General features: G+C 43.2%; 5 protein-coding genes across 7 annotated transcripts; 3 read left to right on the forward strand and 2 right to left on the reverse strand.

Annotated features, from left to right (window-relative positions):
* The first annotated feature begins 10519 nt into the window (after positions 1-10519).
* On the forward strand, positions 10520-40161 carry WDR48 (WD repeat domain 48). Its single transcript, XM_054815328.1, has 19 exons — positions 10520-10589; positions 19470-19610; positions 20745-20823; positions 21103-21185; positions 21299-21428; positions 24751-24839; positions 25743-25844; positions 26211-26435; positions 27825-27899; positions 28251-28353; positions 28670-28767; positions 30582-30689; positions 31061-31157; positions 31706-31801; positions 33985-34090; positions 35565-35652; positions 36214-36290; positions 37076-37268; positions 38148-40161. Exons 1-19 carry the CDS (start codon positions 10542-10544, stop codon positions 38241-38243), a joined length of 2034 nt encoding a protein of 677 aa, XP_054671303.1. The 5' UTR covers positions 10520-10541; the 3' UTR covers positions 38244-40161.
* Positions 40162-42350: 2189 nt separating this feature from the next.
* Positions 42351-52305, reverse strand: GORASP1 (golgi reassembly stacking protein 1). Of its 3 annotated transcripts, none has more exons than XM_054815332.1 (9): positions 52090-52305; positions 49575-49655; positions 48375-48578; positions 47663-47749; positions 47210-47340; positions 46505-46646; positions 45743-45887; positions 45252-45407; positions 42351-44534 (listed from the first exon to the last, which is right to left on the reverse strand). In XM_054815332.1, exons 1-9 carry the CDS (start codon positions 52150-52152, stop codon positions 44251-44253), a joined length of 1293 nt encoding a protein of 430 aa, XP_054671307.1. In that variant the 5' UTR covers positions 52153-52305; the 3' UTR covers positions 42351-44250. The 3 variants fall into 3 exon arrangements, with proteins under 3 accessions (XP_054671307.1, XP_054671306.1, XP_054671304.1); XM_054815331.1 differs by having other exon boundaries at positions 49443-49655; positions 52090-52156; XM_054815329.1 differs by lacking the exon at positions 52090-52305 and adding an exon at positions 50981-51093.
* A 27985-nt stretch (positions 52306-80290) lies between these two features.
* Positions 80291-86152, forward strand: LOC129203241 (elastase-1-like). Its single transcript, XM_054817422.1, has 8 exons — positions 80291-80342; positions 80871-80974; positions 81104-81213; positions 81990-82121; positions 82770-82906; positions 83053-83198; positions 85104-85253; positions 85981-86152. The coding sequence occupies exons 1-8, from the start codon at positions 80309-80311 to the stop codon at positions 86005-86007; spliced, it is 840 nt and encodes a 279-aa protein (XP_054673397.1). The 5' UTR covers positions 80291-80308; the 3' UTR covers positions 86008-86152.
* Positions 86153-94480: 8328 nt separating this feature from the next.
* Positions 94481-110148, reverse strand: CSRNP1 (cysteine and serine rich nuclear protein 1). The gene is made up of 5 exons (XM_054817293.1): positions 109993-110148; positions 102794-102989; positions 100201-100460; positions 99534-99830; positions 94481-98360 (listed from the first exon to the last, which is right to left on the reverse strand). The coding sequence occupies exons 2-5, from the start codon at positions 102963-102965 to the stop codon at positions 97377-97379; spliced, it is 1713 nt and encodes a 570-aa protein (XP_054673268.1). The 5' UTR covers positions 102966-102989; positions 109993-110148; the 3' UTR covers positions 94481-97376.
* LOC129202408 (proline-rich protein 2-like) lies at positions 109466-124348 on the forward strand. The gene is made up of 2 exons (XM_054815066.1): positions 109466-110326; positions 124181-124348. Exons 1-2 carry the CDS (start codon positions 109466-109468, stop codon positions 124346-124348), a joined length of 1029 nt encoding a protein of 342 aa, XP_054671041.1.
* The last annotated feature ends 8319 nt before the right edge of the window (positions 124349-132667 follow it).

The raw sequence follows: 132667 nt of genomic DNA on the forward strand, positions 1-132667 counted from the left end.
GCAGTAAAAGAGATTTTGTGATCTCACTGGGAACACTGTAAAAAAGGAAAAAGTGCGTCGGTGACACTTTTGAAGAATGATCACCTATATAGTAATCAATTATTTTCTTTCTGCTGAAATCAGTTATGTTTATTAAAAGCAAAGAGGTTTTTATGTTCAATTGGAAATATATATGTAAAAACCTATGAAAGCAAAAGCTGTCCTGCTTCACATTTCATTCTGAGGATTTAATCAGATTAATTTTCCAGCATACATTAAATATTGGCACAAATTTAGCCCGTCATTAAAAGCTTTTCATTAGCAATTCAAGTTACATCTTACTATTTTTCATTCTTTATTTCCTATTTTTTATTATTGCCACGCTATGATGTATGTTCATTGCACCTTATAAAGACAAAATCTCAAAGTCAAACATGCTACCTCATATATACAGGTATTGGATAGTAAGAGGTATAAATTATTGGTAAGTCCTATTGCTAAGTACAGTTATTTCTCTTACAGTTACATCAACAGTACTCGTTACTGTCCAAAAATTTTTTTACTCTTTATTGGGTAGATTCTAAATCTTTCCTATTGTCTTTCCTGTCGATAAGAGTTACTATGGGCTTTGCTGGAAGAATTCTGCTGAAGAAACTACTCTGTACTTAAAAGCCAGGCAGCCCTAATGCACGCAAACAGAAAAACAATTGTGATCAAACACTTTGCTTGATAGGTATGATTGGCAAAGGAAACAACTAAAGATGGTTTTAAAGAAATGAAGATGCTAAGTGTTCTGTTGCAAACAACAATAAGCAATTTCAAATTCCAGTGTTATTTTTCCAGAAAGCAATAGCATGTTCTTGAGACAAGTTCAATTAAGAGAGCAGAATTTTAAACATCAGTAAAGCATCATTCTATAATGGCACTATATCCGCTACGATCAAAAGCAGCCACATTTATAACGCTGTACTAGTTAGTATCACTAAAACAAAAAAGATCCTTACCTGGATGTATTTTTTTTCTGCTGTATCTTCTTCATCAATCTGTCCCTGTGTAAAATGGGGCACAGGGAGTAAAGACAGAACTCAAAGGAGCGAGCAGAGTTGCACTCCTTCTGCCCTTTTTGCATGCTGTAATATCTGCAATCAGGAAAGAGGAAGGCATGGAAAAAAACCAAGATTTTTATCTGTAGCTGTTAAAAAGAACGCCTTAGGACTTGCAGCTAAGAGCAAAACATTTAGACCAGTAACTTGTGTTACTATGTAAAATTTACTTTCTCCTATTAGGAAGGCAGTTTCTTAAAGTGGGGAAGAGGGCAGAAAACTAGCTTCATAGTAAGAACTTTGTTTTCTTCCCAGTTTCATTCATTATTCCTCAGCATAATGAAAAAAAAAAAAAAGAAAAAGAGGCCAAAGTTTAACAACAAAAAGGTAATGTTCATTATAGAAATGACTGTTAAATTAGTCACCATGTTCTTGACATGGATCTTCTCTTCCATTAACTGCAAAGTATAGCACTCTTCTTTTTCCTTTTTATTGCCAGAGCACAAGAAAAATATTTTTTCTGGGTAGCATAAGTACACCACCATTAGTCTAATGACTAAGAGTGTGCAGATGTCAAGAGCTGAAAAAACAGATTTTTGCATAATTAAATGTATCTTGCGACTGTGCCATAACTCTAAAACACTAGATGCTGCTTTAAATTACTGATCAGATAAATACGGGCATTAAAGATATCAAGGCATTTGACAGTTCATGCACATTGCATGACCCTCTTATCCTCAAATTCTATCCAGCCGCCTTGCCTGCTAGCTTTTATCTACTGAGAAACACTCTGTGGTGTAATCCTAGAAATCCATGCCTCCTTTATTCAGTGGGACAACAGACATGCAACACGTGCCTCTGTCTTAGAGGGAGAAGGGATCATCCAAGGTTTCTCTTCCTATTTTTCCCATTTATAGGAATGAGACTGCTATTCAAGTTCCTAACAAATTCAGCACAATTTCCCTCCTCTTCCTATCTGACTGGTACCTTCCCTCAATAGCTCACTGACCAGGGACCCCCTACTATACAGGAAAAGTCTGAAATTCAGATCATTGAAAATCTAATCCTTTTCACTACATCCCCCTTGAAGATACATCTGTATCTTTAAGATACTGTGTCTATAATTGGCTAAAATTACAAGATGGACACAGGATATCAGATAGATACAAGACGGAATGGAACTTAAATTGCAAACAAATAAGTCACTGTCATCAACGGATGGGTCTGTAAATCTAATTCTGAAATCCGTATACTGACCTATTCAATAGCCTCTTTATGAATTATTCACACAACACCCATGCACAGAAAGTTCAAGTAAAAAAGTGTTTTATGGAGAGAAAACAAACACATTCATCAAAAATTCAATGGGAATATCAACATCACTTTACTTACACACTAATAACTTCAACTATAAATAGTTGGACGGAAAACTACTTGAGCCTGAGAAATAAATTCCGTATTTTCAAGAAATGGATCCTGCAAAACGAAGTCATACAATACATAACTACATCGTGGCATCCACTGATGAAGAACTCTATTGAATTTGATACAAAGTATCTTTTGATTGTTTTAATTTAGGTTAAGATTCTCACAGAGACAAATCATGACTGCTAATTATGGAGTTTATTGCACCTTCTGGCTATAGTTCACTGCCCATTAGTTGACACTGACCACAAGCGAGTCTGAGACAAATACGGTGATGCCAAAGATCCTTCATTAGAATCACCAAACACAAACCATTGTTTCACACAGAAAAACCCACAAAACACAGAAAATTTAGCTGTGCACGTAACAGCAAATAGGTATGAACACAGATATCAAAATACTCTCCTGAAGGCAAAATCTCAATCTCTGGAGAGCAGGGAATGGAAATCATGTCAGATGGAGCACAGATACGGTATATTTATAGTTTCTTTAAAGATAGCAAGACCACAGGAATTAAGTATGTCTCTTGGGCATAATAAACACAAATCATAATCATAGCAAAAAAAGCAGATATTAACAGAAATCAGCTGTTATTTTTGCCTCCATACCACATGCAATGAAAAAAAAGGTTTTCCCAGTAACTTTAGAGTTAAAAATAAACAGTTCCTTCTCATTAATGCAACTTTGTGAAATTTGGTAAACCTACATAAGTGATACCATGACAGATGGAATTTCTCAATAGAAAATCCTAGTTTTGCTATGTTAAGAAACTGATTTTCTCTTAATCCCTCATCCCCCCGATGACTGCATTTGTCAAGGCACAAACAGAACAAAAACCAAAGTACACTTCCCATTCTGTGTATAGATCTTTAGAGTCTTGGGGAAAAGCTTGTGTGTTTAAAAAGAAAACAAGCTAATCAAAACCATCTTGGTTATGTCTTTCAGGTAAATATCTTTGAAAAATGTGGTACAGGATGAAACAGTCAGCAAACTGAGCAATGGTTTCTATCTTAATCATTCAAATAAGAAACGGACACCTGATTTGATCACATCATAAGGACTTACAGATGAATGACAGCTTTAACAGTGGATGGCTCTTCAATCCAACAAACAAAAGCTGAAGTTGAAACTAGTCACATGTGGACCAAAAAAGGGCACACATATTTAATGGGATAGACAAGTACTGAAACAACTTAAGAACACTTGTGGCCTTCTCAAATACTCAAAATCATTAGTGTTTGATTACATTAGACCTTCGTTTTCTAATCCCCATCTAGCTCCATATACATACACACACAATTTGAGAATAGATAGCAGATTTTCATAGGACAATATTTCCTTTTAACACCTATTTGGAGCAGTATAACAGTTATTAACCCTGATGCTTACAGCTCATAAATGATAGTTCTTAAAAGTTTATGTAATGGAGGCAGTTCATTGCTCAGCAATAAAATTTCATACTCCTTGGTAATTCAAGCATTTCACTTGCAATGAAAATTGTTTGCAGAGATTTCTGTTTACTACAGCTGCAACTTCAGAGAATTTGTGATCCTCCCTTCTGTCTGTAACATAAACTGGCAGACAGTGAGAGAGGCATGCCCACAGTTTGGGAAATACTACAACCTCTGACATATCACCTTAAGAGCTATCTCTAAATAATGCACACACACTTATTACAATGCAAACTCAAATGCATCCATCATGGGCTGAGTTAATTCAGCTGCTGACCAGAAGCTTCAGGATTCTCCTCAATTTTAAAGACCTAGCTGAGATTCCAGAAATGTCTCTTACAAAATATCATATCCCTGGAACAAAAGTAATATGGGACAGCAGGCAAAAAGAAAAGCAGTGGGGAAATACATCCTCTTTGTTATACTTGGAATGCAGAATAACTAAATATTATGTATACAATAAAAGCAAAACTAACACACACAGAGAAACTATTATACAAAATATCTAAAGGCATGAGTCTGTCACTGAGAAAAATGTAAGGTCTCTGGCTAATAAGTATCTCTGAGAGAAATTAAATGTGTGCCCCAATTCCTTGTAGAAAAGAATCTAATAGGGTAAAGTACATGATGTATTTATCAGGACAATAATTTATATAATTGTCATTTCCCTTTTTTCATGCTGCACGATGAAATAAGAAATCACACGGACATGAAATTTGGTATTTGGTCAATAGCTAATTGGCTTTACAGAATAACAGGAAATAGCTTTTATGGTAAGTACACATTAAATGCATTGTTACACAAAGTAGCTTTCTGCCTAATGCCCTAGTGTACACTGAATAAGTCTGAAAATTAGCTCAGTGCCTGAAGTTCAAGTTATTCCATCTGTTTCTTAGTATTCTGAAAAACAGTATTAGTAGCTTTGAAGCATTTTCTATTTCTCAAAAGTAAGATGCTGAGAGCATGCAAAATATTGCTACTACAATCTCTGAAAGATTTCCAGCATTTCTGATGTGATCTTGCTAACACGGTTTATTCTTGAAGTCTCACCTTTTATTGCATGGCTCCAAACAGAACCACGAAATGACAAAGGCAAGAGCACTAGCAAAGATTGAGCCGTTTGTTTCCAAACCTATTTCTTACTGTAGCTCCCTGTAAGATTAAAGTCTGAACTTCAACATGTCAAGAATGCAACCGGTAAAAATTATGTAATACCAAACAGCTTTACAAATTAAAAACAAACGAACAAAACATATGCTAGTGAACTAGCATACAGTATTTACTAGCTAGATTAATGCAAGAAAGCAAATTTAAAACAAAGTTAATGTTGAAATAATAATTTATCTCCTTTCCCCAAAGCCTCCTGGATTTCAGCTCTGGCTGTCTGGGGTATGTGATTTATCAAAATGGCTTGAAAAGGCAGTTTCTTCCTTTGCTTCCAGTTGCCATCGCATCAGTTCTGTATCTCCTACTTACATCAAAATCACAACTTTATTCCAGATGATATTCTGCAACTTTTCAGGGCTTAATCCAGTGGCAGGAGGTGCAGTTACAGACACACCACTTCCAGAGAACCACAGCAAAGACTGTGGTCATTGTACATTGTTCTGTGAATGTATTTTGGTGGTTTTTACAGCAGATTTTGGACATGAAGGAGTCTAAAACAATGGGCTGTATTACTTGAATGTCTTGCTTATGCAGACATGGAGAATGTGATATCCCAGGACAATTTAGTCACACAATAAAATTAAATAGGATTTAAGATCACCAAGTTTCCCATCCCATAAAATACAGACTAAATACAGTAATTTCAAACAGTTCATCTGAGTAATGCCCATACATTATATATAGGCTACAATACTTTTGGTTTCAAGCTATGTCGAATCTGCCATGTCCTTTGGGGATTTTTTTTACTGATTAGCTGGTCTTAAAATGTACATCGTCTTCATATCTTGAATTTAGGTAGCCCAACTACAGAACCTATTACAGCTTTTCCTGGAGGATTAAAGAGGCCTCTGTTTATGAAAAACATTTTATACTTGTAGTTGTATAATTATATTTTAAAAAAACGAGGTTGGAAGTGATGTCCTAAAGCCAACTAGTTCATGCTTTAGCCCAAAACAGCATCAACTCTACTGATGCAATTCCTGGAGGTATTTGTTACAACAGATGGTGATTCCAAAACCTTCATATGCAATGTATTCTAGTGCTTTTAACTGCCAAAAAAGGTTTTTCTGGTGCTTTATCTGAATTGCCTGAACTGCAGTCTCAGCCTGTTACTTCTTCTTTCACTCATCACGGACATAAAGATGAGTTTATTCCACATTTCTTCTTAATTATTTGAAAACTGCTATCATGTTTCCTTTCATCTTCTCTTCTGTAGAAAAAAATCCATCTGAACTTTACATGGTAATTCACACTTTTCAGGTTCCAAATCATTCTTACAGCATACTTCCAAATCCTTTCAGCATTTTCTTTGAATGCTGTGACTATTAAACTTCACAAAGAGGGAATGGAGCAGCAGACAGAAGTTGGGAAATTCTATAGCATTCCTACTATTATTAAGGAAATATCATCTTTATATTCTTACTTGTCACAATGACTATTCACCCAACAAACACTTACACTCCAGGCATTTCCATCCTTAGTTCTCATCCTGGCTTCACTCCTGAGACCTGTTCTGTTCTCTACCATTTCCTTTTTGGCTCAACAGCTCTTTGCTCATTCTAGTGTTCTCAGAAATTCACAATTTAGCCAAAGATGATCAGATATTCATGGAAATTGAAAAATAATCCCTGGACTCATATATACATTGTGTTCCTTCTCTTCCAAAACTAAAAGCAAACAGCTAACATTATAAACCAGAAAATCTTACCGCTTTCCTAAAACAACACAAACATGATGAAAGGCTGAAAGGTTTACTGCATAACAAAGAAAATCTTACCTACAGTATTTTTTTGCGTAATATTGTCTTTAGTTCAGGCTTGATAACCATACACAAACCAGAAAATTATCACTATTATAATACTTATATTTTTAGCAGCCCTTAGTAAATATGATCTTTGTTGGACTAGACGATCTCCAGAGATCCCTTCCAACCACAATAATTCTGTGATACAAAGGGATCACTGTCCATTTTTTTCTCATTCAAGTAATGAATTGGTCATCTGAAAGGTTGAAGAAAGACTCCATTATGTAGATTAATAGCAGTGACTATCCACAAAAAGTTCTTTGATGTACAAAAGAGGAAAAGCAATTTTTAAATTGCATAATAATGTAAAAAACAAGTTCTCTGTCCATAATCAAATTCAATTTTAAATCAAAGCTACAAAAGATGACAACTGCCCTTGAAGACACACTATTAACTTTACTAAATGAATAATCCATTGGTGATTATGGATAATGAAATGATTATTAGGGTTTATGAAAGAAATTCTTTCATTTTATCAAAGAATAACACAAAAATAATATAAGAATTTCAATACCTTTAAGAGAAAACAAGAAATTACTTTGAAGTATGCATGAAAATTATTGTGTTATGAAAAGAAGTCATCAGCCTCTTAATGGACTAATGCATACTGAAATGTAGTAAGGCACTTTGCTCAGTATTTACTTACAGAGAAAATTTCATGCTACCTCATCCTTTGCCAGTCCAGAATCCAATAAAATTGCACACTTTACGCATGACAGCATCTGAAACACTTTGACAATTACCATTAGCCTGAAGCCAGTACACAACTAAATGTTAAACAAAAGAGCCCTTAATTTTATCTTTGAAAAAAAAAAATATTAAACAATAAACACATTTCACATTTGTCTTAGGAGATGCCTTAAATCATACGCTTCCCACTGCTGTAACAAGATAAAATAGTAGAAATACTACAGTTAAGGAAGGACTCCAGTCAAGGCAGATCTCATTTAAGAGTCATACCCTCCACTTGGGTTTGTGATGAGGACACTGTGCTTTCAGCAATGCTAGAAAATGTGATCTGTATCAAAATAAGCAAAGTTTAAATCAGAAGTAAATGGCCAGTATGTCTTCTGCTTATGGTTGCAACCAGCAGTGAACAAGAATGTGAATACCATGTTCTACCGTAATGAAGTAACCCGTGTAACAAAAAGGTGCGCTAAGGAGACAGTCCTGTACACAACTGCATGAAGATCCTCGCCCAGAACGTGCTCACTGCTGCAGCTGAATGGGTTTTACATTAACAGTTCAAGTGCTGAACAGATATTTGAGGTTTTTTTGGGGAAAGCATCTCTGGAAAACAGTATTAAATTTCATACCATCATACAATCATTTTCAGGAATCCTTTTTTGTTAAACAAAACAATCTTTGCCTCAGTCTTCACTGACAAATGCTGGAGCCACACTGCCCAGGTCACAGAAAGCAGGAACTGGGAGAATGCAGAACCACCCACTGTAGGAGAAGATCAGGTTTGAGAATATCTAAGGAACCTGAAGGTGCACAAGTCCATGGGACCTGATGAGTTGCATCCGTGGGTCTTGAGGGAACTGGCGGATGAAGTGGCCAGGCCACTCGCCGTCATATTTCAGAAGTCCTGGCAGTCCGGCGAAGTTCCCACCGACTGGAAGAGGGGGAACATAACCCCCATTTTTAAGAAGGGTAAAAAGGAAGACCCAGGGAACTACAGGCCAGTCAGTCTCACCTCTGTGCCTGGCAAGATTATGGAGCAGACCCTCCTGGAGACTAGGCTCAGGCACGTGGAAAACAAGGAGGTGATTGGTGACAGCCAACACGGCTTCACTAGGGGCAAATCGTGCCTGACAAATTTGGTGGCCTTCTATGATGGGTTACAGCGTCGGTGGATAAGGGAAGGGCAACTGATGTCATCTACCTGGACTTGTGCAAGGCATTTGACACTGTCCCGCACGACATCCTTGTCTCTAAATTGGAGACACATGGATTCCATGGATGGACCACTCGGTGGATAAGGAATTGGCTGGATGGTCACACTCAAAGAGTTGTGGTCAACGGCTCAATGTCCAAGTGGAGAACGGTGACGAGTGGTGTTCCTCAGGGGTCGGTACTGGGACCAGCACTGTTCAACATCTTTGTCGGCGACATGGACAGTGGGATTGAGTGCACCCTCAGCAAGTTTGCCGACAACACCAAGCTGTGTGGTGTGGTCGACATGCTGGAGGGAAGGGGATGCCATCCAGAGGGACCTTGACAGGCTGGAGAGGTGGGCCTGTGCGAACCGCATGTGCAAGGTCCTGCATGTGGGTCGGTGCAATCCCAAGCACGACTATAGGCTGGGCGAGGAATGGATTGAAAGCAGCCCTGAGGAGAAGGACTTGGGGGTATTGATTGATGGGAAGCTCAACATGAGCCGGCAGTGTGCACTTGCAGCCCAGAAAGCCAACCATGTCCTGGGCTGCGTCAAAAGAGGTGTGACCAGCAGGTCGAGGGAGGTGATCCTGCTCCTCTACTCCACTCTTGTGAGACCCCACCTGGAGTACTGCGTCCAGCTCTGGGGGGCCCAGTACAGGAGAGACATGGAGCTGTTGGAGAGAGTCCAGAGGAGGCCATGAAGCTGATCAGAGGGCTGGAGCACCTCTGCTGTGAGGACAGGCTGAGAGAGTTGGGATTGTTCAGCCTGGAGAAAAGGCAGCTCCGGGGAGATCTAATTGCGGCCTTCCAGTACCTGAAGGGGCTACAGGAAAGATGGGGAGGGACTGTTTATCAGGGAGTGTAGTGACAGGACAAGGGGCAATGGGTTTAAGCTGAAGGAGGGTCGATTTAGATTAGATGTTAGAAAGAAATTCTTTACTGTTAGAGTGGTGAGGCACTGGAACAGGTTGCCCAGAAAGGTTGTGGAGGCCCCATCCCTGGGAAGTGTTCAAGGCCAGGTTGGATGGGGCTTTGGGCAATGTGGTCTAGTGGAGGGTGTCCCTGTCCATAGCAGGGGGGTTGGAACTAGACGGGCTTTAAGGTCCCTTCCAACCCAAACCATTCTATGATTCTATGATTCCCTGGTCCTCCGGGAAAGGCAGTGAGTCTTTGCTACCTGCTCAGTGGAGCTGCCCCAAACAAAGGGCAAGGCAGGATCTCCCTTTTAAGCATGACCCCAGTGCAGACCCTAAAAACGAAGGTGGTGGACCTGGGCACCCTGAAGGGTGCGCGTAAAACCCCCAGCACCTCAGAAGCACTGCCTACAACACGCTGCCTCAGGCTGCGAGCTGGAGCGCCTCAGGGCTGGCACCAGCCCTGGCCGAACTCCTCAGCCCTGAGCAGAGCCCTCCAACAGGACAAGTGACCTCGCCCTGCAGGCCTGGCCTGGCTTCCCGAGGGACAACACAGCCCTCGGGACACTGCAAGGAGGGATGAAGACACCCCGTGAAAAGCAACAGAGGCAAGAAAACAGACCCAAGCCCTTCCGGGGAAGGACTGCAGAGAAGCCGCTATGAAGAGAACATGGCGGGGCCGGGGGCAGGGCGGGAACGCTTGCCTCGCCCCGCCCCTCCTTCGCCCCGCCCCTCCAGCGGTTGCCCTAGCAACGCCTCGGGCGGTGACCGCCCCCGTCCCACCTCGCTACGCGAGTTCGGAAAGGAGAGGGGGGCGGAACTTCCGGTCCGTCTCGCCCTCCTCGGAAATGACATAGGAGTGTCAACATGCAAGATGGCGGCGCATCATCGGCAGAACACGGCGGGGCGGCGGAAAGTGCAGGTGAGGGCGAGGCAGGGCCCGGCGGGGGCTGCGGGGGGCGCGGCGTGGCGGGGCTCTGCCACGGCCTGGCCCGGCAGGAGGAGAAGGACGGCTTGTGGCGGCGAGGCGGAGCGCGGCCCGGGAGAGGGGCGGGGTCAGCGGGCGGGGGCGGCGGGCAGGTGGCGGGGAGCGGCGGGAGGGCGCTGGGCCGGAGAGGTCGCCGGGTCAGGGAGGGTTCCCCTCGGGGACGGCTCCCCTTCGGGACGCTGCCGCTCGGCTCTGAGGGGCTGTGGCAGCGACTGCCCTCAGCTGGGGAGGGGCAGGGATTGGGGGTTTCTATGGCAACGCAGTCGCCTCCTTCCCTTTCCCAACAACACCGAGGGGAAGGGGAGACACCCCCCAACCCCAATGGCGCTCCCGCACCCCCACTAACGTCCGTGGAGGGGGCGAGTGGCTCCCTCGGCACCGCGGCCTGGCTGGCCCAGGGGGACGAGGTGCTGCTCGCTGCCAAACGGGGTCGGGTTCCCCGGCCCGGAGCCACCCGGGTCTGCCCTTCCCAGCTCCCGTCAGCGTTTCTTAAAGGAAGACCGTGGCCTAGGTAGTCTGGTGGGTGTAAACTTTCTCAACTCACCTCAAACCCCGTGGTGTGGGCTATGAGCACACTGTTGTAGCCTTGGTGCAGACTGGAGTTACTGAAATGTGGTGAAAGTTAAGACTCTCTAACAGTAAAAGTCACAAAAATGGTTTCAGTGTGGTCTTCAACTTTTTTGGTTTTGTTTGTGATACTGCCAGCACTATAAACATTTTTATAGCTTTCACTATGGAAAAGATTTAATGCTTTATCAGTGTGTAAATCTGCCTACCCCTAGTGGCAAGTGCAACTTTCAGCTGTATCTGTCCACTGTCATCAAAAGAAGTGATCAGGGCCCGTGGAGACAGGCTGGGAGAGTTGGGCCTGTTCAGCCTGGAGAAGAGAAGGCTCCTGGGAGACCTTATAGCACCTTCCAGTACTTAAAGAGGGCATATAAGAAAAATGGAGACAAGCATTTTAGCAGGGCCTGTTGTGATAGGAGAAGGGGTGGTGATTTTAAACTCAAAGAGGGGAGATTTAGACTAGATATAAGGAAGAAATTTTTTACGAAAAAATTGAAATTCAGTGGTGAAACACTGCAGCAGGTTGCCCAGGGAGGTGGTAGATGCCCCATCCCTGGGAACATTCAGGGTCAGGTTGGAAGGAGCTCTGAGCAACCTGATCTAGTTGGAGATGTCCCTGCTTATTGCAGGAGAGTTGGACTAGACGACCTTTAAAGTCTCTTCCAACCCAAACAATTCTGTGATTCTGTGAAATATTAATTAAGCCTGAAATAGCACTAGGATCCTTCCAAACAGAGATGGGTTCAGTTTTTGAACATTTCTTTTGCGTTTTATCACACAGAGGAAATCTGCAGTGTCCTTTATAGCCTTTAGTGGTTTTGATGGTTAAGGTAAGCGCTCGATCAATACTGTATAAAGAATTCCCTTGCCCTTTCAAAACCCCCCCTTTGACATTCTTTAAAATACAAAGAATCCAAAATATAATATCCCTTTATTGATGTTGTTGCCTATGCCATAAACAAGTTTTTGCAGGTTGCTCTCCTAAGGAGGGGGATTTTATGATAACTAGATATTTCTTTGATGTAGTCCTAGTTTTTCATGAAGTATTATTTCCCTGACAGCTACATGCATCAAAGAGTACAGTGTTTCCTTTTTTACTACTACATTCCTTTTCCAAACATTACTTAGCTCAAAAGTTTGTATTTACAGGTGGGTTTGTGGTGGTTTATGATGTCGTCTTTTCCACTTTCGTTGTGTTACATGATTTTTTTACTTCATATACTGCTGCACTGATCTGCGTCTCAGCCAGTATATTGTAAGTCTAGATCTGCAGAGAATAACTTTGGTTATATTATAAGCATATATAAAGCCTTAAGTAGAAGCTAGGTGTTTTCTTGTGTTCTTATTATTTCACCTACTTGGTTTGAGACAGGATTTTGTTCGTGTAATGGAATACTAAGTGGCTGTTGTATCCATCAGCCACTGAGCATTTAGGGTGCTGCTACCTGAAGCTTTTGAGAGAAGAGGAGAAATTTTTCCCAAACCTCTGAGGCTAGGAGAAGAAGCTTTTTTAAAAAATACCTCTTGGGCGTGGAGGAACTTGATTCCTTACATGGCAGGAGAGCTGGCTGAAGGTTATGGAAATCAGAACTGTTAATATCTTGGATGCACCTGTTTTACTGGTAAGCAGAACCATCCAAAATAGTCAGTTTAGGGTGCTTCTGCATATAATTTTATAAGAGTTAAATCAGAATAGATGTTTTAGCCCTCAAAATAAATTCCACACATAAAAAAAAGTAGGAAGTTTAATGATTTAAATCTCAGGTGTTTGAAATGTCCAGCGGCAGGCTATTGGTGTGTCTTAAGCTTAGCTACGCACATCTGAAGGTGCATGGCACATCTGAAGGAGCACGGTTGTCTGATTTGGGAAGGGAATGAGGATGCAGAGGTGTGTCAGACACGGCTGTGATCAGAAACAGTTGGCCATATGCCGTAGCTTTCAGATACGTGACTGTGAATTAAGTCAAGATGAAGCCAGTTTTCAGCAGGTGGCTTAAAGTAGCTGCTCGTGAGGGACGGCATTGTAACTGCTCTCCCAAACTGGCTGCCTGGCCAGAATAAATTCGCCCCCGCACTCAAAACCTATTGACAGAATGTGGGAATTTTGCCATAAGTGATCTGGATCAGCATCTTTATAATAAACTTGTTGAATGAACTTTAATTCTTTTTTGTCTTTAAGTCCTGTACAGAATAAAAATATCTTTTTGCACTGACTTTGTCATATTTATGCACTAATACTGCATTATGACAGCAAGTAGTGAAACAAAAAACCTTTACATTTAGAAAATATTTCAGCTACTGATTTTGTTAATAGTACCATTTATTAAAAGCACACTAGATTTTGTGTACTGTAACTTATTAGATATAATATCTATATTATGTATTTTATATATGATAAATATATAAATTATATTTATAAGTTATAGTTATTTTATCTATGATACTTAAGCAAATGATTAGCCAGTAAGTTGATTCCGTTGTAAAAAGATAAAATGAACTTCTTAATACCTTCCATTATGTTTATTTTTGAGTGCCTGATAAAAATTCACATATCGCTATGTTCTTAATTTTAAAACTATTTTAAGGGATACATCTGCCCTACCAAGACACTAAGGCAATAATTTATTTTTTCTTGGTGGTTGACTGCTGCTTCTCTCATTTTTTGATGCAATTTCTGTCAGATCTCATGGAATCCTTCCACTGATTTTGAGAAATATCAGGGTTTTAATTGCTCTACAATATCATTTATGTCTTTGAAAATTTTCTCTGCTTACAAACAAGGAATGAGTGCCGTCAGAGCTGGCTGTTCAGTTTCCTCCACCATGATGGGGTGGTGGTATTTTTAAAAGCAGGTTCTACCCATCTATCAAGACAAAAAATGTTATAAGACATGTAATGTAACAAGGGTAACAAGATTTCAGATCAGCTGATACGCTCATCCATGAAGGAAAGACATTGTAGATCCTGTAAGAAATTCACTTGGGTTTGTGTGCTGAAACATATCTGTTGACAGTAGCTTTATCTCTGGAGCTCTTAGATAGTCATTAGAATGATTAGTCCTGATCCATTTAGGATACTGAATCCCATAAATTCTTTATAATGAGGGTCCATCACCTTGTAATGTTTGTGCACTGCTGTAGTGAACGATTCTTATTCGTTATGGGAGTTTATAAAAGCTGCAGCAGTATAAATGGAAAAAGCCTTGGCCATTATTAAAATATTTCATATCCCACAAATCTTGCCCCTCCCAGACCATCATGGCAACAAAACAACTATGATCTGTATCATAGTTATTATTATCTTTCTGGTTTGCAACTGACTTTGTGAATCAACGCAATGAACAAAGTAGAAATGTGCTCTCAGTCTGCCCTGTTTGAAGTGAATGCCGGTTGGTGCTTAGAGTCGTAACTTCCTGGTGACCTTCACAGTCCTCTCCGGACAGAATACAGTACCTTATCTGGAGTGATAAAAATGTCTGTGCTGCGGGTCAGAGTGGAATTTCTTCTCAGCCAAAAACCTGTTGCTTTTACATTGTTTAGATTTGTTTGTGTACACGCATACTTGAAAACATACTTCATATTTTTGTATTTACCTGGAGTACTGCATACCCGGTACAAGAAGGACATGGAACTGTTGGAGCGAGTCCCAGAGGAGGCCACGAAGATGATCCGAGGGCTGGAGCACCTCTCCTATGAAGACAGGCTGAGAGAGTTGGGGGTTGTTCAGCCTGGAGAAGGCTCCAGGGAGACCTTAGAGCAGCCTTCCAGTACCTAAAGGGGCTACAGGAAAGCTGGTGAGGGACTGTTTACAAGGGCATGGAGTGACAGGACAAGGGGGAATGGGTTTAAGCTGAAGGAGGGGAGATTTAGATTAGATGTTAGAAAGAAATTCTTTACTGTGAGGTTGGTGAGGCACTGGAACAGGTTGCCCAGAGAAGCTGTGGCTGCCCCATCCCTGGAAGTGTTCAAGGCCAGGTTGGATGGGGCTTTGGGCAACCTGGTCTAGTGGAGGGTGTCCCTGCCCATGGCAGGGGGGTTGGAACTAGATGGTCTTTGAGGTCCCTTCCAACCCAAACCATTCTGTGATTCTATGATTTGTTTGTATAGTTACTATATTTAGTAACACTTCTTATATTTCTATACTCAGTGACACCGAAATGTAAACAAACAAAAACCACTTTCTGACCTTATCTTTTTAATTTCCCAAAAATAAGAATAGAAGGAAGAACCACATGTGGATTTTCAGCAGTCTTCCTCGGTTCATCTTAGTGAACTTTTGGGTTTAGTGAACTTGTCTGCTGTCCACCATTCTTACACAAGTGTCAGGTTTTTTAAATCAAGTTGCTGTTGCTTTTATTGATCCATTTTAAGTTCCCTGTGTGAAAACAGGCATTTCAACACCCTTTTGACAGTCTTTGTGGAACCCTTAATTTGTCGCTCTGTGTTAATAAAAGTTAATGTATTGGAATACAAGCCTGGATGCTTCTGGTGTTATACCTCTCTTTCTAAAAGGTTCCATGTGGTATTCAGCTAATGTCTTGAGGTTATTTTTAGATCAGCCACATATTCTGTATATCTTGTTGGTTTTTGGTTTTTAATATATAAAATGTTTATTTCTGTCTCAATGACTGGTTTGCAGGAGTGGACCATTTAATGTTTTTTTTGTTTGGATGAGAAAATAAATTAAGTATTTCTAATGTAAGCAAGTTAGCAGGACGTCGTCAGGCCTCCAGTGAGAGTTGGAGGGTCCATTTTTGTTCCATAGTCATCATATTCCATTCATATTCTGTTCATGAAAAGTGGTTTGTCTTGTCCTTTCCTAACTGCTCAAATAGCACTATTCATTTGAAATTTTGGTGTGGTATCCAATAAACTTGCTTATCACAAAATCATTTTCTTTCATCTTAATTTTCTCCCCTTACGCTTTCAGTATTCAAATAAAAAGAATTTTAAGGAGCACATGCTTAATTTGGATTAGAATCATCTTTATCATTGAAAAATTGTTGTCACAGTTTCATCCAGTGACATGCAGAAAATGATCATTACCTATTCTTTATACAGCAGGGATTTTTTTCTTTCTTACTCTTGTATCTTAAATTTTTAAGACACTTTATCAGGCAAGGTATTTTATTCCTTCTGTGGATGGAAAATAAAACTTTGTAGAATTGTAAGTCTGAGGAGAGACAGTAGTAACTGGTTGAATTCTATGAACAATAGCAGTCACTGCTGGGTAGTTTTATAAGTGTCAAGCTTTTTTTGTTGTTTTGCCATCTTTTTTTCCATCAAAGCTGTCGTGTATTAAAAAAAAAAAACAGAAATAAGATTTTAATCTTTTTTAATTTAGTTGTTGCAGCGGAGTTCCTTTGTCAAGTTTCTCACAGACAGAAAGAAGGATGATATATTTAATGCTGAACTGGGACTGAGATCTAGCATGCACTCTTCGATCTACCACAGACTCATTAAGCCTGAAACAATACAATTCCTCTCTTTGTCTCAGTTCCCTTAAAATATAGACAATACTCGGCAAGAGATATTTGACTAAATTCATGTATGGAAGTCATTAAAAGGAATAAAGGACGGTTGTCAGTCTTCCCCCAGTCATGTCTTTGAACGATGGAAAAACAGCACCCAGTTGAGCCGACAGCCAGAGTTTTCAGGGTCTTCTGGATGGAAATTTAGTAGTTCTGCAAATTCCATTATAGAAAGAAGTGAAAATTATTTTACTACATCTAATCTCCAGGAGCTTTTTTACTGCTAGTTTCTGTGTTAAGAACAATATTTAGTTCTTTATTTTAGCAAGAAAGTATTTTATCCATTGCATTTTAAGAAATTATGAAGCGACTTTAATTCTGTCAAGATTAATGTAGAAATAATGACTCTCAATTTCCACAGTCCTGTGAAAGTATCAATTACATATGAAAAGTAACTTATTTACTCAAGTAAGCCACCATTTGCTTTTTTGCATTTTTAAAATAGTTATTTATGGCTGTTCTTTACTTGAACTCCTGTAAATTAAAAAAAGTAACATGATGAGCTCCTTAAAATGCTTGGGTGACTAACATAGTTTGACAGTCTTATTTGAGTGAAATAAAGAGATAACTCTTTTATACCTGAAAATATAACAAATATGGGGGGTGACTAAGAGAAGAGGAACAAATCCAAAAATTGAGGATTTGTCAAAAAATATTCTGCTTGCAGTTTAGAGAAGCAACAGCTGAAGGGCCCCCGCTAATCTTGAGTCTGACTCTGTATTTCAGGAGGAGATTGTTCTCCCTGGTAACTAGCATCAAATTTGAGCCACTGACCTTTAGGTTTTGAATTAATTTAATTTGTGTCTTATCTGCTCACACTTTGTATCTTTAACTGAGTATTTTCATTGGATTTATTCAGAGTTTGAAAGCAGTGTGAATTTGGCCATGTGTTTTGTATCATGTTAGACCTTGTCTTTGTAACATTCTTTTATTCAAGTAGTTGTGCGGGTCTACTAAACAGCGTAGACATGATATGGTTAAGCCCAGGTGAGGAGTTGTACGTACATCTTTGCTCTCTGCATCACAAAAAAAATATAAAAATACTTCAAGTATTTGAAGTGGTTTAACATAACAATATTATGTGTGGTTGATGGTGTCTTCTCTTAAGTACATCTCTGAAGCTGTGTGTAGGTGGAGACTTGAGCATGGATAGAAACAATATTATGGATGAGTCTGGAATGGGTGAGAGAAGCCGAGAGTGTTGGAAATTAGGACACAGTCAGAAATTGGGTGGAAGAGCTGTGACTCTACAAGGACTGAATGGCTAACAAAAACTGTAAGCAAGAAGAGCTTTAAGAGCACTGGGACATAACATAATAAATGTAGTAAATGGACTCGTAGAGTGGTAATGGAGAGTATTAAGGCAGAAGGATTCAGAGGCTCTTAATTTTGATCCTCCATCGTTGGTCTATAGAGCTGTTGCAGCTGTTTCTAAAACAGAGAATAGGGCTGGATGCGTGCTTTCTGGAAGCATCAGTTCTCTTACTGTGCTGCACTGGGATGGGATAATTCAGTTGAGGTGTTGCCCACGTTTGTCAGTTCTTGTGGTGTAGAAACTGAGACGCTGTAAAATGTTTCTTCAATGAGAAGGACCACTGAACATTTTGTTTAATTTGTTGGTTTTATTTCGTGTAACTGAGGTCTGATCTGGAAAACATTTTCTTTATACTGCTGTAATGCAGTTATTGGAGTGAGAAATTATTTTCAGATCTCCAGCCCAAGACTACTACTTGAAAGCATTTTCAAAGCAGTGGTACTTATGTATCCAAATTATTCTTGCTGTGGGCAGATTGGGTTATACCAAGCCTAAAATTTTACCTTGTCGTTCTGATTATATTTTACGGAATCTGGGAAGGAGCATAGCTGTCAGCTTTCCCACCTATACATGTGAGGGCTTTCCTCATAGCAATGCATAAACCCTGTGAGCAGGAGAGATGCAGCACGGTGTGAATGGAGTAGCTCTGAAGAAACTGCAGTGACTTATCATGTTTACTGAACAGTAATAATGGAGGGTCCTGTAGCCTTTGCAGTATGTCTCCTTAAATCTCCTTCTAATGTTTCTAAAAACAATGAAATAACCTATACACACAGTACTGTCAAATACAGAAGAAAAGTAAGTAAAGGAATAATTTATCTGAAAGAGCAGTAAATATTTGTACTACTTAATATATTATAAAGTAGGTAGTATTTTAAAAAATGGTTTCAAAATAATAGCGACACCTGAAATAAATAGCTAGAATTTGTATCTGTAGTCTTTCAATGCTTTTTAATCCTTAGTGACCATATCCTCTGCCTCATGAGTCTGGGAAATGCTGTCATCCCAGCTATAGAAACTATGAAACCTACTTAAAAAGTGAGACACAAACTCAGCGTGTTGTCTGAGATCACCCAGAATATCTGTGCAGAGCAAGGAATTGAACTAAGGATTCTCTGGGTCTAAGCTTGAGTTGTAATGATAAAATAATCCTTTGGGCTCCAGTTGTAGCTCTGCTGACAGCTTCTTTTCTATGATTCTTCCCCATTTTGGGGAGGGGTGAGGGGCATGGAATTACTGAGGTGGTGTTGGTAACTCTCAAACTGACAGACTTACTTAATGCTTGTAAAGCTCTCTAATATTTTCTACCCAGGAACCTCACAAAGATGAAATTAGATGCTAGCATTTTATGGCCAAGTCAGTATCTTAATACCATAATTGGATTTGTGTAAATGTATTTTAGGTCTCCTATGTGATTAGAGATGAAGTGGAGAAGTATAACCGAAATGGGGTAAATGCACTTCAGCTGGATCCAGCATTAAATAGACTCTTCACTGCAGGCCGAGACTCTATTATAAGGATATGGAGTGTCAATCAGCACAAGGTAAGTCGAGAGAGGATTCCTACATCTAAACATTTTAATGGATTGTTAACTTTGGTCAATGAGCATTTTGTATATTCTGATATTTTGGGAGAATCTTCAGTCATCTTCTCCCCTTTATTGTTATCCTTACTTTCAAAGAAAAAAGGAAACAGTGATCAGACTCTGTTGGTCTGCTTACTTTCACCTTTGTGTTTAATAACTAAAGAAAGTTTATTAAAAGACTATGTTGTGTTGAGAAGAAAGAACTAAGCAGTCACAGAATCACAGAGTGGTTGAGGTTGGCTGGGACCTCTGGAGCTCATCTGGTCCAGCCCCCCTGCTCAAGCAGGGACACCTAGAGCCAGTTACCCAGGACCGTGTCCAGACAGCTTTTGAATATCTCCAAGGATGGAGACTCCACAACCTCCCTGGGCAACCTGTGCCAGTGCTCGGTCAGCCTCACAGTAGAAAAGTGTTTCCTGATGTCCAGAGTTTGTGCCCATGGCCTCTGGTCCTGCCACTGGCCACCACTGAAAAGAGCCTGGCTCTGCCTTTTTCACACCCTCCCTTCAGGTGTTTATACACATTAATGAGATCCCTCCAAGCCTTCTCTTCTCCAGCAATCCCAGCCCTCTAAGCCTTTCCTTATAGGAGAAATGCTCCGGTCCCTTCAGTGTTAGGAACTTGAGCAGATTAGTGGAAACCAGGGCTTCCATATGAAGGGTGCAGAATATAAAACTTCATTAAGTTCATGACTTGGAGAGATCCTGGGAGATCCTTGTGTTGTGTTTTGATTGTTCTGTTCCTCTTCACAGCAGAGCAAGTCCAATCCCATAAATGCAGAAATAACATTAGCTTGGCAAGCCATCTTGTTTTAGTTACAAGTTTTTGTACCACAGAAAACAACTTTAAGGTGAACTTTTATATGAAATGAAACTGTGAGTTTAAAATGTATAGGAATTCCACTGAAAACTGATTTGTGGTGTCTTACATAGCTGTATAGTTCTGTCATAAAAAAAATCTGGAATAATGACTTCAACTCTACGTTAGGCAACTTTTAATGTGTTTGAATGTTGAAGAAATTGTCACAACAGGATCTGATAGTCACAATCTTTTCCATTTGTGAAGAGATCTTATATTTTTCTTAATTTGCAGCAAGACCCTTATATAGCATCTATGGAACATCACACGGATTGGGTAAATGATATTGTGCTCTGCTGCAATGGTAAAACATGTAAGTACTTAAATGTTTGAAAACTACAATGTTCAGAAATTGTGTATAAAAAAATTTATCCACTGCTTTAATTATTTTCTATCTCTTCTTAGCACTGAAAATGAATTTCTGTGATTGTACTGTAAATTTGGTAAATAATGTAAGATCTTCTACTGAAAATCTAAATGTGTTTAGATACGATTCTTTTAATCTTTTTAAAAAGAAAATTAGAGTAGTATGAATATGCTTTATAGTAATATATAAGTCATTAAAGTTTGCTCTTTATTCTTTCCAATTTAGTGATATCTGCTTCTTCAGATACTACTGTTAAAGTGTGGAATGCACATAAGGGATTTTGCATGTCAACACTAAGGACACATAAGGTGAAAAACATTATCTGTAAATGCTGTATGTTATCACTGACAACCTTTTAAATATTAAGATGTAGACTTCAAATGGATAATGTTGTTGATTCATGTTGTTATATTTATTGTAGGATTATGTGAAAGCCTTAGCATATGCAAAAGATAAAGAACTGGTAGCATCTGCTGGGCTGGACAGACAGATATTCCTCTGGGATGTAAATACTCTAACAGCACTGACTGCCTCAAATAACACCGTAACAAGTAGGTACCTAGGGAGGGGAGGCAAATGCAATGCATTTTATTGAGTGGCATCATCTATGAGATCAATATAAGACTATAGGTGCCAGTTTCTGTGTGTATGTAAAAAATGTGCAAGAAATGTTAAGGTGGTTTTAGTATGTACTCAGTCCATTTGTTGCATTATGTAATAGCTAAAAATGTAGAGCAGCCAACAGTCATGGCATTTAGAGTAGAGAACAGGTCTCTTTGAACATTTTCTCTTGCAATGTAATGTGCTGGTATTCTCTGAGACTTGATAGAGCTTTAGCTTGAGAAGCTTTTTGGTCCTCAGCTAAGCCATTATAGAAATCTTGCCTTGGTTATTTGTCACTACGTTTTCTGTGTATTATAATTTGGTTGGTTTTGGAGGGGTTTGTTGTTGTTTATATAGATGCTGCAAAAAGTGCAGCATAGCTCCTAAAGCAGAACTTGATAAATTTATCAAATCTGTCAGAAAAATAAAGTTACTAGATAAATTTAGATTAAAAATGTGTGAAGTAATACTAAGCACTGATTACATGTAAGGATAGCATGCTAGTGAGATTTAACTCACTAGTTAGATATTAGAACGCAAGGGGAAACTGTTCCTAGATTCTGCTTATCAGGGTTAATCCTTAATGTCATCATCAAGAAGTGGTCTGTCCTGCTTCTCTATTCCAATAAAGACTTTACAATAAGTTATGAGATCTTTCCCCATTGAGCAATTCCAGCACAGCTTTCTTAGAATAGTCAAGATAGAGCTGGATGTTTCTCTTCTGGCAAGTATGACACCAGTCTTCAAGTTCAGATAGATTTAATTGCTCGAGTGAATAACATGAATTTGGCTCATCAGCATCCTGGTTTGTATTGGCTATTTTACAATATATTTTTTCAGAAAGGTGTCTAGTTTGACCACAGCGTGTTTTGCTGCTTGTAAGCAGGTTGGAAAAATAGTGTTCGAAGTGACTGATCTCTTTCTTTTTATACTTGTTGTTTGATACCTGTTTAAACAAACAGTAGCAGAGTCTCAGATGTATGCACTGGGAAAGAACATACCATCTTGCTACACTGCCACTCTTGAATTTTCTAAATAAGACTGCTTGCTTCCTCGTTCATAGATTAGGAATGACTCAAGAAAAATCTGCAAAACTAAAATTTGGAATTGGCCCAGCAGACTTTTAAGAAATTTCAGGAATATGTGATTCTGTAAATAAGAGACAGGCATATAGTTGTTCTGGTGTCTTTTTTGAATTAATGCTGAAAGGTGTGTTAATTCTATGGATTTGGTAGCTACAGAAACCAAGGATGCATCTGGTAGGCAGAACTGTCAGTTTTGCATTTGTTCTGTCTACAGGACTTTTTAATTCAAGTATAGCCTCGTGCTGGCATGTCTGTGTAGTCTTCAGAAGAGGGATGGCTTCTAGTGAGCTGTGTTGGACTGCCAGAATAGTATTGGGATGGCACATGATGGCATATAACTAAGTAGATTTCCCTTATATTTCCCAGAAGTTTTCTTTCACTGAAAGTAGAGTTATTTTATCACCAAACTTTGCTGATAACTGTAAGTTATGCTATCTTCTGATTGAACAGGGAGTTTTTGAAGGAAGAATGTATTTGCTGGCTCACAGGAAAATTCTGGTTTGGGGGAAGAAGAAAAAAGGATTTCTTGAACATCACAACAGTGATACAGATCCAAAATGATTCCAGTGAATCACATTTGGAAGACAGGGGGTACTGAGGAGCTGATGCTTGTTTTGAGCCCAAGATCAAACAGCAGTGGAGGCATTACCTCTAAGATGACAGAAATAAATCTGCATTTCTAGAGTTAAAACAGTAATGCTTCATAAGGGGGAGGAAGGGGAAGCAGAGGAGTTGGTTTTTTTGCTTTCTAGTGCTCCCAACTAACTTGTTTCTATTGGGAAGAACATGGTATATGTCCTTAAAGAAGCTGGTTTTCCTCTGTGCTTTCAAACAATATTGATTTTTTTCAGAGTGCAAATGGAGATTGTTCTTGTGCATTAGTTTCCTGTCTGATTACAGGGAAGCAATGTACACAAGCCAGCATTAAAAGGAAGCCTGTTTTTAAAGAGTCTCTCAGTCAGCATAGCCATAAATTAAGTGGAGAGATTTTGCTTTTAAGAGGTAGTCCCTTCCAGAAGAGGGTGGAGTCGAGCTTTGCTCTTGTTACGGCATAAATTTTGCTTCTGTACACTTAAGATTCTGTCTTCCATTCCTGATGTCCACCCTGTGATAACTCTGTGCATTATCCTTTCATAAATTATTATGGTTGTTGAACAGTGTGCTAACCTTCAAGAGTTTTCAGTTCTGCTTTTTGCTTTCAACTCTTGTCTGGGGACAGTGGAAGACTATTGCTTTATTTTGCCTACAAATAATAGATTTCATTTGAAAGTTTACATTTGGATAGCCATAGCTAGTGGTTATGAGGACCCTGAAGTAAAGCTGCATAATTGTGATAAAATGTTTACGATATTGGGTCAGAAATTGTGTGTTAGCAACTTATTTCCATAATATACCTAAATCATGATACAAAGTTTTTGCTGGCAATACAGTTTGTTGCTGTTCTCAGCACTTTTTTGGCATAGTGATCGTATGGTTTTGAGGCTTGATGAAATCCCTAATGTTGCTCTTTGAATAGATGATTTTCACTTGCTGTGTCTGTGCTTTTCCCGACTGAGGGATTGGTACTTTAATCTGTCCAAAAGTAGATTAGGCTAGAAGGTACAGAATTCCTGGGCTCTGTTGGTAGTTGTGATGCTAAGGAATTGACATATGGTTTTCACAAACACAGAGGTAGCGTCCGTCCTCAAGTAACACATTTCAGCACCACAGTGTAACTTCAGTAATGCACCTCTGCTGAACAAATGGAAGAGCCTTTCATATATAATGTAGAATTGTACTGCTACTTGACTTGGAAAAAAATAAAAAAAATCCAAATGTTATGTATTATAAGATCACATAGAAGTATCATTCTCTAATAAAGTAGTTGAGAAGAGCAATAGTACCTTGATGATCCTAGCACTGAATTGTGTTGCGAAGAGGACACCAGGATGGTAATGACCATAAGTCTGTAGGGTTACTTTGGTTTTATGCCATAGTAGAGTAAGAATAGGGATGGGGTTTTCCTAGCGGTATGCTGTCTATAGTCTGGTTTTTTTAAAGCAACTCTGTATACAGGGTAGAGTCGCACTATTTTCATGGATCAAAGGGTATTAAAATACCCTAAAATACTGGCTTTGGGTGAATAGGTATGTTTTTTTCAAATGAAAGCATTAAAATTGAAAATGTAAATTTTATTTTGAAATAGCTTCTTCCCTGAGTGGGAACAAAGATTCTATCTACAGCCTTGCAATGAATCAAATGGGAACAGTTATTGTATCAGGGTCCACTGAAAAGGTAAGCAAAAATCTGGTAAGGCTTATTCCACTTCAGTTCAAAGTTTAGTATAAAGAGACAATTTTATTAATTTTCAGTGTCATGTCTGTAGCAGCTTTTGTGTTTTTAATAGTGAGGGTAGACACTTTTTTTAAAGTGGGAGTGTAAGCACAGGATACAAATACCTGCCTCAATCTGAAGATATGTATATATCCATATGGCTGTAATACACAGAAGAGATGATCAGATCATCTTGTGTAACCCTCTCTCTGTTAGAGGTCATTACATTTCACCACAAGAGCTCTGATTCTGGAGACCTATTACTCAGATGATAATAAAAACTGAAGCGTGTGTCACAGGTAAGAAAAGTGGTGCCAGCAATTTAAGGCCCCTGCAGGGCTGGTAAACGAAGTGAGCTAATGAAGTTCAGGTGTTCCCAAGAGATAGCCTGTGCTCTTTGTTGTAAAGGAAGGTGAAGCACCCTAAAGTCCCCTGCAAGTTTTTGGTTTTTTGTTTGTTTTTTTTCCCTAATCTAACCTCAAGAGAATTTTATATCCAGGTCAATATGAAAATGAAAATAAGATACACCAGTCAATCATCTGAGAGCATTCTCAGAATCTTTTTTTTTTTTTCCTTTCCACTATGCTGTTTACTGTCGCTTCCATTCTTTAATTTCTTAAGAAGACAACAGAAAAAGCCATTAACAAATGAAATTACGATCAAGGGAAGAAAATCCACTTGATTATGAGATGTATAAGATCTAGTTATGTCTATCTTGTTCTAATGAAGTATGTTTTTGGTGATGGATGTCTGTGTGTTGGGAATAAGGGTCAGTTTATTCAGAAAGGTTTACTTTTCTGTAAAGGAAATATATTAGTGGGAAGAATTATGTTAATGCCAGTTCTCCAATGTCTTTTTACATAGGTTCTCAGGGTGTGGGATCCGAGAACTTGTGCAAAACTAATGAAACTCAAAGGGCACACGGACAATGTAAAAGCTTTGTTGTTGAACAGAGATGGCACTCAGGTATGTGCTTTAACTTGAGACAGAGGCATTCAACAGAATGCTGAAATGTCATTAGTCTTTTTCAATATGATAACTATTTTATGTCATAGATTACAGAAGGTAGCTTAACAAGTATTTCACAGATATTTAGTGATTAAGGGAGGGAGGCTGGTGGGTGAAAACTCTGTTTTATTACAGGTCTGTCTAGGTATGGAGGGAGTGGTTTATATAAAATGTCTGGAAATTCTGACTAGAGTTGTTAACTGCCAGTCTTTGCTTAGCACCATCTTCATAGAAAAATATAAGAATTATGAAAGCTCTTTATGGAAAATAATGATTTTAAGACTTAAATACTTGCTTGATTTAAGTACGATGGTTGTTGTTTAGTGTCTTTCAGGCAGCTCTGATGGGACTATCCGCCTGTGGTCCCTTGGGCAGCAGAGATGTATAGCCACATATCGAGTCCATGATGAAGGTGTTTGGGCTCTGCAGGTCAATGAAGCCTTCACTCATGTTTATTCGGGAGGAAGAGATAGGAAGATATATTGTACAGATTTACGAAATCCTGATATCCGTGTGCTTATCTGTGAAGAAAAGGCACCAGTTCTTAAGGTAATTGATTTTAATTCAGAGAATCATGGAATGGTTGAGGTTGGAAGTGACCTGTGGAGCTCATCTGGTCTAATACCCCTGCTCAAATGGTTGCCTGGGACTGTGTCCAGACAGCTTCTGAATAAAGATGAAGACTTCACAACCTCTCTGGGCAACCTGTGCCAGTGCTCAGTCACCCTCAGAGTATAAAAGTGTAATTGTATTGCATGTCATTTGATGAAATAGCAGCTTGAGGAATCAGTTGATCAAAGAATGTGTTTTGGGTAACAAAAAAAAGTATTTACTACACTACACCTTCAGTATATTGGCTTTGTCTCCTAAATTACTTCTGAAACTTAATTGTCTGAAGTATATAAATGCTACCTAAAATGTGCAAATTCAAATACTACTGAAATTGAATATGCTTCAAACATGAAAAATTTGTTTTTACCAGGTGAGTACAGTTTTAAGACACTAAGCTGGCATTGCTGAGCCTTTAGACAGAAATGGATGGTTTTTAGCAGTGATGTGTATGCACAGGACTGTGTTAGAATACGTTGCATACTTACAGGAACCAGGAGTAAAATGTATTGTGGGTTTTTGGAACACCTAAACACGATGTTTTCATAACTGGAGAAAACCGCATGCACAAGTCTGAGTCTTCTGAAGAGACTGCTTTTTGGAGTTTTTTTGCTCTCTGTAACTCTAGATAACATAACCTTGCAACACGTAGGTGTATAAGGAGTGTATGACTGAAACAAATACCAGTATATAAGCAGTCTGTCTTTCCTTGTGAGTGAACGCTGTAGGCTTGGTATGTTCAGATAAAATCCTGGATATGTTAATGTAGTTTTGAAGAACTCAGAATCTGGGAAATTTCAGTTCAAAAAGGAAAATGAAAGCTGTGGTCAGCTGTACAAAGATCCGCAGGGGTCTCTAATGTCGTAGCTACAGTGATTTGTTGTTGTTCAAGAAATGTAACAGCAGATCCAAATGTATAAAGTTCTGCTTTTTAATTAATACAGAACTTCTTACATTCTCTTTTTAACCATATAAAGTATTTGAATGCAAAGTAATTTGGAAAATACTGTATTTACCAAACTGTCCATTAGACAAAATTGCATCATGCTAGAAGCAGCTTTAGATACTGCCTGTTTAGGCACATCGCACTTACTATGGTCCATGTCCAGAATTTGTTTGTTGAATGTTTGAAACAATTTCTCTGGAGTTTCAAAAATTGCAGTTTAGTTATTTTTCATTTAAACTTTGTATTTCTTTAGTAAACTGAAAGTAGTGCTGTTTCTGAGATACATCCAAGTATGGGAGCGGGTCTACACAGAGTGAATATTGATTTAACAAACGAAAATTAAGTTAAGCATGCCTGACAGTATCTGTGGTTTCATTATTTAGATGGAACTTGATAGATCAGCTGATCCTCCTCCAGCACTTTGGGTCGCAACAACTAAATCCTCTGTGAATAAATGGGTAAGAGATATATTTTACACTCTGTGAATTCAGTTAAGTAGTCATGGGATTTGCAGTCTTGCTTTGGGAACTGTTGGACTGTTACTTGGGATTTGACTGTGACTTGCTATGATCGGTAAGCTTTCTTTAGAAAAAACCATAAAATGCTCATATTGAAATTGATCAAAAGACATTAAGCTTTGAATTACTTCCTTTGTTATCTATTTATGCTGCTTTTAGAAGTAAGTTATCTTACTCAGCACTGAACGGTTAGCATCTAAATAGCAGCATGAACTGGCAGTTGTTACTCACAGATAAAAGCAAAGTTTATAGATTATTATGAATGTGTCATTATTTTGTTTCTTTCTTTAGACTTTGAAGGGAATTCATAATTTTAGAGCATCTGGAGACTATGATAATGATTGTACCAATCCTATACCACCTCTGTGTACACAGCCTGACCAAGTTATAAAAGGTAAGCAGCTGTTTTTCAGAGTACCTTATAAAATCTGTTATCATTAGCAGAAATGGTAGAACTTTAAGACTGGCTCAGGTTTTTAGGTACTCGATACTATGATTTCAGCCGAAACAAAGGCAAGGTGGTTATCATCTATCTAGTGTTAGTTACAGTTAAAATAGTGTTTAAACCTTGGTGATATCCAAGTCTTGCATAAAACAGTGAAACCAAAGAACAATCACACTTGTTGTGTTACGCAGTTTAATTTAATGTAATATTAGGAAAAAAAAAAAAAAAATCACTGTCGTGACCTTAATTCTTGTTTGTTTGCTAGGGGGTGCTAGTATTATTCAGTGCCACATTCTTAACGACAAGAGACACATATTAACCAAAGACACAAATAATAATGTGGCATACTGGGATGTCTTGAAGGTAAGTATATAATTTCAGATTAAACATCTACTGTTGGATGATTAATTACTTTGTACTTCTTAATATATATTATTTTTAATGCGTGAGATTCCTATGGTAGAAAGTAAGGCATCCTTTGTCCCAAGACATAATGCAAAAATTGCTTTTTGAAAGGGGAGGGGGCATTTCTGAGCTTTTCTGCATCTGCCTGACGTGAGGCTGGGTATTGACATCTTCATTCACCTGAATTTCAGACCCTAGAAGTCTCTGCTAAAAATAGTGATGTTTGTTTTGATTGGGTTTTGTTTTGAAGGTGGCTTTTAGAGGCCCAAGGCATGTCTGGCCAATGCAGAGTGGAATAGCGTATGAAAGCTTAGGCTGCAAAAGGGAAACCTGTGCTTCAGGTCCTGCTACAAACCCACAGATCCCAAGCGAGTGTGCTGACTAGCAGTCGGTGGATTATTCTGGGAGTGTGAACTCACCGCTTCCCTTGTTGGCAAGATAGCAGGCAGGACTGGAAGGAAAGTTAGCAGGAGGAGGCATGGCTCCCACCTAGCGTTACTTGCTCCCGTGACGAGAGAGAGACTTGGTGTGGCATTTCTTTATCTTGCTTTACCCAACAATTGCTCAGAGGAGGGGGAAAAGAGTACAAAGAGAAAGATCAGTGAGATGGTCAGCAATTTCTTCTCTTGCAAAATCCTGTTTGAAATTCTAAATCTTTTTTTTTTTCATCTTGAGCTATGCAGTGCTCCAGCCAAGATTCAGTCATGGAGTAAAGCACGCTCGGTGAACTTAGTGAGGTGCTGACTGAAGTGAGAAAGAAGGGAATTAAGTTGGAGAATGTGGATTTGTACTAGCAATGATCTAGATTACTTTTGTGGAAAACTGATTAGTTTTTCTTTCTTTCATTTTACAGTTGGTATATAATTAAGTACAGTGTTAGATCTCAGGACCAAAGTCAAATGCTAATGTGTAATTCATACTTTCATTCAATTCTCTTTCTCTTTTGTTACTAAGGGTTTCAGAAGCATCTCTTAGATATGTTTAAATACATACTCACTTTAGAGATGGGGTTACTCCCCAGGTCAAAGTATCATGTGTAGGATCACTGCACTCTAAAGCTAAAGCTATTTATTGAGGATGCTGGAAGAGGGAGGTTTTCTTACCTGTAGGTACACCCTGCAATCTTTGCGTCCTGTAACTTTTCCTGGATTTTGAGGAAGGAAATCTTGCAAGGTTACAATCGTTAGAGTTTGCTTAAAGCATGTGTTTCGGGATGACTCTGCAAGTGGATTACAAGAATTTGGATGTTAACAGACCTACCTGAGGAACTTTAAAAATAATAGTGTAAACTAAAACAGGAAAAAAGAATCTGCATACAGATTCACTCACTGCTGTTCCCATTGCAGTAGTTGACATGAATTTGTTGCTAGATTTGCAACAAATACTGGTATTTGATGGAGAGGTCACCTGAAATATTGATACTGATGGGGAGAAGAATGACAGGATGGTAGAAGACAGCTATCAGTGATAGGAAAATGGTTTTTTATTAATGTGAAGTAATACTTCCATACATCTCCATTGTCTTGATGCCACTACCTCAGAAATAAATAATAAGTAAAAAAATAAAAATTACTTACCACATAAACTATTGTTCAATTTTTTTGAGAAAAATGTGAACCTTTAATGTACATGTTTCTGGACTACAGTACTGATGGAGGAATCATAGGTCATAATCATTCCAAATGTATATGAAAGTCAAGTAAAAGATTTGAGGTGTTGATATGACACAATACTCAGAATTTAAAAACTTGTGTATTTCTTTTGGTGTACAGGCATGTAAGGTTGAAGACCTTGGGAAAGTAGATTTTGAAGAAGAAATTAAGAAGAGATTTAAGATGGTGTATGTGCCAAACTGGTTCTCAGTAGACTTGAAAACTGGGGTGAGATACAACTCCCGAATCTGTTGTTCTAATGTCAGATTTCATATATTTTCATATACTGTTTGTTCACAAAGGTTTTATGCGTTATAAGTTTTGAAGAATGATCATAATTTATTGGATAGATTAATTTCGAAGCAAACCAGCAATTTTTACCTCAGTTCTTAATTTGAATAACGGATTTTTTAATATTTTTTTTCTCATCGCATGGTCAGTTTAAATCCACCAATACTGATTATGAACTAATACAGTTTGGTAAACAAAGTGTGCTATCATGCATTTAGAAATTCTTTGTTTTGTATTCCTAGCTAAGTATGAACAAAATTATAAATTAATAGGCTTCATTCCTCTTTCTGGTGGTCTTTTTCCAACAGATGTTGACAATTACTTTGGATGAAAGTGACTGCTTTGCAGCCTGGGTTTCAGCAAAAGATGCTGGATTTAGCAGTCCAGATGGTTCTGATCCAAAATGTAAGTTTTAACTAATATTAGTGCTTTATTGAGACAAAAAAAGCAGAATAAATTCCACTATTTATGTTTGAAAGTATTCCAGTGCCACATATGTCAGTAGCTGGTTAAATTGTAGGGCTTATTTTCTTGAGACTAAATTCTGCAGAGAAGTCTTCAGTGAGGATGTTTGCTTTTTTTCCTGAAACATTTCAGTCATGTTCAGGTTTTCTATTTAACTTGGTTTTGAATCTTCAAGAAGCAAAAGGGAAAAAGTAATATTCCTAAACTTGGAAGTGTTACCTAATCTAGAGAATGTTATAGCATGTGAGTGATCCAACACTCACATAGTTTAGTGAGTTTAGCGATTCTAAAATCAGCTTTTTTTGAGAGATTGTAACATATAGCTCTGAGACTGGGATAAGCAGATTTCTGTGCCCATAAATAGTTTGTTTAGGGACCAGAACTACACAAACTTTCAGGAAAGCTTTCAGCTGTGGATCAAATGTTAGAATATCATTTTGCTGGTGGTTTTTCTGTAACTGAAGTTCTACCTCACTATGTCTTCACAGTAAACCTTGGAGGGCTTCTGCTACAAGCACTTCTGGAGTATTGGCCTAGAACACATATCAATCCAATGGATGAAGAAGAAAATGAAATAAATCACGGTTAGTTTTTTAATATTTTCCTTTTTTTAGGATTTGTTCATACATTCTGTTGGTTTGTATTTCTGTTTCTTTAACAGATACAACTTGACTTGCTGTCTTATAACTGTCTCTGTATGCATTAGAGAGTAATGGTTTTTTAATGCTTTTAAATTTGCTTTACACCAAAATTTGCAGAGTAGCTTTCTTCTTCAGCAGAAGTCTTAAGAACTCTAGTCTGTAAAAAAGTAGGTGAATAGATGATTCTGAAGTTACAGAAACATGATGCCTCAATGAAAAACAATTACTGGCAGAAATAAGGCTTGACTTGGAAAAGAAACAGCCTAGATAATGACAGCAAAGAGCAATAGTTCAGTTATTCAACATTAGCCAGTATTCTCTTGACATAATTCCAGTTTGCTTCTAGGTATTACGAACAATACAAAACTAAAAGAAAGATTTACTGGAAAAAAAATATTTTCAATGGATATTAGAATAATACATGGGGTAGGTCTGTACAAAACAACCTTAAAGAGTGGTGTTTTAAGGTAGTAATGTGAAGTCTAATCAGGCATGAGATAAAAAGCACAGCTGTGTAAAATGTAAGATAGTGGCTGAATTTGGCAGAATAAGAGAGACTGTATAACTCCTAAGTTTGTAGATTATTTTGAAATTAATTCAACCTAGATCAGAGTTGACTGAAAAGTCTTGTCTTTGGCGATTAAGAAATTACTTTCTACAGATAATGCAATTAAGAAAACTGTACGTTCAGCAATATCTTGCCATTTCGTGACAGAGATTGTGCCAGGACTTAGCTACTTTCTTCTTTCAAACGTGACCCCTGTGGAGGGTTACAGCACTTGGCAGGCTTTTCTGGATAAAGTTGCTGATTCTCGTACTTTTGTGTAGGCAAGCTACAGCTTGAGAGCCAGACAATATATGAGAAATACAACTCAGGCTTTTGTGTTGTTGGAACACTGATGCTGCACTACTTACTTCTGGGAATAGCTGTCGATGAATGGAATAATGTTTAGGATATTCACTACAGAATCAGTCTTCATTTTCCCTTTCAAAAGTAACAAGAAACTGATACTGAACAGTGACCTAAGAAGAGAAAATGTACCTGTTGGACAGTAAAATTTGTGTAGAGAGACAAGAACTTAAATATACATACATATATATGTATATATGCGTAGTATTGTTCCTCTCAATTGTTAACAAAACTGTTATAAAGAAATCTTTCAAACTGTGGGATTTTTCACTTGCTTCTAACTTCAGTATCGTATTCATCCCCTCTAACAGAGAATAGATTTTCTGTTTTGATTTCTTTGCTTGATACAATTTTTGACCTTTCTTTCACTACATGTACTGCTGGTCAGAAAGCTAAGGAAATACTCATCTCATGAGACTATGCCATTTCAATTTCTTATGTTGCTTGAATTCAACATCATGTTCAAATACAGTAATTAGATGCTGCAGTGTAATCAAGATGATCATTCTCAAGTGAAAGGAAGGCATCTAAATGCTCCTGTATAGTGTTCCAAGATATCTGAATGATGACTAGAAGTTGTGCTCTTTGAGGTGCATAAATAGTGCTGATTTTTCTTTAATCATATCCTAAGCGTCTGATGCAGAATCAGGTTCTTCAGTGTTTGAAGACCATACTACTATAACTAGCTAAAAATAAATTGAATTCAGAATGCAGTAAATTCAAGGAAATGTGGGTCTGAGCTTTACTAGTAAACTGTTTTGACATCTGGCAAATCCAGGTAGAAGAGCAAAGCTAACATCCTTCAGAGTTCTGTACTGTCAGCGTAGGGGGGGGAAATAGTCTCGTCTCAGCGGAATCTCTTGAGTTGGTTTCTAATATTAATATTATGCAGTTTGACAAATCCTCAGAATTCTGTTAAGGAACTAGAGAAAACTAGTGATCAGGTTTTGGCTCATGAGCTCTATTGCCCTTTTCTTAAAGGCTTTTCAAATAGGCCTTCCACAAAATTGTATTGACCTCATTACTATCTAGTGTTCCTTTTAATATACTTGCTCTGTGTTGGAAATGGGGATTTTCTTGTTTTATATGAAGCTTATGATTTTGTTAATTTATGAAATACATTAGCTGTAGGTGGAAAAGATGCTTTTTGGTCGATGTATACCAGATTTTAAGGCCTAGCGCAGTCTTACTGTTGCGTATATTTTTTTTCCAACAGTGAATGGTGAGCAGGAGAACAGAGTCCAGAAAGGAAATGGATACTTTCAAGTGCCACCACATACACCAGTTATTTTTGGTGAGGCTGGAGGACGCACTTTGTTCAGGTATAAAAACCTCAAGAGTGTAAATTCAGTGGCTTAACAATCGCTTCCTTTATGAAAGGAAAAAATGTTATCAAAATGCAATACTTGCATCCCTTTTGTACTGTATATTCAAGACACACCCTTGACAGGTGAAATAAGCAGCTGTTAGTGCTAATTTTGCATTGTCCAACTGAATATGCGAGTTTGAACATCATCAAGGCATGGAGTTTTGTGATGGTAAGAGTTTTACATTGTTCTTAGTTGTATGTCGTAGCTTTGAGATCTCTTTGGGTGTCCTCTTCCTGCAAACTGATTAACTGAACTTAGTTTTAGAATGAAATTGTGTTACTTCAGATTCTTGTAGAACTTCTCTTACGGGTATATTATGCTGGTCTTTGAGCATTAATGACTCAGGAGACCCTACTCACTAGAGAGTTGGTTTCTGCTCCCAGAATTATAGTTGATGACCCAGTAGAATGCTCTCAGCTCTGGCAGGTAGGAGCACAGGTTCTGTATTGTAATGTGTATGTACTGATTACCCTTCTATTTCTTTTCATTCTACGTTGAAAAGCCTGTGATATAGGAGACATCAGAGACTGTTTAATAGTGCTGCAAAACAAATGCCTAACTTTAAAATACCCTGAAGCATTTAATACTTACTGACATAGTGGATTTTAAATTTGAGGGGTGAGGGATGTTTGATTTGTTGTTTTTGTTTCCCAGGCTGAATAGGCCCAAAAACTGTAACTTTTGGTTCATGAATTGGTCAGTAAAACAGGGTAACCTTTTTCAGCTCTGAAAACTGATGGTTTTTTCTGCAGTATCAATGTATTTACATTGTAGCTGGAGCTTAATATTTGCATCCATTCTGTACTGGTGGATCTTACGTTTTATACAGCTTGTTCTCAAGCCTATGCTGAAAAGACACCATTGGAGGGAGTAAGCCATACTTACTGGACCTAAAAGGTGGTTTGCAGGAATCTCTGACAAAATACTTGATTGGAATTTATAAAATTATATCTGACTTTGTTTCACCATTGTGTGTGCACATTTCTTAAAATTGGTTTTATTCTTTCCATTTGGTGAGAGCTTAGCAGATGCTTTACATGCAAAGCTCATTTTTTTCCAAGCAGAAAAGAATTGCTTTATTTTTTTATTGCCTTTCCCCTTCTTATGACAGTTTTGTACCTCAACACACAATATATGCAATCCATGAGCGAAGTATGTTTTTTAATTTCTCTGTACCATAGCCTAGGGTCTCCTGAGACACCTCCCTGTTTGTGCTTTAAGGATCTGTCTTCTTCCTGCAACTACTTTTTCTGGACTTCATAGAAAATATGTGATCACTTCCCCAATAAGTGTGATGATGTAAAGGGCCAGCTAAACAAGTTCAAGCTCCCTGCCCATTAAAAGGGCAGGTGCTCTCCTGAAAGCTTTTTAACGTGCATTAACAATAATTGTTTTCATTCACAAAGTTTATTTCTCTGTGTCTTAGGTTATTATGTCGGGATTCAGGTGGTGAAACTGAATCTATGCTTCTTAATGAAACTGTGCCACAATGGGTAATTGACATCACTGTGGATGTAAGTATCACATGTATAGATTTTGCCTTTTTGTTGGCTTCTTAAGGTGAACTACAATTTTTTTTAACTGTACAGAATCTGAAATAACACTTTAAATTCTTACTCTGTTGGTATTTAAAATAAGTGATGTCAAGGTCTGTATCAAGACCCTTTGAGATTCATTATGCTTTGATGTGTCCAGTGAAGGTATTTTTCCTCACTTTCTTTTGCCAGAAGGTCTTAGAATTCAAAACACTGCATAACTGGTATCCTTAACAAGTGTGGAGCTCAGGAACAGAGAATGCTCTTCATACTGCTGCAGTCTTTTGATACTATCTAATTTCCTTTGAAATAAATGATAATTTATATTCAAAAGCTAGATGTAATATGTGCATCATCTAAATTGAAGCATCTCAGGAGTATGAGTAATTTGGAAGTTGGCTGGGGTGGTTATGTTGATTAAGGATCTCTCTTGGTTTTTGATAATTAGGAGCTGAATATACTTCACATAGCAGCTGGTGGAAACAGGAGCTGATAACAGTTCATCTTTAATTAACACTTTTCAAATTTGTTTCCTTCTAGAAAAATATGCCCAAATTCAATAAGATTCCCTTCTACCTCCAACCTCATTCATCATCAGGGGCAAAAACTTTAAAAAAGTAAGTAATGCATATTTGCATTTTTATTTATTATCATCATTATTAAAATATACGAACTATATATATTTATATTATGTTTCCTATTTCTAACCATGAGGAATAATAGCTTTTTAAAAGGAAAAGGTATAAAACCTGACAGTAGGGAATGCAAGACAGTCTGCCCATCGCATTAGCTGTAACTGGGAGCTATATAGGTTAGAAATCAATGCAGGTCCTCAGATAGGAAGTCAATGTCATAGACAATGTGCTTACCTTTTACGTGCAACATTTTTGGGTATTTTCCACAAATGCCTATTTCCTCTTTAGGTCTTGTTGAATTCTTTACAAGTTGTGAAAGAGGAGCTTCATAGACTTTTTGTGTACTTTATGGAAAAACTGCTGCTGCTTTTTACTTCAGAATGCCCTTCTGTTAATGTCATAGGGTGAACAGCATCTTCTGGCTTACCGCTTTTATTATTCCATCTCCTCTGTCCTTCTTTTACTAATCCCCTTTCTAGTGAAAGAATGAGAGTTGTGTACAATACCTTTCATCTAAGGTTTGATTTTTAATTTGGTCTTTTGAATATTTTACTGCTTTTCTGTGTCCCTTCTGCTGTGTAAATTTTTGGATAAATATCTGTTGTGATCATGGTATTCTGGATGATCCCAATTATTTACTATTAAACTGATTATATAAAGAGCTTATCTGGGTACTTGCATAGTTTGCTACATATTAAGGTATTGTGAAGGTAAGAAATATAGTTTCTCAAGTTTTTTCCTGCCACACTTTGCTTACCTTTGTATAGAGACCGGCTGTCAGCAAGTGATATGCTTCAAGTGAGGAAAGTGATGGAACACGTGTATGAGAAAATCATAAACTTGGATAATGAGTCTCAGACAACTAGCTCTTCCAATAATGAAAAAGCAGGAGAACAAGAAAAAGAGGAGGACATTGCTGTGCTGGCGGAGGAGAAGATTGAACTGCTGTGCCAGGACCAGGTAAGTCAGTCGGGCTTTTTAGCCTGTAGACAAAAGCTTGAAAAATGCTATAGATGATCTATTACCTTTTAAACTACGTAAATGTTTTGATGTCATGTTAACTAACTGCCGACGCAAGTTCAGACAGTTGCAGATAGCTGGAACAAAGAACAAGAATTTTGTATAGTGTGCCTGTTTAATTTGGTCTAACTAATAGCCTTTATAGGATTGCTTGCTCATACTCAACAAATGGATTTAATACAATTCCAGAGTTCCATTTCTAGCATTTTTGGAATGTTTTTAATTCTACATTTCTAGCAGAGTTTAAAATTTGTCCAAAATCCTGAATCATCTAGTAAGTGTAATAAGTACATGAAGATCAAATATTAAGGAGGTGGTTGTAATTTGAAGTTATATGATAAATTGGTAAAATCTTTCAGTAATAATAGAATTGTTTCGGTTGGAAAAGACCTTTAAGATCATTGAGTCCAACCGTTAACCCAGCACTGCCAAGTGCACCACTAAACCATGTCCCTAAGCACCACATCTACGCATGTTTTAAGTACCCCCAGGGATGGTGACTCAACCACTTCCCTGAGAAGCCTGTTCCAGTGATTGACAACCCTTTTCGTGAAGGAATTTTTCCCAATACTGAATCTAAACCTCCCCTGGTGCAACTTGAGTCCATTTCCTCTTGTCCTATTGCTTGTTACTTGGGAGAATAGACCAACACATAATGCGCTAGTTTTACTTGCTAGCTGGAAATTCTGAGCCTTTGCACGGTTCATCTTTGATGCCAGTTCACCCGTAGGATTGTTTTGCCCAACCAGAGTGTTTTAGCTTTGAATTTCTGACAATCTTGCAGATTTGTGGAATAAAAGATGAATTTTTACTGTTTAGGTTTTGGATCCAAATATGGACCTTCGAACTGTAAAGCACTTCATCTGGAAGAGTGGTGGTGATCTGACGCTTCATTATCGCCAGAAATCAACGTGAAGGGAGTGGTGGACCCAAATGGTTACTTATTTACTTGACCATACTGTACTGGTTCCAAGAATAGTACTATAGAAGCCCACTGAACCCCTAAGGTAGATGAGACTTCTAATGACTCAGTATGGACGGAAAGTATACATTTAATTGAAGTGACTAATAGATCTGTAATATAGAGGAAAAAAAAAAATCTATATGAGTTAAACTAAAGTCTGTCCTAGTCTCAGCCAATGAGATGGGAAGTCCCTGAGTGGTTCGTGTTGTGTGAGGTGTACAGAGAACGGATGATAATCCAGTGCAGACTTTTGCTTCCTCCTTTTTGCTTTTGTTTTTCCAGAACATAATATCCTCATCTGCTCATGCTTGGTATGAAGCTGTTTTGGCCATAGTAGTTGCTGTGTTCACAATGTAATTCAGAACTGCACACAAGGTAGTTTTAGTACATTCCATTCATAAAGTTCCTACAATGATTTCTCACAGGTTACTCAAACATGTCTACCACTTAAAGAAATTTGGAAAAGAAAAACAACAGAAAATAGGAATTGCATAATTGAAAGAATCAGCCTGTTTAATTGCAAATGAAGGGTTAACATTAGATGTGTTTTAATACTGCAACTCAATTGTTGCTTTAGAGAGCTATTGATGTGCAGAGTAAGAACACTAGATAAGTATTGTAGCAGGGTCAGTCCAATGATGCTGTGCATCATAATAGAGTGAACATGCTTTGCAGCAACTTAAGGAGATTTTTTTTTTTAAATATATATAACTACTTCCTATAACTACTGTGTCCTAGCTGTTCTAAAGATGCAGTAGTCTAATTTTTGGTAACTGTGCTCCAAAACTACATGACGTTTTGTTAAAACTTCAGACCATTCTGAAAATAACTTCTTATGTTTAATGTTAAACTTTAGAAACTTCTCAGCAGATTTCATATTCATGATATAAAAATACTTATTCTTCTTTTCTGAAGTTTTATATGCAGTTGTTCTTTTGTTAGAGATTTATGCGGATCTTCTTTTCACTGTTATTTCTAAAAATCTGTGACTGTCATAGACTCATAGTAGTCTTTTATAGAATTTAACTTATTGGGGGGAGGGGGTAAAGGCATTTCAACTTTTCATGAGAAAATGTAGGGCTGTCCCAGAAACCTATTTGTAGCCAAAACAAATTATAAATCCTCATAAAGAAATTGTGTAAAAATGACTCTTGTCTGAAGCAGAAGCACAAGTGCCTTCAAAGGGCAGTATATTATTCGAGTTTCTTCAGGAGACATACGCTCTTGCCTTTCCTGTATCTTGGTATCAAGATTTAGGTTGAGGCCTAAAGAAAGTCCCAATAAATTATATTACTGGGATTGTATTGGTCAAACAAAAAATAAAATATTTTTCATCGTATTTTATTTGAAAAAAAAAAAAGTCAAATCATTACCTTCTGCACTCCTAAACCTAGCTGAACAAACTCATTGCTTAAACAAAAATTATGGTTCAGAACGAAGCTAGCAGGTCTTTTCCCTGTCTTTTGAGAGTCAGTTTCAGTTTTTAATCCCCATTTCTGTGCTATAACTACACATCTTTAGTGATATTTGTGAATTAAATGGTTACACAGAACTGCAACTTTTATTGATAAATTGTCCTGACTTGTATTTATTAATAGCAAGGGTCTACACTTGTTCCAATAGGCATTGTTTGCTTTGGGTTTTTTTCCTGGTTGTCTTGCTGTCCCTTTGTGTACATTGGAATTGCTCCCAGTAATTTTGTTTGAAATCAGCCAAGGTTGTAATTTTTCTTCTTTTTCTGTGTCGTTTGGTTTTTTTCTCCTAACCATCCCGAAACACAGTTTCAGGAAAGATTGACAGAAGAGTCTGCAATGCCAGAAGGGTAAATGATGTTTCACAGTTGTATAGAATAAAAGGCTTTAGTTAAAATATTTTCTGGTTGTTTTGTGTATTGGATCAATTATGCAATTTTAGAGCTTGGACCGTTGCCACTTAATGGTTCTACTAAAAAGGGCTTGAGAGTAGTGGAACAGCTGAAGAAATGGCAGTGCCTTAACAACACCCCTTGAAGATGATCTTGTAATAGGGTTGGACGTAAGAATTTAGCAGGCATGCAAGCCTTCAAATGCAAGCTCCTGAGATCCTGTGGAGGTGGAGAACATGCTGGAGTAATGTCATTTGCACGGGCAGTGCTTTTCTGCTATATAGATACTTTTTGCTAACACCAGCGTAGTGCATAAGAAAAGACAGCCCTGCTACCAGTGGCTCCTGCGAGTTGACACCGAGTTTTATGGCTGTGGAAAGGTTTTAGCCCTGCAAGAGACAGGTGGGAAGCCAAGACTGGGTTTCCTGATCCTGAAAATGCCAGTACAGAATACTCAAAGCCTTTGCTGTGGGGACTGTTAACTGGGCTGCTCTTGGAGAGGATGCGGTAATTTAATTCAGTGCTCCCAGAGACTCCCCAGCATCCATCTTAGATGGAGTGGCAAGCGAGAGGAGGCTTTTTTGCTACTCCCTTTTGATTTCGGTCACCTTTTTTTGGAATTGTGCTGTCTGTAGAGTCCTGAAGTCAACAGCAGGAGAGGCCCCTGCACAGCATTCAGGAGTTGACATTGTGAAGAGAGAGAGTTCCAGTTTGCCAGAATCATAGGAAAGACTGCTGATTTGTAGAAGCTTCCTTAATTTCCAAGTTCATATTGGAAAGGAGTTGTAAATATATTATTTAGTAGTGTAACCTGTCTCCTGGAAAAACCTTTATCTATGACAAGTGATTTATTTTTTTGTCTTCAGGTGGGGTAGTAGTAAGAATAGGAGAGAAGGCTCAGTAGTTGCAGCCGAAGCATGAGTATCATTTTAGGAAGAGAAGAACTACTTGAAGGATTTAGCATTAACTTTTAGAATCACTAAAAAAAAAAAAATTACTCAAAATAAGCCCTAGGCAGGAGATAATAATGTAGTTCTACGTTATTGCCAAGTGGTGGGAAAATAGGGGACGGGGGATTTACTAGTTGGATTGTCCATATTGTGTAGGAGAGGGGACCCATCCTGTGGCTCGGGTCACACAGGCTGGCGTGTGGGTGTCTGTTCAACGTGTTGATCTGAGAGTTGCTGACTGGGGAGAGAGGGAAGTTGCAGAGGTCAGTTTGAGGTGAGTTAGCAGGGAGGTGCCAGGGAAGGGGAGAGAACACGTTTGTCAAAGGTAAAGGCACAGAGCGACTGTTAATGGTGTGATTCCAGTTAGAGCACTCCAGATTTTGGCCAGTACATTACATTGAGGTAATTACACTTTTTCTTTCACAGAGGTCCCATTTGATTCAAACTTCATCTGTAGAAATTGACATTTAGCACCTACCTTTAAGCACATGATCTTACACTCAGAGATGTAAATTTAAGTTCAGCTGGAACTAGTTCAGCATCCATATTGCTGTTAAGACTTGCATGTTTATCTCTAGGATGGTTGTTTCCTTATCCTGATTTTTGGGGGTAGGATCATTCCCCCTACAGGGTTATTGCTCCAAAGTTCCCATGAATAGAGTAATTTACTTCAGAAGGGAAGGATCCTGAAGTTAGCCTTGCTTGGGACAGGGCTTGACCAAGTTGCTCCAGGCTTTGTTGAACAGAGCTGAGTACCTGGGTGGAGGTCCCACAGCCTCTCTGAGCACCCATCCTGTGTTTAACCATCATCAGCACCCAGTGCTCGGCTCATTAGGGTTAGCAGAGGCGCAGCTCAGTGGAGATGAGCTTTGCCTAATCCCTGCTGTAATACCTGAGCTCCCAATGCCCTCTTTGGATTTAATGTCTGCCAGACTCAGATCCTCAGGCTTGATGCAGCCGGGAGCTAGCTTCGGGCATCTCAAAAGGTAGTGTCCCAGTTGTCAAGAGAAAAGGAATGTGATGAGGAGGTAAAATCTTCACCTCATTTAGCACTTAGATGATAAAGTTACAGGTTAGGAGAATACAACATACTACTGCTAGAGGTTTAACTTGCTATTTGGTTTTCTGCATGGGTAGGTTAGACCACTGTTCAGAGAAGAATCAAGTCTTCATAAATATAAACCAGGTTCCCCCTCCCCTCCCAGGATCCAGTTAATACAAAGCAGGCAGGACACAGACTGCCGTAAGTGTTAAGCCATTTATTACCGAAATAATTATTTGAAGTTTAGTTTGGGTTTTGACACTCCTTGCTCTTAAATTTCTAAAGGGTGCTTATGGTATAGCTTCACTTAAATAAGCTACTACCAGCTTAAAAACAGTTTTGACAAAGGTTTAAGACTAGAAACAGTCCGAAATAAACAACAAAAAACCCCCCAACAAATAGATCACCTAGATGTCTTCAGTCATCAGGGTCTGAGACCAAACTTACCCATAGCTTAAGTTACATTTATTTTTAGTGTTTGGCTGTTCAGCCTTGTAACAGTCAGCTGGGGGAAGAAAAGAGGACATTTTAGCAGTATAGTAAAAAAATCTGTTCACTATTAACGGATGATTTAGAAGACTAGATTTCTCATCTCTTAAATCTACTACCTGCAGTAGAGCTTAATGCATTCTTTAATGCAGAAGGTATTGTGACCATCCTGGCCAAAGCTACTGCATTTTATGTGAACACTGTTTAAGACTAACAGATTAAGGGATACAAAGGACTGATTTCATGTAAGCATGTACTCAGCTGAAGACTTCTCTTGTGTTGCAACTTCATCTGCACCGTCCTGCTGAAGCGGAGCAGTGACAGGCAAATCAGCATGACCCAGGCTCCCCTACCACACTGCTACTAGGTTTCAGCCTTATCAGTCACTTCTGCTTACTAATCTCCAGTGTAGAAACAGGGTAGGAGAAAAGGCAATTAGACAATATTGTGCTAAGTAAGTATACTCTGGCTTAAAAACACACCCAACATTGTAGTTATCTTAATTCATGGAAGATTTTCACCACAGTAACTGTAGCAGCTATAGTGAATTTATTCCTAATCAGCAGATTTAAAATTCCATCATAAATCACTGCCCTGAGGGGTATGAAAACACCCACATTTCTTTCTTTGTTCAGTTCATGTTTGCTACTACATTCAGAAGCTGTTAGAAGACAAGTGCAAACAAAACAAAGCAGCTAGAAAAAGCAATAGATAGTGCTGCACTAGTGTGTTCCATCCCCATGTCTTAAACCTAATGATTTGTATAAAAACAGAGAAGCACAACTAAAGAAAAACTATTTCTGTCACTACAGAAACCAAGATGTATTCAACTCCACTAAAAAGGTTAATCACCCTAAAAAACACATGGGCCTGACTTAAAATGATCTTTGAATTCAGGTGGTTTCATCATTTCTCTCCCCCTCACCCTTTTTTTTTTTTTACTGTGAAACTGTCATGTGGTCCATTGAAGAACTGAAGTGACCCACCCACACAATTTTGTCCTGTCTATATGCTGTGACTTGAAACCATATGGTACTTCCTTTCCTGCAAAAGTAGTTATAGAGAAGGTACATGAATAACGGTTACAGAGAAGGGACTCCAAAACAAGAAAAAACGGAGTTTGCAGAGTAGTAAGCAAAGATATCTTCAGATAGGAAATGCCTTGAAAGTCACAAGACCTGTCAAAGTGAGGTGTACCGTTAGAAAAGCTTTCTAGCAAGTCAAAACCATAAATAATTTTTTTTAATGCCAATGATACTGAGAAAGTCATCATTAAGTGTCACTGCTCAGGCGGAGTGCCTTCATAAATACATTCAGGAGCATCTGTAGGCGAACAAATTCAGGAACTTAGCATTTTGCCAGTCTCCAAATTGTTTCTACATTAATTTCTCCATTAATTTGGTGATTTTAGACAGCATTCAAAGTTTGAATACAGATCAACCCATTCAACAATGATTGGAAAAGGCAACAGGATATGTATTTCATATGATTTTTTTTATAGCACTGTCTACACTAACAAAATAGAATAGCTGTAATTCTTTCAAAATCAGAAAAATACTCCAAGCTGTAGTATTACAGCATATGGCAGTCTGTAAACAAAAGCAGCACCTGTTTCACTCATGATCTTGTGCAGCTTCTCCCTCTTTCTGTTCACATACTGCTTCATCCTCTGGTTTCACAGGAATAGTGGTTAACAAGCTGTCAACGCTGTTTGAGAGCAGCTTTGTTTCTCGGTTATCAGGATCAGTTCCTAGTGTTGTTTTTGAAGAAATTTCATTAGGAAGAGTAAAAGAAGGTAAAGATGGAACCGAAGGCAGCAGGTTGTCCAACTCAGGCTGCTTGACTGAGCCTTCAGAATACATGGTTACATCTTCAGGGTCCAAAGGCGTAGCATTTTCTGGAAAATGGAAATAGTTTATAAAAACCCAAAAACTATCAGGACAACAGACAGTGCCTCTCGTTACCGTATAACTAGAAAAATCAACTTGAATGAGACACCTTGTGCAGGCACATAGCTGGGTTCACAACTGTCAAATACACAGGCTGCATTTACCCAATTCTCCCCAAATCCAGAACACCTGATAGTGCAAGCAGCTTTTTAAGAGACCACAAACTGTTTGCTCTACTGTATTCTCATGCTAGAAATGTTTTATTTTGTGTTACAACTCTTACCCACCCTGCCTTTTAAAAAGGAAAGGCAGCCATAATAGGAAGGTTTTGGCGTTTGGCATTTTTTTAACTAGAGAAGTCACTATTAAGATGACTGCAATTTTGTTTTCACTTTACAACTGCAGAGACAAGCCTGTGGTACAAAAATTCATTTACACTGATTATAGAAAGAAATACCTACTTTTAACGTCAGTTTAATTTGGATCATCAGCATTTTCGTTTAAACAGACGCACATTCTATAATCTTATAAAAAAGCCTATTAGTTTTTGTCCACTTCTGCGCCCGATTTCTGCTACTTTTTCCATCTCATTTTAGCTGATCCTCTTTATAGTTTTTCTTAAGATTGGCTTATCTCTAAAAAGCATGATACTGTTGACCAGTCATAAGTTGGTGCCGTTCCAGGAATTGGGTCAGAGGCCTAAAGGAAATCTTGAATACACTTACCAAAATAAGCAGAAGCTTCATTGTTTGACAGTAACTTTTCGGTGCCTACTACAGCATCTGCTGCTGGCATGCTGAAGGAGGCAGACGAAGACGTGTTGGACGCTTTTGTTAGGTCAGTGAGTTCAGGAAATGAGATGCCAGACATATCTAAAAATCCTGAAGGAGAAAGCAAATATTACAGTACTGGTTTAGATATAACACAAAATTCTAGATTGAAAAAGACATGTTCTATCCAGGCTGAAGTCAATGAAGTCCCCTCCCTGCTAAATGCAAATAAATTTAACTTAAAAGTTAGCTGACATCAGTGGAAAGACTTCTACAGAACGTTAACCTCAGTCAGGCTCACAGTACCCAAATTGTACAGCTCTGAAATCCAGTGAAGTCAAAAGCTTTAAGGAAAACAACTATCAATGCTCATAGTTCTGCATTTATTAGTTTACTCAGATGTCCTCTAAAGAATTGCTGGGAAAAAAGCACCTAAGAAAATATACCTGGATCCATAACTCTCTGGAGAGGGGGGGGAGGAGAAAGGGAGCTTTCCGGTGAATAACCACTCATTTCTTGATCTGTGGAATGGTCCAAGTTCATAATTATTTCAGAGCTGTCACTCTGAGAAGCAGGTGCCATTAACAGAGTCTGGAATAACACAGGAAGAAGGAAGATCATCTTTTTATACTGAAAGCTTCACCTGAATATGACTTTCCTATGAAAGCATTCTGCCTCAGTCTCCGGGTACACCAATTCAGAGAGAATCTATGATGTCAAAACTGACAGATTCAGGCATGTTCCCATGGAGCCTTTTAAAGCCAGCACGTTCTGAGAAGAACAGTCCATACTTAATTCTTGTAGGTGTATTTTATTTTCTAATGAGCACGGTATTCTTCTAATGTGATTCTCAGTGACTGACACAGCTTTAGTATGCAAGTCTTCAAAATAAGATGAAAATACCTGGCAAAAATTTCTATCAGCCAGCACTGGTGAAAGAGTAATTCTAATATATGTAATTGCACCCAAATACAATGAGGGATATGGAAGAATTCTCAAACTTTCAGCTGGTAAATAAAGCTCAGCAAACAGAGTTTCTCACTTATGCTACCCTTCCTGTCATCTGCTCAGCATCATCAGTGCTCATCTTCCCTTCACCTAACTTCATTCTGTTCAAGCAAAATTGTACACTATACAAAAATATTCTGAATGTTCCAACAAGTAGAAAGTTTTGAAACTCCAGAGAACGTAACAGATTTCCTACATACCTCTGTGTAACCATTAGTAGATGGTACAGGAGTTCCAGCTTCTGGTAAGGGTGAAGGTGGTTTGCTTTCTGGCTTTTTCTTCAATACTACAGACTGTGTTGGAATTCTGTGCAAATAGCCATATCCAATACCACATCCTAAACTGTACAAGAAAAGTTAAACAAGACTTGAAAAAAAGGTGTTCTTAACGCAGCTAGTAAGTGTTTAAAATTTGGACTCTTTAAAACAAGAAGAGTTTGAATCTTTCACCTATAGCAAGAAACACCTACCTGTAAGAATCATTTCACTTAGAGTACTCAAGGAGCACTCTGCAGTTCACATTTAGACATACATAGCTTGGCTTTCAGTTGATTATTTTTATACCTTTACAAACTAATAATCTGACCCAATTTGGATTTTGTTCTTGCTTTAACCAAATGTTTGACTGTGAGAATGTGGCTAGTGAATCTGCTACCAGGGAAGTCAACGTGGATTTGTCATTGGTTTCAGCTCAAACAGGATTAGATCCAGAACATGCCTAATTCCTAGTTCTACGCTATTTTTTCACGAAAATATGAACAGTTTTGTGTAACAAGTGTAAGGAAACAACGCTTAACTTGAAAACAGAAAGATAGTAACAATAATAACAATAATACTCTTAACAGGAGCTCATTTACAGTGAGTATATAACCTGTCATCAACCAGTGACTGTCCGGAGATCAGTACCTTCCTTCTCCACCCCAAGCTCCATTGGGAGTCACAACTACCTCTCGAATGGAATCTGCTTCAGTGTTATAAACCATCAGCTTCAGCGGCTTCCCCTCGTGGGATTCAATCAGTGAAAAGAAATCCTCTGACTAAGAAAAAAGAAAAAAGTACTAGTTATTAAACTCAAATGTGTAAGACAAGAAGCTGGAAGCAAGTTAGCATTTTATTCAGTTATTTACTACAACACAAGATACTAAAGACCCAAAGACAGACTAAAAACGCACTACTGTAGTTTTATCTTTGGGGCAACTTTTTTATTGCCAGATTTAAAAAAAAGATAATGTTTACCTCAACCATAAAGTATCTTGCATAAACATGCATGTCCATGCAATTAGATTAAAAAAACCCACCCTACAACATACACTTGGCAGACACAAAGGCAATCACTACTTGGAGGAACACGCGCCCTACCTCCTGAAGGATCTGATCAGATCCAACAATGTAGTCAGTGTACGGCTGGAGACCAGCTAGAGCTGCAGGAGACGCAGGTTCAACATCCTGTGAAAGAATGACACGTGTCATCTGCACTGGCAGCGGAATAAACTAACTCCAAAAACAACAGAAGGAAGAACATTTTGTTTATGGGATAAAATAGAAGTCCTCAAACAGCCTACATGTAGGTGTGACACCTTGTAAAACACACTGAATAAGAAAGACCGAGATACTACCAATGCAAAAGGAAATATTGTGAAGAAGTGAAGTTGCATTTATTTAAAAACTAGAAACATAACAAAAGATTACATCAGTCTTTCCTAGGCTCTTCTACACTTGCAGCTCTCCCTCTTAATTTTAAAATAATTCTTGGTGCTTTTCACAACACTAATATTACTGTGAGGCAGTTTAGCCAACACAGAGACACCTATCAAGCCAGAATCTTTTTTGCTTTTGCCATTGATTCTTTAATGTAAGATGAAACACCCTTCTCCCTGTCACATGCTACTTGGTACTAACAGTCACCCACTGCTTGTCCCTATTCAAATAGCTCAGACAAACTTTTAAGACCACATTCTCTTCTTCTGTGTGATTTCAGCATTGTACTTCTACATACAAATTACTTCTAAACATTACACTTTAAAACAAGGTTATATGAACACTAACGAGCTACTGAGGAATTCTGTCTCACCAAAACATGCCACACGTGTTCATTGGCTCCCTGGAAACTGCAGAACCTCACGCTGGCTCCAAGAAGACCTTGTCCTCCCCACATGTTACTGGGGATCACCTCCACCTCTCTTATTTTCATTGTTTTGATATTATACACCTCCAGCTTCACTGCTTTTTCAGCATTTGCCTTCAGCAGATCTTTCAACATATTGTTTTCCTTATTCTGTAGAGCACAGAAAGAGATATATAGTTCACATTTTTTCTAGCTATATACGAAGAACCAAAACTGTCAAAGTTTAGGTTTCACGATCAGTCCCAGCAGTTCAATTTTCTTTTATTGGAAAGAAGCCAGTACTGTCAGCACATGTCCCTTTATACAAGTAATTACTGTTACTCCATTTCATCACTTACATTCCTATTCTTCACAACTGCTATTAAATAACATCAGCAACATTAGATCTGAACTATGTAGTCAAAACAATAAGCAGCAACATTTTACTTGGTGCCTCTGATCCCAGTCCTTACTCAATAACCCTTCAAAGTCATCGCAATTGACTGTGAAAGGACAGACTGGGGAGCAGGTTAGAGAACTACCATTATTTCGGTCATGTTAAAAGATTGACTGTCATCTTCCGTAATTACAATTATCATTTCCAGAAAGACACCTCCACTAATAAATGCAAGACAAACTTAATGAATTCAGCTTGCATGTAGCTAGGATGAAGCATACAGCCAACGTTGTGAGCCTTTTAAACCAAAAAACCAACAAAACAAAATTCAACGCTTGTTTCCTAAGTCACTATACACGAACTGTGTTCCCAGTCTTAAGTATAAGCAGACAGGCCATGATTCTTTTTCATGTTTTATCAAATGTTGGAATAAGCTTGTTTAAGCAAATGTTGAGCTCTTACCATTGACTCACCAGTTCAATATTCTCCTTGTGGCGGAAAACATGCAAGAATGAGTAATATAACAAACATTGTGTTAATCTGTTAAGAAGTTAAGGTGACTACAGGCATAAATAAGACTTTCTTCAAATTTGAATCCAGCCAGAGAGGACTTTGACCACCGCCAAGTTTTACTTTACCTTGTTAATGCCATATACAATGTCCAATATGAAAAGCTTTTTTTACTGTGACAGCTTTGGCTTCTACCTTCCATCATTACAACACCCGTATTTCATGCAGGGAAAAAAAAAATAAAATCATTTGAGGCTTACAAGCCTAGTGTGTCCTATTGCAATGATGAAATCAAAGAAAGGTTCCAGTCCTCCTTGTTGAGCTGGGGAGTTTTCCTGAACCTGCAAAACATACATTTTTATTATACATTGATCTCTAGTTACATTAAGTGACAATGTTAATCTTTACACTTGATTCAATATTTACTTTTGAGTTGAACCAAAGATGAGATACCAGATGACAGACCTCAGGAAACAGTCCACAATTGTGAACTTATTTTTATAAAACTATGAACAACTAGTTAAACTGTCAAAAACAGGTACTGAACTCCATACAAGACAAGTATTGTGACGCAGAGCCTGCAGCATGGAATTATTAAATATTGAGGACTTTGGAAAAGGGCTTAGTTTTCAAAGTGCTGCTTCAGAATTTTCTTCTACTGATAGCCTGAGCACATCGAGAGTCCCTAATTACATCACAGCCTTTTGGTTTTTTTTAATACATAAACAAAATTTACAATTAGGTTCCCACAATTTACAATCCATTAGAATAGGAACACTTAAGAGAGGAAACTACAAATGCATGGCTAACCACAAGTACTGGTCAAGAAGATTGCCACCACTTACCAAAGAGTCATAAGAAATAAGAGTTGCAACATCTCAATTTCATTATAAGCAAGTTATCGTAAAGCAGATGTAATAATGAAATATAGAAAACAGCTATTAAAATGCATTCATACCGGGGAAAAAAACACCAGAAATTACACAGAACTTCACATATGCAGAGTATACCAACTTCAAGGTATAATAACAAAGCAATGTATTATTGAGGGAACCATTGCAAACATGCCAACAGCTCACACTGCTTGTACCTTTACTTTTTGTGAACTCAACAGTACAGCCCATAACCTGCAATATATTTGACTTCTGAAAGCCACTCTGCAATTTAAGTGCTAAGTTAGAACCCATGCATTATCTAAACTAAAAAGTTAATGGCTAGCAAAGTTAAAAATGCTACATCTTATATTTTGTCTTGTGTTACCAAACCACTTTATTGTTTTAAATAAAGTTGTATGAGTATTGGGGTTTTTGCTGGCATAACTGTCTATGCAAGTTATAAAATATACATAAGTAATAGCATAGTTACTTCAGCAAAACCTTTTAGGGAAAAGAAAAAAAATCACGCTTTATTATTAAACAGTCAAGACTGACCACTGTAACCACAATTGGGAGTAGGAAGTATTAACTTTCATCACAACCCTAAATTGCATCAAAAGCAAACAGTCAGCTTATACTGAACCAAGGTGAAGCTTAAAAAGAGCTTACCCTACATCCCAGTTCTAAATAACGTGCAAGAAGCTTTACAATGAAACTATCACATAACGCAGTGTCAACGATGAAAATATACACAGAAAGAAGTACATGGACATTACTACAGAGCTCATTACGTTGTTGTTTGAAAGTCCAACAGCCATACAGAATCCCACACAAAGCTGTTAAGTTGTAAAAAATCCTGCAGTATCTGGTTTTCAAAATGACACCCTATCACAAGTTGCCTGAATTCCCTGGAAAGAAAAAAAAAAAATTACTTTGTCTCCTGCATATTGTAGGTCACTAAAATCATCATTCAGTACAGACAACTGAAACTATCCTGCACTCAACATAAAAGGAGGGGGCATTTTGTGACCGAGGGGCATTTCTGATGGAGTTAACTCAGTTAAGGAGACTGACAAAAGCAGATTACACAACAGCACTGGTACCCCAAACACGTCTTGTGATGTTGAGAAACACAAACGGCTGATGAACTGGAAAGCCGCATGTGGCAACAACATTTCCATTCTTATTTCAAGGAGGAAGATCACCAACTAAATGAAATGGTAACTTACACAACAACTGTTAACTTATCAGCGATACTTATCTGCCTATCTAAGCTCCAAGATACGCATTTAAACAAACGTGCATCCAGGCAATTTGCCAGACAGAGGAGTTACAACAAATGTACATCTACGTACAACACCGTGAGATGTAGCCCCTCAGGAAAACACTGGCTGGAGTAGTAATTAATTCCCAGCCAAGATGCTGTAAAAATCCGCAGAGAAGTTAGCCAAATCTTCAAGTCGGGGGAATTTGGAGGGGAGCAGAGAGGGAGGGCTACACTAAACTATTAAACTATTTCAAATTCCTCGAAAGAAGCACAAAAGGCTCCCCTCGGCTCTCCAGCAGCCAAGACGTCGCAGGTGAAGTCGCCGGGGCGGGTGTGAGGCCAGGCCGGGCCGGGCGGGTACCCGCTGCCTACCGGGAGCGGTGCGGCCGCTCCTCCCCTGCCGTCGTGGCAGCTCCCTGGAAGGAGCCGACAGGTGGGGAGCAGGGAGGCCGTGGCCGCAGACCCGCCGCCCCCAGCCCAGCGCCCTCTCCCGCGCCGGGCCCGGCCTCCCTGAGCCACCGCGGGCAGGAGGGGAGAAGCGGGACCCCGCGCCCCGCCTCAGCGCCCGCCGCCCCTCACGGCCCTCTGCCCCCCGCGAAACCACCCCCGCGGGCCCGGCGGCGGCCGCCTCACCCCGTGGACGTGGAATCCCTCGGCACCGCCGTCGGGGACCTCGGAGCTCGAGCCCAGCCCCATGCCCACCACCGCGGGACCGGACCGGACAGAACCGGACGGAACCCTCAGGCGGGGGCGGCCGCAACGAGCATCGCCCTCCCGCCGCTCCCTCAGCGGCGGGCGTCGCAGACCTGAGCAAGCGAGCGCCGAGCGCAGCACCCCCGCGCGGCGGAGGGGAACACGCAGTCGGCTCCACTCCGCTCCCTGCCGGCCTGGCGGGGCGCGTTACTCGGTGACGCCCTTAGCGACCGGGGAGGGGGCGGGGGAAGCGAGGCGTTGCTACGGGAGGGCGGGGCGCGAGCGGCGGGGGCTCCCTGGGCGGGAAAGGGCCGCGCGGCTGCGGGGCAGCGCTGAGGAGAGGCGGAGCGCGCGGGGGTCGCTGAGCTCTGTCAGGGCTGGGCAGAGGGGCTGGGCTGGGCAGAGGGTCTGTCACAGCGCTCAGCCGGGCTGCGGCTCCACACGGCCCCTCGGGCAGAGGCGGAGACCCAGGCGCCGCTCCCCGGGAGGGGAGGCCGGGAGTCGGGGGGTCCCTGGGCCTGCCCCGGGGCTCGAGATGCCCTGAGCTGCTGCCGTTTGGAATGAGGATCGGGGGGCAGCCAGCATGGCGGTTTGGGTCTCGCAGGCTCTTTTGGGGCAGAAACACACTTTTTATATATATGTATTTTTTTTACGTATATTCTTACAAATCCGTGTAAAAAAAAAAAAAAAGTTGACTACCGTTCCCATTCTAACAGCCTTTTGAGAATTATACTGCTGTTAGTATAATCCAGAAAGAGATTATTATTTTTTACTAATACCTAATTTGCGCATTGCAAAAGAGCAAGTGTTTCTGTGCTGTTCCTCCCTGTAGGCATATGTTAGGTATCTCACTCAAGAAAAGTATTTCCACCAGCTGAGACAATTTGCAGACTTCGAAGAAGCGAATCAATGATACAGTGTTGCTATGTTTCAAGATACAGGGACCCTTGTGTTTGGGTAATTATTAGGAAGTGGTGATATTTCCATTCCCCTGAAGTTTCATATCTGTTCTACTCTGTTTTACTTAGGATGAATTCTTCTGATTCTGCCATTAGCTCTGAAAGTTTTCAAAGTCATAATTTGAAGCATTATTATATTAGTATAGTTAAAGTGCCAGTTATATTTCCTGTATGACTACTTTCATTCCAGTGTAAAAGCAGCCATTTTCATAAAACTCCCTGGTAGTTACTGCTCTCCTCACTTCTGAGGTGTCATTTTTCCAAAGAATCCATCCACATAATTTCTGTGGTTCAAGTGTGGCATGTAAAGACAGAAGAGAAAAAAAGCTGCTTTCTCCGTCCTCTGCCTTTGCATCTCTTTCGTTCCCCATCACTTCAATAGCTATTTATGCTTGAAAGCTGTACATACCGGCTGCTTTTTTCTCCAAAGAAAGACCAGGATATTCTCAGAAGCCTTTTTAAGTGACTTTTTTCCAGTGTTATCTCTAAGCTGTGATTGCAGATCTGTGCGTTGTATTCATTGAGCATATGGTAGAAGTGCATGTAAGTATACATAAAAAATAAAATTGTGTCAAACATTTTTCTGTGTTTTCTGCTACTGATTTGGGAACCTTATCACATAATTATGTTTTTTCTTAAATTCCTTTTTTTCAGAATGTCTTCTGTAATAGGTGTGCAAGTGAAGAACTGCAGTGTTGGTCATGTGATTGTATTTCTATAAATAATAGAAATAAGTAATCTTTCTTCAGACATACCAAAAGTAGATGGCAGAGAAGAGAGTCCGATCCCAGTATAAAATGAATACCTAGGAAATACAAGACCCCAGCAAAAAAAGCCAACAGGAATTATTTGCGTTTGTGTTTACCATGGAAGATAGTGAGGAGGTTCCCAGCCCCAAATCTTTCCTTGTAGGGAGCTCATCAGAGCATCTGTCTTAAATTAAGGTGAAGGTCAAAGAGATTATGGAGCGGACAAAATGAACAATAAGAGTTTGCAGAAATAGGTGGTACTTACTCAATCTCTTCAACGGGACTCGGGAATGAGATAGCACATCTACAAACAATTGTATTTAACTACTTGTTTAAAAGCACATTGGCTGCAGCGGACTAGAAAGTACCAAATACCCTATTTTTTATAAAGGATTCTAGCAGAAGTCTGAAGGGGAGGTCTGTACGCCTCTGTCATCAAATAGAAACTATAATAAATAATTGTTTCAGAGGGTAACTGAGCAATAGATTCTTAGGAAGAGTCAAGGTGACTCTGATAAAGGGGTGTCCTGTCTCACACATCTGTTGGAGTTCCTAAAGATGTTAACAAACATAAAGAAAGGAGTGATCTGGTTGCTCAGATTTCCAAAAGTCCCTTATCAAAGCTTTATCAAGGGCTTTTAAGGAAACTAAGCAGCAATACAGTAAGATATCTTTATTTAGATGAGTGGTTAAAAGGTAAGAAATAGATGATAGGAGTGAATGATCGCTGCTTGGAAAGATCATCCTAAGAGTTATCAAAAAAAGAAAACGTTTAGACCTTGCTTTTCTTCATATTCTAAAAGTCTTGGAAAAAGAGAGAAGCAGTGAGATGACAAAATGTACTGATGTCATGAAATTATTCAGAATAGCAAAACTAAAGATCAGTTGCAGAACTGCAGAAGGATCTTAGAAGATTAGGTGGGCAATAAAACCACAGGTATAATTAAGTGTAGATAAACATAAAATCTTACGTGTGGGGAAAAATCCTGACTAATTCCACATGTGAAATAGTGGGCTCTGAGCTGTTCGACAACTGTCTGAAGTCAGATCTAGAGTTTACGAAGACATTTCAGAAATCAGAAATAGTCAAAAAGCAAATCTATTATTAAGAACTATCAGGAAAACAATGGAAACTAGAGGGAGGACATTGTTGACTTACTGTGTAAACTCATAGTTTAACCACATCTTGTCCTCCCATTTAAAAAAAGTAAATAGTAGAACGGGAAAGACTGAAAAAGGGCAGCAGCAATGATTAAAGCTCTCACTAGTTACCGCATAGGGAATGATTAAGTAAACCAGGGCTCCTTCATTTGGAAAAGAGAAAATTGAAGAGAGAATGTGCTATAAAATCATTTCTGGTATGGACAGGGTAGTCAGGAACTGAGCGTTTGCTCTCTTTAATAACAAGGGAACTGTTGAAACTATGAGGGCACACATTCAAAGTAAGCAAAAGGAGGTGATTTTTCATGTGACCGTTAATTGAGTTCTACAACCCTTTACTGCAGGCGATTGTGATGCCAAGAGTTTATTTGGACCCAAGGAGGCAGTGGGCAAGTTCACTGAAGAAGACACTGAGGAGTGCCAATAATTACACAGAAATCAATACAACAACAGATATTTTCTAAGCTGAAGCCATCTGAAGGCTGGAAGATGGTTTGAGGGAAGTATCATTTACACTTGTCCTAATATTAGTCTTCAAGTAATATTTTGTCTAATTTTCTAAGTAAAATAGTACCAAAAATAGTGCTACTGTTGCTAGAATTACTGAAAAAATCTAATCTGCCCTGGACCACTCTTTTTCAACACATTTTTGTTTATTTAGAAAAATAATTTAGCTCATGTTTATTAAACACTTAAGCAGTGCTTCCATATTCAATTTGTCAACTTATATGAAGCTCAGAGACTTCAATAAATTATTAAAGAACAGCATTGCATAGCAGAATTCGTAGTGGTCACTTTATAGCAGTCTCATGAAGAGAAATCAAGTTTTATTTTCATGTAGCTACCTTGAAAATTATTCTATGCTACACTAAAGATTTATTTTGACTAGCTGCATGCGTGTTTCTAGAACATCAGCACAAGAGTATTTCAGACTGTAGAGGAGAACACAAACTAGTAGCTGGTTTAGAGCAAGAAAACAAAAAAAAACAGGAAAAATGCAGGAACTAAAGATTTGTATTATGCAGGAATGTTTTAATCGATAATGGATAAAATTGATGAAGGACTTGACAGAATGCCGAAAAAGGCTCCTGGATCTAGAGAGGTTGTGTATAAATGGCATGTCATCCATAACAAGACAAAAGTTCTCACTATTTAAAAAGTAAAATGAGATCATCAGACTTTTAGCCAAATATAAAAAAATATAAATATGCTGTGTTGGGTTTGCGTGGCAGGGTTTTGGTAGCGGGGGGGCTACAGGGGTGGCTTCTGTGAGAAGCTGCTAGAAGCTCCCCCTGTGTCTGATAGAGCCAATGCCAGCCGGCTCCAAGACGGGCCTGCCGCTGGCCAAGGCCAAGCCAATCAGCGCCTCTGTGATAACATATTTAAGAAGTAGAAAAACACTTAGAGAGAGAGAGCTTTTGCAGCCGGAGAGAGGAGTGAGAAGATGTAAGAAACTCTGCAGACACCAAGGTCAGTGCAGAAGGAGGGGGAGGAGGTGCTCCAGGCGCCGGAGCAGAGATCCCCCTGCAGCCCGTGGTGAAGGCCATGGTGAAGCAGGCTGTCCCCCTGCAGCCCATGGAGGAAGGATGAGGGGGTGTAGAGATTCCACCTGCAGCCCGTGGAGGACCCCACGCTGGAGCAGGTGGAGGCACCTGAAGGAGGCTGCGGCCCGTGGGAAGCCCACGCTGGAGCAAGTTCCAGGCCGGACCGGTGGACCCGTGAAGAGGGGAGCCCACGCCAGGGCAGGTTTGCTGGCAGGACTTGTGGCCCCGTGGGGGACCCCACGCTGGAGCAGTTTGCTCCTGAAGGTCTGCACCCCGTGAGAGGGACTCCATGCTGGAGCAGGGGAACGATGAGAGGAGTCCTCCCCCTGAGGATGAAGAAGCGGCAGAAACACCGTGAGATGAACTGACCGTAACCCCCACTCCCTGTCCCCCTGTGCCGCTGAGGGGGGGAAGGTTGAAGCCGGGAGTGAAGTTGAGCCCGGGAAGATGGGAGGGGTGGGGGGAAGTGTTTTAAGAGTTGATTTTATTTTCTCATTCCTCTACTCTGTTTTGCCTAGTAATAAATTAGATGAATTCCCTCTCTAAGTTTGGTCTGTTTTGCTCGTGACAACAATTAGTGAGTGATCTCTCCCTGTCCTTATCTCGACCCACAAGCATTTCGTTATGGCTTTTCTCCTCTGTTTGGTGAATGAGGGGAGTGAGAGAGCGGCTCTGGTGGGCACCTGGCCCCAGTCAGGCTCAACCCACCACATATGCAAAACCTTATGTATACTATACCTAAGATTGTAATTATCTAGATTACATTTCTTGTTTAATATAAAATATGGGAAAATTAATTTTATTTTTTTTACTGGATATTTCTACATTAATCAAAAACACTTTCTGATGAAGAATTTTTTTTTTTTTACAGTGGTAAAATAAAATAATGGTTGAGGGTAAAACTGTTTCATCAGGTGTACTTACATTGAGTTGTAACTTTGGAATTACTTGGATGTAATTATATGCCAGAGGCGAGGAGCCTGGAATTAAAAGGCTTTCTGAACAGGTCTTACTGACTGCTACAGTAAGAGGCCAATCCTGACCTACTGAGAAAGAGGTGCAAGGAGTTTAAGATGACTTTCAAGCCTCTTCTTCCTTATTTCTGTCTGTGATTCTTCTTCCCTCATGAACTGTGTTATCCAGGAAACACTCTGCATTTAAAAGAGTTTCTGAAAATATGTGAAGAGGACTGTCCGGTCACATCTGTGACACGGCAAAGGTTACCTGCCTGCATATTGATGTCATCAAAACTGGCTACTCCATAACTGATGTTGAGCTTCTTAGTAAACACTTTCTGAAATCTTACTTTCTAAATCTTGTTCTGTTAATTGTGTCTTAGACAGTGAAAACAGGATTGTGTTATTTTTAGTAAACAGCTAAGAGTTTTATTTTAGGTATTCTCCAAAATACTTTGTCAACAGAGGATTTTCCTTTTATAATACAGTCAGTACATGATAAAAAACCAGCTAATTGGTAATGCAAGGTTAAAAACATGACAATTGGCAGGTCATTAGAAATATATTCTGATTGTCATAAGGCTTTAAGCCACTGGAAATAATGCAGTGTTATGGCATTTTCACACAATGATTTCTATATGAGGTCTTTGCTTTTGCAGATACTGAATTTTGAAAGAAATGTCATTTATCATTCATGGTAATGGAACTAAAACAATGTAATATGGAACTGTCAAATTCTGCAAATTACTGTAAACTTTAAATGCTTATTTTTCAAAGCTCTTTGTATGCTTAGCAATCAGTCTTTTCTAAAGATTCCTATGTAAATGGAAGTTGATATGTGAAAGTTGATATGTGTGCTGACCATTCTAAAACACATTTAGATATGTAAATATAGTATAAAAAGCTGCACCTGAATTAGTCATATGTTCCTTTTTCTTCAGTCAGTGGAGAAAAACAGGCGCTTCTCAGCTGTAGCTCTTATAATTAAGGATTTCTCATCCCCATTGTACAAGTAGTTGTTCAGTATGGCAGAAGAATTGTGTAGCGTGAATAAAGATCTTTGGCCTCTTTCAGAACTGCTTCCTGTAGAACTCATCAGAAATTATAATGTAGTAAACATTCAAATTCAAAATTTCAAAGGAGTAAATGTTTTCAAACATAAACCATCTGAACTCAGTAAGCTTCAGAAGCAAGTTTGCAATTCAGAGGAAATTCTGTGAATGAGTTTAATTAGTTAAAAAACCAATCAAGGGTGATGAAAAATGTTAATGGTAGGTTAGTTCTTCACTCATTATTGATAGAAAGTATTTGTATGATAATATGCCTGTAATAAATTTCAAGATGATCAAAGAAGTTGACCCTAAACAAGCAGTAATGTTTTGGTCATTACAAATAATCGGGAATAGGAACTAGGCATTACTGAGGACAGATTACAGAAATTCATTATTCAAAACTAAGAGCAAGAGCATCTAGTAGATCAAACCTGTTTAAACTGCATTTTCTTAAGGAGAATAACTTAATCTCAAACTTGTGCAGATGATTTACAGGACCTTTATTGTCCTGAAAATGTGTTTTTGTCCATCTCTTACAGATGCTGAGCTTACTTCAAAAGACACATTTTATTGCTTGGTCTGTTTCAAAAAAAAGTGAACTTGACATTGAGTTGGAAACTACTGCATGGCCGTATTACTGTCCTTGGTGGAATAGCTCTTATTAAGATGTCTACATAATGCCTGTGGTGTGAATTCATTCACTTAAATGTGGGTTTTCAGTGCCAGCTGAGATGCCTGAGGGTACTTGAGGAGTCTGAACGAGACTGTTTGTTATCACGCAGGACTGACGGGATACCAGTGCCTTTCCGGGACAGGACCGGAATGCAAGTCGAGATACTGTATGGCATCTCAGATGGTACAAGACAGCTACGTGTAGGTAAGTGACTTGAGCCTTGGCTGTCAAAGCTCCCTTCACAGTCAGTGGAGGTCTAGAACGCGGAGAATTGATTCTTCAGCTCACCTCAGGTAGACACCGACATTAAGTCAGATCAACAACATTGTAAAACAGCTCCCAAGGGAAGGGGGAGGCAAGCCCTCGCTTCAGATACTTTGGGGGATCTCCAGGGACATGCCAATGCATGAGCAATTTAATTTAGTCCTGAATGATTATGTATCCGACAAGATTATGCACTTCGGTGGCAAATAATAATAAATCTGTCAAGATCTTCAGTCATATTTGTTTATACCTCTTTGACGACATAGACAGGATGCTCATGAACAGGAATTCTGAAAGCACTTCTCTCCATAACAACGGTAAGACAGCATTTTCATACATACATCATATGTAAAAAATGTAAAAGATCATCACCTTGTTAACAGTATCAGCTCTTCAGAACTTGTAAAGAACTGAATCTCACAACCTTGGAGAAGAATCAATAAAGATATTTCCACACATAAAAGTTGCCATGCAGAGGCAAGGGTTCAGCTGTATCCAGTTTTGTGGATTTTGTTGCACTAGTGTGTTTCAAGCCCCCTCTTGTATTCACAAGAGAGAATTTCCATTTAGTATAAATAACATATTGATGTTCACTGGTAAAGAACATTTTGGTGTTTCCAAAGCTCTAGGGTGCAACAGAAGTTAGCACTGTAGAGTTATACTGCTGTGTAGCATAGCATGTCTTTAATAGTCTTATTTTTCTTATTACTGAGACTTGCAGAAAGTAAGCAATTTATTCTTTTGTCTCTGTTACTGTACCAGCATGCCAGTGCTATCATGGCTGCTGGGGTTGGTAGGCGAAGGTATTTCCTGTACCAACAGAGCTCTTGGAGATGTTCCAGCACTTAAGCTGCGCTGCTTGAGGAAGGAGCAAGCTAACTTTTTCCCATTGATCCTGGTTTTGCTACATACATAACCTAATTTGATGTTTCTGATGCCATTACCTAGGCCTTACGTGTCATCACTGATACACTTAACTCAATGTTGTTGACCTTCCAAGATTCTGCTCCGCAAAAAGGTCCTCAGCGCTCCCCTCCAGGCATCTGAGGGTCACCCATTTCTCAAGTAACTCCCCGCGAACACCCTGCAAAATCCAGCCGTCCCTCGTGGCATTATCTGTAACATTTGTCAGCCTCTCACACTCTTACCATGCTTGACAGTTTTTAATGTCCTGTCCAGTCCATGTCCAGATGTGTTCCATGCACCTAACTTTGTTAGGTTATGTGATATGGCAGGGCAACCCCAATAATGCAGTCTCAGAAACAGCCCCCCTACCCTGGCTCCTTCTGGGGCTGTCACAGGTGAGCCATACCCCCCTGTGCTAGGGGTGAAGCCTGACATCACAAGTCAATGCAGAAGGTTCTCCAGAGCATCTCTGGACCAAGGGGGGCTGCTGCCTGGGGGATCTGGGACACATAATCATAGAATGGTTTGGGTTGGAAGGGACCTCACAGATCATCTAGTCCAACCCCCGCTGCTACGGGCAGGGACACCCTCCACTAAACCACATTGCCCAAAGCCCCATCCAACCTGGCCTTGAACACTTCCAGGGATGCGGCCTCCACAACCTCTCTGGGCAACCTGTTCCAGTGCCTCACCACTCTAACAGTAAAGAATTTCTTTCTAACATCCAATCTAAATCTCCCCTCCTTCAGCTTAAACCCATTACCCCTTGTCCTGTCACTACACTCCCTGATAAACAGTCCCTCACCAGCTTTCCTGTAGGCCCCTTCAGGTACTGGTAAGCCGCAATTAGATCTCCCCAGAGCCTTCTTTTCTCCAGGCTGAACAATCCCAACTCTCTGGGACGCAGAGGAAGAGCATTGGGGGTTTTACAAGACTTATGAGATGTTTAAGCAGAGGGACCAAAGCTGGGGAAAGGGAGTGTGGTGGGTTGACCCTGGCTGGGGGCCAGGTGCCCACCAGAGCCGCTCTATCACTCCCCTCATTCACCAAACAGAGGAGAAAAGGCATAATGAAACGCCTGTGGGTCGAGATAAGGACAGGGAGAGATCACTCACTAATTATTGTCACGAGCAAAACAGACTGAACTTAGAGAGGGAATTCATCTAATTTATTACTAAGCAAAACAGAGTAGAGGAATGAGAAATAAAATCAAATCTCAAAACACCTCCCCCCACCCCTCCCATCTTCCCAGGCTCAACTTCACTCCCGGCTTCAACCTCCGCCCCCCCCTCAGTGGCACAGGGGGACAGGGAATGGGGGTTGTGATCAGTTCATCACACGTTGTTTCAACCGCTTCTTCATCCTCAGGGGGAGGACTCCTCTCATCGTTCCCCTGCTCCAGCATGGAGTCCCTCTCACGGGAGACAGTCCTTCACGAACTTCTCCAACTTGAGTCTCTCCCACGGGCTACAGTCCTTCACGAACTGCTCCAGCATGGTCTCTCCCACAGGGTGCAGACCTTCAGGAGCAAACTGCTCCAGCGTGGTTCCCCCACGGGGTCACAAGTCCTGCCAGCAAACCTGTTCTGGCGTGGGCTCCTGTCTCCACGGGTCCACAGGTCCTGCCAGGAGCTTGCTCCAGCGTGGGCTTCCCATGGGGTCACAGCCTCCTTCAGGTGCCTCCACCTTCTCTGGCGTGGGGTCCTCCATGGGCTACAGGTGGAATCTCTACACGCCCTCATCCTTCCTCCATGGGCTGCAGGGGGACAGCCTGCTTCACCATGGCCTTCACCACGGGCTGCAGGGGGATCTTGCTCCGGTGCCTGGAGCACCTCCTCCCCCTCCTTCTGCACTGACCTTGGTGTCTGCAGAGTTTCTTACATCTTCTCACTCCTCTCTCCGGCTGCAAAAAGCTCTCTCTAACTGTTTTTTTTCCTTCTTAAATATGTTATCATCACAGAGGCACTGATTGGCTTGGCCTTGGCCAGCGTTGGGTCCGTCTTGGAGCTGGCTGGCATCGGCTCTATCAGACACAGCAGCTTCTCACAGAAGCCACCCCTGTAGCCCCCCCCCGCTACCAAAACCTTGCCATGCAAACCCAACACAGGGAGGGATCAAGGTGGTTTGAGGAGGAACAAGTGTGGGAAAACAGAGGTATAAGGAGATAAAAGGGGTTGGTCACCTGTAAACAGGCTACTGATCAGTACGCTTGTCTAGCCATGCCCCGCATCTCATCAGCTCAGCCTCATTCAACTCCATCTCTAACGATTCTCCCAGATGAGGGGCTCTCTGCCATGTCTATATGGAGGTCTAAGTGCCAGCAGCTGGGATGGGGACAATGGGTCACAGGGGCTTGTGTGTCTGTGGTCCCAGCAGCTGCAGCGAGTGAGGGCGCGCATGTCCGTACGTGGCGAATGTGAAGCCAGGGTAGTCAGTGAGGGGGTAAGTGTGTGTGTTTCTGTGAGCGAGAAACCGATTTCATATTAGAAATACATTTACGAATCCATCAAAAATAGAGCAGGAATTTTAATCTAAACAGTTCTTTTAATACAGTTCACCTGTCTGCAGAGACAGCACCATCCCAGGCACCATTTGAAGCTCATACTGACTTTACTGTGACATATTGAAAAGGGGTAAATTTTATATATTGAGAATTATCCCTTGATAAAAAGCAGTGCTAAAAATCAGGGTGAGTCACTGCAGGGGTGGAATTCGTAGCTGCATCTACCCCCATCAGTCTCCCATATACTGCACTGGCAGAGTTAGGCATTTTAGGAAAAGAGTTCATTGAAGTGAATGTAAGAGAGGCAAAGGGTCAAGCCAGGAGATGGGGAGAACCATCTATCCAGTAGGAAAAGGCATGATATGTCAATGGATAGAGAGTTATTTAACTATATTCTCAGTCATGCACACATACATGAAACATGCTTGGAAGAAAAAATGTTGACATTATAGTCGAATGGCCATGCCCTCCCCACAGGCCCAGGCCAGGTTGCACGAGTCTAGTTAATATTTGTGTAAATGGAAGAGCTTCACTGGGCAGAGACTGAAAGAGATTTATCTTTTAATACCAGTCTGCCTTTTAGGACACAAATCTGGTGGTAGGAGAGATGAACAGAGCTCTCTGTTTCAGACCAAGAAAAGGCGATTTAAAGGCAGACGTCCGCTCCTTAGGTGGATGGCCAAACAACACACAGATACCAAAGAAACTGCTCTGAAAAACTGTCAGAAATTGTTGCAATTGTTATTTCATTGTCCTGAATCTCTCTTATGTTGTTCATCATTGCTGCAGGCTTTTGAAATACAACAGAGAACACTGAAATGTGTCCCATTGGAGCAGCCAGGATCAATTTTTTTCTCAGAAAAAGCTGGCAGCACTGATTCATGGCCTGTGAACACTGAACACTGCCTGAGTCGGAAGGACTATCTACAAGCTATAAAAATGCATTAACATACACTCCAACAGATAGTAAAGAAAGTCTTTTTTTAAAATCTCAGTCAACATCTCATTCCTAGTATCTATATACCAGGTAAGTGAGAGAAATTGTTGTGTTAGTGCCATGTCTTCAAAAATACAGAAAAGAAAATATTTACTGATTTTTCAAAACCGTAGAATTACCATGGGTGAATTCTTAAATCGTATTTCTGACATTTGAATGGAATAAGAGCCAAAAAGGAACATGAACACGAAAAGGCAATACAGCCATGTTAGCCAGTTTTGCACTTATTTATCCATTCAAGAAAATTTATCAAACTGAAAAATATTTTAAAATTCATGTGTGATATAGTAAATCATCAGAAAAGAGTATCTTATTACAAATGCAAAAAATCAGGTCACGCTTACAACAAAGGAAATTGCTCAGGTATGGTTTTCTGCTTGCAGTAAAAGCTACTTCTTAAAGCCCATAAAATATTGGTTTGGGAAAACTCCCATTTACATTTGTGAATATTTGATTCTCAGGGCCATTAACTGGCAGAAAATATCATTGAATTAGATATGAATTCCATCTACGCTTTTACTGAGAACTAATGATAGGCAACAAATTACAAGCTTTAATGTCTATAAAGCACATGCAGCTTCGTTTAAATAGAACTATTAACGTCTTCCAAGATTACACTGATTTTCAAAGAGTGACCATCTTATTATTATTTGTATTTGATTTCCTCCATATTTCCTCTAGTTGTTTATTCATAATAGAAATAATGTTAGCCCTGTCACTTCAGATAAGTAATGATGCACAAGAAAAATCAGTAAAGAATATTCTTTGCTGATTATTCATAATTACTTGGATACTGCAATAGTTGTGCTAATGGGGAAATCTATCTGTGTTGTAATTATAAAAGTAGATTGAAATTGCATTGGAAAAAAAATTGATTTACTCTGTTTCTGTCTTCTATGATAGAATGCAGTAGAGAGAAAATAAGAGACTTTTGATACTTATTAAAATTGTTATCTAAATACTTCATTTTTAATTACTTCTTGTTTTCTCAGATAATTCTGAAGTTGGCTTATTTTAATTTGGGTGATTGATTGTCAAGATCCAATAACTGTTTTCCCAGTCTACACACCAGCACACTATTTTTACATGAAAGTATTCATAATGAAATTGGTGGCATCACCAATTTTTTTCTGGAAAAAGTTGTAGAAAAGGAGTGAAGTAATGGAATGATGAAAATCCAAGATCCGTATCCCCCAAGTATAGTCTTTATGGGACACAAAAAATATCCACCCTGTACGCACATATGAAAATTGAAGAAATGTTTGCTTTTTGTGGGTAATTGTATGCCAAAGTGGTGACATTGATCCATACATTACAGCATGACACCACATGATGGGTTTGGACCTCTCTCTTACTAATAAATGGAAATGTCTCATATGCTTTTTGGTATGGTAATTATTAGGTCTTTTATTATGTGCTCTATTCAAAAGAACTAAATTTGAATGCTGTTGAATGCCAGTTCATATGTAGGGCTTTGTGCATCTCCTTTTATTTTTACATGGTTTTGTCTTCTAGATGACGGCAGATCTCATGTTCAGGAAACAGAAGTATGAACAACCCATAAACATTTATCAGAACATTGTGGAAAAATCACCAGGTAAAATCACATTAAATAAGCTTGAAGATTGTGCGTTTGTATAGATTTCTGCTCTAGGTTTTAAAAAACTAACTCATGAAAATGCAAAAACTCTGTTTTATTAACTTCACCTACAGAATTGTCCCCTTCTGAGTAAAATTCAGGTTTTCTCAGGACTTTCTGTAGTGTCACATGTAGAATATTAATAGATCTGAAGTTTTCTGGAAGAGCTTTCTACTTTAAGCAGCTGGAAATGTTAGCAGCGTCTGAATTCTTTTTGGCTCTACTTCTGCCATTTTTTCTTTTAAAAACTTTACCCCCTTCCCAAGAGATAAACAGTATTGCTGTATCTTATTAACTATAGGCCCCAAAAAACCTCAAAAAAATTCTGCATGATTTAAGTCAATATTTAAATTTTTCCAGATTTGAAAGCATCTGAGTTATTGTAAGGTAGAGATGAAATGCATTTATTGCTTTGTAATTTTTAGGTAAAATTTCAGCCCTGGAAAGATTAATTGATTTGTTGAGAAGAAGTGGTAACCTTGATAAAACTAGATTTTTCTTTGAGATGGTGAAGAAACATGATTACTTGTTGGAACCTGGATATAACTACTGCGAAGGACTCCACTGCTGGTAAGGCATGCAAAGGAATATTTGTGGATTTTGCATTTTCAGAGCAGTGCTGCAGAACTTCTCTGCAGTTTATGTGATGGCTTTAAGGCGCAGTTTGTTAAAAGTTATTGCTTCGTCTGCACAGAAATGAAACTACTGTTTTCAGATTTGCTTATAAGTTAGAGCTGGTAAAAATACAAACTTCTTAATAGGTCCAAGGCTTCTTTTGGAAAGTACTGGAGCATGAAGATGGGAAAAGCTGTATGTATAGTGAAACAGGGTACTCCAGAGAGAAGAAAAATATGTTGATTTGACTATATCAACTGCAGATACCTAACACAAGAGTTTTGATTGTAAATAGTCCTCCATCTGCAAACATTAGGAGACAAATCCTGGCTTAAATTATTTCAGTGAGCCAGGATTCTGACCAAGATGTCTTTCTATGATGTAGTCAGTAAGAGAATTCAAACTGTAACATACTGTAAAAGTCACCTGTTTATTTTCAGGATCTCAAAACATTTTCTGTATTTTTGTGTTATACACATGACCTCTATATTCTACAGATGTGAGGTTTTACCCATTTTCCAGTTGCATATGTAAGTCCAAGTAGTTGTTAGTCTGTTTTGGGGGTTTAGATCTTTTTGGCATTTAGCTTTAAAATAAGAGATTGTAATTGTAGAGTTTACATCTAATATGTATCTGTAAATGATATACCAATATCCAATTAAACAAAATTAATTTGGACTATATAATCAATCTGATAGCAAGAAGGTGGGTTGTTTTTTTCCTTTTACTGAACGATGCAGTATACACAAACTGAATTTGTAAGTAGAATCTGTTTAACTTTAGTCTTTAGGGATTTCTTTATGACTTGATTGCTCAGAGCAGGTCTCTGCAGGCAGAAGCGACTGGAATGTGTTAAATATGTGAAGACACAATAGAGAGTGTATGGCACAGATCTTTCAACCTGCACTGGACTGTCTTTGCAGCGCTGAATGAAAAACTTAGTAAAAAGTTCATTATGTAGAGGTGCAATTTTTTTACTTCTAAATATTGATGTCTAACTATATGATACAGATTTGGGCACTTGCTGTGCTGAAATGGGAAGGTCCTGCTCTTCCTCCTGCCTTGCTTCTTGCCATACGGTTTCACCTCCTTCTTTGCACAGGATCTGAAAATCATCCAATTCTGAACCTGCCTGGTTCAGCTTTCTAAAATGACCGAGAAATAACCAGCAAAAATATGAATATATTTTCCCTGTGAAAATATATTAGTTATTGAATCAAATCATTTCATCATGTGAGAGGAAAAGTTCCAGAGCTGAAGGCAACTGAGGACCTTCTTGCCAGGAGCAGAGTCACTTTTTTTTGTAGCACCAAGCTGTTAGAGCATATATATAACTATATATGTAACATTTACCTTGGCACACCTGATGGAGCTTGCCCTATCATCAGATTTGAGCTATGTAAGTAACAAGAGCACGTGACCCTAATGCTGTATGTAACTCTAATTATACATCATCCTTGCCAGTTGCTCAAAGGGGTTCTTCCTAGATCTCATTGTTAAAGGAAATGCTTTTCTTTACCAATATTGCTCTTCGCTATTTTATTTGTCATCGTCACTGTGGTACAGGTGTATCTTTGTGAATTGTGTTAAACACAGGTAACATCTGGCATGACCCATCTATTCTCTTGCTCACTGTTTCATAAAGGGAACATTGTGCATTTAGTAGAGCTCGTTTTGCTAGGATTTCAGGGTGAGAGTGAAAGCATCAACTTTGACATTAAGGTAGAAGTTTGGAGAAATGTAGACATCTGTGTCCCAGAAAGAGATTTGAATTGGCAGGTTTCCAGCAACACATACATACCATTGACAGAGTTTAAATTCATTCAATACCTAAACAAAAGTACTTCATTAATTACAGAAGCACTCTTTGTCTAAGCATATAAGCAGAAACTAGATACTTAAGCAATCATGATTCAATGCAAGAGTTGTGGTACTTGGGGAAAAGTAAACAAACTCATTATCCTCCAGGACTAACTTCCTCCTTCCTTGGCAGAGTTTACATGGTTGGTGCCTGATTTGTCTCTTTTTTAAATGGTTGATTTTGCATTAATCTGTGCATCAGAACTGGCAAGCACGTGATCTGTAAAACTGTAAGAACTGTGAAACTATAAATGAAAGGATGGCATATGTATGAGAAAACCTGTACATCCAACAATACATTAGAAAATAAATTAAACCTCTATCTATCTGAAGAAATTTTTGTTTCAAAACAACCACTTATTGTTTATCAGTTTGTATGCAGATGTATGCTTACTGCAACTATTTCAAAATTCTCTTTTTCTAAAAAAAATTTTCTTTTTTGTGGTGCTTTATATAGGTAAATACAGGAACTTCATATTGAGAAGATTGATCACCCTCTATTCTTTTCAGGTAGGCACATGGGGCAATCTAACCCAGCTCTGAGATACTTTAACAAAGCTAGAAAGAGCAGTGACTGGGGTCAGAGAGCTATCAACAATATGATTCAGATTTGTCTAAATTCTCTTGGACTTTGGATCTTCATGTGCCACATGACCACAACTTTTCTGGCAGACTTTTTATAACTTACGGAAATTATTTTTCTGCTCCAGTGAACTTAGTCATTCCTTCCTTTGTTTGGATTAAGACTACATTCCTGAGCAATGCTTTGTCTCTATCAAATCCAAGACTTCTACCTGTAGGGATGTCTGTAAGGTAGGTTGCCTGCTGTCTTAAGGTTTTCCTGTGCATTTTCATTTAATTGTCAAGTACAGCACCTTTTGGAGTGTCCTTTTCAATGCCTAAACCAAGTTCTTACACTCTGCAAAAGACTCATTTGATTCATCACTTTCGATGAGTTATCCCATTATTCTCCAGGGAGAGAACAATGTACCATCATTGCCTCAGCTCCTTTAAAGCTCCCAGTGTTCTCTTACCTTCAGTCACCCCTAGCTCTTCAAGAACAGCATGAACCTATTAGAAGCTGGTGGTACTGACAGTAGCTTTCTGCTTGAGGACCTTGGCATAGCCTTTAGCACCAAAACAAGTTGGTTGACTTCTTGTTCAAGACATGAAAGCCACTTTCTCTTTCCTTTCCATTCCCATCTTTCCACATCAGCACATGTTCAGTGAAAAGCTGTCAGGTCTGTTACTCCCAGACAAGTAGGTGCTCAGCATCGTATCCTAAAGTTGCACTATTCAACACAGGTTGAGCATCTGTTCTTCAGTTCTTTTCCTTGAATTTCTCAGGGCAGAAAGGAGATTCCAATTAGAACCTGCTTCTGCTGCAGGTGAACATCTATCTCACCCAGAAATATCAAAACCCATCTAAAAATAATTCAAGGGCAAGGTTCCTAATAGCTATTTGCTAGTGTTAAAGAACAGAGGAAGCTGGGAAACCACTCAGGATTTAAGGAACTTGAACACAGTTCTTAAGAAACTGTTATTAAAGTTTGTCATTGGTAATACTCATTAGGGAGACTGGCTTACTATCTTCTTGTCTCAGGCTGAGTTATATTTGTTTACCATGGGTTAGAACCACATCCAGTAGAGAGCTCTATTGCTCAATTTCTTTGCAGTGTCCAGACTTCAGAAAGGTGATACTGCTGTCACATACTTCAGGACGAAAAGAGTAATTGCTTCACTTTGCATCACCAGCAGGCTTACAAAGGAGGCATCTGAACAGAGTTTCAGATGACAAAAAAATTCATTCTATTAGTAAATCAAATGGATGGGACCCATTCTTTGTTCCTGAGTCCAACTGGCAAGACATGGCTCACGTCCATGTGATTAAAATCTTTCATCTCTAAACCAGAGTGTGTGCATCCCAGTTGCCTGTTGGAATTGTTCTTGGCCCATATTATGCACTAAAATATGACTAAGAATTGTCTGAGACTGTGGTGGCTGACATGGGGCAAAACCACACCCAGAATTGTGCAGTTTTGCAATACAGACAGCGGAAGGAAATGCCAAGCCCTTAGCTCCGGTGCAATTTAGTTCTTGGCACAGAAGTAGCTCTGGGTCTCAAGATAAATGTAGAAAAGTTCCCTTTGAGCCAGCTAAACGTCTGGAGTTCTGGCTTTGACTTGGGCTGGGTGATATTGAAGAGGCAGAGTATGGAGTGGTCAGTGACCACTTCATCAGTTGATCAGCATGAATATGTCACTTCTGTAGAAAGTCCAGGAGGTTTTTTTATCAACAGCAAACATGGAGAAGGGATGTACCAGAATGCCTTTCAAATTATCTTTACTACCCTATTCAATAGTCAACAGCTGTCTTCTTGCCTGGTTGGAAGATTCATCCCAGTGATCTGAAACCTCAAAGTTTGTCATGCTTGGGAATATCCCAAAACCCTGCATGAAGAAGATACATCAACCACACATAATGACAGCTATAATATCAATAAATAAATAAAATATCACTGCTATAATATCAATAAATAAGGTACTGCTAGATTCCCATCTTCTTTACCAGCAAACAGCATTTAGCATCAAGTTTATCAGTGAGTGACTTGCCAAGAGCTTCAAACACACTAGTGAAAGTCCTAATCTGTTTTAAGGTGATGACCATGAAATGGGGAGTGGGGGAAGAAGGGATGGGGAATTGTGTCCTAAGAAAGGACCAAGAGCAAGGACCTGAGCAGCAGGCCCAATGAGTATGACTCCAGATGAGGTTTGTCAGGGGTTTTTTTCCTCATTCAGCATTTTCTCACAACATAGCAGTTTCCACAGAAGTCTGATCCAAGGTTGCAGCTCCAGTATATCAGAGCTGACCCTGAACACAGCTGAACACCCAGGGGATGTGAGAACGGGCTTGCAGCACCTGCTTGTGCACTCAGGACCCTTGCCAAGTGGAGTTTGCCAGTGGAGTTTCAGCTGATCCTACTCTTGGCCAAGGACATTCTTCTGTTTGGAAGGTATGCAGTGAGTCCAAGAGCCCTGCCCTTCCTTCCACATCTTCTTGTAGTTGTTTCAGGCCAGAATCACCATCCCAGGCTCTGCCATCCCTGTTCAACGACACTTGTGTTGGTTGTCCTTCTGGATGAGAGCTCACCTGCAACTTCTCAGCGAGGAAATTCTGATCCTCAGTCAAAAATTACTCCGCTGTGCATCCGAGTACACAACGTTTGGCAACTGCTGTTATCTCAGGTGCTTTTGTCAGCCTGGCTGAAAAACTAGGCACTGCAAACACGGTTAACTGAAGCTAAACTAGATGGACGTCTCCATCAATCTTTTGTAAAAATTTAGCCACCACCTTGGCATCCAAAAGGGGAGGCACTAGGCCCTTTCCTGCTCTTTATGTTTAGTTTCTTGAAATTAGCTGAAATTCTGTTCCTTGAGATATGTTTCTGTATGTATCTCTTGCTTTCAGACCATATTTTTCCAGAAATTCTGATGCTGAGAGAAACAGATATTATAGGGTGTGTGCCTTTCTTCTGACATCAACATGAATTACATGAGAAAGAAGAAACGAGGGAAAATAGAGGGTGCCTTATAGGTATGCCCTGGGCACAAAAATTTGTCACTCTCGAGTGCATGAATTTATGTACTGCAAAAGCACAAATGTACATATTGACAACACACCTAGAAATACAATATTAATATCTAACCATTCTTTTAAAACAACTTTTCATTTTAAAAATAAAGGAAAATGTAGCACTTCTGAAAACTTCCATGCACGGAAGATCTGGAGTAGGATGAAATTAGCTATAGAACAAATAATAGCAGTTTAATGTGATTAATTTTTAGTCTGTGAAACAGTGTGATTTATGAGATACTTAGAAAAAAATACATAACCGCTCTGTTAACATATGGAGTAGTTACAATTTATAGACAAAGATGCATATTGCTTTATATTAGTCACTATTTGATAAACTAGGAAATACCATATATAATTTAATGTTACAGTAATTTAGATGAGAAGAAGGAAGCTATGCAACAGCGTGGAAGCACAGCAGAAAAATTATTAAAGGAGTTTTGTCCTTGTTCACAAGAGGGCCAAAATCAGCTAAAGATGTTACAGAACTACTGTTTATTGTCTACTACAGGCATACGCAATGTAGAAAAAGCTCCCAGTGTTTTTGTAGAAATGGCAAAAAATGAGGTAGGGATTCTTAAGATCTTTTCATACACATTCCTTCCTGTTATAAATTGCTAGTAGACTCCTGCTTTGCTTTTTTACCTGTTTTTTCTCCACAATGAATAGTATTTCCTTCTTAACTTTAAACTAAAAGCTTTGAAACTAATAAGCATATTAAAATACTTATATATGAACGTGTTTACTACTTTTTTCCCTGTTGAGTAAGGACTAAAAGAGACAGAATGTAGGCTATTTATCTTGTACTTTTTACTCTTTACTTAAGGTCAAAGTGAACTTATCCAGTCAACACACTGGGTGAGATTCTGATGTCATCGATACTAAACTTTTCCATTGATTTCAGTGGAGTGAGGAGTACCAGTATGTATAAAGCTTCACAGACTAATTTTTCTAAAGCAAACAGTTTATTTGCATGTAGCAAATAACACCCCTAACTCTTAAGAGTTGTGAAAACTGTGGATTTCAGTGAACTGCTTACTAGCAGTTACTTAAAAAAATGAAACGAGAGGGAATTATGTACTGAATGTTCTCCAGAATCTGGAGGCAAGATCAAGCTAGTCTGCTGTTAAAAGTAAATAAAAAGGACATTATTTCTCAAGGCTTACTCTTTCAGTTCTGTAATGTGCATAAATGATTTGAAATATTGACATTTTGCTCCTTTCCCAAGATAGTTATTCAATATAGTCTAATCAATATTGGGAAATAGCAGTGTGAAACTTCAACTAGCTGAACACTGTGGTCGTCACCCAGCAAAATATTTAATTACATGCTTCCCCTGCATGAATATGTATACTTAAGGATTTTAACAGAGCTATATGAATGCTCAAAACTAATCATCAGACATTAAACATATTAAAGGAGGTAACACGTTTTGCCACTTAAACCAAGGAGCCCTTTGACCTTGATTTGATTAAGCAGTGTTTCGAATAATTAAGAGTTGACTCATCCAAATTCTTCATACTACATTGAGGAAACACATTGTCACACTGACATCACCCAGTTGTAAAAGGTTGTTCCTGGAAATTTTATCTTAGCCTGTAACACAGAAGCTGGTTTTCCTTTTGGATCTTCTGTGCTCAATGGTCAGACAAGCTGAAAAACTTTTGCAGGTGTTTTAACTATAAGAACTTTTGATCCATATATTCCATCTAGTTTGTCAATAATTTGTTGCCTTAGTCTAAAGATCTCACATGTAAATTCCTCTATATTATGAGATCCTAAAAACCTGTTTGTAGTAATTCAGGTGCAAGATAAAAAGATAGAAGTGCAGGTATAGGTTCAGGGGGTTTTTTATGCTATATGGGTGTTTACTATAAATGGAGATACTGAGGTTTATTTCACAATCTGTTAACAACTAGTTTGGTTTTGCATTAGCTTTTTGTAATACGACAGTGCAAGATACGGTACTATCACTAGCATATGAAGGGAGATTGCTGTAATTCGTGTGATTTATATTTTCTCAAAAGGAAAGGCGTTCAAAGTATTTTTGCAATGGCCCAGCCCCCTGTGATGCTTAAAACAGACTGCCAAGGTCAGAATTCAACTAAAACAATTAGCAAAAGTAAACTGGACATTGTTAGATGCTGAAGAGTCAAAAAAAAAAAAAAAAAGCAGAGTGCTATTTGCCTTTACTCAGCCCTCAGTTCATTGATCCTTATGTACTGGTTTACTCTCCAAATACGACATATACTGACGGAATTCCCTGCAGCCCCCGGGAGCCGTGTCAGCATCTGGGCTCTGACAAGCACAGCGACGCGACCGGCTCCTTTCCCGGGGCTGTGACGGCTGCGAGCGCGTTAGCCCTCCGTTCCCTGCCCTGGGTAGGGTGAGCCCACCAAGTGTTCGGCACGTTACTTGCAAACGGGACCAGGATCCAAGGCGCATAAAGCCTTATTACCTAGCAAAAATTTGTCCTTGAATCCCTCTTTTTTGGGGCGTTTCCTAACATAACACACACATTAATCCAAGTAAAATGTCCAGATAGAAAAAAAATTGTACCACGGGTCACATGTTCATTATCTTAATGTTTTCTAGGATATCCTATTTTCACACTAAATCTGTTGTGATATTTGGTCCGAAGTGCTGTTTTAATCTCAGATTAACCTACAACTGTTCTTTCTGCATCCCTTGAAGGTTTCAGACTTGCTTTTAGTTACCTAAAGGATGAGATATGTAGAGGCAATAGAACTCTGTCATGATGTAACTCATTCACAAAACTTTGAATTACATAATGAGAAAAATAGTTTTTAACTTCTTATTAGCTGTCTTTTTTTTTAACTAGGTTTTGATGCTCTCTCCAAGTTATCCAAAGAGTCACAAAGATTTTAGAAAAGGCACAAGCAGCAATCAAACTGTGAAAATAAGATCTTAAGGCAAAATGTTTAGCTATGAGAGATGTCAGTAAACACTAGAAATAAAAAAAAGTTGAGTAAATATGTATTTTAGACTTTCTAATTAGCATAAAATTAAAGTTTTCATTTTTTTAGAAGAATCACATGGAAAGGCAACCGTTTAAGAAAAGAATAAAATGACTCAGACCAGAACACTAAAGTCTGTGTGTTCAGCAAGGGAGAGATTTAGGTTCACCAACAGGGGACATGGCATTTATCACAGCTCTAGTATAAAGGTGATTCAATTTAAAAGACAGTGAATATCAGATCCTCTCTCTTGCAGCCACTTATATTATTTGCTCAGACTGAAAGAACCCTAAAGTGGCAGTAAATTGGATTTATCAATTTTAAAAATCCTTTACCTGCCCGGATGGTGCAGAAAGGTTTTAAATAAAACCAGCCAGACTGTCGTACGCAGTAGTCTGTGTTAAGGACATTGTAAGACCTGCCATCTCCAGCAGCCTGCAGCACCCGAGGTTTCTCCTGCCCAGCGGCAGGAGCCCAGTCTGGCTCACCCTGGGCCCTCGTACCTGCTATATGATCACCTGCTTGCCAGCTAGTGCAGCTTGCTCGTCCTGCACAGCCCCCTGCAATACCCCAAATTCTCAAGTTCATCTTTTCCCTTTCTTATCAGTTGCCCCATCCAGGTTAGCTCTCTCCAAAGCTCAGCCCGTAGTTCCTTAATGGCCCATCAGTTACCGTCTGGAGACTTTTGGTCATCGTCTTAGTTATCCCTTGTCTACCAGGTTTGTGTTTTGTTTATCCCGTTCCCTTTTACTCGTTATCCCCTCTGAACTGAAAAGGTCCTTGATCTTGTAACCTTAATGAAGCAGATTCTCTCACATTCCACGTACCCTCAACAGTCTGTATATCAAACTTCTTTACAAGTCACTTTCAGAGTAGAGTTTATGTGCACATTATAACTTGCTGGCACCTCAGCTGCCTAGTAAATTTACTAGGTAGCATTTTTCATGTAGGCGTACATCACAGTGTATAGTAACTAGTGTTACTCAGTCACTTGCCCTTTCCATCAAACATCATCATGTGAAACGTCAGTAAATATGGGCTAAGCGTGCATATTTTGTGAGACTGACCTTGAATTTAATAAGCATTTTCAGCCTTAAATTGAACATGCAGACATTACCTCATGACATTTTATGATTTCCAGCGTTGAAATGTGAAGTTTTCTCAATTATTGATTTTATGTTTCCTTCTTGCTAAGAATTTCTTCTGAGCCAGATATATTTTAGATGAACCTTCAGAGATATGCTTCCGGATACAGAAATAAATGGTGGTCTGACAAATTAGCCACTTCGTATCATGCATCTGTTTTTACAGCTCAACTGTACCCATACTGAAATAATGACTTCATTCCGTAGCAATAAAAAGAGGAGGAAAAAGTGAAGTCATTTGTCCCTTTATCCTCATTTATTGATGGTTAAGGCCACTGTAGTATCTTTACAAAGAACTTTACATTAAATCAAGGTTTTTTTCAGTCTTCAGGATAACGCAGCCATAGATTTTTACTTAAGTAATAAAAGGGTTTCCTCTCATGTTGTCCTAACTTGTTGCCAAATGATGATAAATTAGGAATATTTATGGGTTTATTAGTGTATTGATCAACTCAAACTCAGTTATGGAAGAGAAGGAATACAGATTAAAAAATGATGAAAAATTACATACTCTGTGTGCATTGGAAGGAGTCTTCTCCTGTCCTGCTTAATACCTTTAAAACCATCTCTGTTGAGGAGCATGTGCTTTACATTAGCACATACTTAAGTTAACAATGTGCTTAATACTGTCCTGCATAGAGATGTTACACTGAATTGCTGCTATAAAGAACAAAGGAAACCTTGGCATTTGCACTGCAAAAATAAATCTGAGGCTTTTGTTTCTAGAAACATCATCAATACATAAAGATATATGTATGGCTGAACCGTGTCATGCCAAAGATCCATCTAACCAAAATCCTAGAGGCAATGGGTGACAGCAGATGCTTAGGAAAAGCATGTAAGAGCAGAGCAACCATAAGGCTACACAATAAACATGCACAGTAAACCATCCCAATGTCTGGGAGTCAGTTTGTGCTTTAGGACCTCCCTGAAAGATGAATATATCCTCGTCTTTGTGCTCAGAGATCCCAATGGATCTCATCAAATCCTCCCAAATCTCCTTGTTGCTTGTAGGGCCCTGGAATCTTTCCCCACCATCCATCCTATGCCTCACAACCTTCCTTATCCTTCCCATCACTCCTAAAATGATCTACTCACCCAGAAAATGCTGCTGTCATCAAAATATTTAATTCTGATGCTCTGAGTACAAGGACAAAAAGGCTATACACTAATAAACTAAACAGCGCTAGATCCCTAATTAAGTAAACAATCCTAGAGCACCAATTAACTAAACGGTGCTGGAGCACTAAATTATCGTCCTGCTTTTTCTGCACAGTAAATGTTAGCACAGTCGGCATAACACTGGTTTGCACCAGCCCATGCTCCCCATAGTGACGCCTACACACGGTTTGGAAGGTTAGTATGGACAAGAGACCATACTCCATCAGCAGCAGGAGTGAGGCCTCTCTGGTTTAGAGTATAGAAGAGTTTTGCCATAATGACATGAACAGGGCCATCTGGATTGGCTTTGTGGTGTGAAAGATGCCCCATTTTGTTTACTGGTAAAGACTCGGAGCACAGAAATTCATTTTTGCCTACACTTGTCAGACAGAAACCCTGAGATGGCTGTGGCTTGAGATGGTTCCTCAGAAAGGAAGAGTCCTGGACTCTGACTCCAGGACCGTTCATGTTCTGAAGCAAATTTCATAGCCCCTGGAGGGTTATGGGCCTCTGAGATTTAGCAGTAGGTGAGATGTTGTGTTTTGGATGGCAGCCTTAGGTGTTGGCATCTCAAGCCAAGCTTCACAATTGGAGCTCCATGGTAAGACTGCGATACCAAAACCTGATCATTCTTCTCATTTCCATTACTGCCAATCTCCATTTTTTTTCATTTCCTTCCCTTACAGTTAAAGTCCTAACTCATAAGTTCAAGTTTTTTTCACCCTGGCAAGTGCTTGTACATGGAACAGCTTCCCAGCCCCAACACTCCAACTTCCCTCTCTCCATGTGTCCCAAAGGTTCACCTCTTCCGCAAACCATATATGCAGAATCCAGAGCAAAACACAGACAGTCCCTGAAGAACTCTATGCTAAAAAAAATATGTCTGAAGTGGAGGAATTCTGAAAACAGCTGTAATTCATCATCCTCGGTGTAATTTATTTCTCTTTTGGGCATTACAACACAGCCCAACATCAAAGCCACTCAGCTGCAAAATGAGTATGATAGCATGCACATTGCTGTAGAGTACAGATTATGGACAAACAATTACTCAAGCTAAACGGCATGATGTCCAAGAGAAGAATAAACAGACAACAATGTTCTTCAACAAAATTGTGTGTAGGGAACACATAAAGTCTTTTGAAAAATAAACTAGCAATAGAAAATGAGTGAGTTTGCCAGGTCTAACGGGGATGATGAATGTAGTGAAAGTGCGTGAAGAGACTCTTTGGCTAGGAGGCCACTTTCTGACCTCCTAGCCAAAACTACCTGGAAGATAAAAATGATCTGTGATGTAAGGAGGAAAAAGTGTTCAATGACTTAAAGACAGCTTCAGTGCTTCTGAAATATCACACTGAACTTTTTATGGCTTCCAATAAAATAGAAAAGATTTATTAAAGAGGACTGTTGGGATGATATGGAAAAGGTCCTAGTCCTACTGTATCCATTCCGTGGACAGCAGATCCCATTAGCATACATGGATGGAAGAGCCTTCCTATCTTCTCCAATTCGTTTCCTTAACTCTTCCTTTTTTACTTGACAACTGGTCTCTGGCTGCAGTTGAAGTTCGAGGTGAGCTTTAGTGCCCGCCTGTCGATGGTCTGTGTGTCCCAACGGGATTTCCTCTGATTGTGGAAACAAGCCTCTGGGTTTCCACCAGCTACAGGCATTTCTTGTGTTCTTCCTCACTAGATATGTAAAGCAGGGCTGCATTTTACATTTAACTGAAGAACCTGTGCATCTGTGATCCTAATAGATGCTTTAAATCATTAAACTGATGTAAACCATGCTCCACAAGTATAAAATGATCAGGGGACTGCAGTTAATGGGGATATAAAAAAGCAAAACATACCTCCCCCTAGAACAAGGTTATCCATTTCAAAGGCTTCTACATTTCCTTCTGAAGTGCTATGTGTAGGCTGCTGTCAAAGATGGGGTGCAGGTCTTGGCAATATTGCCTGGCACCTGCCCTACCTACTGCCTGTCCCAAGCTGCTGGAAAGCAGTGTGGCAGAAGAGGATCTGGGGATCGTGGTGGACACCAAGTTGAACATGAGCCAGCAGTGTGCCCCTGTGGCAGAGAAGGCAAATGGGCTGCATAAGGCAAAGCATTGTCAGCAGGTCGAGGGAGGTGATCCTTCCTCTGCTCAGCGCTGATGCGGCCACACCTGGAGTCCTGTGTCCAGTTCTTGGCTCCCCAGGACAGGAGACACATAGACATACTGGAGAGGATCCAGGAAAGGACCACAAAGATGATGAAGGGACTGGAGCACCTCTTCCATGAGGAAAGACAGACAGCTGGGACTGTTCAGCCTGGAGAAGGGAAGGCTCAGGGAGGATCTCATCAATGTGTGTAAATACCTGAAGGGAGAGTGTGAAAAAGGCAGAGCCAGGCTCTTTTCAGTGGTGGCCAGTGGCAGGACCAGAGGCCATGGGCACAAACTCAATCACAGGAGGTTCCCTCTGGACATCAGGAAACACTTTTCTACTGTGAGGCTGACCGAGCACTGGCACAGGTTGCCCAGGGAGGTTGTGGAGTCTCCATCCTTGGAGATATTCAAAAGCTGTCTGGACACGGTCCTGGGCAACCGACTCTGGGTGTCCCTGCTTGAGCAGATGAGCTCCAGAGGTCCCCTCCAACCACAGCCATTTTGTGGTTGTGGGACCTTTTTCATTCCTCAGAGACAGCACCTGTACTTGCCAGCTGCACCATTCCCTTTTTTCCCTGCGGGCCATAGCCCAGCTCCCTGCCTCCCCTCCTTTCTTTCAGAGCCAGTGTTTTGGGGCAGGCAGAGGAAAACTCTTTCAGCAGTGAGGAGGGAGCAGAAAAAGATCCTAAAAAAGGATCAGCATGTCCAGCCAAGGTCAGTTTAATATGTTCAGCCAAGGTTGAACCACCCTCAGCGATTACACTTCTCCCTGTTTACTATTGCTCTTATTATCTAGTTGACAAAGATCAGTTCATGTTACATGGAATAGCTGACAGCTGGACTGACAGATAAATTTCTAACACGGGAATACAACACGTGCATCAACAGTTATTAGCCCAAAGTGTTGGCTTGTTGAGCTTGGGTCTGTGTTGTTTTGTTTTTGACTTGATCTGAGCTCTCTCCAAATTTATCAGGTTTTTTTTCTGCTTCATGGCCCTGTGGGAACTGTGCAGTGTGGAGGTCTTTGTGCAGCCTTGGGCTCTACCTTGAACAGGTAACTGCTCTCCCTTTTTTTTCCACCTAGAGAACATTTCTGATCAGTTTAATGAGCTATGAGTATAGATAAATTGAAGTAATCACAAATTTAGATACAGCTTCTTATCAGATATTTTAGTATAAAAAGAATTTCTCTTGGTAAAATGCTGCCACTTCATTAAAGATGCTTCAGTACCTGGTTCTTCTTAGTTGCCTGGGTAAGTTGGAATTGAAGTGTTTGAGCTGGGAAAGGGTGAACTTCTCAACCTCAGACTAAGAGGTGCAGATTACAGCAGATCAATTTTTTCTCTGTGCTAGGGCAAAACTTACGTGGACACAATTATTCTGGGTGGAAGGGTTTTTCCCTAATGAGGGAACAAGATCTCCATGAGAAAGATCTGGTGGTGGTCTGAGGGAGGGGAGGGGAAACCTACACCCCAAAAGAAAGGGGATTTAGGTCGGTGCACAACCATCTGGCAGTTCTGGTGGGGTTGTAGGGACCATGGGAAACAGAAGTCAATTTATATGACAGCCTTGCATCTTGAAGTCTGTTTATTTTTCAACCACGGAGGCTTTAAAGACAGCCTTCAGGACGGAGAGCGATCGCAGTGTCACCATGTGCAAGTCTCAATTTGCTCCGCTGGCTGCGCTGCGCAGCCCCGGTTTGTCACTGGCAGTAACCCGCGATGACTGACGCTCTTTAGGGATCCACGTGACAAACTTCACTCCTTTTTTTGTGTGGTTAGGGGCAATCTCTGGAAGTCCCCTAATTGATGCTCTTCAGAAGGATGTGCTGACAGGGCGAGTAATTGGAGGCCACGAAGCCCAACCAAACAGCTGGAAGTGGCAGGTAATGCTGGTGTTTTATATTTGAAAAAACAGGGAGAAAACGAGAGCTTCCACTGGCCAAAGCCACACACACCCTTTCTGCAGAGGCACGGCATGGCTCGGGTGTAAAATATGTTGTTGTTTGATCCAGGTATCGCTTCAGATTGCCTATGATGACTACCCGGGATACTACTCTCACATCTGCGGTGGAACGCTTATCAGCCCCAAATGGGTCATGACTGCAGCCCATTGCCTCACCACGTGAGTAGGATAAAAAGCATTAAAACTCTTGTTCTTGTCCCCATTCTTGCTGTAGACAGGAGCCAGACCCTTCTCACCCTCTGAGCTCCCCACTGATGCCATTCCTCACACAGCTGGACATCTCTCTGTGCACTTAATCAAGAGAACTGGAAAACTGTTTGCTTTAGCCTTGATTTTGTGCATTAATTGCTGACTTCCTGGGAGTGGAAATCAAGCTGATTGCTGATTTGCATCAGAGGAGGTGCATTTGTGTGAATGTGAGCATTTTGAATGGGTTTGCATCCTGAAAAACCTGCACGGAGATGGAAAGATTGAACGAAAGGCATGTTTTGTAGCTCGCGGGCCACGTTGTACGATTTGCTCTGCAGCACATCTAACGTGCACCGCCTAAACGATACAGCGTGACACCAATAAGCGAACACTCCTCTTTAATTACTCACGCCTTTAGCGAATGTACTTACAATGAAGTGTAACAAGCTGATCCTTCACATTCTGTTTCAGATAGATGCAGAGATGCAGAATGAACGTTCTCGTTCAAGACCGAGCTCAGCACTGTATAAGCTGATGCTGCACGTTCGCTTGCTTCGCCAGCAAAGTGCAGGCAGCATTTGCCTGATTCATAAGACCGTTTAGCTACAGTCCATTGAAAATCCTCCAGTGGAAGGTGCTTTAGGACTGATTACATTGGTGGAAGGTCTCAGTGGTGCAGGAATTGCGGTGCAAAGCTGGCGGTGCGGAGTAATTTTTACATTAATTATTCTGTGATTTGCTTTCAGGCTAGAAGGAGCATCCTACCGAGTGGCTCTGGGTGAGCACAATCTCTTGAAGGTGGACGGCACCGAGTACTATATTGATGTGGAAAGAGTCTTCATTCATAATGGCTGGAATCCCAATAACATTGCCAATGGGTAATTATTTTGAATATCGTCAAATGGTTGAATGGTACTTAGCACCCGCTAAGTGTTTAGGTGTATATTCAGTCCAGTTCTCAGTGAGACTGGATTTGTGGGAAGCACTGGAAGATGATGCAATGGAGATTTCCCAAATGACCTCCTCTTTTAGAGGTGTTACAGGATGTCTATGTGCATAACCTCAGTCCTTTTTTGCCAAAGATTGGGGAAATCTAGTCCCTCACAGATGGATGCAGGATGTACGGCAGATTCAGCGGCTTGCCAGCAGTCACACCACTGTTTGGACCTGATGAGGGAAGCCAACAGGGAAATGCTGAGAGACTGTCTTAAATCCCCCCTCGGAGGCATGCCTGTCCACCCAGGGTCCACTGAAATTCACTATGAGGTTGGGCACCTCCAAAGGCGTAGGAGCTTTCTGGGAGACTTTGGTCCTTTATCGGTCTGTACTATGGCCTCTTCTCTCTTAATTGCTCATATTTTCCTGTCGCCTGTGATAGCTGTAAGGATGAATTCCTGATGTTTGCAAGGTGCTTGGCTACGAGAGTCTAGAGACCTGCATGAATGATGAAATGTGAGTGAGGACGTCTGGTTTATGACTAATTCAAGATTTTCAGTAAAGAGTCTTTTACCTGTATCCCGTTTCAGCTATGACATTGCCCTGCTGCGCCTTGACTCTCTTGCCTATGACAATGGGTTCATTGAGCTGGGAATGCTTCCACCTGAAGGAGAAATTTTGCCCAATAATTATCCCTGCTATATTACCGGATGGGGGATGGTTAGTGGTAAGTAAAGGGAAAGGAGGAAATTTGAGGATCCCTCCTGGTTTCAGAGGGACCACCGTGCAGGTAAAGCTGCCCATGGCAGGATGTGGGCTTCTTTCCTCAACTGCTGGAGCTCCTGGACCAAAATCTCACCCTTTCTCTGCTAGTGGATGGCAACATCCCAGACACACTGCAAGAGGTGATGCTGCCGGTGGTCGACCATGAGATCTGCTCCCAGAACGACTGGTGGGGATCTCAAGCAAAAACCACTATGATCTGTGCAGGTGGAGACGGCGTGAGGTCTGGATGCAGTGTAAGATCTGTTATTATCAGAGGATTTTCAAGCTCCCCTCTTTCTTTTTCCTTCATATCTGACTTTGCTGTTCCTTCTGCTGGGGCCTGTTTTTTTCCATTTCTCCACCTGCAATAGCTTTCCTGCAAATCCTGGCTCCGTCACTGGTTTCTGCTGAATATCCTCTAAACCAGACTGGTCCACATTCCTCCATCTCCCCACAGAGCAACCAGCAGAGACAAAACCTCCAAATCCTCAGGGCACATCTCTCCCCTCTGATTTTGGAGGGGAGATTTGCCTTTTCTTCAAGCAGATCCTGGGGAATGGGCTGAGACTTTGTCAGCCCCCTCTGCCCTCTTCCAAAGGATGAAGCTGCGGGGAAGCCATACCACTCCTCCAATGTTGGGGTCATGTTGCACCCTGCACTAGGCAGTGCTCCCCCATGATTTTGCCCTGCTTGTCACCCTTCTCCTCCCCAGCTGCTCTGCTTACATGGACAGCTGAGGTTGCTGCAAGCTTTGGCTATGTCCAAGTTGCACCATCTAGCCCAGGTTAGAATCATAGAATCTCAGAATCACAGAATGGTTTGGGTTGGAAGGGACCTCAAAGTCCATCTAGTTCCAACCCCCCTGCCATGGGCAGGGACACCCTCCACTAGACCAGGTTGCCCAAAGCCCCATCCAACCTGGCCTTGAACACTTCCAGGGAGGGGGCATCCACAGCTTCTCTGGGCAACCTGTTCCAGTGCCTCACCACTCTCACAGGGAAGAATTTCTTTCTAATATCTCATCTAAATCGACCCTCCTTCAGCTTAAACCCATTCCCCCTTGTCCTATCACCACATGCCCTTGTAAACAGTCCCTCTCCAGCTTTCCTGTAGGTCCCTTTAGGTACCAGAACGTGCTATAAGGTCTCCCCGGAGCCTTCTCTTCTCCAGGCTGAACAACCCCAACTCTCTCAGCCTGTCCTCATAGGAGAGGTGCTCCAGCCCTTGGATCAGCTTTGTGGCTGGAGCACCTCCAGGTGGAAAAGGAAGATGCTGTGGGGTCCCCTTTATCCCAGGGGCTCCACGTGGACCCAGCATCCAGGCACAGAGGTTTGGTGTGTGAAGGCAGGGGGTACTCGTTACCTTTGCCTGTATTTGCTCACAACAGAGGTGGCTTCTGGTGAAAGCAACCATGCAGAGCCCTTAAAAAATAATGGAGAAATATGTAACATATTTTATTATGTAAATATATGAATATAATATAGAAACGCATAGAAATAAAACAGGTTATACAGTTATACATAGCACAATTACAGGTATAGTATAATTATAGGTCTATAGATATTTACTGTGTTTTTTTGGTGTGGTTTAATTATGGGAGAACCTTCTTATAAACCGGGTTCTGACCAAGAAAGCGCCTTTATCTTCTCGTATATTTTGACTTGAGTTGCTTTCTTTTTTACCATCTTAACTTCCCAAGACCCCTTGAATATACTTGTTTGTGAAGAACAAGGGAACCAGCGTTTCCCTTCTACCTGGTTCCTTGCAGCTGGAGAGTGCAGTGATTTTTTAACAGAGATGCTGTGCAGGTGGACCTTGCTGGGAAGGATTGCGTGTGACGCAACGTGCCCTAGACCATTTGCTTACAGTCACTATATTTGCAATGGTGGTGGGAATTCGGTGTTTCAGCCCTTCCTGGGCTGTGTAGGTGTATATACGTGTGTGTATGTGCGTGCAGACTGAGATAATAAATAGTGTGTCTGATATTTGCAACATCTTGGAAGACGCTGGGCGGTGCTGCTGGGGAGCAGTCAGCCCTTTGCAAAGAAAGCACAAATTTTTATTTTCATGTTCAGATCAGTGATTAACTAGTGCTCCAGTCATTCCTCAGTTGCTCAGATAATTTGGCTTAATATGGTCCTCTCCTTCCTCTGCTCCAGGGGGACTCTGGGGGCCCTCTCAACTGCTACAAAGACAATCGCTGGCAAGTCCACGGGATTGTCAGTTTTGGGCTAGTTCCTTACTGCAACACCTACAAGAAGCCAACCGTCTTCACACGTGTGTCAGCCTACGTGGACTGGATCTACAGCGTAAGTTGCTTGGTGCCTGCGATGCATATCCCATGAAGGCAAGGGACTGCCAGAGGAAATGGGGTCTTTCATTTGTTAACCCATTAGGAGTTGAACTGGGAGATCTGGGGAGGCCTAAAATCGGGATATTTTGTGCTACTTTTGGTGTAGTCAAACAATTGTAAGGAAGGAGCTGCTGCCTTAGAGCCGAAATGCTCTGCTGAGGACCACGGACAAAATTCAAGCCAGGCAGGAGCTGGGCTCTGTGTCCAAAAATGATCATCACCATTCACCCAGACAAAACCTCACTGCAGGAAACTGCTGAAGGAATCAGCTGGCCGGTGAACGGGAAATGCAGCAAACACAAAGCATCTCCACAAGCGCGAGTCCTGCAGTGCCGCATTATGCGCTTTTAGCTTTACATTTGGGAACCAGCAATGAGTGCATTGCTCCCAGAAATAATGTCTGGCACAAGGTGCAGCCATTTCCCAGGCACAGGGGATGGATTTGTGGAAATGCCGCTGTAAACTGCGGGGCCTGTTGGAAAGAAAGGTGGGGAGAGGTTTTTTAAATCACTGCAAGGAAGAGGGAGGCTACTGCGGTCCCTGAACCTTTCTGGGTGGGAACAGGTTGTTAGAGCAGTCCCCTGGCCCAGCTGGGAACAAAACCTTCTTCAGAGCACTTACCTGGGATGGAGACATGCGTTATTCTGGCTCTCTACCGAATCCAACTCTCTTTTGTTTTCCAGACTACAAGCGATAACGGGGGTTTATAGAGAAGGATTGACCGGTGCATGAACAGGAGAAGAGCTAGAACAAAGTATCTCTGCTCATTAACCCTACTCTCATCCCTTCTACACCTCTTTGAGCTATTAATAGCAAAGTTTGGCTAAGAGTATAATAAAGTGTCAGTGACTTCAACTAGTGACCTGTTGTTGTGTCTGTCTGGCCGTAGGCACCGGCTCAGACCTGGTCAGCAGGGAAGGAGGCTCCAGCAAATGCCACAGGCGATAGAAGCCAATGTCCTTACCTCGGGGCTGGGCTGCGGGCAGCGGGCACGGCTCTTCAGGGCTATCATTTTGGCACCAAACCCACCCTGCAGAAAATAACCATGATGGGCTTTTCTTGCTGAGGGGTTCCTCAGGGATCAGAGCAATGGTGTGACACTGCCTGGCACAAGTATAAACTGGGAGAGGAGCGGCTGGAGAGCAGCCCTGCAGGAAGGGACCTGGGCAGGCTCAGGTGAGCCAGCAGTGTGTCCGGGCAGCCCAGAGGGCAAACCGTGTTCTGGGGTGCACCAACCACAGCATAACCAGCCAGTCAAATGAGGGGATTATCCCACTGTGTTCAGCGTTGGTGCAGGCTCACCTGGAGTACTGCGTGCAGTTCTGGGCCCCACAATTTAAGAAGGGTGTGAAGATCCTTGAATGCGTCCAGAGGAGGGCAACAAATCTGGTGAAAGGGCTGTCAGGAATGTCCTGTGAGGAGTGGCTGGGGACTTTGGGCTTGTCTCGTTTGGAGAAGAGAAGGCTGAGGGGTGACCTCATGGTTCTCTACAGCTTCCTGAGGAGGGGATGTGAAGAGGAAGGTGCTGATCTCTTCTCCCTGGCATCCCGTGATAGGATGCGTGGGAATGGTTCAAAGCTGCGCCGGGGGGGTTTAAACTGGACATTAGGAAGCCTTTCTTTACCGAGAGGGTGGTCAAACACTGGAACAGGCTTCCTAGAGAGGTGGTCGATGCCCCAAGCCTGTCAGGGTTTAACGGGCATTTGGACAATGCCCTTAGTAACATGCTCGAACTTGGTCAGGCAGTTGGACTAGGTGATCATTGTGGGTCCCTTCCAACTGAAATTATTCTGTTCTGTTCTGTTCTATTCCATTCCATTCCATTCCATTCCGTGCTGTGCTGTGCTGTGCTAACAGCAGCCAGCGGAAGTTTCCCTTGCAGAAGTGGTTTCTCTTTATATTCCTAAACAAACAGCTTCAGTACAGCGCTGCTCGTACAGAGGGCATCCGCCTCAAGTGTGTTGGCAAACTCAACCCACAGAAAGCGGGATCCATCTGACTTATTCTTAAATTCACTCTGTGAGAGATGATTCTTTTTTTAAATTAATTTTCCAAGACTAAGTGTGTAGAAAAAGGCATTTCTGGAGGGTGCTTTTCCAGTGAGGAAGCAATAAATTCAGTGTAAAACAATCCCCTGCGCAGGGGCCCGTACTCCAGCCAGCTGGGCAAGCCTATCCGCAGCGCATAAGATTTCCAAATAAAAGCCATATTCCTATTAGACACACAACAGGGTCGGTAAAGGGAGGGAAGGAGGAAGAGAGGGAGATGTACGTGCACAATAAAGCAAGATTTGTCTTTTGATGGACTACAAAGCCATCTTCTAGGAATACACAAGGAATCCCACTTTCCCTTTCCCCTTTTGCTGCGTATGCGATGAGCATTTATGAACGAAGGGTTTTGATTTAGCTCTTTTTCCATTTTAAACTACTTATGTCCCATCTCTCCTAAAGCCCGCACACACTCAGGACATAGCAATATTTTTGCAAAATCCTCTACTTTATGGGAATGCACATTTCTTCTCCCCCAAAGCCACTAGAGGGCACTGGCCAACCGAAGGAATACCTGCTACGGTTATCACCGACTCCTGAAGAAGTTTTGTGGGTCAAGAATGATAAAATGGCACGTCCGCAACCTCGCACTCTGTCCTTCGTACTTGCTTACAGACACACAGATAAGCAATGACACACAGGAGCTGTTTTTCCCTGCCCTTATCCACAGGTCCTATTTGCAAACAGATAAATCTTCCTTATTACGGCAAGCGCAAACGAAAACGAAACCAGCGGCGCTTTCTCTAAGGCATGTAAAGGAGCGTGGTCCCAGCTGTATTTTTAGCTCTCTGCTTTATTGGACTTCACTTGGCAGTGTCTCCTGGGTGCTTGGTAGTTTGGCAATTCTCCTTTTCTGACAAGTTAAAACCCCCTGAATCTCAGCTTCCCTGCCCTTTAATATTACTGAATGGTTCTTGCTCCTTTTAAGACAGCATACGCGATTTCGGCTGCAATATCAAGTTCAAATATTTAACTTCTCCTGTAAGAGCCTAGATCTGGGCTCGGTGATGGAGTAATGTCCCTTAAAAGTTCACTTAGGAGGCAAGTGAGAGGAGCGTGCTGGCATCTGAGATCTTGGCCTGACTGCATGCAAACATTGCTCTTGGAGTTTCGGAAGGAATTAAAAAGACACAGATCAAAGGCGTTGGGAAATGAGATTTTTAAAGGCAGCCCCTCAAACCGCTCCCAGGCAGTGAAGTATTACAGTGCCTGGTGGTTCTGCAGTGCCTGGTGCCTGGGCTGGGGGTCACCTGGGTGCTCGGTGCACGAGCCACGGGGGGATTTGGGGGTGTCACTGGGGTCCCCAACTCTCATCAGCCTCCGTCCCTGGCCCCGGCTGAGCAGAGCTGGGGACTGTCGCGGACGTTGCTGCTCCCCAGGCCAAAAGCACTCCCAGGACCGCGTTAGCGGTTTAATGAGGCTACATGTGCCGTGGCACAACCCAAAATGCCACGGTCGTCCCCTGACATGACAGTGGTGATAGGCTCTCCCTGCAGCTGTGCAACTGCCCCTGATCTCCACGGGACAGCCGTAACCATCGGGTGCTTGAAACCTCTTGTCACAAGCTGCTCCAAAAGCCAGGCCAGACATTGCTCCTTTAAATCCTTTCTCCACATGAGCAAGACCTGGACCAGTTCCTGCAACAACCAGGAGGAGAAACATCAGGCTGCACCCTCAGGAGCAGGAGAATCAGGTGCTGGAGATGTAGAGCTCTAATTCAGGGTCATTATCACTTCCACAGTGCCAAGAGGAGCGTTTCTTTCCGTGTTTTGATGACAGGAACAGCTTGTGCTGCTCAGCCATGATTTATTGTGCCGGATAAGAGGAAGGACATACCCTGGCAGCACAGGGACAGGGTGCACGTGCTTCTCCTATGCCTCGTTCACCTCTCACTATCCAAGCGCTTTGCTAGAGCTACTTGTTCCCCAGAGCTGCCGGGCAAAGCTGTGACCCCAGGAGCCCATCTCAGGAAGCCTATGGAAAATGCTGTGCTTCACGCAGGTTTTACTGTGTGAGGAGGCTAGGTGTCACAGCGATACGATATCCAATGGTATTGGGAAAACACGGCTGGGCGCAATACTATAATGCTCACATAAAACGTTCCCATCCTTTTCTCCAAAGCCGGGTGGTGAGGATGCAGCTAAACCAGGGAATGAACTAGATTTTGGAAAAGTGGTGCTCCCCATGTCCTTACAGGGAGCAGAAAAAAGGAGGCAACTGCGGCAACAGAAGACTTATCTCCTTGGGCTGGTCCTACCAGGTGTAGGGTGCTCCGATGAGGCGTAGGACTGGCTACGCCTTGAGCCATTTGGGGAGGTAAGGCTGTAGATGCTGTGAAACACAGCTTAGGGGTGCAGGGACCAAACGCAGTGGTCAGTGCTATTAGGGATATCTGAGGACATCCTACTCCATCCTGCTGCTGCTTCAAACAGGCACAGGTCTCCTGAGGTCCCTTGTCATCTCCACATACCCTTGAGCATCTCAACTGGCCCAAAACACAACAGACCTGGGGAGCTTTAAAGGCACACAGAGATAAGTTCAGCAATGGGGCCCTCAACCATATTACAGCTGAATAGAGATGTTGTGGTTCTGGACATCTCCTCATCCAAATCCTGCCCTGGGACTGCTGCCCTTTATCGGATTAACCCCTAAAATCTCTAGTCAAATTTGTCACTCCTTCACCCAACTATTCCCTTACTCACACATTTGCAGGCAAAAATGATGGGCACTTGGGAGAGTGACTACAAGGGACCCCCTTGTCTCCTGACAGCTATTCAGCCTTAATTACCAGAAAGCACTTTGGGGTGCTTTGAATATGAAAAGCACTGAAGGACCATGAAGTTCTCATCTCTCTTTACCCCAAAGTAGTATCCATGTATTTATTTCCAGGGAAGTGTAATAGGTAAGAGTTTCCTACTCAGGGTGTCTCAGTGGAGCAGGTTGATGTTGGAGGCAGATCTTTTTGTGTTATTCAACGTGGTGGCAGGGTTCTTCTGTAGTGTTTTACCCTGGTGTGTGGCTCACGTGGTCCCTGGGGAATCAGGTCCCCAGACCGCCTCAAGCCTTTCAGTCTCCTTGGCTGGACTGACCTGAAAGTCTTCACAGCCTCCACGCTCGTGCCAAAATATTTTAGCTCTGCTAGTTGCAGATACTCCCCTTTTGGTGGGTTTCATGGACCTATCAATGCGATGGAGTCAGGGCACGTCAAGCCACAGGTGTTTTGGTCCCTCGCCCAGCCCTCCTGGCCAAAATGGGGGTGCATCCATGGGCTTTTTTCAGCATTTACCTTCTGGAGACGCTTTCCTCCAGCTGTGAAGCTGTGTGCCAGGCCAGGTGTGGGAGTGTGGACAAGCCTCGGGACATCCCCACCCTTCCTCCAGACCCAAGTGGGCCATTTAAGACTTATTTTCATACAATATCTCAGTGAGATACAGAGTCTCTTTGGTCCCACGGAGGAGGACAAGCATTGCCCGAGAGCAATTTGGCCAGCTGAGAGGCCAGGAGAAGGAGGCAGCTGCCCTGTAGATGGCAATACCGCCATTCCCTCAGCAGCAGTAGAGGGAGAAAAGAAGCTGATGGAAACGGGCGGATTAAGCAGCGATGAAAACTCCTAATGGCCACAGCTGTGAAGGAAGAAACTTAGTTCTAGTCTCACTTCAGCCAGAGCTCTGGCAAAACAGGAATTTTTTGCTGTTTTTATGCAGGGAAAACACTGAAGCCACAATACTTACATTTATTCACTGCACTCACCACCCGTTTCCCCAGATGCTGAGGACTCAGAGCTCCTCCGGAGATGATGACCACAGAAGGGCCCTCACGTGGTGCAGAAATCAAACTGCTTTTATTTTGGTGTGTCATTGGAGTTGATTTGGTGGAGAGAACACTTTACAGCATGATGATGTCACTACCCCAAAGAATAAGGAATAACAGCTGAATTCCCCGCCCCCCCCCATCCCACAGCACTGACAGCCTAAAACTCGCACGGGCCGCAGGAACATGTCAGCGACCGCCAATTCTGCGGTGCCTTTTTATAGGAAAGCCAAGTCATTCAACAGGTCTCAGTTAAAACCTTAACACCTGCAAACTTCTGCTCATTTCCATGGAAAACGCATGTGCATGGGCAGAGAAGGTGCCTGGTACATCGACAGAGGTCTTGAAGCCGGCGGGGACGCAGAGGCACCACCGAGGATGCTTTTCGTTGCCTTTGCAGAAGGCCTGGGGCAACCTCATCCCCCGCAGTGTCACGCTGCTCGGCCATGCGCCACAAACCTGCTTTTTTTTCTGCCAGCCAGCCAAGCAATGAGAAAAGGTATTTTTTCCCAATGCTCCTGCTCCCTAAGCAGACACAAGCCCTTTGCGCGCAGGATCCGGCCCTACAGAAATGCCCCCAGTGCTGCAGAGCCAACACCCTTGCCCTCGCCTTGCCCTGCAGCTCCTGGATTGGGTTTTTTGGTTTTTTTCTTTTTTTTTTTTTTTCCTTTTCTGGAGATAAAGTCCATCCTATTAGTCATTTTATAGCTGTTCCTGTTGAGAAAGGTCCTCGGGTGTTTCATTCCCACACGGCGCCAGGTCTGGAGGAGCCTTGCCTCGCGTCGCAGCCGTCCCCGTCCCCACCGGCTGTCGGTCCTCGAATGACTCATCCCTTTTCCGGAGGCTGCTCCGCCACCCGGGGAGAAATGCTTTCTAGTCTGGTGGCTGCACGCACGGTTCAACTCTCATAGGCACTTAAAACTGAAACAAAAGCGGGCGATGAGTAATTCTGTGCCTCCGGGTGTTACAAGCAAGGCGTACAGAGTGGCAGTATGCAGGAAAAAAGAAAATAAATGAAAATAAATGAAGACCTAAGCAAGGTGGGGAGCACACAGATGGGTTTAATGGGGATCAATGAATCACCGGTTCCCGGGGATGGGAAGGAGCACCACCGCCCGCTGGCAAACAGGGCGTGAGTCCCAGATCTGTGTCACCGGGTTGGGGCACATCCGTCCCGGGGCGTGCAGAAAATCAGCTGGCCTCAACCCTGCCACAGCCAGGGAGCAAATCGGGGGGTGCACCTGGTTTCACCCCTTATTAAGGTGCAGCCCGATACAAGTGGAGTGGCCACGGCTTTAACATCAACACCTTGCAGAGGGACGATCCCCAACCAGCCAGGGAAGCTCCTCTGGGTCTTCTCCTGCCTCGCTCTTCAAAGCAAACATGGACTCCTCTTGGCACAAAGAGGCTGCTACAAACTCTGCCGCGTCCCCGTGGAGATGCCGGGATGGCAGATGCCCGCGCCGGAGGCTGGTTGATGGGATGCGGCACTTCAGGGACGTTTTGGCTCTGTCCCGTGGGGGATGGTGGGTCCCCCGGCCGTGATGCCCTTTGCTGGGGCATGGCACAAAGTCACCACTGTGAGCCGAAAACCCACCAGTGTGACAGCAGGAGCTGTACACCGGGGCTCTTCCCCTCCCAGTCAGAGAATATTTAGCATAAGAGGGAATTACAGGCATAAATCCCACAAATAAATAAAATAAAATAAAATAAAATAAAATAAAATAAATAAAATAAAATAAAATAAAATAAAATAAAATAAAATAAAATAAAATAAAAAAATATAGCCTCTTCTCAGTATTGCTGCTTTTATGGCTGAGCAAATAATTCATAACAAATAGTTTATTCAATTAATTGAGCTTCTCTGCTCTGGGGGCAGATGGCAATCTTTAGAAATGGATTCCCAATGGAAAACTAGACAATGGCATTCTTGGGCCAATTTCCCTTGCTTTCGGGTCAATGCCAGTGGTTATGATTTATGCCCGTGCTTCCAGACGCAAGCCCATGGGATAGGTGTGCATTTCCCTACCCATGTTTCTGGGTTTTATTCAGCTTTTCCTTTGCACCATGGGCTGCGTCCCATCCTCACCCTCTTCTTATGTCCCTGCTGGTGCCAGGACCAAGCGTATTTTCTCTGCTTTTCCCCGGGGGTGCAGGATTGTGGTGATGCTTCTTTTGGCTGCATCCTTCTAGGTCCCGGGGATGCCATGGGGCGATGAGAAGCAGTTTGTGGCCTGCAAGGAAAAGGCTCTTCTAGGATTTTCCAAGGATTTCCCAAGGTCATATGCTCCTCGGTGACAGGGATGCTGCTACCACCGCTGTCTCTTCCATCATCCCATGAAGAAGTGCCACCCACAAGCCAAGCAAGCTTGGGAAACAACGCAGCCGGACCCCCATGCACTGTATTTTAGCTTTTTTAGGGGGGAAAAAAAAGGCACTTTGTCACATAGAATGACACAAGTGGAGCAGGAAGCAACTTGAACAGGACAATTGTCACGTGCCACCACAAGACGATTTGCTGGAGACAGTGCAACAGCATGGCTGAGCAGCTGGAGACACCTCGGGAGCCTCAGGAGACGCTCTCCAGAGCATGGGTCTTGCTCTGCCAAGCAAGAGGTTGCATCACATTTCTACCCTCGAATAAATTAAGCAAATCACCAGAAAGGTCCCTTCTAGTCCTGGCCCTGGGAGAAACCGCTCTTGCCAGCCCAGACTCTCTCCTGGCTAAAACGTGCTATTTTAGCTCAAAATTTGAAAGCAGGGTCTGGCACTGGGTCCCCTCTGTGAGGAGACCCGTCCCTGGATGAAGCTAGAGGGACTTTGGGGCACCCCTCGTGCATCTCCAGCTGCCCCAAGAGCTTCTCTCGTGTGACTTCCCAGGGTTTTGGTAGCGTTTCCCGCCACGGTTCAGTGTTGAGGTGACATCAAGGCTGTGATGGGCCTGGGGACACCTTGGTGGTTACCTGGGAAGTTCCCCCTTTGCCTGCCCAACAGCCATGGAAGGAGAAGCGCTCTGCAGGAGTGGGTGAGCTGCCTCAGCCCTGCGAGAAGATGTCCCCTTCAGGCTCAGGAGAAGCCTCTTGGAGGATACCAGGCTGGGATAAGAGCTGCTCCTGCCCTGGTAGGATGCTCCCATCTCAACGCTTGGGGTGGGAACACCAAGGCAGCCATTAGCTTCAAAAATGGACCAAAAAAGCCAAAACTGAACAAAAAAAAAAAAAAAAAAAAAAGACATATAATGCAGCATACACACCCATCATTTAAATTTTTGAGCCACAGTAAAGGATAAACAGGGCGAAGACGCTGATGTATTCAAACAAAATTATTTTATTGAAAGTGTAATGGAAATTTCTTCATATTGCTTTGATGAAATGAGAGACAGCAGCTGTAGACAAATATGCTTTTTTATAAACAAATGCAAATGGATAAGGTAAAAATAAAGCATTTTTTTTCTGAACTTGTACCTTTAAGCAACATAATCACAATATATACACAAAGAAAGCTAAAATAAAGCTATGTTGAAACCAAAGCATTTCAATCAATACATTAGATAATTACAGATTGTGTCAATAAATACCCAGTTTTTAAACTGTTTAACAGGCAACTTTTTACACAGATACCAAGAAGAAAAAAAAAATTATATATTTACAATTCAGTGCCCTGGGGAAAAAAAAAAAAGATAAAAAAAACTTTTTTTTTTTTTTTTGGCACCAACACAAATAAAAAGAATAAATTATAGAAAAAAAATCCACAAAGGCAGGAGTCTATCCCCGTCATTCATTTTAAAAAAGTGTGTGTATATATATATATAAAATATATGTAAATATTTTATATATATAAATATATATATATGCAGAGAAACCTAGGAATGTTATAAAATATATTAGTGCCAATAAATACAGAATGGTACCAGACTTTCAACTGTCAGTATTTTTGATGCAGTCTGAAGGATAGAAACTACCACCTAGGAGATAACTGAAGGGGATTTTTCAGTCTAAAGAAACGACGATGACAACAAAAAATAATAATAATAATAATAATAATATTATATATATATATATTCAGGAAATCCTCCATCTGCCAGTAGTATTCCTACAGTCGCCCTCCTGCCCGGCGGGGAGGTCCCCGGGGACGATGCCTCACGGGAGGACGCGGCGGCGAGCGTGGGGCGAGCACCCGCTCACGGCCACGGCGGGTCAGCTCCGCTTCCAAGATGACCGGCTCAATACCAGAGAAGATGTACAATTAAATAGTAATAATATAGTGATTAAAAAAACCAACCCCAAACAACCCAGCATTCGCCATATTCGTACGCCAGAAGTTTCCTACATTGCCGGCAGGAATAGCAGGTACCCAAAAGCACAATCCCTCTCGTCGGGATTATAAACAGTTCGGCCAATGGAAAAATCCTCAAATCCATTTTTTGGGGTTCCCCCCCCCATCCGGGTGTCTCCGCACCCCCAGGAGCTCCCCCAGCCCCCCACTCCCAGGGCTGTGGGACGCCAGAGCTGCCGCCTCCCCCCGGTGCTGGCAATGCCAGGAATCACTCCCATCACCAAATCTCACGTTTTCCAAGGGGGAATTTAAAGCTGGTAGGGTTTAAAGCCTTTTCTTGTTTTTTTTTTTCATACCGCTGGCGTAGGCACTTAGTGTATCACTGACGTACAGATTTTCTGTCCAGTTACATCTCGTGGCCGAATAGTGTCACGTTCTCAAACTGATGTAAATAGCAAAAAGCCAGGAGGGCCCCGATATCCTTCCTAAACACAATGATTTCCCTCATTTTAAAAAACCAAAAGCCTTCAGGGTTTTCAGCTTCGTTTCCAGGCGTTATGTTTTCTTCCTTCTAAAACTGTACTCAAAGGATAAACAACCCAATAACCTTCATATCCATCTATCGTACTTGATTTACCCAATTTACCTCTATTAAAAAAAAAAAAAAAAAAAAAAGGAGTACAAACAGTCTGGCCCACCAGATTTTGGAGCTGTGATACCCTTGACCTTGGGGAGTCCTAAGGAGCACTTGCTGAGGAGCACGAGCACAGTGTTGCTGCCGTGGGCTTTGCTCTCCCAAAGCCCCCCCCGGGGCTGTGAAGGTCCTCGTTACCCCCCCCCCACTAACGGTTCCTCTGCATATTCAGGCACCATAATTGATCATGAAAGATCTCATGGCCAAATCCTTAGGAAATTAAATAAATTAGAAAATAATTTATGAAAAGGGCTGGGTGGGTTTTTTTGTTTAAATAGAGCTAGTTCATCTTAGTTCTTGACTAGTTGAAGGTTTTGCTTGTTTTGCTCTCCCTGGCGATATTGTGTCTGCTCGAGGGCTGACGGCAACCCAAGGACGTTGCACCAACGTCTCCCCCGTCCCTCCCCTCCCACCCGCTTGCATTCGGCTCTTTTAGAAATGTGAAGTGAAGACCAAACAACCAACACCGTTCAGACTCCGAAAAAAACAGGGTCGTCTTTAGGATGGGTGCTGCTGAAGACCTTACTGCCCTTCCAGGTCATTGATACACCACAATGCTAGTCAGGTACTACAGGTAGAAAATAAATAAATACAGATATATTATGCAAAAAAAAAAAAAATGATTGTACACATAATACATCTGAGGTATTACCAATTTAAATAAGGTTTCATGCTAGTTCAAGCTTCGGTGGCTAGTTAAATTCCGGAATTTGCAATAAATAGATGAAGAATGATTATGTATATAGTGTATGGATCTCTTCTGTAAACCTCGTCTGATTTAAACGTAAGAGCGTGTTGGGCTAACTCTTACGCAAACCACAAATTTTTTCACAATAAATACAGTTTCAAAAAGTTGTCTTAAAAAGTTCCTGCAACACTGAAACATTTCTAGAAGGGGCTGTGTGTACGACTGGCAATGGTAGCAAGGAGTATTTCGCAACGGGTCTTTTCATACAAAACACAAGGAAATTCATACGTGAAAGTCTTTTTCCCTCCCTCCCCACCCCACCATGAAAGTTTAGAAACTTTTGCACAAACAGCGAGAGAACTGATTGTAGCTGCGGTATGTCAAAACGTCCACGTTCTATAAAGACCAAAAATAGTTCGTTTGCTTATAAAGTCTTTTTTTTTTTTTTTTGCTGCTTTTTTCCTCCTTATTTTTGAGTAGCACATCATCCTTTTGGTGAAAGTCTGCCCGTTCTTCTGTTTTCCTTTTGGTGCCGGTCCTTCCCAACCCAGCCACGCGAGCGTTTCACACTTTCACCGTCTCCATCAGCGACGACTTGATGGCATCCTCCAAAAGTTGATTGTCTGTGAAAGGGGCCGGGGTTTCAGGGACGGATTCGGACAAACCGATGAGGGACTCCAAGAAACAGGAGCCCTGATCTCCGGCTTGTGGGAAGCCGGGGAAATTAGGCAACTGGAACTGTAACGCTGAGAAGTTATCGAGGTTCTCGTACTCCTTTAAGGAGTTGTAAAGGGGTCCCAAGTTATAGTCTGAGAAGGGCTGGAAGAAATCCAAGGAGTCAGAGGAAAGGCTGAGGTCTGCGTAGCTCTTGGAGCAGGGCTCGGCCGGGGACGAGGCACAGCAGGACAGCCCGTCGCACCGCGCATGGGCAGCATCCTCCAGCAAACCTCCGCCGTCCTGGTTGGCATTCTCATCCAGGCACTCGGAGAGGTGGGACAAGTGGCCGGGGACAGGCTTGGCCTCACCGCTGTGTTCCTCGATGAAGAAGTCAGTGGGGTGGAAGCAGCTCAGGTCACCCTGGCCGCGGCCGCCCTCTTCCTCGGCATCCGAGTCATTGAAGTGGAGGATGCGCGCCAAGCCGTCGTCGTCCACGTCCGACTGGGACTTGTCGGAGGGGAGGCTCTCGTAGGGCTCCTCCAGGTCCTCGCTGGGGTGGGAGGAGATGGACGAGTCCGTCATGTCGCTGCTGCAGCTGTTCTCCCCCAGGGCCTCCAGGTCGGGGCTGAATTGGAAGGCGGGTGCCAGGGGCACAGCGCGCTCCTCCAAAGAGCCCTTCCCCGCTGCGCTTCCCAAGGGCGGGAGCCGCTCCCGAAAAGGGGGCTCGGCCTCCGCTGCCTTCTCGCTGCTCTGCTGCTGCTTCTCCAGCTCCAGCTTCATGATGGTGTGGATGAAGTGGGTCTGCACGCGGGCCTGGTTGAACTCGATCCTGCCCTCGGTGTTGCCGCAGCCGTCCTTGGTGCAGCCGCAGGGGAAGGAGGTGTGATCCATCTGGCGTGGGGAGAAGCAGAGGCGGAGGGTTAGGAACAAACCCAGCGGCACAAAAAATCGAAACCACCCGAGACTCACCCGCCCTGAGAAACCAAGTAATAGCTGAGGGGTTTAAAAGAAGACGTAAAAAAAAAAAAAAAAAAAAAAAAAAAAAAACCCCCTGCTGTTTTGAAGCATTGTCGTAAAAAAGTTGGATTTCAGTACAACTGAAGGAAGTTAAAAGGTTACAAAAAAAAGCAAAATATAAAGCTCCAGAAGGAGACCTAAGGGGGGCAAACATGAGTTTATATATATTGCATCATGATATTTAATACCTGATCCATATCGTGAGCTTGTGTCCGTCACGGAGACAAAGACAAATTGCTCAACAGGCATCTGCGACACCTTTATGTCCCCGTTACCGGCAGCCGCTAGAGGGGGGCTGTGATGTACACACGGAGCACCCGTCCGCGGGTGTGCGCCCGTCCACCTGTGCACACCCACCCTACACCACCCCCAGCCTGCAACCACGGCATCGAGGGAGCGAGCGGCACCCAGAGTAGGGAATACGGCTCCCCAAACACAGCTGGGCAGGCACCCATAAAAAAAAAATATAAGCTAATTGAGTATAAAGGGATTATCCCGCTTTGCAGGTGGTCTGCACAGCTAGCCGTGGGCTGACGCTCAGCTGACACTCCCACGTTCGCGTAAGCATGCTGGGAGTTGTGATACACACCAAGAGAAAAAAAAAAAAAAATCAAAAACAAAACCAGAGGGGAGGAGGAGAAATCGCAGCCTCGCGTAAGGCACGGGAGGCTTTGGTTTGCCAAGACATTCCCAGATGGACCGTCTCCAACAGGAGATGGAGCAGGCACTGACCGGCCTCACGGGGACGGACGTGGCGAGCACATTCAGGCTGCGGGCTCGGGCACATCTCCACGGCTGCAACGGCCGCGTGTGGATGGCTGCACGTGTGATTTGGGACGCAGACGCTTCCGAGCAGCATCTGCCTCGCAGCCTGGGGAGCATCTCCAAGAGCTTTTCTCGCCTGCTTCGCTCCAAGCGCAGGTGGGAACAGATGCATTTCACAACCTGCCCTAACTCCGTCCTGCCTGCTCAACCCCCCCCCGGCTTTAACGTACACATCAGCTGGAGACGCGGCTTTTCCCCCGAGCTCAGAGGCGAGGGCAGTACCTGACATTTAATGCCTGCCAAGCTGCAGCTGCAGGTCTCTGGGTCGCAGACCTCCCGGCAGTCGCAGCCACAGTCCTCCCGGGACAGACGGATGTTGTGCAGCTCCCGCTTCTCCTCCTTGTCGATCTTCTTCACTCCCACGGCTTTCAGCAGCGCGCGCCTCTTCTTGGCAGGGTAGGGCTGGAGGAAGAAGCCGTCCTCCAGGTCCATGTTGCTGACGTCGATGTCGTCATCGGAGATGTCTTCGATGGTGAGCTGGTTGGCCTCCTCCGACTCCTTTGTGCCGTTCATGGTTAGCTGAGGGCAAAAAATGGGCACAGCATTAGGGACCTGTTGGGGACACAGAGCCATCAGCACCCTCAGGTCAGGAGAAACAAGAAAGGAAAGGTCTGTCCCCCCATGGTGGCCAACCCCAAGACCAACATCTGTCTCAGAGCCCCTAAAGACCTGGCAGACACCTGACACGTGGAGTTCAGTGTCTAGTCCATCACTTTTCAAAGGTGGTGTACCGAGTTGAAAACCCCACACCAGAGCCTGTGTTTTTGGAGACCCAAACAGGCTTAAGGACCATCGCCCACACGTCTCAGAGAGGCTCTGACTAAAAACTGGCCGTTAACTAACAACATCCACCAGCTCCTCACCAAGCCAGCCCCACGCTCCTACTCACTTTCCATTTCAACGCTTCCAACTTCTCCTCTTTTAACTTCTCTTCGAGTTTCTCCCGACGAACGTTTTCCTGCTCCTTAGAAAACTCCGCTAGCGTGAACTGCCGGGAGGAGCTGTGTTTGCTCACCATCCCCAGGGTGCAGCCCCCGCGACTAGGCACGCTCGTGAACCCCTGGCAGCGTGGGAAGTAAAACACAGTGACCCGGTCAAACTCCACATTGTTCTTCTTTAGTCGCTTGGATTTCTTCAGGATAGACATGGCTAAAAATGGGGAGGGAAAAAAAAAAACACAAAGAAAGCACAAAGTCAGTATTGCCATCCTGCAGACGGGACAGAAATATTACAAACGGGCTGTAAATATTACAAAAAGGCAGGACTTGCAATTATTCTCTCAACAGGGACATGACGGGACAAGGTTACAACATCGTTTGATGGCTTCTGGTGTTTTAGGATCTAAGGTTTCTAAGGTGGGATGAGGATGGAGAGGAAACTAAGCCAAGTCCTGAGGCATCGGAGTCACTGATCAGATTCACCCAAAGAAACGGCTGCTGCTTCTCCTTCCCGCTTGACTTCCTCCAGGAAACATACATTTGCTTATTCTTCACGTGCAGCGGAGCATAACGAACAAGCAACAAACCATCCTACATGCCTGTCTTGCTCTAAACCCGAGCACCCTGCCCCACGTTCGGGAGCTCACACTCTGCTCCCGGGACGCCGGAGCACCAACACTTCAGCGTCGCTTGGCTCCAGTTTTTGTGGCAGGGCAGAAAATAGCCAAAAAAGGCTGTTTTTCTGGCACTTCCTTCCACCATCCACTGGGAGGAACTACGAATCTATAGTTTATTCTCAAGAGACTCATTTGAGAGCAGCTGCAGAGATGTTAATCTTTATGCAGGTGATCCCAGGGTAAACATGGCAATACATGACTCTGGTTTATCTTAAACTGCTGAAACACGCTACACACCATTTAAAGCGGAGCCTCTCCAGAGATACCTAGTTCTGCACATTTGCACGTGCTAACGCAGCAGATGGAGGTGGACTAATTAGCCAGAACAGTTTCAGAGTCAGTTAGTTTCCACGAACGTGGCTGGCCACAGAAAGCAAAGTGAAACGCAGTGGTGCTGGATTACAGAGCTGCTTTTTCTGCTGCACGAGCACGAGAGCCAGCTACGCACCAATTCGGTGCCGGGGTTTTTTAGCTCCATTCTCTACTAGTGCATGGATGTTTTGGTTGCCACCATGGAGAACATAGGAAAAAAAAAAAAAAAAACAATGCAAAAGGGATCCGAGCTCTACTCTTCGGGTGGCAGCTGTACTGCGGGGAGCCAACCAAAAGGATTGCCAAAAACCCGAGGGGCTCGGCTGGTTTGGCTGGCCCCAAAGGCTGAGAAAGTGCAAGACCGGACAGTTAGCTGCACCCACATTTCACAAGTCTCGCTTGCCAAAATACAGCATTTCGGTTTCATATGAAAAAAAAAAAAAAAGTGTTCACCCAGCTGCGTCAGCAGCTTCTGCTAAATAGCTGAGGGTTTCACACTGGGCTCTGCAGTGGCTTTGATAATATCTTTGCACTGCGCATTGCATTTTCATAATAACCTTGACTCAATCTTCTAAAACATTAGCTCTTATCAAAAGGCAAGTTAACCACCGCGATCATCTATCAGCTGAGCTGCTGCACTTTGGCATTTGCTTCTCCCTCCCCGCACCCCCCCTCCAAAATTGTTTTCTCATTCCTGACCCTTTTCCAATTGAGCCAGAGAATACAAAAAGTTCATTGTTTTGTCACAAAACCTGGGAAGACAAGCAAGAATGAGACTCTTTATTATTACAAGACTTCTAAAGCCTTTTCAGACCACTGCGTGTTTGTGTATGTCTGCTAAGTGGACCTTAACTGCTATATACAGTGGGTGTTCAGTATAATTTACTAGGTTGGACTATTTCTCCGCTGTGAAGATGGTCCCCTATTGTATTTTTTATTTTTCCCTTTGCATGGCAGATAAAGGATTTTACAACCTTGTCTTCTGTGTGTTTTCCTAAAAGCTCTCAAAATTGATATTGCTGAGAAAACAAAATAGCATTTATCTGTACTAACAGCGCAGGCAACGTCAAGCATATCATGTTCTTTGGCAAAGTACCCAACTTACGTAGGAAACGGGTTCTGAAATGGTAATTATGGTTAATCTGGTTAATCATTTTTAAAAAAACAGCGTTATGGGCCTTTGCTGTCTGTTTAGTCGTTGCCTATGGAACAGCTTGACAGGGCACTGAGGGATGGTGGGATGGTCCTACAGCACGGGCTTGGAGGCACCTGCACGGCTTTGGGTTTCTATTCCTGGAAATTTGGACTTTGGGAAAAACCTTATGAAGAAATGATAAATGCTGGGAGGAAGGGCTGAGAAAGACTACCCTGAGGATGCTGGCCAATTACAAAAACAAGATAAATTGGTGTAATGACAGGGTGCTGGTGTTACGGCCACTTCTACCCCCAAAGGCGTGCTCCAAGGGGGTCTCTGCATGGACCCACAACCACGCTACAAAAACCCCCGTGCATGGGCACGTCTGGTCCCCGGAAAGGGGCTGTCGGAGATACTCACGGGTGAAGCTGGGCGTTAAGGCAGAGCTAGGCTTGGGCTCTCCGCGGGAGCTCTCCTCGTCCGACTCCCAGCCCGAGGACGCTGAGGAGGAGAGGGGGGAGCAGGAGGAGGAGGAGCAGTAGGTGCTGTCATCCCCCAGCTCTTCGTACTTCCTTTTCAATACTCCGCTCATGGTGACGCCGTAATTTTCATATACCTGGAAAACAAAAGAAGAAAGCCAAATAAGGCGAGGGAAATACTGGCAGTTCCTGGTGACAAGCAGGATAGCTTCAACCTCCAGCAAGATTCTCCACCAGGTCCACCTGGCCACGCAGGTGTGATTCCCAAAAGGTGCTCTCCCCCCAAAAAAACCAGACCCCACACCTTACTACCCTCGCTGTGCACACCTGCTGAATTTCTCTCCCATTTTACGACGCTGCAGAAAACCTGACTATCACAGACAACAAACAGTCCGGAAATCAATTCAATCAATACAAATGTTATCAAACAATAAGCATTACATTTTGCTTACTAATTCTTTTATGTTAACTCCTTACCCAGATCGCTTTCTATGCAGTTACAGCTTTAACGTCTTGCTAATTACAAAAATAAGCCAGTTTGCAGAGAACAATCTGTTGGCATGATTTACTTGCTACAGCCCCCTGGGGAAACAGACTTATTAAATGAAGCACTGAAATACAAATATATCAACTGTGAAGAACAGCCCTTCTCCTCACGGTGCCTTTCATAGCCAGTCCCCCATTCAATAAGCTATTCTTGTTTAGGCTGGGTTATGTATCAAGCATAGTAGCAATTAAAAACAACGCAGCTAATTAAAAACAAAGGAGCTCTGTACTTGCTTAGATTCCTAAATTTCCCGCATGCTTTCCCCCTGTTCATCTCAAGAAAAAAAAAAACAAAAAACAACAAAAGAAAAAAAACAAAAATAACTTTGTTGCATGTTTTAACCTTTGTTTTCAGAAAGTTTGTGGGGTTTTTGTCTCCTGAAATTGCACAAAAGCTACACGCTTTGCCTGCAATAGGCTAACGGCCATCAGAGCCCATCTAACCTGGGATGCTCTTGCAGATGATGGACCGTTTCTCCTTTTAGACACCGGCAACACCACCCCAGACACCCCTGCTTCTGCAGAAGTCGCTGCCAGATTATTTTGAAGCCAGTGAGCCATACCCAAAGCTGAGAACCAGGCTGCTGCCGGAGGAGTGACTTGCTCCGACCCCATCCCACCGGGCTGCAAGGCACAACCGTGGCGGGAGAGGTGCAGAGACTCCCTCCAGCACGGAGGGGAGAGCCCCGGCACTGCGGGATGCTACCAGCCATCCCCGTGCTGCAATAAAACCAGAGGTAACAGGCAAATCCTGCAGCATCCCTGAAATTCGGATGACACCGGGATGCCTCAGACACATACAGCCCCAGGATGGTGAAAATGCAGATACGGGGCTGCCAGACACCCAGTCCCCATCCCCTCCCACCAGCTGAAACTCCTCCACCAGCCAAATTGGTTCTTTGTAACCATAGCACTTTCTCACCCTCTTTTGCATGTCTGAAGTTAATTTAAGTCTCTGAAAAAGAAAAAAAAAAACAAACCAATACAAAACACTAAACCTGCCTTCCTCAGAGCCCTGAGCAGGCGGCACAGAAACCACACTGGCTCCAAAAACCTCCTAAGGGTGGGATTCTCAGTATCCCGACAGCACCACATGGTTAACACGTAGACAGGAGCACACACGGTGCCTTCAAAGCCCTGCACCAGCCCTCCTTAATTATATTTACCAACAGCTTCCCAGGAGACAACAGTCCCCTAAAAGGTCAAAAAAATCCCTGGATGAAGCAGTTCCTCAGCCTGAAGAAGTTAATCATTCACTGCAATGCACGCCTAGGGCACTGCTGCATCCCCCACGGCCCCCCAGACCTGGGGGGGGACAATCGCCTCCATCCCTCCTCTTCCTCCTCCTCCTCCTCAGCAGCCCAGGAGCTGCAGATGGTTTTGCCAGGGAGGGGTGGTTGGTTTTTTTGGCCTTAACCCAAAGCAGATGGGGAGAAAGTGGATTTGGCCACCCTCCAGCCCCAGCAGCACAGGTCCTACCTGACACCTGGATTAACCCCTCTCCTGCCCGAGCGAGCAACCACGACACCCAACCCAGCTACCTGGCTGCACTTACAAACCCTTTATTATTCTTCTTTGTGCCTTCTGCTCTGCCTCGCATTTACTTTAAGAAACAACGAGGAGCAAAGAAACCCCCCAAATCCATGGCAGGGGTCTGAATCAAAGCCTGGGCTGCAGCCGGAGGTTTGCTCATCCCAGCTGACCCTGTCGTTCACCCAGAGTGGCCAAAAACTTTGCAAAAAAAAACCAACCCAAAACCCTGCACGTGGCTTCAAAGAGCATCGGTCTGAGCTGCAGAGCAACTGCTCGCAGCTCCAAAGGACACCTCCAACGTTGCCGGTGAAGGATGCCCTGTCTAGCCAAGGGAGGGTAAAACCAGCTCCCTGAGAAGCCCGTAGGACACACGTCTAACGGCAAACGCCCTCTGAGATGCGACGCTGACCATATCCAAGCCTCGCGGGAGACACCGGACAGTGGTGGAGCAGCACGGATCACACCGCTGAAACAGGGATAACTCTCAGGTCCGGACCAAAAAAAACCCCAAACCCCACACGGGATCCATTTCTGCTGGGATTTACCCGGTCTGCAGGACTCCGAGAAGTGAGAAGGTGGATGTGGCGATGCTGCAGAGCGATGCAGCCCTGATGCTCAGGTCGCCTGCAAACCCAACCGTGCCCGTCACGAGCTGCGCCGCCTCCCCTCAAACCACACAGCAAGAAAAAACAAAGCGTTTTCCTCAAGCGAGCTAACGGAATTAACACAAACAGCAAGGCAGCGCCAAGGCAAGCTGCGTAGAAGATGGTGCAATTTTATTTATTTATTTTTGCAGTACTATCATCGCTGATTAGCCACGTCTGGCAGAAGGATGAAGGGAGCTGTGTGTATCTCCCATCTATGAGAAAAAGTCAAATGCATAAGAAAAAAAAAAACCCACACCTTTGGCACGCTGTCTTATTCAAAACACTTATTGTTTTGTTAATGCAAAGTAGGTGTCCTGCAAAGTAGGTGTCCTGCAGACGTGATTCTCAATGGGAAAAAGCTGGTGAACCTGTTGCCCACCAGCCAAAACACGTTGGTTTTTCCCCCGTAATGCCTCCCCCCGCCTCTTTGCTGATTTATGGCTGCAACGTTTTCCAGGTCAAGTTTTCAAATCCTTTTCAGGAGCTATACGAGATGTAGCGGGGCTGCGTCCATCAGTGTCTACTTGTATCCACCCCCAAAAAATCCTCCAGACGAGGGTTTCGCTGTCAAGGCAGAGACGATGCTCTCCCCTCCTCACCCCGGCACTTGGGAGCAGAATTCACGCCAGCGATTTGGACGCTGCCCATGTCACCAAACCCGCCGGCCACTCAGCCAAAGAACTGAGGCCAACTCAGACACAGCGAGGATATTTTAATTGCAGTAATTCCACAAGTAGTCTTAAATCCACACTGATGTCTTACATAGAAGTTACAAAAGTGTGCGCAGCAGCGTGAAAAAAAAATAAAAATCTGTGCTTGCCGTTGCTAATCTCTGCAGGCACCACTGAGCACAGGATTTTACCACCTTCTCTTTTTTTTTTTTTTTTACATAACCTGAAATAAAATAATCCTATCTTCCTTTTAGTTGCCAAAAAAGACATTCTGTTCTTGGCTAAGACTTCTTACTCATCTATTTTACTGAAAACAGCTTTTGGAACAAGTACATAATGCAATGGATCAAACCCGCAGGAATTCCTCTCTGGCACCAGAACTCCCACTATCCTGGGAATACTTTCTAACAAATATTTAGCCCAGATGTGCATTCCTTTCTTTTTCTTTCCCTCCTTTTTTTTTTTTTTAAAGCATTAAAGTTTGGGTGGGGGGGAGCAGGGGGCTGGCTGTCTAGCTGGGAGGGGGAGGGAATCGAATCTGCAAAGTCCCATTTCTGGCGCTTGGCGAGTCGCAGGGTAAAGCCCTAATACACTGGAATGTGAGGAATTAATGTTTTAACTATCCTCCTCTTGGACGACTTCTCAACAGTAAATATTTCGAGTAATTTAGATTTAAGAAGGTTTGGCATTTGTTTAGCAAAGCGCTGAGGAAGGCAACTAAAACCCCTACCAGTGTCCAGTTAGTCTATTTATAAGAGGCTGCACAAAGAAGCACCACGGCTTTGTGCAGAAATAGGCGGAGAAGATGTTTTGGCGTTATATTTTGGGGCTGTATATGCGCTTTGCACCGGGCAGGCGAGCGGAGCAGCGCAAGCGAGGCAAAGGGAACTTCTCCCAGCGAGTCCAGCGGCTGCGTTTGCTTGTGCCACAACTCCCACGGTATTGCAGGAGAACACCTACGAGCAAGGATATTTTAAATATTGGGGTTTCTGTCGGTGGAGCATCCTAAAGCATGGAAGGATCCCAAATATGTGCATGAGCTACTGAAAGCAAACTTTCTTCTGCAAAGTAATTTGGGTAAAAAAACCCCCAAAACCCCCCAAAAAACTTAAAAAAAACCCCAAAGCCCAGTGCAACGTATTAAAAGTATTTATTTTCCAGTGACTTTTTGAGCCGGTTTGCCGACTTTACAAGCACAGCCGTCTGCCTCCAGCCCAGGAGGCCAAGGTGGACTCTTCCCAGCACGCCGGGACGAGGGCTCGGGCGCCGGGAGCGAGTTAACAACTCTGCTGAGCCGTGAGTCATAGCAGCTCCCGCTCCCTCCCCCAGAGCCGCAGTGGCTGTGCAGGTCTAGCAGGAGTAAATATTAGTTTAAAAAACACCACCGCATACTTTAGCCAGGTACGGCTCCAAACACGACTCGCGGAGCAAACCTGGGGGAGTTTTTGGGGTCGGTGTTTATTTGCGCGCCGCTGTTTATTGTGCGTCAGGCAACCTCGGTGCGAGTATCGCCAAAAACTGGTGCGGAGCTGAGCTTCCCGTTTAGCTATCCCAGATATTTGATGTCTAACAGCAGCGGTGATTCCAGTAACGCCTCTGGGTTATTTAATAATCATTGTGCTATCAACACTGATTCATTGCTCGTTCATTTAACTATTTTAATTCTTTGCATATTTACTTAAGTGGTTTCCCCAGTGCCGCTGTGACAGCCTCCGCGATGACAACACTTCCCAATTTCGAGGCTGACCGAGGCCATGGCGAGCAGCATCATCCCATCGGGATCCCCCGGGCGATGGTCCCGTGCGTGTTCCCAGCCACGCAAGCTGTGCTTTCCAGTTCAGACCAGATTATTTTCACCCAGCTGGGTCTAAGGTTTCATAACCTTGCTCCGGTTAAAAATAGCCTCTGCCTACTATGCAACAGCAAAAGCCAAAGTACCCCGTGCCGCCGAGCAGGAGCATGAATCAGTTCGTAGCACCACGAGTTTATTCTCCTGCCAGAGACTGAACAGGCAAAACGCCTTCCCTGGGAAGAGCATCAGAAGCGTTTACTCCATCTACTAATTTTCAGGAGGCCACAAAGAAAAAGGCTTTTCAAGATTTTTCTATCAAGCCCTTATTTCTCACCGACAGCTTGAAAGGTAAATAAGAAACATTAGCAAATACATTACAGGTTATCTGACACGGCCCAAATGAAACGAGGTTCAAATGTACTCGGCGCAGATTGTGCTGTAATAAATATGAAAACAGCGAAGTGTGCTTTGTCTAGGAATATCCTCTATTTGATTACACCTCATGAATAATTCACACCAGGTTTCCATATTTGTCCTCCTGTAGGTACACGCTGTGCATTACCTTGCTTGCTATATATACGCACGCATTTCCTGCACTGAATTATTAAAGGCTTGCCGGGAGCTGCAGAGTCTCTCCACACGGAGAACAAAACGCACCATCCTGAAAATAAACTCCCCAACCTTGATGGGCCTCATCTGCAAACTGCTCAGCAGAGGAAAACTAAAAAAAAAAAAAAAAAAAAACAAAACAAAAAACTCATGGAAAAAAATAATACTAATAATTGCTGATGAGTTCCCTGTAACAAATGACAAGACTTTGAGGTTTGTAAATGGCCGTGAGGGTTCTCTCTCCATCCCACCGAGGCGTTGTCGTTACACACTCCAGTCCGGCAGGGCTGCTTTAGGAAAGGGCTGTCCCTGCGTGTCAGCCTCTTCCAAACAGCGGCATTATGTAACTCGGGGGTGACAGACACTTCGGAGGATGCTGGGGGGGGGCCAAGCAAAAAAACCCCCAAACAAACAAACAAACAAACCTAAAAAAAACTTAGTAGCTTTGGTTTGGGGTTGGGTTTGGGTTTTGTTTTTTTTTTTTTCCCCCTCCCTTTTCTCAGGTGCGCAGTAAAAGCCCCGGTTTTCTATCTCGGGAGGCGGCGGGAGGGGGGGCGCTCCCCGTCCGTCCGTCGGTCCATCCGTGCGCCGGTCGGTAGGTGTTGCTGTAGCGACGGGAAAGCATCCCCAGCCGGGCAGATTTGGGGAACGGCGAGCCGGCAAGGCTCCCCCCGCCCCCCCGCTTCCCTCTCCCCCCCCCCCCCTTCTTTCAACATCAGAAAATTGGAACCGCAGCCGTAAAGACGGAGCAAAGCCTTAACTGACAGGGGGAAAACTCAGCGCTACTCCAAATAAATATATAGGTATTTAGATGTATGTACAGCGCAGCGTCTTCTGCCGATGGGAAAGTGTGGGAGGGCCGGGGGAGCAGCAAACACCCCCCCCCCCGGGAACGCGGGACCCCCCCTCCGGGCCAGCCCCGGCCCCAGCCCCGCCGGGCTCCGCTCGCCCCCGGGCAGGAGCAGCCCGGCCAGACGGCGCCGCTGCGGCGCGCCTGCCTGGGTCTGGACGCCAGAGAACCGAGACGGACCCCCCGACGGCGGGGCACCGGGACGGGCTCTGACCCGGACCCCCGGCAGCCGAGGACCGCGCCGGACGCTGCGCCGAAGCCCCCCTCCCCGACGGGCGAGCACCGACCCGGCTCTGAACCGCCCCCCCGACGGCCGAGCACTGCACCGGACCCCGCGACGGCCGAGCACCGGTCCCCCGACCCGCAGCCCCGGACGGCGGAGCACCGAGCCTCCCCCGCGGCGGGGGACATTCCCCCCCACACACTCCCCCTCCGCTGCCGCCGTTTCCCTCCAGCCCCATCCCGGCTCCGGCTGTCCCCGGCGGGCCCTACCTTCGGCGGCGGCGGCGAGTCTCGGCGCGGCGGCTCCGGCTGCAGCGGCGGTGCCTGGCGCGGCGCCTCCCGCTCTGCCGCTGCCGGGGCCGGGGCTGCGCCGCGCCGCGCCGCGCTGCCCTTTTTCGTCAGTGGAAAACTCCGGGCTCTGACGCAGGCGGTGACAGGCGCGGGGCTGGCGCGCGCCCGGCCCGCCCGGCTTCCTGCCCCCCCGGGCGGGGCGCTGAGTCAGGGCCGACGGGACGCCCCGCCCCGCCCCGCCGCACCACCGCCCCCCCCACCCACCGCACCGCCCTCGGGCGGGCAGGCGGGGGCGCGGAGGACCTCGGGACGGGTCGGGGTCCCCCAGCGGGGTCCCACGGGGGGTTGGGGACCCACAAGCAGGCATGGACCTCAAAATGGATGGGGGTCCCGTGGGGCTGGGGGGTGTTGGGGAGCCACAGGCAGGGCTTGGACCCCAAAAGGGGTTTGGGTGCCTCAAGGGGTTCGGAGCCCACAGGGGGTTGGGGAGCCACAGGCAAAGCTTGGACCCCGAAACAGATTTGGGCACCACAGGGGGTTGGGGACCCTCAAGCAGGCATTGACCCCGTAAGGGGTTTGGGTGCCTCAGGGGGTTCGGAACCCACAGGGGTTTTGGGGACCCACTGGTAAAGCTTGGACCCTGAAACAGATTTGGGTCTCAGGGGGTTCGGGACCCACAAGTAGGCTCGACCCCTGATCGAGATTTGGATCCCACAAAGGGTTTGAGTCCCTACATCGGGTTGGGGAGCCACAGGCAAGGATTGGACCCCGAAAGGGGTCTGGGTGCCTCAAGGGGTTTGGAGCCCACTGGGGGCTGGGGAGCCACAGGCAAGGCTTGGACCCCAAAACAGATTTGGGCACCACAGGGGGCTTGGGCCACACGGGGGTTGGAGACCCATAAGCAGACTTGGACCCTGGAAGTGATTTTTACCCTGCAAAGGCTTTGGGTCCCAACATGGGGTTGGGGACCCACAGGCACAGCTTGGACCCCAAAATGGATTTGGGACCCGCAGAGGGTTTGGGACTCATGATCAGGCTGGGCTCTGAAGGGGATTTGAGTCCCACAGCAGCTTCAAGCCCCACAAGCAATGGCCCCCAAAAGGGACGTGGGCCCTCCAGAGTGCCTGGGACCCACAGGCAGCCTGGGACCCCAAAACAAATTTGGCCCTAAATCCAGGTTTGGACCCCACAAGGAATTTGGGACCCATGAACAAGACATGGAGTCTAAAACATATTTGGGCCCCACAGGGATTTGGGATCCATGAGGGGACTGGGGACCCACGAGCAATATTTGGCCCCCTCAAGGGATTTGGGCCCCATAAGGGGTGTGGGTCTCACAGGAGAGGCTTGGCCTCCAAAAGGGGCTGGGATCCAGAAGCAGAGCTTGGACCACAAGCAAGAATTGTCCCCCAGGAGAGTTTTGGACCCACAAGGTGGTTGGGATCCAGAAGCAAGGTTTGGCCCTCAGAAGGGTTTCTGAACACCAAGGGGATTTGGCACCTACACAAAAAGCTTGGCCCCCAAAAGGGTTTTGGTCCCATGAGGGGTTTGGGATGCAGAAGCAGGGTTTGGCTTCTTAAAGGGATTTGGCCCCACCTGAAGATGCTTGGGACATAGCAGCGAGGGCTGGCCCCTGAAGGGAATTTTGGACCCACAGGGATTTGATCTGCAAAAGGTGTTTGGGCCTTATAGCCAAAGGTTGATCCCTCGAGGGAATTTGGGCCCCCCAATGGAACTTGGGCCCCATGGGCAACGGTTGACCACCAAAATGGGTTTGAGTCCCACAAGCAAGAATTGTCATCCCAAAGGGAGTCTCTGAAAGGGACTTTGGCCCTATAAGCGAGGCTTGGCCCCCAGAGGGATTTAAGGCCCCACCAGCAAGAGACACAATGTTTTGGGGAGTTTGCTTCCCAGCATGGCTGGGATGGGGCGGGGGGGATGTCCAGGAGCCTGCACCAGGTCACCCCCCAGCTCTGGTCACTGCAGCGTTCAGCTGAGGATCTCCACATGCTTCTCATTGATCACCGGGAGCTTTCAGAGAGTTGCACCACTGGGATTAAACCCCTCGCTGACCCAGCGTTGCCCAGTTTTGGCACTTGGTCAGATTTTCGCCCCATGAGCTGGGCCAACAGCCAGTGGCATGGTCAGAGTCCCCAGGGCTATGAAGCTGCCTGCTCTCAGGGCGGCTCTTTAAAACGTAGCCCAGCTGTACCCCACAGGTTTGGGTACAGCCAAGCTGCAGGAGTCCCTGTGTAGGACCAAGTCCACAGAGGCGGGAGGACTTGTCTCCTCCAGCTCCATGGAGGAGCCTGAAGATGGCCGTACCAGGGTCTCCTCAACTCCACCTCTATACTCCAGCCTCTAAGGTCTGCTCACCCCCTTCCTACACCAAGGTCCTGCTTCAATCCTTCGCTTGCTGGAGCTCTGATCCACAACCTGACAGAGTTGGGTTGGATGAGGTTGGATTGGGGTGTGGAGGGATTTCCCCCAGCACAGGTACCCCTGTCTCCGTTGTGAGCCCCTTAGCTCCAAGATGCTTCCCACACAGTGCTGCAAGCCAGGGTGCTGGCACCTCTTTCCAGGAATATTATTTTATTTGTAAACCTCCTGAGATGCCTTTTTTTTTTTTTTTTTTTTTGGTAAGACAGTTATCTCATTTGGAAGGTGCCCAGTCTGACCATGAAGAGTGGAGATGAGGTGAGAGCTCCAATGTAGTACAGCTCTTTTAGAGCAGACTGCTGTGAAAGCCTCACCCTTGGTCCTTTCACCAGTGAAAGCTTTCAAACTCTGGGGCTAAAATGTTGGGAAAAAAAATAATCTGAAGCTGAAAAAGGTCCTCTCTAGTGCCAAAGCTAGAGCCAGTTTGATACCACCATGCAAAGCGGTGCCACCAGGATTTTTACCCCGGTTTCAGTGATTCCTGTGGACAGAGCAGCCCTGCTGATTGCCTGAACGGCACCACTGCAAGGGCAGCAAACCACAGTGGCGTGCGAGGGTGAGCAACCAGGGTGGACTGAGAACGTCTTCACTCCATAGCCCTGTTACTGCCCCATGCTTCTCATCTCCAGGCGCTTTGCCCCAGTACCACGCTCACCTCCCTGTGTCTCTCTCCCCAACCCACGAAACAGCGGTGACAGCTCCCAGCCGTACAGAAGCACAGGAGGCATGAGTTGAGATTTTGCTTCAAATATGCAAATGTTGTGGAGGCAATATGTAATTCTAGATGATGCCCCGATGATGGGTGGGTCCTGTCTTTGAGGCACAAGAGCCTTCCTGAATATGCCAGCGTACAGCGCTCGATCACCGAAGGAGCGGTTTTCCTGAGGTTTCATTTACCATGTTTGGACATGGCCATGATTAATATTTCCTAACAGGAAGACGTCATGCGTGCAGGCTTTCCTCTTCGGGGTTTGGGTCGAGGGTGACCAAGTTCAGGTTATACACTGGCTCCTCACTTCCTCTGCCTCTGAGACTACACCCCAGCTGGCCGCTGCCTCCCCGCCAGCCTGACGGCCGCCCTCCCGGCAGCTGCAGTCGCCCATCGCTGAGCCCAAAACAGGTCCTGGTGCTGCTGAGGTCTCACGGCATACCCCTGGGGACCTGGAGAGCTTCAATATGATGGGACCAGGACATATTATCTATATACCGTGCCTGTGAGATGAAAGGGGGGGGGTAATTTGTTACCATCCCCAAGCTGAGTTTGGCATGAAACCCAGGGTAAGGGGGAAAGGGGATATCCTGGAAAACTCTCGGAAAGGCTGCCAGCGACCTCCGGGTTACACATTTTCTCCCTTGCTTTTATTAGTTTTAATGAAAGTAAAGCCACTGTGAGATAGAGTCCCATGCAGGGCAGAAATTATTTAGCGATTCAATCAGGCGACGAACAATCCTGACCCCAAACTGCCCATATTCGCGTGTGTGAAAGAGAAGCGGGGTCTGAAAAAGCTTTCTGTCTCTTCTTTTTGAAGCAGCATTTTTTTTTGTTTTAAAATCAACCTAAAAGCACTACTACATAAATAAGTGGAAGCTTAAGAGTAAATAGCCTTCAACCAATATAAGACGTTTTCCTGTGTAGGTTGAAAGAAATATCTGTTTGACTCAATGTGTATTTTGTTGTTGCGTCTCCGAGCCTCCTTCCTCTAACAAATGAATTCAAGAGAGAAAGGAAAAAAAAAAAAAATCTGTTTCTCTTTAACCTGAGCCAAGTCGGTTTGGTTTTTAACACAACTTTTTCACCTCTCGAGGAGCATCCTCCTCTCCCTGCGCAGCCAGAGCGGCTCGCAGCCCCTGCGCCCAGGAAAGCCCTCGTTCCTTTGGCAGCGGCTGCTGGCAGCACCGGCCCAGAGCTGGTTTCCCTGGCCAGGCGCCACGCGAGTGCTGCTCCAGCGGGAGGAAATTCCCTGCTGACCGGCCGCGGCAGGGATAAGTGGCTTGGCAGAGAGCAGCAGCCGCAGACCAAGCGCAGGGAGCGGGGAGCCCGGCGGGAAAAGACTGGAGGGAGATGCTGTGTGATGCACGGGGCAGTGAGATAAGAGGTGTGAGCCGGACAAGCTCTGGATGTCAAGCTCCTTGTGCCTGCCCTGCAGCAGGAGAAGTGCTTTCCCTGGAATAAAAACCCTCTTGAAGTATCTGTGCTTGGAGATAGGGATCAAAAACATCAAAAGCAGCGTGACCAGCAGGTTGAGGGAGGTGATCCTGCCCCTCTACTCCGCTCTGGTGAGACCCCACCTGCAGTACTGCGTCCAGCTCTGGGGGCCCCAGTACAGGAGAGACATGGAGCTGTTGGAGCAAGTCCCAGAGGAGGCCGCAAAGCTGATCAGAGGGCTGGAGCACCTCTGCTATGAGGACAGGCTGAGAGTGTTGGGCTTGTTCAGCCTGGAGAAAAGAAGGCTCTGGGGAGCTCTAATTGCGGCCTTCCAGTACCTGAAGGGGCCTACAGAAAAGCTGGAGAGGGACTGTTTACAAGGGCATGTGGTGACAGGACAAGGGGGAATGGGTTTAAGCTGAAGAAGGGTCGATTTAGATGAGATATTAGAAAGAAATTCTTCCCTGTGAGGTTGGTGAGGCACTGGAACAGGTTGCCCAGAGAAGCTGTGGATGCCCCATCCCTGGAAGTGTTCAAGGCCAGGTTGGATGGGGCTTTGGGCAACCTGGGCTAGTGGAGGGTGTCCCTGCCCATGGCAGGGGGGTTGGAACTAGATGATCTTTGAGGTCCCTTCCAACCCAAACCATTCTGTGATTCTCTGAATTTTTTTCCTGGTTTTACACACACATCCCAAGCGCGGTTCTGAAAGGTCTTATCAACTGTATCTGCCTGTGGAGGTTTTGCTGGGTACTGTAGCAACCCATCTGAGAATGAAGATAGGGGAATATGGGAAAAGAAACCACCGCTGAACCAACCCTGCTTGAGCAATCATATGTCCAGCATCACCCCCAGCTGGCCCCGTGGCCCCGACTCGTCCTGTTTCGCATTCAGATAAAATGAACCCTTCACTTTTATAACGTGTCGCGCAACCACAATGAACTGCCGCAGCTTCTCATGGGCTGCCTGTCTTGGTGTCAGGGCTCCTACCGACCCAACGTACCTGAAACACAAGTTGAACAAGGGCATTGAGGTGTTTTGGGTTTTTTTTCCCCCTGAAAGGTGATCATAAAAGTGGCAAAACAAAGACTTTGCTTCAGCCATGCTCTGGGTTGTTCACCTACACTGGGAGCCATGGGAGGGATGCATCTGCACTGGGTCAGCCTTGGGCGAGTGAGTCTGGCCACGCAGGTGTGATGGAAGGTGTCCTGTGGTTTCCTCATCGATTTTATACCAGCACAACTCCATCAGCTTCTGTGAGTCTGTTCCTGACTTGAGCTGATGCTGGAAGACAGTCAGATCTATAGCATTTAAGGCCCTATATGCTGTGCTGTTATATACCTGCTGGGTGATTATTTATGCATTTACTGAAACGTGCTTTCTTCATGCATTTCGCTATGCTGTCAATCATTGATAGAGCTAGGGACATCGTCACAGAGTGCTCTCCTAAATGTACAGGCACTCTGGACGCTTGCGAGAGATGGAGAATATGACCTGTTTGCTGGGGAGCGCGGATATAATTGTCAGATTCCCAACAAACACGCAAAAATCATCAATCTGAGCGAATAAGTGTTAATTTAAAATGCAGGCAGGAAATGGGAATTGTGAAAGTGCCGTGTAATTTCAGCCACTCACTAGCAATGGTTAGCGGCATGGAAAATAAGTATGACAAAAACCCCCATGTTATCCAGACAGCTGAATTCAAGTGGGGCACCTGTGTCCTCAATTAACCCCACTAATAGTTAACTTTGATGTCAGCAGAAACCCTCACACCAGGATTTGGAGGTGGGAAATGCAGGAGTGCTGTGTTTTTCGCTCCTTGACATTTCGTGAGTTGTCTGTTTTGGCACTGAAATGTCTCAAGTGATGGGACCGTTGCGATTTCTCTTTCAAGGGTATCGCTCTCGCACAATAATTAAATCTCTGGCTTTCAAGCGTAATTGCCAATGACAGTGCCTCCAAAGTTGCTTTTTATGCTCGACAGTTCTGTCTCCTGGCAGAAAGGGCTTCCAGAAAAATAAAGAAGCGAGGGAAGAGTTGCGAGCGGCAGCAAAGGCAAGAAGCAGCAACACAAACTCCATCCTTCCCCCCAAGGAGGGACAACAACTGTCCCTAAACATTGAAGAGGCCCAAAATACGTCACAGTCCTGGATGCCTAACAGTCCCTGAAGGAAACGGTAGCTTACAGTACAGCTCCGTCATTACCAGGCTCGTTGGAAAATGGTAATTTTTCAGCGCTAGGACTTGTCTCCTGCTCCAGGTTGGTAATTGGTGGTGTTGGCGGTGAGCCAGGCAGCACCGGCAGCTCTGTCTTGAGAGGACAAAAACCTCCATTACTTTATGCTCTCTAATTCTCCCAAGGTGTGCTGCTGTCTATCAATAGAGTCGCCATGAGGTAATAGAAATTACAAACCTCCCCAGACTTATTTGTCTGAAAGCGTTTCTTGTAAAAATAATGATGTGAGTCTCCGGAACTGTGGTACATGAGAATGGCAGAAGAGAAAGTTTACAAATTAAAATGCAACAAAAGGCTCTTTATCGTAAACTACAAGGGAGACTGGGCGAGAGGCTTATTTCCCTTCCATTGGGTTGACTGGTGGCAGCTTTTGGAGAGAAAAAGCAATTTTTTATTGCCCGTTTGTCACTTTGCAGTGAAGCTGCTCTAGACCGAAGTCTGAGTAGGACGATGGGTTTGGCCAGGCACCGCTCGGGGTTCGTTCCCTACCCTTGCCACCACCTCTCCCTGCGAGCTTTCGTAAGCCACCGCCCCATCACTTTGGTGGCTCGTGACAGGGACATCACAACTCCAGTCTCGCTTGCTTTGCCTGGCTGCAGGCTGGGGACAGGGCTTTGCCTGCAGGCCCCCCGCCAGCCCCCACCCTCCTTGCAAGAGGCATCCTAAAGCCTTGTTGCACCCTCTTCTTCACCAGTAAAACACCATCTGGAGCAAACATATTTGCAGTGATGTGACAGACGAGCTTGGGAGGAAATACCTGAGCTGTCTGCAAAAGTTACTATCCCCCTGCCTCCAGAAAAGGCCGATGAGTTGACTCTGGCATCTCAGCATGAACCTATTTTGATGCAAAGTTTGAGCAAATGGGCTGGACTGTGAATGGGAACATCTGGGGCACCCGAACACCTGCCCCTGTGACTGCCGGGGGTGAGGCCTCCAGCACAGGACGGGGCTGGAAGCTCCTGGAGGGCTGTAGTGACTCCTTATGCCACTGCAAGTGCTCGTTTCAGAGCAGAGAAACCAGGATCCAAAGCCATGAAAAATAACAATATGGCTAAAGCTCAATTTTCTCCTCTAAAGAAGGTTTTTGCAAGCCCACAGTATGGGGCAGGGGCATTGCTTCCCCTGGGCAGCTTTTATGATACTTGAGCTGGACTGAAACAGCAGTAAAATACATGCATAAATTTTATATATAGAGAGATGCATGTGCATCTCTATATATTTAACTTGATTGACTGTATTCACAGCAAATCTCACAACAAAAAATACTGCTCCCATATCACCAAGGGCTGAAGCAGCATTTGGTGGCCATGGCGGTCATGTGTGACACTTCAGTGCTTTCTTCTCGGTGCCAGAGCTCTGGATGATGGCTCTTATTTAAAAATGGAAACTATCAAAAGGACATTGGGTCTCCATTTGTGTGCTGGTTTTATCTCTGAGCTGTTGTTACCCTTCTGACACTTGCAGGATGTCCAGGGCCACCTAGTTTTAGCATCAGATCCTGGCAGCATGGAAAATTTGCTCTGAAAAGGGTAAATGCATGCAATTAGGTACAGAGAGTTAATTATTATTTGTCTTTGCTGGTGCTTTATGGGCTTGGTGATGGGTCACACTCCTGAAGTGCTGTGATCAAAGTTGGGGCTTTCAAGCCAAATTCACATCTGCTGTAAAGCAGTTTAATTCCCAGCAAAGCCACTGACATAGCTGCCATGTCTAAGGGTCTCGGCACTCTCCAGCGTGACTGTGCCACCCTCATTGCTCCTTGGAGAGCAGGACCTGGCTCTTACCCCCAGTTTTACCAGTGGAAACCTGAAGCACCAAGCTGGGGCTGTCCTTTTGGAGAAGGACAACAAGGTTCTATAGGTATTTCAGTGATAAAAGGAAGACTAGGGAAAATGTGGGCCGTCACCAGAAGGAAACTGGAGACCTGGTTAGCCTGGATATGGAGAAGGCTGAGGTACTCAACGACTTCTTTGCCTCAGCCTTCACCAGCAAGTGCTCCAGCCACACCACACAAGTTGCAGAAGGTAAAGGCAGGGACTGGGAGAGTGAAGAACTGCCCACTGTAGGAGAAGATCAGGTTCAAGACCATCTAAGGAACCTGAAGGTGCACAAGTCCATGGGACCTGATGAGATGCATCCGCGGGTCCTGAGGGAACTGGGGGATGAAGTTGCTAAGCTACTATGCATCATATTTGAGAAGTCGTGGCAGTCCAGTGAAGTTCCCACTGACTGGAAAAGGGGAAACAGAACCCCCATTTTTAAAAAGGGAAAAAAGGAAGACCTGGGGAACTACAGGCCGGTCAGTCTCACCTATGCAAAGGCACATGGAAAATAAGGAGGTGATCGGTGACAGCCAATATGAATTCACTGAGGATAAATCATGTCTGGCAAATTTGGTGGCCTTCTATGATGGGGTTACAGTGTTGGTGGATTAGGGAAGAGCAACTGGCGTCATCTACCTGGACCTGTGCAAAGCATTTGACATTGTCCGGCACAACATCCTTGTCTCTGAATTGGAGAGACATGGATTTGATGGATGGACCACTCAGTGGGTAAGCAATTGGCTGGATGGTTGCACTCAAAGAGTTGTGGTCAACAGCTTGATGTCCAGTGATGAGTGGCATTCCTCAGGGGTCAGTACGGGGACCGGCACTGTTTAACATCTTTGTCAGCAACACGGACAGTGTGACTGAGTGCACCCTCAGCAAGTTTGCCGACAACACCAAGCTGTGTGGTGTGGTTGACACGCTGGAGGGAAGGGATGCCATTCAGAGGGACCTTGACAGGCTTGAGAGGTGGGCCTGTGTGAACCTCATGAAGTTCAACAAGGCCAAGTGCAAGGTCCTGCACATGGGTTGGGGCAATCCCAAGCACAAATACAGGTTGGGTGGAGAATGGATTGAGAGCAGCCCTGAGAGAAGGACTTGGGGGTGTTGGTGGATGGAGAAGCTCAAAACAACCCGGCTATGTGTGCTCGGAGCCCAGAAAGCCAACTGTGTCCTGGGCTGCATCAAAAGCAGTGTGACCAGCAGGTCAAGGGAGGTGATCCTGCCCCTCCACTCTGCTCAGGTGAGACCCCACCTGGAGTACTGCATCCAGCTCTGGGGGCCCCAGTACGAGAAGGACATGGAGCTGTTGCAGAGAGTCCAGCGGAGGCCATGAAGCTGATCGGATGGATGGAGCACCTCTCTTATGAGGACAGGCTGAGAGAGTTGGGCTTGTTCAGCCTGGAGAAGAGAAGGCTCTGGGGAGACCTTATAGCAGCCTTCCAGTACCTTCCAGTAATGTATACATGGTGGTGACATCTGTGGGCGATAGAAACCTCTATAAGACAACTGGATAAATGATTGACACCCCATTTAACAAGAGGCAGAGAGGGAGGAAGGGAAATGAACATTGTCCTGCAGGGGCCAAAATGCCCACAAACTCACAGGAAATAAGAGCAGCTTGGCCAGGTCCAGCTTAAACACAACCGTGCTGCAATTCAGAGAGGATTCAGGAAGGGCAATAAACCTGGGTCCTTTTGGTTTCCATTCTGGTTTTCAAGCTCCTAAACATTTGCACATGCAAGCTTTTCTCCTCAACTGTGGCAGCTGCAAAAATGAGTTCTCTTCTCCCAATGAAAGCCAAGATTACCATGTAATGACTTGACCTCAGGAGACAGAGTTCTAAGAAAAGTACCAAAAATGTGGCAGTTTCCCTGCGTTGGCAATATGCACATGCGTGTCCAGACATGGGATTTAGGGGAAGGCTTTGGTAAGCCAGCATTTGTTACATGCAGTCTGGAGGGCAATGGAAAGAGGAGGCTTTTTGTTTCCAAAATCACCACTTATTTTATTTTTGAAATTAATCTACTCAACACAACAGGAAAAAAAAAAAAAGACGGCAAGAATAATATAAAAAAGGAGATTGAGTTTAACTCAAAAAGTTAATGTTGCAGGAGGTCTGAAACAGCTTTTTAGGACTCAACTTCTCCCCACAGGTGTGATTTTCTGTTCATCCATCGACCTGAGGAATCCCTTCCCTGCCCAGCTCTGCCCACGGTGTGGTCGAGGTGGTATCATGCATGTTGGAGAGCATCACAGCTTTAACTCCACAGAAAAACACTGCAGGGGAGAAATAGTTCTTGAAGTCAAGCATTATAATTTACTAACAGGTTTATTAAAATCTTATTAGAAGATTATTTTTTAAAGTCCGTTTTACACAGCCGTTGCCCTTCTGCTGCTGTCTAATCCTGGAAAATCTCGGTGAATGAGTCATTTGCACTTACTATCTATTATACTCTCTTATTATAAGCCTGAGTGTGTTTGTGTTTGCTTCAAATAGTGTCAATAGAGTCATAACAGTGCTATAAAACCTCACATGCCTCCACTTTTGGAGTCTTTTTTGCTGTTGGAAGAGAGGGATCTCATTGTGGCTTCATGGGGTGGCTCTGGGGCGCAGCAGGACTCAGGGAGCATTTTGCTTGGAAATAGCCTGTAACTTCATTACCCCCCAGTCCTGATCCTTATGAATAGGCTTTTAACATGTGTCTTTTGGGTTTGGTAGGTCAGAGACACATCGTTGAGGGTCAAGGATCTGCAAAGGACGTTCCTGCTTCCTAAAGGCAACCTCAAGCACTAACTACTGTTATCCATGTGCTTACATGTCATGACAAGGAAGACATCTGGCAGTAGTGGATCAGGGATATCTGAGGGCCACCTTGTTTGTTTGCTTGGTTTTGATATCTGAAGGCCGTTGGGCATTAAATGTGACTTCAAGGGCTAGGATCCTTGCATCTCCACCTTGTTTGGCTTCAGAACATGATGTACCTACTTCCATGCAACCATTAAAAAGAGAGAGAAGGAGAACCTGATACAAGGACATCAATTTCTGGAGCAGGGTTGGTTAGCGGGAGGTGCAAGCACTGTCATATAATAAAAAAAAATAAATATTGGTAGTTATAGAGTGTGATTTGGTCACAGCTTTCATTCCTGGCAGTGTCCTTTCCCTTTACCAGCTGGTGAGTTTCACCATCGCTTTGGTGATGCAGGCCCCACACCGTGTTCAAAGCCCCAGAGATGCAGCAAACGTTCCCGCAGCCCATCCTCCTCCTCCTCTTACCCATCCAGGTGGACTGATAGGGGACAGGGACATGCGAGGAAGCCGCCCTGTCTCCAGATGGGCTCTCCCTGGTTGTGCAAGCCGTGTTCTTCTGGCATCCCGGAGTGACCCTTTCCTCTGGGACACTTGGCCAGGAATCAAGGGAAGAGATTTGCTCTGAATGTAACTACAGGAGGGGGGAAAAAAAAAGCACATTCAAGGTTTAAAATCGCACTTGCTGCAGGGGATGTTTCCATTGGCAGAGTTGCCAAAAGCAGCACAAATGATTCAAAACATTTTGTTAAATGAAGTTCTCAGATGATGTCAGAGCTGAGCCTGCTTTAGCAAAACCAAAAAAGAAGGAAGGTCGAAATCAAAAAGAAGGAAAAAAAAAATACACCATTTGACAGGGAGGGATTAGGAGCTTAAAATTATATTTATAGGCTATCCAAATATTTGAAAGCTTGGAAATTCATAGTTCCAGTGCTTTAGCTCAGCTCTAGAGTCCTGCCAGCCTCTTAGTGTAAGTCACGCAACACAGCCAGCTGGGCTGGACTCAGTAAACTCGCGAAACCTATTTTCTGTTATCCAGCCCTGGCTCCCATTTCCTGCAGGCTCACAAACAGATCCCACCACCTTTGCGTGCCTCAGTTTACCCCTCTGTCAAATACAGACAATTCTGTCCACTGCCGTAAAGTGCTTTGAGACTTGGCACCAAGAAGAGCAGGGGAGTGTTCTGGTCTCCTCTCTCACGTGGCTCAGCAACTGCACTGCGTGGGTCCTGATGAAATAGCAGACTGATCCTTCAAAGATCGACACTAGGTCTTTGCGTGACCTTTTTCTACACCACTTGTTTCTGTCGGACGCAGAAAACCCATAGCTGAGGACAACGCTGTTGAGATGCTGTTTTCTTTCATGCCTGTCGCACCTACCTGTTTCTCCAGGGCTGTGCCAAATAACCACATCTTTGTCATGGCTCTACTAGCCCACTTCGTCTTTATTGATTAATAGGTCATAATCCTCTTTTAGTGAAAACATAACCATGACCATGGCTAGAGGATTCAGATATCACCGACAGAAGGATTACAACCTCTTAGTCTGAACACGGAGAATAAGACAGACTGTCAGAACAAGAGCACTTGTTAAGAGGGAAATCAATGGTAAGCTATTTGTGGAGGAAAAAAAAAATCCCAACCAGCACAAATGCATTAAACACAGGCTTCAGTGCTCCAACTTTGTATAAACCCAAATTAAACGTGACCATAATAAACTGTTTACTTTCCTTGGGTTTACCCAGTAGACAGGAGGTTCCAGTTTGCTGTAACGCCTGTGACAGTACAAGTGTTGGGTCTAGTTTGTGGTAATATGGTTGCTGTCATTAAGTTTTGCTAGAAAATACTTCAATATTTTCCCCTCATTTCTTTGGGAAAGTAAACCAGCTGATTGTAAAGTGTTAGCCTGGGCTGTAACCCCGATTAGTTACATCCTCACTGAGTCGTGGTGGCTCATGAGGGTTTTTGAGATGGGTAGATGGGGTCTCCTGCCCTTTCTCTTCCCTTTCTTCCCTGTTTCACCTTGCTAAAATCCCATGCTGGACATTCATGCAAATCTTAGGCAAATCCTTAGCCTAGTGTCTTCTTCACGCCCCGGGCAGTGCTTTCCTTCTCGTCGCCCACTATTTGTAAGCTTCCCCCAGCAGGGACTGCTTGTTATTGCATGAACATCCAGCCTTGAGCATCAGGGAGGGATCAAAATCCTATACTCTGCAGGCAGCCCGCGATGTACAGAGTACTCGTTTCACCCGTGGTTTCAAGACAATGATGCTGCTGTGAGTTTCTGAGCAAGGGTGCATTTAAGCACGGATGACCCTGCAGCTCTGCTCCCTCTCTGGAGCCAGGCTCACTGTAACCAGCCACTTTTACCGGTCACCAGAGAGACACGGAGTTAACAATAAATAATGAAAAAGAACTAGATTTCCTTTGTTATGCAGCTCATTGAATGAGGTTTCCCACATCTGTAGAACTCACCACATCTTTTATGAGATTTGACTGTCAGCAAGATGTTATGAATCCCAGATGTTAAAATACGGATTTATTTATAACTCAGAGCTTATAATAGAGCACTCAAAAAGATTATATCCAGCCCCCCTCCTCAAAAGATCTTCCTGAAATAAAAGTTTTAGCTTTTATTATTTTTTAATTATTCTTGCTACATGATTTATCTTTGGTATTACCTCTTTAAATGTCCTTTAATTACTGTGGTTTTAGGACTGGTGTGCATTGGGCTTCAGGGAGCATCGGGCAAGGAGAGCTGAGCACCGACTCTCCCATCCCGAGTGCGAGTGCCGCTGTTCGGAGGCTGGAGGGCAGCACGGGGAGAGGGCTGGTGTGGGGGAAATTCAGCCTCAGGAGTTCCTTGGCAAAGCCATTGGTTGAAGGCACAGCCAGCTCCGGGCACCTGTGAAACTTGGAGCTGGAGGTGTTTGGTATCTATTGCAGCCCCGAGGAAATGCTCTGGTCAATAAAAAAGCAGTTCCTCACAGCTGGTGACCATTACACCGAACACAGCGTTGGACATGCCGCAGCTGCTATTCTGCCGGAAGATGGAAATGTTTTTGGAACCGCTTTTGGAGCATTTGTTCCATTAATGCTTTCTCCCTCCCTCCCTCCGCCCCTTATTTTTCAAATCGCTGCAAGAGAAACCTGCAAGTGAAAGAGGAGGGGGCCCTCCATGGGCAAAGGATGCCTTAAGGGTTGGGGTGCAAATATTCCTCTGAATTAATACTCCAGCAACACCTCTGGGTCCTGAACAAACCTTGCAGTGCTTGGAGCTGTGCACTTGCATGTGACAAGGGACATGCTCCGTCACAACCGTCCCATGCTGTGAACCAAGAGGACAGGTCTGAAGGGGAAGTACAAAGACTCATTTTGCACAGGGAACAGAAAGTCAGTGATTTTACCCCAGTTCACACAAGAAGCTGGCAGCAGCCTCAGGAATCATGAGGCAAATGCCTGAGGCAGTGGTGGCCACGAGCAGCCCTCCTTCCCGTCCTCCCTGCTCCCTGCCACCTCCCCCTGCCACAGCAGCCCGTGCTGCCATCTTGTTCAGAGACCTTATTGAGATTTAGGAAATATTGTCTCCCATTCCCCTCCCCTTCTTTTTTCAACCTAGGTCATCTCCCAAGTGCAGTTAGGAGAATGGCTTCGGTGCAAAGATAGCAGAGAGCATCTGGCCAACTGCGATGGTGCCATCAACCATTGGATGCCATCAGTGCAGCCTTTAAAGACCACACCTGCTGTCCACACTGCAAAGCTGCAAGCCTGCGAAGGTGCTGTGGCTCCTAGACCATGTCCAGCCCCTTCCAGCTTCCAAGTGATGGCCTGAAGCAAGGTTGGTGCATGGGATCCCAAGCTCTGGTTGCCAGGCTGAGGGCCAGCTGAACAGGCAGAAATCACGCAGCGCATGAGCCCTGCTGAGCTTGGCTTTGCTCTCATGCCTCACCAGGTCCGTGTTTCACTAGAGAGGTGGTGGCTTTCTGCAGCCTTCTCTTTTAGGCTGGGTGGTTTGGCATTTTAAAGGCAAAGCAGAAAGGAGGATGGCTTGAAATCGTACTTCAAGGTGGACCTCCCGCACCCTGAGATTTGCAGAGCTGGAAACCTGAACCTTATCTGCATTGCACCAGCGATGAACTGACGGAAAGCCAGGAAATTGGTTGTCAGTGCTGACACTATACAAATCTCATGGTGCTGTGAGGAGGAACAGTAAGCGGGTAACAGGGAGAAACTACCTGGGCTTGGCATTTCCTGGCTGCTGGGAGATGGTGAGGACCAGAGCTGTGGTGTGAATCACAGCTCCTTTGGTGCCTGAAGAGAAAAATCTTCGGAGTGAGTTTATGGGACGCTCAGCAGCTTGTAAATATTTTTTTGGCATATCAGTTTGTGTGTCACAAGATTTAAAACCTTCATCACTCTAACGTTTTCCATCCCACAGAGAACTCTGATCTGAATATGATATGCACTCAAGAAAGTTTGCCAGTAGTGTGATGTTACAAAACTTGTGAAATGCCTCTCTTAACCACAATATTATGCATTTTCCAAGCCACATACCTATCTATTACAAGGTCTTTCAGATAGAGTTATAGACAGACTGTGGGTCATGAGATCCTGACCTTGGTGTGTTTTTACTCCCTTCTTCTCATGAATTAACTCCTGAACTATTGACTCTCCGTTGAATGGATAGCAGAGTTCAGCCACATTTTACATGCAAGCTTTTGCATCCTGTATCTTAACAACTGCAAACCCCAAGGACGAGTAAATACTTCAACCTCAACCATAAAACTGATGTGTTGCAAAATGAACAAAATGGGTTTAGTAACTTACAAGGGAGATACCATCAAGTCCATAATGAGCCAGAACTGAGAGTCTGAGAGTTATCCTGTCTCTCTCCTTGGCAGCGTGGCTGGGAGAGCTGGTGGTAGATCACCCCTTTGCAGGTACTCAGTTTATGCCTTATGTCTTCTTCACTGAAAGCAAAATCCACCTGTGGTTGTGTCAGATCTCAGCCTCCTAGGCCTCCCTGAAAGGAAAAGATTGACTTGAGAATCACGAGGCTGGCAAGGAGAATAATCGACTTTTAAGTTCTCTTTTTGCCTTCTGGTTTTTGAGTCTGCAGATCACTCCCTGCTAGGTTAGCGCGCTTCCCTCCACAACGAGAAAGGCAAAAAAATCATCATTAAAACATAAAGTTCCTGAGATCTTGGGAAGTGCAAAAAAATCCAATAAAAGCACAGAAATCATCCAAATTGCTGGTACCACATTAACAGATCAGCAACCACACTCTGCTGCTGTAGCAGGGTGCAAATGAGCATGGTAAATCTGCTACAGCTGCAGATCAAACCCCTATTTTGTCATAAAATAAAAGGTCCCTAAAGCATAGCATATAACACTGGCATATTAGAAAGTGTGCAACCTATTTCTACATTGCATGTCCTACTAGTAGAGTGGAGTCCTTAAGAAGATGAAATTCAAAAACTAAGAATAAAAGGTGCAGTTTTCTTTAGTTAGAGGTCAGATGGAAAACATAGTTTAAGATCTGGTAAAGAAATTCTCTTTAATATCTGAAAGTTGCTTGGCTGAGGAGCAAAATAGCTTCATATATTCCCAATGCTCCTTAGCCAGTTTGGCTCTGAAAAACACCCCTCCGTGCTGCTCTGGCATCGAAGATGAAAAGTTTGCAGCTTTTCATTCTGATTCTTCATGTTTAACTGAAAATTAAAACATGACATCCATCTCCCCACTCCAAAATACAGTAGAGGCAGTGGTGGCATATTAATAAATATTCTCACTAGAAAAGATTATGAAGAAATAGTAGGCTGAGCCTCAAAGCAGAATATTTCCATCATCTTGGCAGGGAAAAGTCACTGATATGCAACCCCAGATTAAACTGCAAAGGGGAACAGAGCAGGACTGAACCCACCTTGTGCAGCACAAGGTTGGCAGGGAGCTGGAGAGACGTGTGGGATGACTTTGCCTACCTTCCTGTGTGATCTCCACCAGGTATAAACAGGGCAATAATGCTTCCCTATCCCAGACACGGCTTATCAGGAGGTCGGCAATAGATGAACTCAAGTCACATTCAGGCTGCCTACACATATCGTCACTGGGGCACTTTTGCTGCAGAGATCAAAGCGTCTGTCTGCTACCCCAGGCTGGCAGACTGGTTCCTGCTTCCTCGTAGACCCCGTGGAGGGAGGTGATGGCAACACTTGAATTAGGCTCGGTAGTAGGTGGTCTGAATGCTCATGTCTACACTAGTAAACTAACTAGAACCAGGGCACAGGATCAAACACTCTCCCATCATCACCAAGAAGTTAGCTCACTCCCTGGCATCCTTTTTGGCACATGCAAACAATCAGACTCCCAGTGAGCATCTGGGCATGGTTCAGGGCCTTGCATGGGCCAGGGTATGTGACCTTATAGGCAAGACCACTCTGAGGAGTTTGTGGAAGGGGGCAGGCAGAGGGTAACCATATGGATATGAGCTACCTCATGGATAACCATGTGGGTATGAGTCACATCCTCGTGTTCACCCTTAGGGCCAGAAAAGAAGTTGGGGCAAGATGGCCCTGCTTGATTTGTTGCTGTAGCCACAGCCAACATGGGCTGTCAAGCCCTCTGGCTGGTGTCAAAAATGACCCCTAAATATTAAAATACCATATTAAAATGAAAATGGTTAAATGGGCAGCTAAATGGTAGTTACCACCAGTTCAGATATGGCTCCGAATGCCTAGAACCTTTCTTGAGTTAGGGCCAGTCATGTCAAAATCCCTTCTCCCCCAAAAGTCCTTCAAAACCAATGTCTTCTGTAAGTCTTGATTCTCTATAAAACCTCAAGATAAGGAAAAAAAAAAGAAAGAGAAATGGAGGAGGTTAAAATTTCCCCAGCTATGTGAGTTTGGGACATCAGGTATTTGCCTGGGATTTCAGCCTGCCACAGGCGCATCCGTTCTGTGTGCTCAGCCCATCCATATAGCACTTTTGCAGCAGTCTGACAAGCCCAGGATATTCATGTGCTGCATATTTTTTTTCCAGGAAATCCTGTGAGAATCCTACAAAGCGGGAATAATAAAATATGCATGATACATCAGCGTTCACTGAACGCATTACCCTTTGCTGCACTTCATCTCACTTCTTGCTCTCCTCTGTCCTGGCTAGAATCTCCTTAGGACATGGAGTGTGCCCTTGAGTCCTTAATATTTGCAGGATGTTCTGAAAGGCCCAGCTTGTAGTTATGTCTTGGTCCTCACATGGCTCCATTGAAGCTGGCTGGCGATTTAATTTAAGCAGGATGGCAAAAAGTGGCTCCTGTACTTCAAGGGTTGATTTTGCACTTCAATTTCCATAAGGGGAAAGGATGCTAGGAAAAAAGAAAAAGCATTAATGGAAACACACTGGGGAGGACATGCTACATGATGAGCATCTGGATTCATCTTGTAGGTACAGGTTGCTTTGAAGGTTAACTCTCACTGTATAAGGAGCATTCAGATGGGAAATATCCTCTCAGAAGGACAATAGAAAATTTTAAGACACATCTGCAAGGCAAAGATTATCGACATTGCAAAGCAAATCAGAGTCCTCCCTAACAGAAGAACCTCAAACTAAGAAAGGTGAAGTATAAGTCTCTTACAAGATGCTTCCAGACTTTCGCTTAATATTTTCACATAAATTTGCTTCCATCACTTGCTCACAGTCAGTCACCCATTTAATAAAGTTGACCTTGCCAGTAAATCTAAATATCTAAATTTTCTTCCATTCAGCTGAAATCCACTACAAAAACATCTGTGTTTGAATTACAAGAGGTTGCCTTCTCCTTCTTTGCATCCTGCAATGGTCTAGTGACATGACAATTTCCCTTTTCTTCCGAAGCAAAGCAGCTCTGTGCTGAAAATGGGAAAATAGGATGTTTTACATGGATACCACGTGCAACCCACCCAGACTCCAGTTACCTAATCAAAAACACAGCAACTCCTATTCAAAGCTTGCTTGGGCCTGACCGAAGGGTCTGGAAAGGCCCCTCTCAATGTCCACCATCAAATATCCACCGTCCTTGCTCTGAGCCCAACTGGCTGGAAATCTGCAGGGCTCTTCAGAAAGCTCTGTCAGCGTGACACTTGTGCCATGCTAGAGAAAAAAGTCAGAGCCATCACATTGTGGTCTGATTTCCAGGTTGCAGCCAAAGGCATTTTTGTGACTGAGTCTTTAAATACGTGGTGAAAGGGGAGATGAACCTTAGAGATGCTGCAATCACCACTGACCATTCTGTGACTTTTTGGCAGCACAGGAGTCCTCAGATTTCCTTCAGTCGTGGTGCCTCCTGGAAACAGAGTAAATTGTCCCAGGACTGTCTGTGGGTAAGTGCCCACGGCATTTTAGCCAAGATGAAGCTCGTGGACACGAAGGAGAGCTCTTCAAAGGCACAAAGGGAAACCTGACTCCTCTTGAATTTCATGCTTTGGAAAGTCTATCTAGCCATAGTATTTTTTGCTTGACGGGCAAACTTAGGCTCAAGTTTCTCCTTTTTAAAATAAGCTTGACAAACTAATTAATTAAAAAAATCTAGCTATCATGTTCTACTCTCGCTTGTGACTCAGTAACCACTGGAGCATTAGTAGATAAGTTTATATGAGCTCAGTGGGAAGTTTGTGTACACCTGGTTTACATTAAATAGTAGGTCAACATAGTAAAGTATAAAGTTAAGAATACAAGCAAGTCTCATCAGGACTAGAGAAAACATTAATGTGATTAAGTATGTCATTAATTGATGATTCAGAAGAGCCAGACTAGAGGACACCACAGAATTACTCCAGATTTATTTTCCCTGTTCTTTTAACTATTCCTTTTGGATGAGCCCACCTGGGGATTCAGGCACATCACAGAATCTGGCTAATTCCATCAGGACCCGAGAAGCAAAATGACAAAACACAGTGGAGACAATTTCCATGACCTGGCAGATAAAGACTGACCTGCAGAAAAACTGATTTAGCTGTGAATTTTCAAGCAGCTGACTGCTTTGATCCTGGCCTGCTGTCCCAAGTCTAGGAGGCAGAGTAGGTTGCTTCATGGTCCTTTACGTATCTCCAGGATCCTGGGCAACTATAAAGCTAATAGATTTATATTTTATTTAGATTTATTAATTGTAAGGCCTAGAGGGAATTTTTTTTTATCATTCAAATATATATATTTTAGAAAAAAAGATATCTGATCTGTTTAAAAAAGAAAAAAAAATCTATGGATGGAAAATCAAATGCAAACCTTAGAAAATGGTTCCTGTAGTTGACAGTTCTCATTTCTGGAAAATATGTAACTTGTTTCTAATATGAATTTGTCCAGCTTAAATTTGTTGATGTCTGATCTTATTATGCCTATATCAGGTAAGCTAAATATCCTTCTGTCATCTTTTGACCAGAGTCAAGTCACCCCTTAGCTGTTTCCTTGCTTTTCTAGTCATCTTGAGGATCCTTTAAACCTTTCAGTGTAGGCCATGTATATTCAAATCCTTTTATCAGTCCTGTGACTGTCTCCAATTCATTATTATTTCTTCAACTGCAGAAGTACAACTGAGTCAATGCTTGCAACTGTCAGATCTGTGCCAGACGCAGACCACCACCTCCCTGCTTCTGCACAGAGGTCTTGTTTTTACCTTCAGGATCCCTCTAAAGCCCTGGAAGATGTTCTCCAAAAATCCCCACTTCATGAGGCGCTGCTCTATACAGTAAATGTGCACAGAAAGTCTTTATTTCTCAAAGCATAAATGTATGTTTGGCTGCGGCGAAGTGAATATAGTTTGCCTGCAATGAGTGTAGCAAGCAATCAAGGGTACTTATTACCCCAGTTCCCGGATTTACCCATCATTTGCAAACACTAGTAGTGCGTTTCTCTACAGAATATCAGTAAAAAAGGTGTAAGGCTAAAAACTGACCTCTGCAAAGTACGACTAGAAGCACAGGAACTCAGTGAACTGTCTCCTGTTGCAATTAGGGTTTGAGATCTATCAAATGTCCATTTCTTAACAGATTTTATGTATGCCAAGTGGATTTAATCGGCTTAAAATACCCTGTGCTACCGATACCTTTATAAAGTGCCAACTCTATTAACACTGTTGTCCCTATCAACAGCAAAAAGGTAAGTTTACTTTGACAGGATCTCCTTTCCATGAACTGGTGCTGATTGGTATTGACTACATTAGTGTCTTTATTAATCTAGTAAATTTAAACTGATTTAGTTATCAGTGGTTTATTATTGTGCTAGGGTTGATACTGTCTCCAAGTCTAACTCTCAAGCACCCTGGAAATAATGAAATTCAATACTAATAGCCCTTGGGCAGCTTGGTGAAAACCCTGGGGTTCAAGTTATCCATTTAGCTTTAGTCACTTGCTGCTTAATTACCACAACAAGTATTAGCGGAGCAGAGGTATTTAATTTTCAACACATAATAAGACAGTATCGCTGGGCTTTTTCACCAACACAGTACAGAGATATTTACCGAACAATTCTTCCCTCTGTCCTTTTGGTTCCTTTATCAATATCCTACAATTTCTGACTTTTCATTCATACTTATTGTTAAAATCAGCTTTCTCTTTGCTCTGAATGTATCATGTTTGACTCTGCGTGGGCACCCTGACATTACCCTATAGGTAATGCATATTCACTCCTCCACCTGGGTCAGCATCTCAGCTGTGGGGTTTGGGGCCAAGAGCAAAATATACCTCACTGAATTTGTAATTATCAGTCACATTTTTACTTAAATTCTTGCTTTCAACTTCTTTGGCTTGTAACTGATATCAGCCTTAGGAAACTGGCCATTTAAACAGCTCAACCAGCATGTCATATGCACATGTTGTATGTGTGCATACATACGGATTTTCTTCTCCATCTGCTGATTTTTGTGTGCATATTATAAAATATACATATTCCCAGTTCAATCCCTGCTTCTGTTTAATTCGGTCAGTGAATGAGTAGCTAGAGATGCCTCTGGAAGATAAGGGAACAGGGCTCCGGGAGCTGTAAAAGCCAAGCATCTGTTGGAAAGCAGGACTCTCCCCCCACAGCAGAAGCTGATGCTGGATACCTGCCAGCTTCTCCTTCCCTCCCACATCCGGATTTTTTCAGCTGTCCCTGCAGCAACAGCAGTAGCAACTTGAACTCGGAGGAGAGGAGAAAGGCTCAGATGTATCTCAGAGGGGTATCTCCCCCACT

The sequence above is a fragment of the Grus americana genome, chromosome 2 (assembly GCF_028858705.1).
Source record: "Grus americana isolate bGruAme1 chromosome 2, bGruAme1.mat, whole genome shotgun sequence".
NCBI lineage: Eukaryota > Metazoa > Chordata > Aves > Gruiformes > Gruidae > Grus > Grus americana.

Coding starts and splice junctions, on each gene's coding strand:
- WDR48 (XM_054815328.1), top strand. CDS start 10,542: ATGGCGGCGCATCATCGGCAGAACACGGCGGGGCGGCGGAAAGTGCAG. Junction 10,590..19,469: donor CGGGGCGGCGGAAAGTGCAG/GTGAGGGCGAGG, acceptor AATGTATTTTAG/GTCTCCTATGTGATTAGAGA. Junction 30,690..31,060: donor CAGTAGACTTGAAAACTGGG/GTGAGATACAAC, acceptor TTTTTCCAACAG/ATGTTGACAATTACTTTGGA.
- GORASP1 (XM_054815332.1), bottom strand. CDS start 52,152: ATGGGGCTGGGCTCGAGCTCCGAGGTCCCCGACGGCGGTGCCGAGGGA. Junction 47,750..48,374: donor AACACGTGTGGCATGTTTTG/GTGAGACAGAAT, acceptor ATTCTTTCACAG/GATGTTGAACCTGCGTCTCC. Junction 46,647..47,209: donor GCTTGGGGTGGAGAAGGAAG/GTACTGATCTCC, acceptor TTTCTTGTACAG/TTTAGGATGTGGTATTGGAT.
- LOC129203241 (XM_054817422.1), top strand. CDS start 80,309: ATGCTTCAGTACCTGGTTCTTCTTAGTTGCCTGG. Junction 80,975..81,103: donor CAAACAGCTGGAAGTGGCAG/GTAATGCTGGTG, acceptor TGTTTGATCCAG/GTATCGCTTCAGATTGCCTA. Junction 82,122..82,769: donor CCCAATAACATTGCCAATGG/GTAATTATTTTG, acceptor ATCCCGTTTCAG/CTATGACATTGCCCTGCTGC.
- CSRNP1 (XM_054817293.1), bottom strand. CDS start 102,965: ATGAGCGGAGTATTGAAAAGGAAGTACGAAGAGCTGGGGGATGACAGC. Junction 100,461..102,793: donor CTTAACGCCCAGCTTCACCC/GTGAGTATCTCC, acceptor CCCCATTTTTAG/CCATGTCTATCCTGAAGAAA. Junction 98,361..99,533: donor TGGCAGGCATTAAATGTCAG/GTACTGCCCTCG, acceptor TCCCCACGCCAG/ATGGATCACACCTCCTTCCC.
- LOC129202408 (XM_054815066.1), top strand. CDS start 109,466: ATGTACAGCGCAGCGTCTTCTGCCGATGGGAAAGTGTGGGAGGGCCGG. Junction 110,327..124,180: donor CGCGGAGGACCTCGGGACGG/GTCGGGGTCCCC, acceptor CTGTGGTTTTAG/GACTGGTGTGCATTGGGCTT.